At 35.9% G+C, this 143887-nt stretch overlaps 8 protein-coding genes and 1 non-coding gene across 11 annotated transcripts in view; 7 read left to right on the plus strand and 2 right to left on the minus strand.

Moving 5' to 3' along the window:
- Positions 1-14581: 14581 nt before the first annotated feature.
- On the plus strand, positions 14582-37871 carry LOC136806173 (mitogen-activated protein kinase kinase kinase 7-like). Of its 2 annotated transcripts, XM_067062734.1 has the most exons (19): positions 14582-14673; positions 22578-22619; positions 23345-23374; positions 25533-25606; positions 25889-25993; positions 26396-26467; positions 26717-26762; positions 26935-27079; positions 27324-27448; positions 27588-27621; positions 28152-28246; positions 30702-30759; positions 32531-32603; positions 34484-34622; positions 34779-35318; positions 35516-35691; positions 35986-36041; positions 36307-36400; positions 37482-37871. In XM_067062734.1, the coding sequence occupies exons 2-19, from the start codon at positions 22616-22618 to the stop codon at positions 37581-37583; spliced, it is 1968 nt and encodes a 655-aa protein (XP_066918835.1). In that variant the 5' UTR covers positions 14582-14673; positions 22578-22615; the 3' UTR covers positions 37584-37871. The 2 variants fall into 2 exon arrangements, with proteins under 2 accessions (XP_066918835.1, XP_066918836.1); XM_067062735.1 differs by lacking the exon at positions 23345-23374 and having other exon boundaries at positions 37482-37678.
- Positions 37872-40800: 2929 nt separating this feature from the next.
- On the minus strand, positions 40801-41601 carry LOC136806166 (uncharacterized). The gene has a single exon (XM_067062727.1). It carries the CDS (start codon positions 41599-41601, stop codon positions 40801-40803), a length of 801 nt encoding a protein of 266 aa, XP_066918828.1.
- Positions 41602-48587: 6986 nt separating this feature from the next.
- LOC136806169 (tyrosine-protein phosphatase non-receptor type 13-like) lies at positions 48588-83654 on the plus strand. Of its 2 annotated transcripts, none has more exons than XR_010846527.1 (47): positions 48588-48781; positions 48976-49074; positions 49212-49288; positions 49555-49620; positions 49846-49938; positions 50202-50288; positions 50483-50630; positions 50772-51104; positions 51324-51480; positions 54229-54319; positions 54511-54579; positions 54779-54862; positions 55123-55213; positions 55557-55704; positions 55933-56119; positions 56445-56600; positions 59024-59089; positions 59287-59355; positions 59924-60000; positions 60422-60525; positions 60867-61082; positions 61407-61541; positions 62202-62372; positions 63268-63423; positions 63749-63958; positions 64214-64449; positions 65053-65202; positions 65499-65721; positions 66220-66371; positions 66672-66786; positions 67409-67627; positions 68044-68346; positions 68734-69275; positions 69885-70052; positions 70812-70903; positions 71085-71919; positions 72119-72209; positions 72746-72813; positions 73138-73182; positions 73486-73584; positions 73902-73960; positions 78590-78770; positions 79785-79850; positions 80188-80264; positions 80582-80654; positions 81204-81266; positions 83303-83654. XR_010846527.1 is itself a non-coding variant. In XM_067062731.1 (47 exons), exons 1-47 carry the CDS (start codon positions 48649-48651, stop codon positions 83378-83380), a joined length of 7053 nt encoding a protein of 2350 aa, XP_066918832.1. In that variant the 5' UTR covers positions 48588-48648; the 3' UTR covers positions 83381-83654. The 2 variants fall into 2 exon arrangements, 1 of the variants encoding a protein (XP_066918832.1); XM_067062731.1 differs by having other exon boundaries at positions 78590-78665.
- A 226-nt stretch (positions 83655-83880) lies between these two features.
- On the plus strand, positions 83881-87486 carry LOC136806170 (uncharacterized). Its single transcript, XM_067062732.1, has 5 exons — positions 83881-84991; positions 85080-85121; positions 85469-86349; positions 86488-86712; positions 87084-87486. The coding sequence occupies exons 1-5, from the start codon at positions 84946-84948 to the stop codon at positions 87390-87392; spliced, it is 1503 nt and encodes a 500-aa protein (XP_066918833.1). The 5' UTR covers positions 83881-84945; the 3' UTR covers positions 87393-87486.
- A 6475-nt stretch (positions 87487-93961) lies between these two features.
- Positions 93962-103509, plus strand: LOC136806171 (mitogen-activated protein kinase kinase kinase 7-like). The gene is made up of 12 exons (XM_067062733.1): positions 93962-94107; positions 94996-95084; positions 98694-98801; positions 99633-99704; positions 100124-100169; positions 100614-100761; positions 101020-101144; positions 101505-101538; positions 101723-101817; positions 102125-102182; positions 102412-102484; positions 102967-103509. The coding sequence occupies exons 1-12, from the start codon at positions 94059-94061 to the stop codon at positions 103336-103338; spliced, it is 1269 nt and encodes a 422-aa protein (XP_066918834.1). The 5' UTR covers positions 93962-94058; the 3' UTR covers positions 103339-103509.
- Positions 103510-103795: 286 nt separating this feature from the next.
- Trnan-guu (transfer RNA asparagine (anticodon GUU)) lies at positions 103796-103869 on the plus strand. Its single transcript has one exon. It is a non-coding gene; the product is annotated as a tRNA-Asn (tRNA).
- Positions 103870-105091: 1222 nt separating this feature from the next.
- Positions 105092-107968, plus strand: LOC136806174 (procathepsin L-like). The gene is made up of 4 exons (XM_067062736.1): positions 105092-105349; positions 105530-105727; positions 106855-107046; positions 107324-107968. Exons 1-4 carry the CDS (start codon positions 105122-105124, stop codon positions 107702-107704), a joined length of 999 nt encoding a protein of 332 aa, XP_066918837.1. The 5' UTR covers positions 105092-105121; the 3' UTR covers positions 107705-107968.
- A 1433-nt stretch (positions 107969-109401) lies between these two features.
- Positions 109402-119751, minus strand: LOC136806175 (mitochondrial pyruvate carrier 1-like). The gene is made up of 5 exons (XM_067062737.1): positions 119660-119751; positions 119487-119502; positions 118149-118229; positions 117453-117585; positions 109402-109532 (listed from the first exon to the last, which is right to left on the minus strand). The coding sequence occupies exons 1-5, from the start codon at positions 119723-119725 to the stop codon at positions 109487-109489; spliced, it is 342 nt and encodes a 113-aa protein (XP_066918838.1). The 5' UTR covers positions 119726-119751; the 3' UTR covers positions 109402-109486.
- Positions 119752-139468: 19717 nt separating this feature from the next.
- The window catches only part of LOC136806176 (WD repeat-containing and planar cell polarity effector protein fritz homolog), a 14733-nt gene continuing 10314 nt past the window's right edge, over positions 139469-143887 (plus strand). The window contains exons 1-6 of the mRNA XM_067062739.1: positions 139469-139553; positions 139895-139939; positions 140121-140171; positions 143001-143131; positions 143510-143627; positions 143761-143887. The exon at positions 143761-143887 is cut by the window's right edge and continues 1 nt beyond it. Coding sequence (XP_066918840.1) covers positions 139493-139553; positions 139895-139939; positions 140121-140171; positions 143001-143131; positions 143510-143627; positions 143761-143887 — 533 coding nt within the window. The 5' untranslated portion in view covers positions 139469-139492. The remainder of the gene's footprint in view (positions 139554-139894; positions 139940-140120; positions 140172-143000; positions 143132-143509; positions 143628-143760) is intronic.

A 143887-nucleotide genomic window follows, 5' to 3' on the forward strand; every position in this document is an offset into this window, starting at 1 on the left:
AAATGTGGCAAATGAAAATGTTGAACACAAAACAAAGAAGAAACTACTTACTTGTCTTTCTTGGTCGCTTTGACTGTGATGGCTGTGAGGAACACTGCTGCTCACCATCATTATTTTCTGCCATAAATAAGTAATAATATGTTGAACTATCATCTGTTCCTGTATGTTTAAAAGAAATTCAATTTGAAAGTAGCCATTTTAATTTTAGATAGAAAGTTCAAATCAAGACAACAAAGCAAAGCTTTTCGAGTTGTGCAACAATGGATGAAACTTTGTTATCTTGATTTTATTTCATCCAGCAAACAAGATGAAAAGTTGTACTGACGGTATAATAATTACTGTATACTTTTTGCTTTCCCTTTGTGTCCTTGGGTTAGATACCCGGGTTTCTTTCTAACCGTATAGCGGTATTATCATAGTTCCGTAGTTTTGATCATTAAATCAACTAAAACCATTGATTGAACGATTAAAACGAAAAACATGATAATCATTGATCGTTCGATACTATGTTGGTAATAGTGCAATTAACGATTAATCGCACTCCTCTAAACCAATCAGATTCGAGTAATTTTGCACGGCTGACGATTAGTATATTAATAAATTCGAACCAATAAAGAATCATGTACCAAGCACATAACAATTTCGAGTAAAAGCGTAATTAGACTTTCTTTTTGCAACCTGTGCGGTATTGCTGAATAATCTTTCAGATCTAAAGGCGGCACAGGGTCCCACTTAAGGCTTTTTTATCGACTGCATGGCGCGATTAAGTGATCCGGATCAAAATGAGTGTCGTAAAAAATAATCAAAGACACATTTTTAGTTAGCCAGTTGGCCAGAAGTAGACTCAAATCCCTAGACAGGACACTTTGTTCAAATTTTACACCAAATCATTGACGAACATAATTTACCAAAATGAAGCTAGCGTCAGTTTCGTAGCGTCAGCGTCAGCGTCAGCGTCAGCGCAAATCAGATTCAAATCGAAAGTGGTTATGAAAAGTGTTCTAGCCAACTTGGATCGAATGGTATGGCTTCCATTTATAGAAAGGACGCAACCTACACCCATTAGTGACCTTTTACAAAAAAAAATGAAGTTCATAGCTGCTTCCAATTTTTCAGTTAGTCGAGGAACGTGTCCCTAACTGACTTTAACCAAAAAGTGAAAAAGTGGAATACGGACTTTCTGGCCAACTTGGATCGAACGGTATGGCTCCTTTATAAAAGACGCAACCTACACCCATTAGTGACCTTTTACAAAAAAAATGAAGTTCATAGCTGCTTCCAATTTTTCAGTTAGTCGAGGAACGTGTCCCTAACTGACTTTAAGCAAAAAACGAAAAAGTGGAATACGGACTTTCTGACCAACTTGGATCGAACGGTACGGCTTCCATTTATAGAAAGGACGCAACCTACACCCATTAGTGACCTTTTACAAAAAAAATGAAGTTCATAGCTGCTTCCAATTTTTCAGTTAGTCGAGGAACGTGTCCCTAACTGACTTTAACCAAAAAGTAAAAAAGTGGAATACGGACTTTCTGGCCAACTTGGATCGAACGGTATGGCTCTAATTTATGGAAAGGACATAACCTACACCCATTAGTGACCTTTTACAAAAAAAATGAAGTTCATAGCTGCTTCCAATTTTTCAGTTAGTCGAGGAACGTGTCCCTAACTGACTTTAACCAAAAAGTGAAAAAGTGGAATACGGACTTTCTGGCCAACTTTGATCGAACGGTATGGCTTCCATTTATAGAAAGGACGCAACCTACACCCATAAGTGACCTTTTACAAAGAGAATGAAGTTCATAGCTGCTTCCAATTTTTCAGTTAGTCGAGGAACGTGTCCCTAACTGACTTTAACCAAAAAGTAAAAAAGTGGAATACGGACTTTCTGGACAACTCGGATCGAACGGTATGGCTCCCATTTATAGAAAGGACGCAACCTACACCCATTGATGACCTTTTACAAAAAAAATGAAGTTCATAGCTGCTTCCAATTTTTCAGTTAGTCGAGTAACGTGTCCCTAATTGACTTTAACCAAAAAGTGAAAAAGTGGAATACTGACTTTCTGGCCAACTTGGATCGAACGGTATGGCTCCCATTTATAGAAAGGACGCAACCTACACCCATTAGTGACCTTTTACAAAAAAAATGAAGTTCATAGCTGCTTCCAATTTTTCAGTTAGTCGAGGAACGTGTCCCTAACTGACTTTAACCAAAAAATGAAAAAGTGGAATACGAACTTTCTGACCAACTTGGATCGAACGGTATGGCTTCCATTTATAGAAAGGACGCAACCTACACCCATTAGTGACCTTTTACAAAAAAAATGAAGTTCATAGCTGCTTCCAATTTTTCAGTTAGTCGAGGAACGTGTCCCTAACTGACTTTAACCAAAAAGTAAAAAAGTGGAATACGGACTTTCTGGCCAACTTGGATCGAACGGTATGGCTCCAATTTATAGAAAGGACATAACCTACACCCATTAGTGACCTTTTACAAAAAAAATGAAGTTCATAGCTGCTTCCAATTTTTCAGTTAGTCGAGGAACGTGTCCCTAATTGACTTTAACCAAAAAGTGAAAAAGTGGAATACGGACTTTCTGGCCAACTTGGATCGAACGGTATGGCTCCCATTTATAAAAAGGACGCAACCTACACCCATTAGTGACCTTTTACAAAAAAAAATGAAGTTCATAGCTGCTTCCAATTTTTCAGTTAGTCGAGGAACGTGTCCCTAACTGACTTTAACCAAAAAGTAAAAAAGTGGAATACGGACTTTCTGGCCAACTTGGATCGAACGGTATGGCTCCAATTTATAGAAAGGACATAACCTACACCCATTAGTGACCTTTTACAAAAAAAATGAAGTTCATAGCTGCTTCCAATTTTTCAGTTAGTCGAGGAACTTGTCCCTAACTGACTTTAACCAAAAAGTGAAAAAGTGGAATACGGACTTTCTGGCCAACTTGGATCGAACGGTATGGCTCCCATTTATAGAAAGGACGCAACCTACACCCATTAGTGACCTTTTACAAAAAAAATGAATTTCATAGCTGCTTCCAATTTTTCAGTTAGTCGAAGAACGTGTCCCTAACTGACTTTAACCAAAATGTCGAAAAGTGGATTTTTTTGGATAAGATTAACACTTCATTGGAAAGTTGTTTTTCAGTCTTTATGACGTTTCAAACTATAAAGGAATTTGAAAATGAAGACTAAAACTTTTTAATTTTTTCCGAAATTCTGACTACCATTGATTTCAAAGGCACTCAACTCCCGTAAGGCAGAATGTTTTGGTTTCTCGGGCGCGATTATTGCGAGTTTTTTGTATCAGGCATGTGACCACGGTTAAAAGAAGTTTCTTCACTCCGAATCAAGTCTATAAATTCATAGCACCATTTCACGGATTTGATTGAATTTTCAATATGAAACAAGTTTCATTGCTTCATTACACTCTAAAATTTATTATTTAGCTATAGAAGATCACGGATTTGGAAAACCTGAAAAATGGTAAATGCATTTTGGATTTTTCAATTTTAAATGGTTAATTACAGACCCAATGCGTTACACGCTATGTGAACATCCTACATTTCAAAGGTAAATATTTACAGCCTTTAAAGAGAAGGTACGTGTAACGGGATAAACTTTTTCGCGGATTAATTTTCACGGATTTTCCCATTTAATTCTTTGTTATCATCCAGCTAAATAATTTCAATGATAGTTTTTGAAGGTCTGATTAGCGAAATCACGTCCTTGAGAAAATCTCTTAGATATGAAGTGTAACAAATGAATGAATTCGAGGCAACCTTAATTCTCTTTGAGGAGTTGCTCAAGATAAAAAGCGACTTCATCACCAGAAACTTCGTTTTTGATGTTTTTAGGAACAATCGTTCGCTGTATGGGTTTAGTGCAGGCTAGTTTTGGTAGAAACAAGACACAAAAGCAGAAGGATATTGTCTCCAGATGGTGCCATCCGCAACCGTGAAATTCAAACCTTGCAAAAGATTATCCCATTAAATGCGCTTATTATTAGCAATTTCGACCATAATCGCACGATGAGTCATTTTTTCTTATTTGGCGCGCCTTTAAAGCAGAGCGCAATTAATCGTTAATCACATCCTGTAGAGAGCAATTAATCGTTAACCCTATTCAACCTAGGCTTTTAGGGGCGGTTCAGAACTAGGGGGGGGGCTTTTCCTGTACCACCCCTTAACTTTTGATCTAGTGGGACTTTTTGGATGAAATTTGGCACACAAGATCTTTGTCACGTAAGGTAACTTTTGACAAAAGAAGTTTTTGATGACGTCACTCATCATGCCCAAAGTGAGCAAAAACCGAAAATTTCCTTTGTTCTTATAAATAGGTATTGTATTCTAACAAAAGCTTTAGAAAAAAGTTGTCTGAGTTTAAAATGCTTATTTTATCCTAAATATTCAATAAATTACGGTTTAAACAATATATTTGACATTTAAAATAAATTTGTATTGGAAAAGTGTCAATTTTTGTGACACCTTACTATCAGAAATGTCATCATACTCAAGGTGTGAAAATTTTTAGGTGTCAATTTTTTTTTTTTTTTGAAGCTGAATAAAAGTTAGGAATTTACAGAAAATTTCAAGGCAATAGCTCTATTATTTCAGGAGCTATTACCAATAGTTTGACCACCGAACAGAAAGAGCCCCCCCCCCCTAGTTCGAATAGGGTTAATCACACTCTTCAATGCAGCGCCAATGTTTACAAAATTGATTTCAATGTTTTTTCTTACGTTTTTTTTCATCGAAGAGAAAAATATAAAACTTTCAGTGTAATTTACTTTCCTAACGGCGAAAAAGCAGTGAAACCGATAGTCTAGCAAGCTAGACGACTAATTCAGACATATTAGAAATAAAGCAAAAAAGTAAATTTTAGTCGTCTAGAAACCTTTGTGCACCAACTCCAAACAAAAAAAAAAAGTGTCAATATCGCAATTAAATTTTTTTCTCGCTCAAAAAAAGTTCTTGAAAATAAAATGTGTGTGGATTTGTGTGTTAAAAATGTTTCATTTGAGTTGATTTTATTTTGAGAGTTTGTTGTTGCTTGATAAATTGTTTTTTCGCTACGCAAGTTTCTGCGTAGCTAGGCCCGGTATCTATAAGGCTGGAACACCGGATTCTTCCAGTCGTTTATACAAACTAAATCCCGTATCATTATTTGTGTTTATTATTAGTATTACATGCATTATAAACGACTCCAGTCTATGAAACCGATTGTGCGATTAGCTCGTAATCACATGATAACTCGTACAATTTGAAATTGCCCTCGTGATTTTTTTGTTTCGAATTTTCCTCGTTCTTTTATTCGGACTCGGAAAATTAATAACAAAAAATCACTCGTGCAATTATTCTCGAACTGCACTCGTTATCATGTGACTACATATACTAATTTAACAGTGAAAGTACACAAAAATTATAAATGTTTTTATTTGAGATTTTTCTTTTGAGTTTGACAATATTCATTTCACAAGCTTTTTAAAATTTCCGTATACTAAGTTTTGTTCGGTCCCCGTTAAAATGGACCGGTCTCAAGTTGGAAAAGTTCTATTGTTTTAAAGAATTTAAATACTGCTCTGCAACCGTTTTCTTCTTTATTCCCTTGAACTCAATGGCTGATATCGTAAGGGTTCTGCATTTCAAATCTTCTGCCAACTGGAACAGCTTATGCGAAGCCTTTCGAAAAACGAATTCATCCCTTTTACAATCTATAAAGTGATTTCAACCAGAATTTGGCAACTTTTGTTGCTATCAAATGGCGCATAGATCGCAGCTTTCCTAGGTACCTACTCTGCGTATCTTACTTACTTTTTGATACTTTTTGAAGGCTTCTTTGTTCGTCTCAACAATCATTCAATTCGAGAAATCCGATGATGGACCATAACTTTTATGCTATTTGAATCAGCTCTCCTAAGAGGAGGGTAATTCGGCAGCAGTGGCTCGTCCGGTAGTGAATTGAGAAAATGGTCCAATTGATGTTTAAAATTAGTTTTGGAGAAGTTTTTGAGGTTACGGATGGATTGTGGGAGGGCATTAAATAGTCTGGGACCTTCTTCTGACAGGGAGTCTCTCCATATGTTTTTTGTCGGTTTTTTGCCTTATGTGTTCATCTCTTTTAGATAATATTTTCTACCCAGTCTCTGGTTATCGTAACTGAAGATGGCACTTTTGTTTTCAGCATAGTTAAAATTTGGTACAAGCTGTTCTAGGATGCTCCAGGTGTAGATAATCCTGTATCTTTCTCTGCGCCGCTCCAGGCTGCATAGATTAAATTTTTTGAGCTTCTCCCAATAGTTGGGATTTTGAAGTGTAGGGATTCCATTCAGGTAAGATTTTTGAAGTGATTCTAGTTGTTGGATCAGATATCTTTTCGAGGGTGACCACAGCTGGGAGCAATAGTCAATGTGTGGTAGTACCAGTGACTTACGAAGAGTTAGCATTACTTGACAATCTCTTGTTTTGAACGTTCGATGGATCCAAGCAATGATACTTTTGAATTTTATGATCTGGTTTGTGATGTGTTTGCTGTATGTAATGTTCACATACAGAGTGACTCCTAAATCCTTCACGTCCATCTTGGTTTCTATAGGAGAGCCAGTGTCTGAGAGGTAACTTGAGTGTTCTTTTAGTTCTTCATTTTTTCCGTATTTAAGATGTTCAAACTTTAAGCCATTGAGCTGAATGTTGTTTAATGATGTTTATTGATACACCACATCAAGGTCGTTTTGTAGAAATTGAACATCAGTGTTATTAGAGGGGGTAGAGATCTCCTTCATTAAACGTGTATCGTCAGCAAATGAAGATAGAAATGAATGTAGGATGTTAGTGTCAATATCTTGGATCATTATCAGGAAGAGAAGTTCCTTTGGGGACGCCAGAAATGACTTCTGCTTTTTTGGAGAGGATGTAGTCAACAGATACTTGTTGGGTCCTACCGGTAAGGAAAGATCTGACCCATTGCAGTAATTTGCCAGTTATACCATTTCTCTCGATTTTATGGAGTAAGATTGTATGATCTACACGGTCAAATGCCTTGCTGAAGTCAAGGTAAATAACGTCAACGTTACGTCCTTTTTCAATGTGATGGATGAGTCGTTCTGTGTGCGAAAGAAGTTGGCTAAGACAATCTTAGTTACATGCGAAGTTAATGCTACAGGTCGAAAGTTTTCAGGTAGGCCTTGGTTGCCTTTTTCAAAGATGGGTGTGATGAAACTGGTTTTCAAAAGTTGAGGTGTGTAGCCTTTGTCGAGTATATTTCTCTAGATTACTCTTAGGTTCCAAATAAACGGGGGGGTTGGAAAATTTTCTAGATTTTAATAAACGGGGGGGACCTAATTGCCGGAGGGGTTGGAAATTGTACTTCTGAAACCCAAAAATAAGGTAAAAATAGACTAAAATCAGGCTATTTAGAGCAAAATAAGGGGCCTTCTCTTTGACAGCTGAAAATATTCTTAGAGATTAATAAATGGGGGGGGGGTCCTAATAGATCCGGGGGGGGTTGGAAATTTTTCGAAAAATTAACAAGCGGGGGGCCCCGTTTATTTGGAACCTAAGAATAGAGAGAGAGAGGGGCTGCAATCTGTGACTTGACTTGTTTTAAGAAAATTGCAGTATCCAGTCCAAAAATAGTGTGACTAACGTAATATGAATAAAATAATGGCCTATAAGAGTGTTTGTATATAGGAAGCATAACTTAGTTGATTAGTGCCCATAGATGTATTTTTTGAACGAGAAAAAACTTTGAAACATTCAATTTTCGCAAAGTTGTAAAGTTGGTAGCCAGCCAAAAAACATTGATTGCTCTTCAAACATTGTGACAATACATGTTTGAGATCAATGTTTGACGATGTACGACATGTAAAATATGAGATATTGGGAGCCATACCGTTCGATCCAAGTTGGCCAGAAAGTCCAAATTCCACTTTTTCACTTTTTGGTTAAAGTCAGTTAGGGACACGTTCCTCGACTAACTGAAAAATTGGAAGCAGCTATGAACTTCATTTTTGTTGTAAAAGGTCACTAATGGGTGTAGGTTGCGTCCTTTCTATAAATTGGAGCCATACCGCTCGATCCAAGTTGGCCAGAAAGTCCGAATTCCACTTTTTCACTTTTTGGTTAAAGTCAGTTAGGGACACGTTCCTCGACTAACTGAAAAATTGGAAGCAGCTATGAACTTCATTTTTTTTGTAAAAGGTCACTAATGGGTGTAGGTTGCGTCCTTTTTATAAATGGGAGCCATACCGCTCGATCCAAGTTGGCCAGAAAGTCCGAATTCCACTTTTTCACTTTTTGGTTAAAGTCAGTTAGGGACACGTTCCTCGACTAACTGAAAAATTGGAAGCAGCTATGAACTTCATTTTTTTGTAAAAGGTCACTAATGGGTGTAGGTTGCGTCCTTTCTATAAATGGGAGCCATACCGTTCGATCCAAGTTGGCCAGAAAGTCCGTATTCCACTTTTTCACTTTTTGGTTAAAGTCAGTTAGGGACACGTTCCTCGACTAACTGAAAAATTGGAAGCAGCTATGAACTTCATTTTTTTTGTAAAAGGTCACTAATGGGTGTAGGTTGCGTCCTTTTTATAAATGGGAGCAATACCGTTCGATCCAAGTTGGCCAGAAAGTCCGTATTCCACTTTTTTACTTTTTGGTTAAAGTCAGTTAGGGACACGTTCCTCGACTAACTGAAAAATTGGAAGCAGCTATGAACTTCATTTTTTTGTAAAAGGTCACTAATGGGTGTAGGTTGCGTCCTTTCTATAAATGGGAGCCATACCGTTCGATCCAAGTTGGCCAGAAAGTCCGTATTCCACTTTTTTACTTTTTGGTTAAAGTCAGTTAGGGACACGTTCCTCGACTAACTGAAAAATTGGAAGCAGCTATGAACTTCATTTTTTTTGTAAAAGGTCACTAATGGGTGTAGGTTGCGTCCTTTCTATAAATGGAAGCGATACTGTTCGATCCAAGTTGGGTAGAACAATTTTCATAACCATTTTCGATTTGAATCTGATTTGCGCTGACGCTGACGCTGACGCTACGAAACTGACGCTGGCTTCATTTTGGTACATAATTTGAATAAATACGATCAAATAACTGTATCAAATTCGCAGAAAAGACAAGCAGCAAGATTTTTTAAAAAGAAATTCACCTTCGATGCGCCCGGGGGTCACGTCAAAAAAAAACTAGGATTTTTCATCACGTTTCGTAGAAAAACGCAGTTGACGCCAAGTATAGGCAACCGGAGGGGGTACAAGCTACTATTTGACGCATTTTACTTCAATGTTGAGTGCAATATTTCCATTTGATTTTTTCACTCAAACTAGGTAAGACTAGCGCCATTTCTTGAATTGAAGGGCTTTGACCATAGTGAATTCTTCATAATTTACTGGGCGAAATAAGAAGATTTCCAATCCTGGAAATATCTTGAAAGTAGCCAGCAAAACTATGACATGTTATATATTTTCTGCTTGGGTATTCATTCCTGAATCCGAAAATTCAAGTTTCAAGATGAAAAAAATTTATGAAGAAGAAATTGAAGACTTTTGCGAAGAAGAGTATTTCGACTTTGAGGACCTTATTTTCGGCGAAGAAAAAACATTTTGAAAAAATGTTGTTGGTGTATCCCGAAATAAGAATATATTTTCGGAAAATCTTCTCCATCTCAAAATCTTAAAAATAGTAGCTTTGCCCAATTTTTCATCCCTATTTTTCATGAGAAAATAACGTCATAACTTTTGACACATCAATTTAGAAAAATTTTCCGAAAAATTTCGAATAGATCAATTCTTTGCAGACAAATTAAAGAAAGTTTGAAACAAAAAGGTTAACCCTTTAAGTGTCAATGTCGAGTATATTGGACATGGCATTGGGCTATATAGGAGGGCGCCCTCCTATAATGCCTGGGCATTGAGTTAGAAATCGTCATTTTTGGTATAACTCGTAGGTATTGGATTGAACTTCATGGTCATGGCTTCACAGCACGTTTTTGTATATAATACTTGATAAAATGTCAATAAACCTAAAGTAAAACAAAAGTTTCATCTTCAAATCACTTAAACAATTTTCTGACTATGGTCAGTGATTTTATATTTTTTGATTTTATCCGTTATTCATGATATGCACCATTGCAATATCGTCCATGGACCCAACAGCTGACTGTTTTTACGTCACTTACAACCAATCAGCTGTTGGGTCCGTGATGTAATGTCAGAAGAGAATGGTGCAATAGTGCATATTATGTATAATTAAAAAACTAAATCAAACTGAATAAATCAAATAAGTGTTTTGTACTCCCTTCGGTAGTGAATATTTGAATACGAAAAGAATTCCCAGCGGATATAAATAAACGGGAATCTTTGTAAACTTACGCCAACTGGATACCACGCCCTTATATGTTNAGTTGCGTCCTTTCTATAAATGGGAGCCATACCGTTCGATCTAAGTTGGCCAGAAAGCCCGAATTTCACATTTTGGTTAAAGTCAGTTAGGGACACGTTCCTCGACTAACTGAAAAATTGGAAGCAGCTATGAACTTCATTTATTTTGTAAAAGGCCACTAATGGGTGTAGGTTGCGTCCTTTCTATAAATGGAAGCCATACCATTTGATCCAAGTTGGCCAGAAAGCCCGAATTTCACTTTTTCACATTTTGGTTAAAGTCAGTTAGGGACACGTTCCTCGACTAACTGAAAAGTTGGAAGCAGCTATGAACTTCATTTTTTTTGTAAAAGGTCACTAACAGGTGTAGGTTGCGTCCTTTCTATAAATGGGAGCAATACCGTTCGATCCAAGTTGGCCAGAAAGCCCGAATTCCACTTTTTCACATTTTGGTTAAAGTCAGTAAGGGACACGTTCCTCGACTAACTGAAAAATTGGAATCAGCTATGAACTTCATTTCTTTTGTAAAAGGTCACTAATGGGTGTAAGTTGCGTCCTTTCTATAAATGGGAGCAATACCGTTCGATCCAAGTTGGCCAGAAAGCCCGAATTCGACTTTTTCACATTTTGGTTAAAGTCAGTAAGGGACACGTTCCTCGACTAACTGAAAAATTAGAAGCAGCTATGAACTTCATTTTTTTTGTAAAAGGTCACTAATAGGTGTAAGTTGCGTCCTTTCTATAAATGGGAGCAATACCGTTCGATCCAAGTTGGCCAGAAAGCCCGAATTCCACTTTTTCACATTTTGGTTAAAGTCAGTTAGGGACACGTTCCTCGACTAACTGAAAAATTGGAATCAGCTATGAACTTCATTTCTTTTGTAAAAGGTCACTAATGGGTGCAGGTTGCGTCCTTTCTATAAATGGAAGCCATACCATTTGATCCAAGTTGGCCAGAAAGCCCGAATTTCACTTTTTCACATTTTGGTTAAAGTCAGTTAGGGACACGTTCCTCGACTAACTGAAAAATTGGAAGCAGCTATGAACTTCATTTCTTTTGTAAAAGGTCACTAATGGGTGTAGGTTGCGTCCTTTCTATAAATGGAAGCCATACCATTTGATCCAAGTTGGCCAGAAAGCCCGAATTTCACTTTTTCACATTTTGGTTAAAGTCAGTTAGGGACACGTTCCTCGACTAACTGAAAAATTGGAAGCAGCTATGAACTTCATTTCTTTTGTAAAAGGTCACTAATGGGTGTAGGTTGCGTCCTTTCTATAAATGGAAGCCATACCATTTGATCCAAGTTGGCCAGAAAGCCCGAATTTCACTTTTTCACATTTTGGTTAAAGTCAGTTAGGGACACGTTCCTCGACTAACTGAAAAATTGGAAGCAGCTATAAACTTTATTTTTTTTGTAAAAGGTTACTAATGGGTGTAAGTTGCGTCCTTTCTATAAATGGGAGCCATACCGTTCGATCTAAGTTGGCCAGAAAGCCCGAATTTCACATTTTGGTTAAAGTCAGTTAGGGACACGTTCCTCGACTAACTGAAAAATTGGAAGCAGCTATGAACTTCATTTATTTTGTAAAAGGCCACTAATGGGTGTAGGTTGCGTCCTTTCTATAAATGGAAGCCATACCATTTGATCCAAGTTGGCCAGAAAGCCCGAATTTCACTTTTTCACATTTTGGTTAAAGTCAGTTAGGGACACGTTCCTCGACTAACTGAAAAGTTGGAAGCAGCTATGAACTTCATTTTTTTTGTAAAAGGTCACTAACAGGTGTAGGTTGCGTCCTTTCTATAATTGGGAGGAATACCGTTCGATCCAAGTTGGCCAGAAAGCCCGAATTCCACTTTTTCACATTTTGGTTAAAGTCAGTAAGGGACACGTTCCTCGACTAACTGAAAAATTGGAATCAGCTATGAACTTCATTTCTTTTGTAAAAGGTCACTAATGGGTGTAAGTTGCGTCCTTTCTATAAATGGGAGCAATACCGTTCGATCCAAGTTGGCCAGAAAGCCCGAATTCGACTTTTTCACATTTTGGTTAAAGTCAGTAAGGGACACGTTCCTCGACTAACTGAAAAATTAGAAGCAGCTATGAACTTCATTTCTTTTGTAAAAGGTCACTAATGGGTGTAGGTTGCGTCCTTTCTATAAATGGAAGCCATACCATTTGATCCAAGTTGGCCAGAAAGCCCGAATTTCACTTTTTCACATTTTGGTTAAAGTCAGTTAGGGACACGTTCCTCGACTAACTGAAAAATTGGAAGCAGCTATGAACTTCATTTCTTTTGTAAAAGGTCACTAATGGGTGTAGGTTGCGTCCTTTCTATAAATGGAAGCCATACCATTTGATCCAAGTTGGCCAGAAAGCCCGAATTTCACTTTTTCACATTTTGGTTAAAGTCAGTTAGGGACACGTTCCTCGACTAACTGAAAAATTGGAAGCAGCTATGAACTTCATTTCTTTTGTAAAAGGTCACTAATGGGTGTAGGTTGCGTCCTTTCTATAAATGGAAGCCATACCATTTGATCCAAGTTGGCCAGAAAGCCCGAATTTCACTTTTTCACATTTTGGTTAAAGTCAGTTAGGGACACGTTCCTCGACTAACTGAAAAATTGGAAGCAGCTATGAACTTCATTTCTTTTGTAAAAGGTCACTAATGGGTGTAGGTTGCGTCCTTTCTATAAATGGGAGCCATACCGTTCGATCCAAGCTGGCTAGAAGTGGGGGGCGTACGATCTGGCGGTACTCGGGATAAGGCCTAATTTAGGGCCGGGAAGCGGTAAAAACGATAAAAAGTATTCGGGAAACGGTACTTTGCAAGAGCCACGGTGACGGTAAAACACCTGATTTTTCGTCCGGGATGAGGCAATTCTTATAAAAAACAACGGTATTTCGGTAAAAGTCATACATAGACGGTACATAAAATTTTCGGACTATAAAAAAAGCTTGTCACACGAGTCAGCAAAAAGGTAAAAAAAAAACGGGAAAAACTCCCAAAAAAAAATAAGGATCTTACACCAGGAATGGGTTTATTTTGAGGCTTTTTGAGGCTTTTTAATACAGGGAAGAGAACGTTGGGTTCGTAAAGTTGAGCTAGAATGTCTGTCTGTGTATGTGTATCTGTCTGTCTGTGTAGTATCTGTCTGTCTGTCACCTCGAAACTTTGGGGCAGGCTGGAGTCTTCAAATTTTGCACGCTTGTTCTTGTTCCTTGGGTGAATCCCTTGGGTGTTTTTATTCAATAATTTATCATAGCCCGAAGGGCTAGATTGTAGTTTTAACCTTTATCCAGCAAAAAGGTTTGGTAGAGTAATCAAGATAAACTCGAAACTCCTTTTCGTGAAACTGTGCTATTTTTTGAACATTTTTGAACATTTTCAAAAGCGTGCTTTAACTTTAAAATGACATAACTCAATGAATAATGATTCAAATTGAAAACAGGACCCACCAAAGTTTTAGTACCACATTAACATAAAAAAGTCTTTCTATTCTAAACATTTCCACCTTGACATAATCAAACGTCCGGACTTTTTTCTGGGACACCCGGTACATTTTTTTCTTTAGAAAGGTAGTTTATCTCTGTAAATTTTTGCAATCGAAACAAAATACGAAAATAATGATCTACCTCATACACATTCTATTCCATTTTGCCGAATTTTTGACTTCTAGTCTTTATAATTTTATGGGAAAAACAGCGGGACCGGTATTTTCGTAAATTTTGGACGGGATAACGGTAATTTTCAAAAAAATGGCTGGGATGGCGGTAATTCAAAACCTCGTACGCCCCCCACCTAGAACAGTTTTCATAACCACTTTCGATTTGAATCTGATTTGCGCTGACGCTGACGCTGACGCTGACCCTACGAAACTGACGCTGGCTTCATTTTGGTGATAAACTGGACTGCCACCACACCACTGCTTCGATTATTTCGACTGAACCCGACAGCAAAAATTAAACTGAAAGTGAAAGTGGTTCTATGAGCGGACCTAACGGAAGCATAAGAATCGCTTTTCTTTCACTGCGCGGAAAGCGCACGATCTTTTCTAAAATAAGAACTCTAAATAAAAATTCATTTCGTTGCTAAAAAGATGATGTATATTTGTAGGTAATCATAGCTATTATTTGCCCTTCATTGAGAGTTTCAACAGTGGTGCATTTGGAGCAGAAAGGAAGGGAAACAGAAAAAAAGTTTACAAAAAAAGTCCCTCTGTCATACAATCCAAACCAACAAGCCAAAAGGCTATTTTCAGCTGTTTTTAACAGTGTAAGTAATTTTCATTCACTTTAATTTCTCTCTCATTAATTGACGGTCTTGGCTTGTTTCACAGTTGACAGTTTAGCAGCCCTCAAACATAGCTGTCAACTCTCCCGCATTGAGCGGGAGACTCCCGCATGTCAACGATTTCTCCCGCGTGAAGAAAATTCTGCCAAATCTCCCGCATTTTTGGGATTTTCTCCCGCATCTCCCGCATTTCCAAAAATTTTCTCATTTTGGAAAAACCAAGCGGCGAAATTTCTGGATTTTGAAAGATCGGAACGAAAAATTCCCCAATTTCCTGAAAAAAATTTCCAATAAAATCGGATTTTATGAGAAAATTTCCCCGATTTCCCGCTTTTCCGATTTTGAAAAATCGGATTTTCGGGGAAAATTTTTCCGACTTTTGGAGCTCTCCCGCATTTTTGTGAGGCGAAGTTGACAGCTATGCGAAATAGCTATTGGTATGGCCGTTCTTAAAAAATTGTTTGGTTCCCGTCACACAATTAAGTGTTTCAACCGGTATTCCAACGAAGCCATACTTTGGTTTGTACAGAAATTTTGCCTGCTCAAATCTAAACAACAAAATGGTCAATCTCACTAAAGCAAAACCTTGCTGCCACGGCATTTCCCCCTGGATAAAAATTCTGGGTCACGTGATGGTGACCATCCATGATTTTAGACCAATGAAAACGCTTCATTTCCCCGGATTAAAGTTGTGTCTACACTAACACGCGGGAATTAGCTAGAAAAGTGAGAAAAAACCGGGGGTCAAATTAAATGTTTCTCCCTTCTTTTGCGGCAAACATAAAAGACTTTAAGAGGCCATTTATTTAAGAAAGGGGTGTTACTTTAATGGGATAAATTTTCGCGGGGATTAATTTTCGCGGATTTCGCGGATTTGGGTGTCATCCGCGAAAATAAGTCCCATTGGAAATTTGAAAAAGGCCCATCCGCGAAATATTTCTAAACAAAACTCAAAATATGTCAAATAAATATTATTTGAATGGTTACTTGCATCAAAGAGGCGCAAATAATGTGTATTTCAACAACCAATATGCATGATTTGACAGTAAAAGTCACAAAATCGAGAAAATAATGCCCCCCAATAGTGCCATCCGCGAAAATTAATCCCCGCGAAATCTTAGAATTTCGCGGATGAGCTCAACCACGACCCTGCCTATGCCCCGGACAGTCCGGGGTTTTTTTGATGCGTGCCCGGGGTCCGTATTATTTGTTTTTGAGAGACTACCCCGGACGCCCCAGACAGCCCGCGCGGTCGCTTTTTATAGAATCGCTGACCGCGCGGGCTTTTTTCTAATTCATTGAAATATTCTTCCGTGGACAAACGCCGTCTTCCAAAAGATCTTGTAATGTCCTGATTTTGGCGTTTCGTGTGTGAGGCCTGGATTTGAACCTTAAATCTCAAGCGTGGTTTGTTCAGCAATCAAATTCTAAAATCTAACCGAAAGCTGAAAAATGGATCCTGATCAGACAGAGAAAGGTAAGTAAAGTTAGTTTTTTTATTTTTAATTAATTTATTAACACATACATAATCTCAGAATTTGGGCGTGAGGGGGTGAGTTTTAGACCTAGATAAAATGTCCGGGGGTTTAAAGTGTGCTCGGCGATATACGTCCGGGGTAAATTTATGGCGCAAAAATTGGAGCCCCGGACGTAGGTCCGGGGAAAAAGTTATTTTTTTCAGACCCCAGACATTTGCCCCGGACTGTCCGGGGCATAGGCAGGGTCGTGCTCAACCGCGAAATTTAATCCCCGCGAAAATTTATCCCATTAATATATCATAAATAAATTATGTAAGTAAGGGGTCACTCACATATCGATGTTTCCTGCAACTAACGTCATTGTGACGCGAGGGGGTGGGGGGGTCAGAGCCTATGACGCTAAGAAATTTCAACAGAATATCGATTTTCAAACCTGTAACATTTTGTATTCCATCCTTCGCTACACCTGCCATCTTAATTCAAACGCATAAAATATAACAGAGATACCAATCCAATACTTTAATACTTTTTTACGTTTGGAGGAATATGTTATTATCTCCCTAATCATAAAAACAGAGATATCACAATAAAAAATAGATGGGCCGTATTTTGATATACAAGGGCCGCGCTGACGGACCGTGACAAACAAATGTGAAAGTCATAAGTCAAAACCACTTGTTTTAAAACCGTGCGAAACGAAGCACAAAAATCAATGTGGCTGGAATATCAATATCTGTATAATAGAGAAGAAAAATTACTTTCATAGGTTTTTGGTATATTTATGTAAATGACGCTAAGAAAGGGGGGGTGGGGGGGTCCTCAGATAGCGTCAAAATGACGTTAGTTGCCGGAAAAATCGATATGTGAGTGACCCCTAAGTGATATTTTAAGTAAGAAGTTCATTAACAATTTTATTTTGAAGTTTGTTTTTAAAAACAAAACCCCCGTGCTAGAATGTAACCTCATTTTCTTAACTTATGGACCCATTTGGAAGTCTTTGTAAAGAATTGGAATCTAAAGTCTGAAGTCGTAACTCCTTGCCAGTGACCCGCAGAGAAATTTTTAGTTGGCAGACACTGACTTTAGGTTGGTTTGGAAATCATTTTATTTTGAAATGTAATCTTCACTTTAGATGAATACTTTTATTTATTTGGATTCATGAAAGGTTCAAGCTTTGTTTACTTTTTATTTCAAATTATTTCATTGATTTATTGAGCTGCAATAGTTGATTGAAAAACGAAGATTTTTGATAGTTATCAATCAGTTTGGGCTTGGCCGCCATTTTGAATTTCGATTTTTTTTTCTCCTGTACTCGGCAATTTAGAGGTAATACGCGATTTGGCTTACGCGTAACACTTTTGGTCACCCAACCGACCGTGATTTCTACTGAAAAATTAGAGTCGGAGAGTCGGAAACCATTTTTCCTGACAGCTGAAACTCCACCATCACCCTCCGTGTTTTCTTTTTTGAGAGAAAGAGCAAACGCTAATCTCGCCCAAAAAACAATTCGAAACCCGTTAATTCCGTTTTTTCCCGATTTTCAAGTCCAATTTTTCATTGCGGACCATATGGAAGCATCAAAACAAACCAGCGGAGATTTTGTGAAGTGAAAAAGTGGCTTAGGGCGATCAAACGTTCGTTTACCACCCTTAGGGGTCAATCACATACAAGTTGTGTTCACGTCATTTCCAGCCCCAAAAAGTGAGTCGGTCGGTCGGCACTAAAATCGTCGGAAAAGTGCGCCCTGAACCTAGGCAGTCGGTCAGAACTAGAATCATCAGAAAAATGCGCCCTGAACATAGGTTTGTTTCGCGCGGCAAGAATTTTCAAGCGCACTAGCTGCATTATGATCTTTGTTACATATCACGGTTGCAAAAAACAGTCGTATAGCGCTTTTTAATGCAAACAATCTTTGAAAAATTACGGACGGAAAGCTTCTTTGAACTAACACTGGATGATCCAATCGGCGACTAACGATGAATGTACAAAGCAACAACAAGGATGAGCATGAGAGACAGCGCTTTGATTTTTAAGGCCTAGTTTATACGCTAAAGTAAAAACAATTCCGCACATGTAAATGGGTCAGTGTTTGAGGTCCGGCAAAATTTCCGGGAAATAGCCTATCCAGCAGTGCGGGGATCGAGGTGGGTTCTATCTCCTCCGTAGATCTTTTTCTTGGGAAGTTGATCTTCAAATTTGGCGGCAATCACAAATATCTTCATTTCGCGTCCTCATTGGGTCTAAAAAGTAAGTCGGTTGGTCGGTCGGTCGTAAAAATTTTCGAGTTTCCATTTTTCCATCCATTTTTGGAGTGCATTCTTTATCAGGGGGGTTGGGGTAAAAAATCCGAAACACGGAGGCTTCATCGATGTCGTTGTCTATTACATAGAGGTCGTGAGCGGACTATAGAGGTCGTAGTGGGTCATAGTGTAAAATTCAACATTTTAAGATCTGGTCTTTGATTTATAACATTAAGGTCTGGAAAATAAACGAAGGTCTGGAATATGACAAAATTTCTGTCTAGCATTAACATAGAGGACGCCGTCCAATCATACACAAGTGTTACGCGTAAGCCAAATCGCGTATTATGAAATACCTCTAAATTGCCGAGTACAGGAGAAAAAAAAATTGAAGTTCAAAATGACGGCCAAGCCCACGCTGATAACTATAAAAAATCTTTGTTTTTCAATCAGCTATTGCAGCTCAATAAATCAATAAAATAATTTCAAATAAAAAGTAAACAAACCTTGAACCTTTCATGAATCCAAATAAATGAAAGTATTCTTCTAAAGTGAAGATTATATTTCAAAATAAAACAATTTCCAAACCAGCCTAAAGTCAGTGTCTGCCAACTAAAAGTTTCTCTGCGGGGTCACTGGCAAGGAGTTACGACTTCAGACTTTAGATTCCAATTCTTGTATAGGGTGCAACTAAACTGCCAAATGATCTGTATTACAAAGACTTCCCAATGGGTCCATAAGTTAAGAAAATGAAATAATCATCTAGCACGGGGGTTTTGTTTTTAAAAACAAAATAAAATTGTGTCATCACAAGCGATTTGAAGTACAAATAAAACGGAGCGTTCTTGAGACGTTCCTGAACGTTCCATAGCGTTCCTAAAACGTTCCAGAATGTCCTTGATCGTTCTAAAACGTTCAGGGACGTTTCTGAATGTTCCAGAACGTTCAGAGACGTTCCAGAATGCTCGAGAACGTTGTAGAACGTTCCGGAACGCTCGCGAACGATCTTTTGAGTCCAAAGTTTAATATTGACTCAATAAGAACGTTCAAGAACGTTATGGAATGTTCAGGAACGCTTCCGAACGTTTTAAGACATCCTTAAACTAGTAAATAAAAGGGAATGACCAGGAACGTTCAGGAACGTTCAAGAACGTTATCTAGCGTTCTTAGAACGTTCCTAAACGTTCAAGAACGGATCGTCCTTGATCGTTCTAAAACGGTCAGGGACGTTTCTGAATGTTCCAGTACGTGTTCAGAGACGTTCCAGAATGCTCGAGAACGTTGTAGAACGTTCCGGAACGCTCGCGAACGATCTTTTGAGTTCAAAGGTTAATATTGACTCAATAAGAACGTTCAAGAACGTTATGGAATATTCAGGAACGCTTCCGAACGTTTTAAGACATCCTTAAACTAGTAAATAAAAGGGAATGACCAGGAACGTTCAAGAACGTTCTCTAGCGTTCTTAGAACGTTCCTAGACGTTCAAGAACGTTCCATATCGTTCGTTTTGCTGGAACGTTCCATTTCATGTATTTAAAGTTGCTTGTGATGACACTTGTTAATAAACTTGTTACTTTGATATCACTTACTTACATAATCTATTTATGATATAACACCCCTTTCTTAAATAAATGGCCTCTTAAAGTCTTTTATGTTCACCGCAAGAAGGGAGAAAAATTTAATTTGACCCCCGGTTTTCGCCCTCTTTTTCTATCTATTTCCCGCGTGTTAGACACAACTTTAATCTAGGGAAATGAAGCATTTTCATTGGTCTAAAATCACGTATAGTCACGTGACCAGAATTTTTATCTAGGGAAATGCCATGGCGGCAATGTTTTGCTTTAGTGAGATTGACCATTTTGTTGTTTTGATTTGAGCGGGCGAAATTTCTGTAAAAACCAAAATATGGCTTCGTTGGAATACCGGTTGAAACACTTGTGCATAGAGGTCGTCGTCCAATCATAGAGGTTGTCGATTAACCATAGAGGTCATCGTTCAATCATAGAGGTCGTAGAGGTTGAATCGATTATAGAGATTGTAGGAGAGGCCTGGAATAATCGAGTTAGCTATATTATGACGTCATAAAAGAACAAATTATGACGTCACTTGACTCTAACTAACTCGATCTTTTATTTTGAAAAAATCTATTTCGAGTTAGAATTAACTTGATTTTTTGTTTTCTCAAAACGTTTTTCAAGTTAGCTATCTCAGTTTTCTTTTTCATAAAATTTTTTTGAGTTAGCTAACTTGGTTTTGTTTTTTTGTGCTAAAGTTTTTGAGTTACCTTTATCTTCCTTTATTGCAGAAAAAAGTCGTCCAGGGTAATTTTACGCTATAATTACTAAATAAAATTAAAAAAAGAAATACCCCTTTCAAATAGCCTATTCTTTTAATGCTCATTTCCTTTGTAGCTTTCAAGAGTGTTTCTAAATTTTAAATTGACTGCGTTCTTTGTAATTTTATTGTTGTTTCTAAGATGACTTTTTATGGCCCCCCAGCGGACCCTCAATTTATGCAATAACGCAAATTTTTTCCCCAAATTTTCACACATTCATGGAAGTGAAAAAGCCCATTCACGCATTCAAGCAAACTGCTGGGGGGCCTTTTATTGACTGGTTTTCTCTGTAACTTTCAAGAGGGTTTCTCAGATCACTTTTATCGATTAGCTTTCTTCCTAACTTTTAAGAGTGTTTCTAAGTTAACTTTTATCAACTCGTTTTCTTTGAACTTTAACAAGTGTTTCTGAGATCACTTTTTATTGACTTGCTTACTTTGTAACTTTCAAGGGTGTTTCTAAGATCACTTTTGTCGACTTGATTTCTTCATAACTTTTTCAAGAGTGTTTCTAAGATCACTGTTATCGAATCAATTTCTCTGTTACAGAAACAAGTGGGTCCAAGGAAAGTAAAGTAAGAGATTGTAGATAAAGCTAACTTGTGAGTTGATAAAGCAATATACAAACGAATGAAGACAGTTGCAAAGTAGCAAGTTTATAAAGCAATTGATAAACAAATTAAGAAAGTTGTGAGATAGCGAGTAGATTATAAAGCAATAAATAAACAAAAATAGAAAGTTGCGAGGTAGCGAGTTGATAAACGAATGAATGAAGTAGCAAAATATGCGTTTTTTTATTAGTTTTTAACTTCACATTTTTGATTTAGGAAATCTTTTTGTGTGCTAAATCTAAAATTTATTTTGCATTTTGCGAAGTGCAAAGCTATAATTCGAACCCTGTGAACACTGCTCAAAATTGTCAGAAACATGGTAAGAAAATAGTTCTTCTAGTTGGTAATAAATGGAAAAATATAAAAAATCAGAGGTTAAAATTTGATGAAAAATACACATTTTTTTAAGAAACTAGAAAGCAGCCTCAATGTTTCTTAAGAAATCGGCCTTTTGAGCCTTAAATGTTTCTTACATGTTTCTAAACTTTTTGACATAATCAGCCTATTTTTCATGCAAAGAAAAAAAAACATTTGTTTTGATTGGAAGGTTCTTGAAAAAAATCGAATTAAAAAATGTTGTTTTCTCATTCTCAGCCTCAGCATGTTTTTTAGATGTTTCTTAGTTTTTAGGCATTCTGAGCCTCATGTTTCTTAAAAGTGTGTTTCTTAAAAAAATCAAAACGTGTACACAAAACATATTATCAGCTGAAATTTGTCATGTTAACAGTTTAATTGCAAAACAAAAATTGAAGTGATTTTATTTTGAGGCGTCAATTTTTCTGGGTTTTCGTAGGATTTTCTTCTGAATCTGGAAATTTGTTTCTGTCTTGGAGAAATCAACCTTTTTTTTAAATGGGCAGATCTTCCAAATTTGGAAGAATTCTTTATCTTCCCATTTGGTTGCCAGGGTATTTCGAAACCTAATTGGGAAATCTTCCCGTTTGGGAGCTAAGTTAATTTTCCGTTCTTCCCAATTTGTTTAGTGGCCGATACTGACACAAAAGTAAATTTTGTGCTATTTATATTAATTTCGGTGACCAGCAAATGATTTTTGTATTAGTTAAGTTGCACAATGATGTATTTATTTTTCTAATACATAGAATCATTGCAAGATATTGTGTGGAAATTAGTACACGTAAAAATTGGTACCTTGAAGGTATTTAAGATTTTGACAGGTTACAAAATCGAAGACATGTTATTTTCACTTTTGATTTTTTTTTTAGCATCAATCCCATTTGTAATGATTTGAATACCTAAAGCAATGGGTAAGTCTTTTGTGCATAGCACTCCTTATTACATGTCTTAATCGTCAGCCGTGCAAAATTACTCGAATCTGATTGGTTTAGAGGAGTGCGATTAATCGTTAATTGCACTATTACCACTTTTTGCACTCTTCGGCGGGGGGACACTTTTGTCCCCTTATTCTTTTCTATCCCAAGTTCTGTGTCAGAGACTTTTCTTTACTATATTATAAAAAACAAAGACATTTTTTTCTTCAATATAAAAAAGAACAAAGAAATTTTACGTTACAATAGCCTTTTTTAATTGAAAACAAAGAAAAATTACACTGCAATGTTTTCTTTTTAAACAAAAGAAAAAAAGGAGGTTTTCGAATGTTTACTGACGATTACCTCGGAATACCGTAATTTGCACTCGTCCTTCGGACTCGTGCAAATTACTATTTTCTCCTTTCTTACTCGTGATTAATCGTTAATTGCACTCCAAAACATACGATTACTAGTACAAATTACTAGAAATAAAGTTGTAGGAGTGTGATTGACCACACGCCTGGAAATTTCAAATGATGCAGCCTGCAAAGAACTTATATCTCAACAATGGTGACTTTTTTTGCATACTTTTAGTTTGAAATAGGGTGAATCATTAATTTTTGCTTCACAACACCCTAAAGAGTCAGACAGAAACAAAGTAGTCAAAAAGCTTTTTTATAAATAAAAACATTTGAATGCAACTTTGACTTGTTTTTTTTCAGCATTTAATCAGCATCCCGGGGAAGTGGTTGGTGAGTCATTAAATATTAGGGATCTTCTCAAAAATAAATTCGCTTAAATAATCGAATTTAAGCGAAAAATTCGCTTAAATAATCGAAGTACTTCGATTATTTAACAATCGAAATTCGATTATTTAGTCACCTCAGTTCGATTATTTAGTCCCCTCAGTTCGATTATTTAGTCCCCTCGGTTCGACTATTTGATCTTATGATTCGATTAATTAATCCTTTTGATTCCAAAATATAATCGAATTTTTTCCAAAAGATAGTCGAATATCGGTTATTTTTTCTTACGTAGATCGAAAACAGCGCAAACAAGCCTTTGTCTACTGTGGATTTGAAAGACAGAAGAAAAAATATTTTCAAAAAGCCGTAGTCAAATCAACCAATGACTGCATAATTCTTCTTACCTTTAAGGATTTTTGATCTACCAAGGGGCATCATAAATTATGAAATGATAGAATAATCCTTTTGTGAATCACATTATCGCATCATCTTTAACTTTCTTAATGTTTGGATAACAATTCCACGATCTCTCCACGATAAAGTACTTCTTTCTTTTTCTATCTTTTTAATTTCCACACACTTTCCTCTGTGATCAACCTCTCAACACAGTTGCTTCTTATGTCTTTGTTATTGTTTTTCGATTCGAAAATAGCACTCCATCGCTGTGTTCATGTTCAAATCAAAAAGGGCAAAACAAAAAAAAGATAAAAGGATAAAAGGGAGAGCACTCACAAGATCAAGAATACGTCATTACGTCATATAAAAGCAGGAAGAAAACAATCTTTTGCTCTATTGTTCTGTTCGCAAACGTCAATCATGGCATTTTGATTGGTCAATGCAACATTTTTTTCTTACAAGTTACGTCATGCTCTATTATTCTGTTTGCAAAAATGGATTCGAATTTTACATCCAGGTTTTTTTTAATGGCTAGATAAGAGATCGAATCATCGCGCAGAATTATTGATGTTGTTGCACTTTTTCTCATCTAAAAAATGAAGTCGTTGCATTGTTTTTCGCGTGAGTTCTATTTTTGCCAATCAAATTGCGTCACGCATTCGAAAGATTCGAAAATGTTGCAATCAAAACATTGAATTCATTTGTGAGTTTGGTTTTGAGAAGAAAACATTTTCTAAAAATTAAACCTAAAATATTGTGATTTTATTCATATTTTGTATTTTTGAAAAGACTTTGAAACAGAAAGTTATAAAATTTATTACATTGAGATATGGTTGTAAGAGGTATGTATGTATGGAAATGGAATGCTTTGTTTGCTTCAGTTTTCACTACAGACTTTCCTCCCTTCGAAATTCAGTTTTCGATGGGAGCCTTTATTTATCTAAACTTTGTTTTTATCAATGGTGATTCATTTTTGGATATCAAAAACTCCCAAGGATAACCAGTAAGTTTTATTTATTTTGGAGGGAAAAAGTGCTAAAGAGAATGAGTAGATATGTGTCGATGATTTGTAAAATAAAGGGATTTCTTTTTCGAAATTGCGCTTCCATTGAAACGTGAAGTTAAAATTGATGTTGAAAAAAGATATAACTTCAAGACAAAAATATCGATGAAAATTGGATTACAACCTGTACTTTTTCATATATCATTTTTTAGCATTTTTTATCCTCTTCACTTGCGATGGGTGGGAAAATTGTCCAAAACAAACAGCCGAGTTTAACCGAAAACCATTTTACCGAAATTCGGTATTTTTGAGAGGATCCCTAAGATATAAGCAAATTAGGATTAATTAATCGAATACAAGGATTAAATAATCGAATAAAGGAGATTAAATAATCGAATATAGAAGATTAAATAGTCGAACCTATTCGACTAAACGATGGCAGCTATTCGATTAAATAGTCGAATCATTAATCGAACTTAATAATCGAAAATCGATTATATTTTTGAGAAGATCCCTTACATTATAACAGTTTATACTGAATTTTATTGTCTGATGAGGTCTTGAGGCCTCTCAGCTTTTTACAATAAACATAGGTTATTTCATTTCACCTGCATTCTGAGAATCATTTATTTTGTTACTTCAGGGAACTTATTCTTGCTTTGCAATATATGGTATCATGCAATATGATTTTTACTAAAAAGTCACAGAAAAAGTAGTTGTCATCCATAATGAAGGTTAATCCAATTTGTTAAATTTATTTTATAGATTCTTTGGATGAGCACCACGAATCAGTTAAATTGAATAATGAAATCGACTACACTACCATTGAACTTCTCAAGGTAAAATATGGCAATACAAAAATGAGTTTTAAAGTTTCCAAAAATACACAACCTTTCGTTAGTTTGTAGTTAGAAAAGCTATCGCCAATAATGAAGAGGACAATAGGTTTCCTTATTGGAATACAGAAGATATATCTCAAACCCGAAACAGCAACTATTGTATTATTATCTAGCTGGAAAATAAAAACAGGTTAAAATATGATGTTATCAGTGTTATGTTTCCAGAGCTTTCAAAAATGAAATTCATAAAACGTGTTGTTTCAAAATTTTCATCCGTTTTAGATTGTTGGTAGGGGAGCATTTGGGGTGGTTCAAAAAGCAAAATGGCGCGAACAGATTGTTGCAATCAAGATGATTGAAAGTGGAGGAAAAGAATTTTTTGATGAGGTATAGAGCTTTTTTTCTTTACTTTTCTCTCTCACCAGGCGACCCATAAAATGGTATAAGGGGCTGACAGCTAACTGTGTTTGAAATAAGAAATTCTTCTTTTGTTTCAAAGAGGAAACTTTAAACTTTGGTAGTGCATAACTTTTTCATTTTTATTAAATGCTTCAAATGTCAAGATGAAGTCGAAATGAAGTTGAAATTCACTTTTGATTTCGTCCAAAAACCAACACAACAGGGGGTATCAAAATGAACAGCTTTTATAGCATTTAGCCACAATTAACCTACTATTTTTGTGGTAGGTAGGTAGGTAGTAGCTTCAACATAGCTTTTTCATTGACAAATAACAGACAGTCCTGATGATAAACTTTACTAAGGAGTAACTCAGTGTTTTTTTCGCCATAGGTTTCAAATCTTTCAGCTGTTGAACATCCAAATATCATCAAGCTTTATGGAACGACAACCAGTAAAAAGAAGGTTTTTAGTTTTTTTATTGTGGTTATCTTTTAAAGGCAGAGTTTATAAATGTGATGTTGGTATTGAGGTGTTAATCTCTTTTTAGAGAGTCTTTGCCTAAATGCTGACTTTATTAGATAAGATAATTTGAGATTTTGCTTAGATCTTATTTGTCCTCTTTGGATCAAATTAATGATTTAAAAGTATTTCTGTCTATAACCTCTTCCAAATTAAACTATAATTTCGATAAATGTATTTTTCCATGTTTAGTGCGGCCTTGTGATGGAATATGCCGAATGTGGATCACTTTATAATTGTAAGTTCAAGGAGGAGCTATAAGTTTGACTTTTTGGAGAATTATACTTATAACTAAATTACTTTATTAAGAAATACTGGATTTTCTCATATAGTTCTTGAAAACAACTTTAACTTTAATCTAAGAACAATTTCTGAAGTCCTCAGTTCATGTCAATATTGTTTCGTTCCAGTATTACACCCTGATCCACCGCAACCTGAAATTCCATACACATTTGCTCATGTGATGAGTTGGTCTTTACAATGTGCCAAAGCATTGAATTATCTGCATCAAACCAAACCTCGTGCTATTGTTCACAGAGATTTAAAACCCCCAAAGTAAGTTTCAACATAGAAGTAGCTATCTCGCCTAGGTATGAGGAATCCATTCCATTCCATTCTTCGTCTCCAAGATTCAAGATCCAATAAATTTCTTTACATATGATTGCATTGAACACTGTTTTTTCCAACTTGTTCAGCTGGGTTCAATTTAGATACTAGTTGCAGCTGACTTACGAGTTTATAAGCAACATTTCTAGTTTATTTTCTTCACTAAATCTGATGAACTTTGTCACCATTTCAGCATGTTATTGACAGAGTATGGCACGTTATTGAAGCTTTGTGATTTTGGAACAGCAACCGCTTATCACACTGAAATGACTTCAAACAAAGGAAGTGCTTCATGGATGGCACCAGAGGTTTTCGAAGGTAAAGATTTTAATTTTTTCACATTTACTGTAAAATGAAACTAATGTAAAACACTCTCAATATTGGATAGTCGTACACTTCTGATCCTTATAATCTTGACAAAAGTCTATTGAAAATTTATTTCATTTATTTCCTACAGGGACAAATTATACAGAGAGATGTGACGTTTACAGGTATGCTATTGGTTTACTGAAATGCCTTTGACATGTAATTGTCTATGAATTTTTCGGGGGTAGTTATATGGTTGTTAGCTATGTACCACGCCACGGTATCATTTTGGACATTACTGCTCAAATCCTGCTGAAAATTTTAAACTTTAACTATTATTTGACCCTCCCTTTTTATGGTATCAGTTTAAAAGGGAATATTTTCCCTCTATGTCAACACCCCTGTGTCACAGAGCCGCTGGGACCCTATTGCCATTGGAAAATTTGGCAAAGATTTCGTCCCCGATGGGAAAATACTCTGGAATTTCAGCCTCACTGGGAGATTTTCTTTGATTTCATCCCCATTCGAAATTCAATGCTTAAAAATTGCACTCTAAAATCATCCCCACTGGATTTATTAACCTTGGAACTAAAGGATTTCTATCCCCATCAGGACTTTAATTGGAATTTTTATCTCCACTGCAAAAAAAAGTTCCACTGGGTCTGTGAGACAGGGGTGTATATATATCATTGTTATCATTTCGGTTTTTTTTCAGTTTTGGTATTGTTCTATGGGAAATGTTAACACGAAGGAAACCTTTCGACGAGATTGGTCCTCCTGCTTTTCGTATAATGTGGGCAGTTCATAGTGGTAGGTTATCTTTAGTTGAACGAGTGAGTACTTTAATGGGATAAATTGACAAAAATTCGCCAAATTAATCCACGACAAAATTTCAAAAATAGACCATTCGCCACAGGGGGGGGCACGCAGTTACTACAAGACATGATGTGTAGTAAGTGCTTTTTCAACACTTTCTTTCAGGACCACCACCCTTTACAGTTACTACACCTTGGTAGTAACTGTTTTCAGAAAAGATTTCCAGGTACCACCCCTGTTTTTGAGTGATATCGTCAAAACCATGCTCGAAATTACCCTAAATTGCGATTATTTTTCAACCTAAAGCCATTTTTGTGCTAGATTTTCTTTTAATTTACTTGGTTAACAGCTTTTGAGAACATTTTAATGATAATTAAGGAAAGCATAATTTCAAAGTTGGGTCTGAGAAAAATTTCAAATTTTTTTTCTTCCATTTATAACAAAAATATTTTTTTAACAAAGAATTTTTTCACACAATAATTCATTTTTTGTGAAAAATTCTGAAAGTTCTTTAAAAAGAATTAAAATATAAGCACTTACTACACCAAAAGTGCTAGTTTTAGTGTTTGGCACCACCCTAGGCTGCTGGCATCCACTAACGGATTCGTGCTCCTTATAGAGGATGCTTAATAAGCGATATTTCCTTTGTCCAGAGATTTGCCGCCTTTAGCCGATATACGGCTAAAGACATTTTTAGCTGGCGAGTGTCTACATATATAACGTTACGTAATGTTTACATTTTCTGTGAGGCACCGAATCATAGATTGGAAAATATATTTGGATTTCGAAAAAAAAAGTAGGCGGAAGTACAAAAGGGAGTGTTGTTGTTCCCTTGTTAAATGTTAAAACAAACAAAAACTTTTCTTCAGCTTTGGCATTCCACTTTTCGATACTGTGTGGCCTTTGTGTTTAACTTTTTCATGTACTTAGCTTCAATCCTTTTGAAGAGATTGGAGTGTTTTTGGTTGTTTTCTTTCACTTTTTTGTTCATATTTGTATTTTTGAGCTACGACCGAAGAGCTGAAGGAAAAGTTTTGATAAATTTACAGACCAGATATCTTATAAAAGCAAAAGTCAAAAATAAATCTACAGACTGTACAAAATGCGCGCATCAAATTGTTTTTTATCTTTCTTTCTGTTTTGTTTTTCTGGTCTGGGATTCGAATTTCGAATGTAAACATTCTATTGAAAACGTTCGAAACGGTCGTCTTTGTGCGCACATCAATGTCAATCAAATTATTTAATCGCTAAGATTCTGTAAAATACATCGAATTAAAAAAAACCGAATCGGAAAGCGGTTGGTAGATCATTAAGCAGACCTATACTACCAGGGGTTTTGTAGAGGTCTGCGATTCAGACTAGCACCACCCCCAAACAGCAGTTACTACACTGAGTAGTAACTGTTTTCATAACTTCTGAATACAGTACCACCATGGTAGTAAGTGTCATACTGTCTTGTAGTAACTGTGTGCCCCCCCCCCCCCAAGTTAAATTCCCGCTAAATTTAACGAAAAAAATATTGTGTGAAAAATCTAACTTTTTTTGTATATTTTATAGTAACTTTCATCCCTTTTAGTGTCTCCAAATTCCCAATTCGCCAAATTAAATCCCTGCCAAATTTTACAAAATTGTTCAATCGCAAAATTATTTAAAAATATTGTTTTATAATGCGATAGGGCGAAAATAAATAAGGACTGTTTTCGTTCTCCATCGCTCATTATTTTTTATTCTGTCGTTAAAGAGAACAATGGATTTTTAATTCCCGGTATATGTCTGGATTTATTTTTTCTCATCAGATATTTGCGACGAACTAATATATTTTTCTCAACTTCAGTTGAGCTAGAATCTGACAATGTATGTCTGTATGTCCGTCCGAAAACTTTGGGGCAGCTTGGAGACTTCAAATATTGTTGGATTTGGCTGAAATTTTGCACACTTATTCCTTGGGTGAATATCTGGGGGTGGTTTTTGCATTTTTCAAAAATTTTTGGGGCCTGGGGACGAGTTTATTTGCCAAAACGAGGCTAAAACTTTGGGGCAGCCTACAGGCCTCCAAAATGGTCGGATTTGGCTGAAATTTGGCACACTTGTTTCTTAGGTGAATATCTGTGGTTCTACAATTGGGCCTATGAATAATTTGAAGCCACTGAAGTTGAGCCCAGTGCGTTGCACACGTTCGACTATTTTCAGTGGACGACATGCTAAATATTAAGGAAAACTAATTTTGGTGAAAAGTGATTTTGCTAAAATTCGCCAAAATTCGCCAAAATTATCGCTAAATTTTATCAATATAAGGTATGTCTAGAATCTTTTAAAGACAGAGACTAATTTTGGTGAAAAGTGATTTTGCGAAAATTTGCCGAAATTCGTCAAAACTATCGCTAAAATTTATTACCGTAAGGTATGTTTAGAATGTTTTAAAGACAAAGACAGCTTTACTTTTTTTTAGGGACACGACCACCACCCATTAAGAACATTCCAAAGATATTAGAAACACTCATGACGAGGTAAGTAGGTGTGCATTTATTAACACATTTCTTTTATAAGCAATCCCAATATTCGGCGCAGGGCTGAAGCAGCTAATATAAGGATTTTCGGGACTTCGGTCAAATAATAGTTTTGAGTTACAGACTTTGAGCCAAAAATGCCAAGCAACTTCAAAAATTTTAGCTTTTTATCTCGTTTTATGCCCAAAATACTTCAAATTTGGTATTCAAATATCAGTACCATCAGTACATATTTCAATGCCAAATAACGCCAAAAAATACTCTTTTTAAGGATTTTTGGTTACTTTCCTGGTTCATTCTCAGAGCCATTCTCAGGGCTGGACCCTTATAAAAAAATATGTAAGTCAATAAAACCACATAAATCTCAACCAAGCATAGACTACGCGTCTTTATTTATAAGAAAAGGGGAAACTTAACCTTAACGATACGCTGAATCAGACTGTATGAAGTAAACCTTTTTCAAAATAAAAATTTAAGCCCACAGATTATTAATTTCGCCTAGCGAAAGTATTACGATAGCCTTTCGCGGCGGCGGCGGTGTAATAAAAAAATTAGAAAACGAAAGTACTCGATACGGTGGACAAACTCACTAAATTTAATTTACAAATTACACGCTCGTATAACCACGGACGATTTTTGCGGGTTTTCTTTGGATTACGTCATATATCTTTGTGTCTTTAGCTTCACAGTTTTTCTTTATTTTCTTATAAGCATATACTTTATAAGAATCAAATCAATAACTCTTGATAAACGGTGAAATACCCTTCGGTAATTAGTTCTTACAAAGTAAACAAGGGATGGCGCACAATATGAGCATATTTATTTTTCTCATAAGCATATACTTTATAAGAATCAAATCAATAACGCTTGATAGATGGTGATATACCTTTTGGTAATTAGTTCTTACAAAGTGAACAAGGGACAGTGCACAATATGAGAATGTTTATTTTTCTTATAAGTATATACTTTATAAGAATCTAATAAATAACTCTTGATAGACAGCCATTTTTACAAAGTAAACAAGGGATGGCGCACAATATTAGCATATTTATTTTTCTTATAAGCATATACTTTATAAGAATCAAATCAATAAGTCTTGATAGACTGTGATATACCTTTTGGTAATTAATTCTTACAAAGTAAATAAGGGATGGCGCACAATATGATCATATTTATTTTTCTTATAAGCATATACTTTATAAGAATGAAATTAATAACTCTCGATAAAAGGTGATATAGTCTTCGTTAATTAGTTCTTACAAAGTAATCAAGGGATGGCGCGCAATATGAACATATTTACATTATCGGGGAAAACTTCGTCGAGGAAAAATATTCGTCATTTGCTGGTAGTTGCTAAACGCATTAAGGCCGGGGTAAATTTTCGTCGGGGAAAAATATTCGTCACTTGGCCGAAATTTCGTCACTTTTCCCCGACGAAGTTTTCCCTGATAAGGTTTTTTTTCAATAAGAATCAAATTAATAACTCTTTATAGATGGTGATATGCCCTTCAGTTATTAGTTCTTAAGAATTAAACAACCATTGTTTGTAAATTGATCTTATCTTTTTAGCGATTTTGAGCCTCGTTGTTCATATAAAATTGTTTCATCAAGGCTCGATGTAAAGTAGACTTCAGATTAGCTTGATCATCTCTACTTCTTGTTTTTTCCCATGCAGTTTAAACTTTAGGCGAAATTTTCGACTTCAAGTCGTCTTGTTCTCATTAATCCTTGTTATTTTAGCGAAGTTTTATTATATCAAATATTTTTTTAGCTGTTGGCAAAAAGAGGAAAAATTGCGACCGACTTTTGACAAGATCGAAAAATTCTTCCAAATATGCAACCAGGTACTGAAGTTTACTGATTATCGACAGTCTTTCGTTTAATTTCTCTTCTTAAAGGTTTTGTTTTTAAATAAGAGTGATATATCGTTTGCTTACTCATAAATTTTAATTTACAAGCTTTTTCACATTTAATTGAGACGGATGTGGAGCAAGATAGTTCAGAAAGAGGAAAAGAAAAACAATTTTTTGCTTATTCAGCACAATATAACAATAGACAGACACCGTCCTGATATGATTCTGATAAGAAACGGGACCACTTATGTAAATATAAGACTACAATCATGGTCGAAATATATTGGGCTTTTCCAGAAAAAAACCGTGCACCCCCAATTGAGGAGGTCCAACTTTTTGTGACCTACCCCCTTGGAATTCCAGGCAACTTTAGTATCATACCCCTCTGGAATTCCAAATTTTTACAAATTTTCAATCATTACCCCCTTGGAATTCCGCTTATTTTTGACGGATTTTCAACAGGGGGTGCAAGGTTTTTTTCTGGAAAAGCCCATTGAGATTTTAGTGTACCTTATTGGTATTATATTTCGCGTGTTACAAAATTTCGCGGGTACTTATTTTCGCGAAATTTAATACAGTTTAAATTTGTCAAAAATACACAAAATCGCGAAATTAATTACACGCGAAAAATTTTCAAAATAGGTCTAAAATCGAAAATACTTATTTGTTACACATAGTTACTATTTTTGTCACTAAAGTCTGTTCACGATAAGTGTGCACTCTTTTTTTACCTATAACTTTTGAAGGAATTCTTCAATCTTTATAAATTTGGTATCGTTGGAGAGATATTTGAAGATGAAAATAAAGAAGAAGAAAAATTAAGATCTTGTAGAGAAGTGCTATAACTTTCATTTTCACTGGAGAGACTCTTTGATCTTAGGAGGTCATCACTGTGAAGAAATTTCACTAAAATGATTATTCAATATAAAGTTATGATACAAAGTTGATAAGTGATTGACCCTAAAAAACAGCAGAAAACAGCAGAAAAGGCGTTTTTAGATTCAATTAGCTTATAACTTTGTTTGATATCTTTTGACTGAATGATTATTTTTGAGAAATTTTTTCACAGTGATGACGTTCGATTATCAAGAATTCACTTCAGTGAAAATGATAGTTATAGCACTTTTCTTCAAGATCTTCATTTTGTTCTTCTTCATTTTCATCTTCAATTTCAGAATTTTTTAAATCTTTTTTATTTCAAATTGTTCCACTCACTAATATCTTTCCAATGATACCAAATTTATAAAGATTGAAGAATTCCTTCAAAAGTTATAGGTAAATGAAAAAAGAGTGCACACTTATCGTGAATAGACTTTAGTTTTGTTACTATTTTTGGTATGTTTACACCCAATACGTTGTGTTTCAAGCAAAATCAGTCATTTCAATTTCTTTATTCCCACTTTGTGAAAATGTCCAATTTAGTGAATCGCGAAATTTAATACACGCGAAAATTTCCAGAAACTGGCAATCGCGAAATTTAGTACACGTGAAAAACGTTTCCTCGAAAAAATTTCGCGAGTAACACGCCAAATATAATACCAATAAGGTATTTTAACGTTTTTCAGAATTTAAAGCTCGGGCGAGAATTGCTTTTTAGCACTTCCACTTTCTTTCGATTTTGGAGGGGTCCGGTGGCTTCTAGGCTATATTCCAAGCCTTATTGGAGCAAAATTGAGCTTTTAAATCAATTCTGAGATCCTAAGGTCCTAAAACTCAGAGTTAAAACTCTACTTTCCAACTGTAGTTTAACGCGCTTAAAAATTATTTGTGGTGTTTAAAATTTCTCAGGGAAATTCTCTTTGTCTCAAATATTTTGTCCATGATTGTAGTTTTAATCAATCTTTCACTCCATCATCATTTTCCTTTTTTAGTTCGTAAGCGGTGGCAACGAGCCTTTATTCGAGTATGCAGATGAAGGTACAGAGACATCTGGTGTTTCTGATGAAGAGCCCAGTGGTTACCACACTAATGACCCTGATCAACTCAAACTCACCTCCAAAGAAAAGACAGGTTCATTTGTTTTGAAGCTCTCATATATTCCCTAATTTAATTTCCTTCCTTCTCTCGTTTTAAAAAATCCGAAAGAAAAAACTATCTAGTAATATCACTTTAAATGTTTAAAAGCCATAGTGATTGCAATTGTTTTGATTGGGTTTAAATCAATAGGTTATGATAAAGAAGACACTACTCCTCCACACACTGGTACTGGTGGAGCTCGTCAACGATTTTCCAGTTCTGAAATAACACCTGATCTGCACCAACCACAATATGGTCAACCGACTTCATCGATACATAGTCTCAACCAAGGGTTCCAGAACCTTCTCATGGTCAGTCCAAGTAGTGGGCAGACCACATCAGTACCTTCATATGTTGATACCAAACAGTTTTCACCAGGGATTCCTCCCTACCACCACGAACGTTCTTCATCTACTGAATCAGACCAACAACCTTGGTATCCAGCTGGTGGGCGTCCAGAAGGCAGCCATTATGATACCTTTAATACCACACCGTATGCTATTCCTCCTCTACCAACCATGCCACCATCAACTCGACAGCAATCGATGTACGACCGAAGACATAGTATAAGTCCTGATTCACGACACATGAACCCTGGTGGTTATTACATTGCGTCTCCGAATTCACCACATTCTTCGCATAACACACCTTCTCCAATACCTAACGATCATTACAATCCAAGGATGATGGGTTTGTTGATAACTGAACTTATTACCTATTAAGTTGAGATGATAATAATTTCATTTTTTCTGTTCAATATTTTGATTTTATTTAAATTTGGTTTTCGTTTTGATTCTTTCAAGTTTGCTATCTACTCTACGATGAGAGATTAGTAGACAACTTATCATGCACAATGAGGCTTAATTAACTTTTGATTCCCTTTCTAGGACCTGGTCCAGTTCCTTCGCCCTTCTCGCCGTCTCCGGAAATGCCACCTACACAACATCTTGATCAAAGTCCTTCCTCGCGTATCGATTACCGGCTCGTTCCACCGGAACTCATGCCTATTCCGCCTATTGGTTCTTTTCCAGCGTCCGTACAAATGTACGAAAACCATATGGAGGTAAATTTCGTGCCAAATACTTACACCATTCTATTTGCCTATTTAATTTGAAATTTGAATTACAGTAACATTAAAGTATATTTCTTAGGATGCTTATACAGAGAAATACTAAAGTCTTTTTTGTCTCCCATGAGAGGTTTTCATTAAAAAAAAACGATCTGAATATTTTAATCCCGATCAAATTTTATTTTTCAATTAGTTCAGTTCTAGCACAATTACATATATTCTTACCCATTCATTGTTCTTTTTCATTGCTTTGCTTTATCTAAACGTTACTTTTTTAAATCTTTTTAGTCACTTAAAACCTATATCGACCTCCAGAAGAAGATTGCTGACGTCAAAGGTCAAAAGTAAGTTCTGATTAAAAGACTTTGTACGTTGACATTCTTATAAACACTCAAGTTTTCATGGTGTGCTATTTGAAACAGTGTTAAAAGTTCTTCCCTCCCAGACGGTTTACCGTCTCAGCAAAGTATATATATAGAAGCATTTCTGTCTCAAAGTTGTGCATAATTCACCAAAATCTTTACTTTGTAAAATCCATTTTCCGTCTCAGACGAAAAAACCTTGCTTTGACCACTGTTGAAAATTTGAAATTATTCTATTCGTTCTCAGACAAAGGATTCTTCGGCAAATTGAAGAGATCGATAAAGAACAAAAACGCAATTCACGATACCTTGAAGAGTATCTCAAATTACAAGATGAAAAGGTAAGACCATTTATAGTCTTTGAGTCTTTTTTTTTCGTACTCTATTCACATACTACCTGTGGTTTTGAAGAGGTCTGCAATTCAGACTAAACAAGTCCAACCTCCGAAACTGTTTGACGGATTCAGTGGCGCTGTGGAAAATTTTTCTGGAGGGGCCAAAATCAATTTTTTTTAAATGGCACCCCCCTTCAATTTTCCAAAGTGGTGCCCCCACCCACCAGTTTCTAAACTTTTACTAATTTATTTACCTAGGCATAATGAGGAAGGAAATATTTAGTGGAGAAGAGTATCTTTGCTGAATGGAAAAGCAGGCCTAGAAAAAAAATTTTAAAATCGACTGCCAAGACACCCTAAATCACTAAATAAAGATAGACAAATTTGACACTTGCTAGAGTGAAAAGAGACTTAAAGAAACAATGTGAAATGCGAGCGAAAAAATTGATGTTCTATGATTTCAATATTGTTGTCAGCAAATTGGTCTTGGGGCCAGTTAGATTTTCATTTAATAATGCTATATTGTACACAAAAAAACTTATAAATTAGCTAGATTGCAAAGAAGTTAACAATTAAACTGTATTGCGAGCGAAGCGAACGAAAAAAATTGCAAGTATTTTAAAATTATCTCAGTAAAGTTGGTCCTGGGTGCAATTTAAGGCGCATAAAGTATGATTTTTAAGATTGGGGCGTTTAAAAAAATCTTTTTTGGCGCTCCTTGCCACAACGCCATTGGACGGATTCAGTTTATTTTGACAAAGCCCAGTGCATGCTTCGAAAAATCTGTCTTCCTGATTGGCATTTAAAATAATATTGCTTATCGTGCAATGGAAATAAGGTATTGTCGCAACATTTTGCTTTTGACTGTATTACTGTTTAAACATTTCTTGGTTTCTCATGTGAAAAATTGAAAAAAAATACGCCTAAAGTAATATACAGTTAATATATGCAATTTTGAAAAGACTGAAATTGAAATCATTGCGGTCGTTGCGGTCGTTTTATCGCCCATTCTCGGATCTATCCTTTGTCTCTTTGAATGAATTTTGAAATGGAAATTTAGTTTTGATTTCATTCTTCTACTCTACAGCAAAGCTTGCTTGATTTGCACCGAAACATCAAAATGACGTTGGAGAAAGCCAAATCAACGCGCACTATCAATAATATGCCCAATAATCAAATTTCCGGTTGAAAGCTTTCATTGGATTTTCTTACCCAAAAAATGAGGTACCGTTGGATATGAATTTCATAATGGTATCACTGACACTTGTTTTAGGGAATAGCTATGCTATTAGTACTTTATATATATTTGTTTTTTTTCAATACATGTGAAGTCTTGTATGAGAACGGCTTGACGGTGGAGCTTCGCCAAATAAAGACTATGCTTTTAGTATATGTGGATTTTTTCAATACATGTGAAGTTTTTTTATGAGAACGGCTTGACGGTGGATCTTCGACGAATAAAGTAGAGTTTGAGGAATTGAAGGTACTAAATTTATTCAACGCTGACAAACCCTTGAATCTAATAGAAGCAAACAAATTGACCGGCACATTTATTTTCCTCTTATATTTTTTTACGTTTTCGGTTTACACATATGATGTGATTCACTTTAAGCTTTTTCTCAGGTGCAAAACGTTTGCATTATCCAGTCTGAGAAATTAAAGACAAATCGAGATAAATTTAAGTTTTATTGCCTCGAGAAATTTTAATATTATTCCTGCGAATAATTAGAAATTTCTTATAATTTTTTTCAGTTTTTATTTGAAATCAGGGCAAATTACTGGGTAAAAACTCGTCCTAGTACTATATTGTTAACATACTAACAGATTTCGATAGTATGTCATTGTATTGTATATGCTACCATTGCTGAATAGTCTAATTTCCTGCTCGTAGTTGTCCTATATTTTTGTAAAATTCTTTACTGGTTCCCTAAAACTTTAAACCTGGAGCTGAACGATCCTCCTTTTTTCAAAAGAGAGAGAGACTAAACCTACCCAAAAATAAGGGCATAGGCCACATGCCTAAAGCATGAGGATCACAGCGCATAAAATAAATTTCAAAAACTAAAAAAAACACTATGCTATTCGGAAAATAAAATAGTATTGTCTTAGTAAAAAGAAATAAACTAGTCAAGTAATTATCATCAAGGATCAATTTTCACAGAGTGAATCAAATTTCTCCATTCTAATTTATTCAAAGCCAAATCATGCCAAACATTAGTATCAATGCCAGATTTTTTCAAACATTTAAATAGAGATCGACCATATGTGTATCTCGGAGCACCACGAGGACGTTTAGAACGGACCCAGCACGACAACATTTTCCGTGGAAGGCGATTCCAAGGCATGCGCATTACATGCCCAGCCCATCTGAGCTGTTGACGACAAATGTAGGTGTCTATCGATTCCATAGAAAGTTTATCGAGAAGATCAGATGTACGTTTACGATCGAGTAAAGTAACACGACAAATACTTCTTACACACCGATGGTGAAATGCTCTCAATTTATAAAGAAGCTTTTCCGTCAAGCTCCAACACTCAACACCATATAATAAGATGGGTAGAATAAATGCTTGATAAACTTTTGCTTTGACACTAAGCTTTATCTTAGTGCGGGAAAATAATGAACTTTTCATCATACCGAATGCATTACACGCTTTCTGTATTCTACGATCAACATCAAGATCATCTGAGGAATCGGAACTTATGACGCTACCAAGATAAATAAACTCTCGCTCAACAGGAATAAATCTGTCACCAAAAACTATATTCGATAGGTCAGCTTGATCAAAGGTTGCAGGATCGTCATACATACATGGTGGTTTCGAGCAGAAAAGAACGACAGATTTCGAATCAGGTGGCCCCGAATGGATCTCCATTCCAAAACAGTCGAAATGGGTCATACAGAGCGGTATACCAACACTAGCGTCTTCTCTTGAGTCGAAAACGAGGGCTGTGTCGTCGGCATATTCAGAGTCCTGAAATTCATACTCCTCGCCGTATGCACGGTAGCTCCGACCGGTCATTTTGGCATCCTGTTTTGATCTAAAAATGCACAATGGTAGGCTGGTGGTTGCTCTCCAGGTGATCATTACAGCTGCAAGAAAAAACGTGAACAGTATGGGGCCGAGAATATCCCCTTGCTTCACGCCAATGGTACATGACATTATATGCGTGACTTCGTCTACGGTGAATTTAACGGTGAAGTTTTCATGTAAGGATTTAAGAAGACTGGTTAATTTAGGTGGAACTCCAAATTTCTCTAAGATAAGCCATAGTAACTGCCTGGGTACACGATCGAAAGCCTTGACTAGGTCAAGAAAAAATACCCAGGATTCTTTTCCGTGTTCTCGTCGTTTGCGAAGGGCTGTTTTAACTGTAAAAATGGCATCAATGCAGCCTCGATCAGGTCTAAACCCACATTGCGGTTCTTGGTCAAGATTTTCTTCGATTGGTAATAGGCGAGAATGTAAAATGATTGCAATTATCTTGTAAGCAGTCTCAAGTAACATGATCCCACGATAATTCTTTGGTAAACCAAGATCGCCTTTCTTTGGTAGAATCGTCAAACGTCCTACATTCCAGTCATTAGGTATATTTTCAGTTTGCCAAATTGAAAGTATGATGTTGGTAAGAGTTTGACTTGTTTCTGGATGATCAATCAAACATTTCCATATTTGTGGTTGTATACCAGAGTCTCCTGGAGAAGTGTTCTTTAATTTTTGTATAGCTTTTCTGATTTCATCCTCAGTTGGATCATGATCGCATCCTTGAACGATGTCGTGATGAGGGATGGGGTCGAGAACGGATACATTAAAGTTTTCTTCTCTATTGTAGAGATTGTTGAAATGTTCATAAAAGACAGTTGCATTTCTTGAGGAGTGGAACATAAGGCACCATTGGTTTTTTCATTTGTCGAGAAACTGAATGTTTTGGTTTTGAGAGTCCGTGATTAAGAGCTTTGAGGGACTCCCAAGCTGGTTTCGTACCATGATTACGGTTGAGTCTTGAACAGTGATTTAAAATCCAATCGTTTTTCGATTTGGTTATTAGAGCTTTCAGTTTCTTTCTTGCTGAACGGAGACGGTTCAAAGAGGAGCGTGTAGAGCGTTGGAAGTAACTTTTCATAGCTTGGTTTCGTGATTGGAATTAAGGTAATAAATTAGCTGAGTTTGCTTGAAACCATCCTGGTTGATTTTTTAGTTTTATTTGGAAGGGATTGCTGGCATCGTTCATTGATTCAGAAAGTGTTTTGTACGAACCATTTGAGTCAGAATCGTTGAATTTTTCGAGCAACATTTCGCAGAAATTATTACGTTTCGTCACATCTGAAAGAGCAGAGATATCGAGGTTTGTCATTTTACTAGGCAGATCAGTCTTCTTTTTCAAATCGTTTCAGAATTTTAAGTTTAATAAATATAGGCTCGGTGATCACTATCTAGAAGGCATGCAGTGACTCCAGCATCTCGAACTCGATGTGTCATTTGTTGATTCACAATAAAATGATCAATTTGGTGTGGTTTTTTGCTACGTGGATGAATCCAAGTACCGTACTCGTTCTTTTTGAAGCAACTTGTCATTGCTGAGAGATTGTTAATAGAGAGATAAGATCGATAGCGTCTGCCTGAGTTATTGATATGAGAAATTCCGAAATTACCGACAGGGTCCTCGTTTTCTGATGAAGTACCCATACTGGAGTTCGTGTCTGATCCGATCAAGAGAATGTCATTGTGATGTTTCTTTGCGATGCATGAGCTGAGCTGATCGAAATATAAATCCCATTCGTCCTCAGGTGCATTTCCGACGGGGGCATATGTTGAAATCAAAAATACTCCAATATCTCTGTTTTCATGATCTCTCAAAACGAGGCGCACTGCCATTACTCTAGCACCAAAGTTAGTATACATCTCATAACCTCCTGCCTTCCAGGCAGCTTCTCCGTCAGAGTTCAAAACAATTGCTACGCCTTGTGATCCTCTATTCCCGTGTTGGACATTTTTATCGAGACCAACAGAAATAATTTTAAAAGAGTCGTTCTCTAACAGTTCGATTCCGTTCCGCCATGTTTCTTGTATGCACATTGCAATGGCATTTCGTTTTTTCATAATGTTTAACAAGATTTCAATTCGAGTGTCATTTTTCATACCTCGTACATTTTGCGATAATACTTTGACCGTCCTGATCTTATGTCTTTTCTTTCCTTTTGCCATTACTGTTTTCCGAACTTGCGAGGCCTGGAAGAACAGCGGAGAAAAAAGTCCAGTTCTGCTTGAGTGGTAACCAGTGTGATTCGCGTTACTCAATGCCAAATGAATAGGACATCTCCTTCTGCTTTACGAGTTGTTCATCATCATCATGTTGTTGTTCTTCTGGGTGTGGTGGCTAACGGACCTAGTGATGCCGATTCAGGTGGCCACCACACCCTATTTTTAGGTTTAAGTCTGAAAGAACAACTTATTCACTTATTCACTAATTCTTAATGGAGTGAATTTTTAAACTTTTTTCAAAAGTGAGAATGAAAGTTGCACGATTTTCATGTTACGAATTTAACTTTATATAATCTTTGTAAATATTCAATTTTTAGTATTTGTCATATAATATCAACACAAAAAAGGCTGATACTTCAATTTTATTTACACCGACCTTCGTTTACCTTTACCGAAAGTTAACTTTAACGCCTCTTGAATGTTTTCGACACGACACAAGGAGTTCCGTTACAGGCTCCAAATAAATACTGGAAAATTTTGATTTTAACCAAATTTTGGCCCAAAGTAACTTTCAGAAATCGTTACCGACAAGCCCCTCCCCCAGCCCCTTGAGACGGCGGAAAATCTATTATTGGGACTTTACACTCACAGATTTATAATAAAGCCCGAAGGGCTAGATGTAAAACTTTCGCTGGAAAGTGTACCGTGGTTAGGTAGGAAATCTATGCTAATGTGTGGAATGCGTGAATCATCAAGACATGTTTAGTTTGGAGGTTAACTGGGCTCCCCGTTAACGGCGCACGCCTTCTTCCCCCGCCCTAGTCGCGCGGCTGAGGTCGAAAAAAGTGGCTAGAAAATGATTTTCGTGATACACCTCTTAGATTCCACTTTTTTCGATGGAAACTCTCGAATTAGTATATGTAGATTCCAAAATCAAAAAGTTTCCACGATATTATCGTGCAAGTAACGAGTAAATGGCGATTTTTTGCGTTTCCAGGCAAAATTGCAAGGCCTGGAAATTCATGATTTTTGGGGGGTCTTCAAATTAAAAAAAGACCTATATCACATGATAGAGCTCTTCAAACTGAGCAAAAAAGTGTATTACACCAAAGTCCCAACTTCTCTAGATCAAAAGTTATGGGCCTATTTGTGGTCAAAAAGGTGTTTAATTTTGCATAAATTAATGCAGATTGTGGGGAAATTCCCTGTTTTTCCATCAGTTTTTTTACCACAAATAGGCCCATAACTTTTGATCTAGAAAAGTTGGGACTTTGGTGTAATACATTTTTTTGCTCAGTTTGAAGAGCTCTATCATGTGGTATAGGTCTTTTTTTAATTTGAAGACCCCTCAAAAATCATGAAAAAAAATGAATTTCCAGGCCTTGCAATTTTGCCTGGAAACGCAAAAAATCGCCAATTACTCGTTACTTGCACGATAATATCGTGGAAACTTTTTGATTTTGTAATCTACACATACTAATTCGCGAGTTTCCGTTGTTTTTTCTGGAATCTAAAATATGTATCACGAAATGAAACGTTTTTCGACCTCAGCCGCGCGACTACCCCGCCCGCCCGATTTTTGCGAAGCGAATTTATGAGCGAAGCAGTTTTGCTATATTGTGCACGTACCTTTAACTTCTATCCCAAGCGAAAATTTGCTATAAAATTTGCTATATAAATCACATCTTCAAACCGATGATTTTATCAAAATGACCTTGAATGGTTTGGCTTGAAGCCACGAAAACTTCTCGGTTTGGTAGCTAGGACTGCGAAAAATGCCGTTTTAAAATGGTGTACCCTAACAGTGAACAGCAACAAAATTACCGGAAGCCGAAACTTAGAATCGGACTTAGAATCTGAAGTTGATCAAATTGCCGCGCGGGCGGCACGCATCTAAGCAATCTAAGCAGTGCTTCTTCGCTTTTAAATGTTTATTTTGCTGTTAAATGGGAAAAAATTAGTTTGAACGTTGACAGAAAGGATCTTCATCATCCCTTGACTTTTAACAGCAAGTATCAAGTATCAAATAAGGTCAATTAATGAGAGGTTTTTGCAAGTCGCGCGGCGGGCGGGAGGAGTGCTCTTTTAGTGAACGAAACTTACCTTGCAAAACCAAGTGGATAATCTATGGTATGATAAAGAAGTACGGAGGTAATCAAATTTGTCGAATTTGTCAAGAAATAAATTAAAACTGCCCAAGAACCAACAAGCCATCTTTGTATGTACATTTTTGTTTTTGTTTTATTTTTATGTTTTGATGATTTCGACAGGCGATTCGTGATTCGAATAAAAATGTTCGATCGTTCGACTAATATCGTTCGATTTTATTAAGGCACCATTTACACTAGAATAACTAGAAGGAAAAAAAAGAGCGATGCGTGGCGGGCGGCGGCGGGTGGTGTGCCGCTGTGGATTATGTGGTGTGTTTGGGGCATTAAGACTCTTACGACCCTGTCTCTATAATAGCGGCTTTATTAGAGGGATTTTTAGAGTGTCTCTTATTTTGCTAGCAACTTGCGAATTGAGGTGGAGTCTGGATCGCTTCGCAACCCTTATACAATACGGCTAGTTAAACAAAAAAACAAGATTTCCTAGAATTACAACATCAGCTTAAAGACAGAGATGAAGTATCGTGGGTTGGGAAATACAAAGATTTGATTGGCTCAATGGTTTCAAAAGTTCCAATAAAGATGGTAGTCTCATTGCTGTAAACAAAAAAGATCAAAAGCAAGATTTTTGGATTTATGCTACTCAAATCAAAAGTCAATAGGTCAAGAACACTCAACAACAAAAAAAACTTTAAACTTACCAGGTAGTAAACCACTATTTACCATAAAATTTTTTTTCTAAAATGAAGAGATTTCATTTAGCTTTCATCTGTTGTTTGTAAAAAATTATCAAGAAGCCTAGGGCTAGGGGGGGCCACTCGGCCACTCACTCTACTCACGTCATATCAATTTGTTTTTCACACAAAGCATTTAGACAGGAGACCCTTCGCCTTCCTGTATTTTAATAATCTGATGTACACAGGAGAGGCACCGTGAGATTGAGTGACTTGTATCATCAGTGAAGGCTAATATTCATAGCCCTCAAATGAATGACCTGGCTGCTGGTCTATAGACCTTTTCGCCTTTCCATCCGCCATATTGAATTGTATGCAAAAATTATGGTGGCCGAATTGCCGTGGTGAAATTCCCTTAGAAAGTATGCAAAACATATGCAAAAAGAAAGTATTAAATAAAAACTTACATGCATAATTGGCATTATATTAAAGTGTAATCTTGTAGAAGAAAGATTAAATTTGCTTCTCTTGAAAACTAAAAACAATTATATTCACTCATCTCTTAGAACAAGCACTTCAAAAGACCATAACATTAGACAGAAACTCAAACTGAAAAATCACCCGCGAAGGTAAAAAATAATCCTTATTCGGCTGACGGCAAATTATTCTCCTGGGAATAGAGCCGCCAAATGATCAAATCAAAACATTGATAAAGTGTGACGTCATAATTATTGTTTTCAGTTTGCGTGTTTTGAAAGTTTGATGTGTGTACTCCGTCTTCGTGGAATTTTTTAATGGCATGAAAACAGAATATGCAATGTCTTTCAGAACAAATTCCTAAAAGGCTTTTATTGTTGTTCTGTAAATATTTCTTTTTGGATTAAGAAATTCCATCTTTTATTGTTCTAATGATTATGATATTTATTTATAAGATGCTTTGTTGTCTTTTTAATCTTTGTGTAAACTTGCCTATGTTTTGCATATATTCCAACTAAATCCAACCACGGCATTTTCGTTCCTGTATTTTTGCATACAATTCAAGATGGCGGACGGAAAGGCGAAAAGGTCTATTAAAATACAACTACGCAGCTCTGCTCGCAGCTCTACTCTACCATTTTTGTTTTGATTTAACTTTGTATTTTAATGACCAGCCAGGTCTTTCATTTGAGGGCTATGCATGTTAGCCTCCACTGGATGCAAGTTACCCAATCTCACGGTATGACCTGTGAGGCAGATTTCTGCCTCAAAAAATTTACAGTGGGAAAATCGAATTTAGCGCTGTCCTCACTTAAATAGTCTAAACTTAAACTCCTATATCAGGATTAGAAACTACTAGGCTAGTCTTACCTCCTTTGTCGTTTCCTTTACAACAATACAATGGTTAGGGTGGACAGGACAAAATTTTCCCCTCAATTTTAAAAAACCAAACTAATTTTATTTGAAAGTACTTACCTTTGAGAGAAAAATGAGGGGTCATTTATTAAAATTGGTTAAGTATTCCCAAAGTTATTCCATTTTCAAAACACAAAAAAATCACCTTTTCAAAGAATCGCCTCCTTACACCACGCCAGCAAGAAATAATTTTCGGAACCACCAAAATCGCGCCAAAAATGGCAGATGAAATCTAGTCTTCCATGTGGCGGGGTGTGGGGAGTTTTGCTGGTGCGGTCTGAAAATCAGCCCAATGACTGTTAAACTTTAGCTTATCGCTAATGAGTTGGAAATGATAGCTAAATACAAATTTCACCACTAGAAAGCTGAAATCCTCAGCTTTCAGATGGTGTATGGTGCTTAAATGAAAAAATCCGCAATCTTGTTAAAAAATCGCAATTTCTTCTTATTTTTCGAAATTCCAGACGGCCTGTAGATTTTCAATTAAAGCAGGTTGTAGCCTAATCTTACCCTGGGTTTACTAAAAAAACCGCGATTGAAAAGATGAACCAGCTCAATAGCGACAGCCATTTGTTTCAATGTGGGTCGAGAATTTTCCGGTGCCGTGGTCAGCGCTAAATCGCGTTTTCACCTTGACGTCGAAAAACATGAATATCTTTGGAAAGAAAATAGATACCTTGATGCAGTTTTTTTTACTTGTTTCCCTGATAATTCCTGATTGATTTAAAAAAAAGAATGAACACATTTGGATGATTTAAAGGTAAGTACTAATGCCTTGAAGTTCATTTTTGTAAATTCTTCCTCGTTCCGCGCAAAAAATCCTGACGAGTGCGCACCCTACAATGGTGACAAAGTTGACACAACACATGTGTACATGTATATTGATAAGTGACAAGTAATCCCTGAGAGAAGTTTTTATAGAAATCTGCAACAAAAACAAAAGTGGTCTCTTCTACTGATTGCTTCTCAGCGCTCCTTTGTAGCTGTTTATCAAATTTCCACCAATGTGCAATGAGGTTGCTGCATTTCAAACGGCCTTTCTTTTTGGCACCCATGGCCTTTCAGTGCCTTGCACGACGAACAGCTGTAAAATCCGACCAATCATATATTTGTTTCAATCCGTCATCTGTGGCTTAGTGTTTTTCCTCATCTTCAATTTACTGAAGAAAGCAGGAATTAGATGATGTCAACATTACGCCAACTTCAATTTTTGTCCAATAAATAATGGATGCCATTGTTTAAGAAGTATCCAATCAAATTAAGGTTAAGCCCTTTCATCTAATCAGAAAGGATTCTTTGAAGATTTAATGCTACAGATTGATCTAAACCCCCCCCTGATTTATAGCGGCAAAATAAGTTCTTTATCATGGACTCATGAGCAAAAGAATGCGCTCCAAAATTTTTAAGGGTTTTATGGAAAAATAAACTGGCAATTTTTAATGAAATTATTGCTTACTCTCGGGTGCCTAATAAACCTACAGACCAGAATAAACGTACAGGGGGGGATGAAATTGGAATTAATAAACGTACATGCTGAAATAAACGTATAGGCGAGAAATCAGAGCTAAAATAAATAAAAGTACAGGCTAAAATGAACGTACAGGGAAAAATTTTGTTTTGATTTGAACGTCTGAATTCAAATCAAACGCTCGAATTTATAGCAAAACATTCAAATTTACTTGTGTAACATTCGAAATCTCCCACAATACGTTCAAATATAATTAACGGCCTTTCTACACGTCTTACTTGAACAAAAAATAACAATTTTTTTTCCAGTATGAATCGATATATTGGGTCAAAATAAATAACCGTACAGTCTGAGAGAATAAACGTACAGGTGGGAAAATTCTTCAAAATAAATAAACGTACAGGTCCTATTAAGGTGCGTACAGGCGGGAAATTTGACACGAAAAAAATAAAGGTACATGTACGTTTAGGTTAGGTTAGGTTTATTTCAAATTGAATAACATAAAGAAAGAAACTATGTACATAAGTTTTTAACCATTAGTGGCTCTCGTGCTATGTACACTTTGCAAGAAAAATAAATGATTAAAGATCAAAATGTTGGTTCCAAGAAAATGAAAATACAAAATATGGAACAGTAAATGTTAACAGAAATAAAAGAGTTAAAATCTAAGGAAAAAAATTATATCAGGTGAGCAAAATTTTGAAGAATGTTGGCTCTAGTTCTAGTTGTAGTGATATATTAGCAGCAGACAATAAAGTACTTTAATGGGATAAATTTTCGCGGGGATTAGATTTTGCGGTTGAGCTCATCCGCGAAATTTTAAGATTTCGCGGGGATTAATTTTCACGGATGAGGGATTTCCTGATTTTTCGTGGGGATTTAATTTCGCGGATTGGGGTACAAATTAAAAATTTTGAAAAGGGTCAAAACATTGAAATAAAATTTTTCCAGGAAAATTAAGAATTTTTTTTTCAAGTAATAAGAGGGTGTTTTGGAATAGGGCGAGGAGATATGTATTACAACGATTACAAAAACGATCTTTTGCTAACAAGCACATCGAGGATTTGACCTTTTTCGAGGGTTGCATGCCCTCATGTAGAAAAAAAATAAAAAACAATAAAAATAGAAATTTCGCGGATTGCAAAAAAAATTCAAATTTTTCGCGGAAACTAATTTTCGCGGATGGGCCTTTTTCAAATTTCCAATGGGACTTATTTTCGCGGATGACACCCAAATCCGCCAAATCCGCGAAATCTGCGAAAATTAATCCCCGCCAAAATTTATCCCATTAAAGTAATCTCTCAAAATGAGACTTTAGCAACTGTCTCATTATTTTCATATCATTTTAGAAAATGGATTCACTAGATACAAAAATACTGAAATAAAATGAGATTTACTGTGGAAAACAATGCCAGGACTTGCTTCAGATCAAGCAACACTTGATGAAATCCTTGAAGTTAGAGCAGAACCCCTAACTGAACAAGAGTTATGGAGTGTTCTGTTAGAATGTGGAAATGCCCTCAAAAGCATACTGAGTAAAAGTAAGTGTTTTTGTAAACAACAATCTTTTCTGAGACTTTGGAATAAGGCTGGGCTAATCTTTGATAAATTTCTGGGAAATCTTGAAAATAATTTTTTTCCTTATAGTTATACTTTCTTGATGTTAATCTGTTTATAATTGCGTATAATTGAATGTTTTTTCCCAATTTTCACATTTTTTTCTTCCTTCCACCAGCTGATCAAGAAAGGCTGCTTCATCTTTCCCTAACACTACGACCAGATACAATCCTTCTCTGTTTGAATGGGAAAGTTAAGTTTGCAATTACAAAGCATGGTAAGATTAAAAAATATTTGGATTTGTGTGTTATGATATTTTACCACTGTGTCCTTGAACGTTTTTTCTTGGAAGAGATTATTTTGTTTACGTTTTGTAACAAACTATTCAATTCAAAAATTTTTTTTTCATTTTAGCAAAAGCCAATAAAAATTTCATTGCTCCTGAAAGTTTTAGTGTAGAAGGAAGATGTACAATATTAAAAATAGAAAAGGTAGGCAATCCCAATAACAACAATTTCCTAGTTTGAATTTGGTATGAGTGGCACCATTTTTATTTGGAATGTTTTAAGGTAAACATAAACAGCCTCTGTTAATGACCAAAAAAGGCCCTTTTTCTAGTGTTTTTCCACTAAAAAGGCTGCCCTTACCAAAACTTTAGCAATTTCAGGAGGGGCAGCATCCGCTAAAAGGACATGAAAAATGGCCTAATTTTATAGAGTAGTTTCGAAATAACTAATCATTATTTTCATCTATTCAGATGTTGGTTTATTGTCTTGGTATGACTGCTCTTGCAGCTGCAGAGAATGGTCTTGATGCCGACATGGTATGTCTTTTGTTTTCTTGCAGTAGTCTTTTAAACAAGGCTGTTTGTTTTTAATCAATTAGTGATTAAATTGGACTAATGGTAATTATGTTGATCTTTTTTGTTTTTATTTTCATTTGGATTTTTTAGACTCTTACATGATATTATCACCCTCACAATTACCTTTTCAACAAACACTTGACTATCAAAGGTTACTTTAAATACAAATATTATTTTTACATCCAGGACCTACAGTTGAGTAGAAAGCTGGAAAACTTGTTAAATGAGATGGTTGAAGATAATTGTGCCAGAAGATGCTCTGTTAATGATGTTATACAGGTACATATAATGTATTATTGGTTCAAAGTCTACTTCCAAGACATCTTCATTATTTCACAAAATCTCTTGTTGAGATGTAATTTAAAATCTTTAATATGAAAAAACTTTTGCTCAATGCGCTCAAAAAGATGATGAATCTTGGTCTCAAGTAGAAAAAATAGAAAAAGGTCTAACACACCATCAGTCTTAAAAAAGAAACTCCTTGTATTTCTCAATATTCCCAAGTCGTTACTAAAGAACTTTTTATTTTCTGTAACTCTCAGTCATGTAAAAGACAAGTAGATTTACAGGATTGCTACAAGGAAATACGGTTACTTGCAATGGAGATAGTTGGCCCCTATGGGTTACAAGTAAGTTGTTATCTATTTTTCCAAGAAATTTAAAAGGTCCCAAAATGCTTTATTCTATAGTCAAGATTGTCTTTGATTTTTATTATAGTTTGCTTAACTTCATTCCTTGTCATACAATGTTCGCAATCGTTAAAAAGAGAGTGCTGGGAAATTATGTCCAACAATCCTGCAATCATATTTCTTTTTCAATTCAGCCTTTGTCAAAATTTCCTTCACTTCCTGAACCACCAAGCAGTAAGAGAGATAAAACATTTAATGGAAGCGTTGAAGCCTTGCTTCCTCTTTCAAATTTACCACCTGTTGCAGGAAACAGGAAACATGGAAGAAGCAAAGATATGACAGGTTAGTTATATGAATGATCTACAATAAAAGACATTTTCTAAAAATGCACTGTTTTTGTTAATCGTCAATAATACTTTAATTATTTACATTTTACAGTAATTAAAAGCCAAAATTTCAGTAATATTGAATTTTTTACATTAGATGGAGGTATTGAAACACCTACACAAACAAAACGTAAACCTCCCCTCATGAAGAATATTATGACCCCACGATCAATAGATCACAATAAACCAAGACAAGTTGATGAGGAAAGTGTTCAAAGTAAACCTTGGTCGCCTACTTATTCAAGTCCAGATCTAAAAACCCTGCTAGATATGGAAAATGAGAAGCTCAAAACAAGTGGTTATTTGAGAGACCAACCTCGGCTGTTATTTTCTCCAAATAAAAGTCTAAGTATGCCATCATTGAATGATGTTGATGATACAGCAAGCGAAAAAGATTTCAATACTCCATCAAGGAGCAGGCCTAACTCAGGTTAGTTTAAAGAAAATAACATTTTTGAAATTTTAATTAGTGAGCAATGAAGCCACACTCTAAAGAAAGTTTTGCTGTCATGATCGTTAATGTAGTTTAACTACCTTTTTTGTACGAAAGATTTTCTTCTAAATATAGCAATCAATACTTTAGAATCACAAATAAAAATTACAATAATTATATATTTTGAAATTGTTTAGAAATGTTCTCTAATTTTAGAATATAAATCTCAACAACAATACAGAAGCACTGGCTTCATAAATAGAGCAAACTCCATCACAAGTTATAATTCATCGTCACAAATGTCCTTGACACATGGGGCTTATGTGCTTGATTCTGATCCTGTATCATGGCCATCTGAATTCACTATGAAAAGGTGATTGCCACTCTTATTTATTGCTGTTATTCTGATATTTTTGTTAGTGTTTCTTTTAACCAACTCAATGAAATCATTTCTCTCAGCAATGACAAGTTGCTTCAAAAAGAACGAGTACGGTACTTGGATTCATCCACGTAGCAAAAAACCACACCAAATTGATCATTTTATTGTGAATCAACAAATGACACATCGAGTTCGAGATGCTGGAGTCACTGCATGCCTTCTAGATAGTGATCACCGAGCTATATTTATTAAACTTAAAATTATGAAACGATTGAAAAAGAAGACTGATCTGCGTAGTAAAATGACAAACCTCGATATCTCTGCTCTTTCAGATGTGACGAAACGTAATAATTTCTGCGAAAATGTTGCTCGAAAATTCAACGATTCTGACTCAAATGGTTCGTACAAAACACTTTCTGAATCAATCAGAACGATATGCCAGCAATCCCTTCCAAATAAAACTAAAAATCAACCAGGATGGTTTCAAGCAAACTCAGCTAATTTATTACCTTTAATTCAATCACGAAACCAAGCTATGAAAAGTTACTTCCAACGCTCTACACGTTCCTCTTTGAACCGTCTCCGTTCAGCAAGAAAGAAACTGAAAGCTCTAATAACCAAATCGAAAAACGATTGGATTTTAAATCACTGTTCAAGACTCAACCGTCATCATGGTACGAAACCAGCTTGGGAGTCCCTCAAAGCTCTTAATCACGGACTCTCAAAACCAAAACATTCAGTTTCTCGACAAATGAAAAAACCAAATGGTGCCTTATGTTCCACTCCTCAAGAAAATGCAACTGTCTTTTATGAACATTTCAACAATCTCTACAATAGAGAAGAAAACTTTAATGTATCCGTTCTCGACCCCATCCCTCATCACGACATCGTTCAAGGATGCGATCATGATCCAACTGAGGATGAAATCAGAAAAGCTATACAAAAATTAAAGAACACTTCTCCAGGAGACTCTGGTATACAACCAAAATATGGAAATGTTTGATTGATCATCCAGAAACAAGTCAAGCTCTTACCAACATCATACTTTCAATTTGGCAAACTGAAAATATACCTAATGACTGGAATGTAGGACGTTTGACGATTCTACCAAAGAAAGGCGATCTTGGTTTACCAAAGAATTATCGTGGGATCATGTTACTTGAGACTGCTTACAAGATAATTGCAATCATTTTACATTCTCGCCTATTACCAATCGAAGAAAATCTTGACCAAGAACCGCAATGTGGGTTTAGACCTGATCGAGGCTGCATTGATGCCATTTTTACAGTTAAAACAGCCCTTCGCAAACGACGAGAACACGGAAAAGAATCCTGGGTATTTTTTCTTGACCTAGTCAAGGCTTTCGATCGCGTACCCAGGCAGTTACTATGGCTTATCTTAGAGAAATTTGGAGTTCCACCTAAATTAACCAGTCTTCTTAAATCCTTACATGAAAACTTCACCGTTAAATTCACCGTAGACGAAGTCACGCATATAATGTCATGTACCATTGGCGTGAAGCAAGGGGATATTCTCGGCCCCATACTGTTCACGTTTTTTCTTGCAGCTGTAATGATCACCTGGAGAGCAACCACCAGCCTACCATTGTGCATTTTTAGATCAAAACAGGATGCCAAAATGACCGGTCGGAGCTACCGTGCATACGGCGAGGAGTATGAATTTCAGGACTCTGAATATGCCGACGACACAGCCCTCGTTTTCGACTCAAGAGAAGACGCTAGTGTTGGTATAACCGCTCTGTATGACCCATTTCGACTGTTTTGGAATGGAGATCCATTCGGGGCCACCTGATTCGAAATCTGTCGTTCTTTTCTGCTCGAAACCACCATGTATGTATGACGATCCTGCAACCTTTGATCAAGCTGACCTATCGAATATAGTTTTTGGTGACAGATTTATTCCTGTTGAGCGAGAGTTTATTTATCTTGGTAGCGTCATAAGTTCCGATTCCTCAGATGATCTTGATGTTGATCGTAGAATACAGAAAGCGTGTAATGCATTCGGTATGATGAAAAGTTCATTATTTTCCCGCACTAAGATAAAGCTTAGTGTCAAAGCAAAAGTTTATCAAGCATTTATTCTACCCATCTTATTATATGGTGTTGAGTGTTGGAGCTTGACGGAAAAGCTTCTTTATAAATTGAGAGCATTTCACCATCGGTGTGTAAGAAGTATTTGTCGTGTTACTTTACTTGATCGTAAACGTACATCTGATCTTCTCGATAAACTTTCTATGGAATCGATAGACACCTACATTTGTCGTCAACAGCTCAGATGGGCTGGGCATGTAATGCGCATGCCTTGGAATCGCCTTCCACGGAAAATGTTGTCGTGCTGGGTCCGTTCTAAACGTCCTCGTGGTGCTCCGAGATACACATACGGTCGATCTCTTTTTAAATGTTTGAAAAAATCTGGCATTGATACTAATGTTTGGCATGATTTGGCTTTGAATAAATTAGAATGGAGAAATTTGATTCACTCTGTGAAAATTGATCCTTGATGATAATTACTTGACTAGTGTATTTCTTTTTACTAAGACAATACTATTTTATTTTCCGAATAGCATAGTGTTTTATTAGTTTTTGAAATTTATTTTATGCGCTGTGATCCTCATGCTTTAGGCATGTGGCCTATGCCCTTATTTTTGGGTAGGTTTAGTCTCTCTCTCACTCAATGAAATTTAACAGTACGTATTTATCTTCATCTTTTTACTATATACAGATACAACAGTGGCTCATCTATGACAAACTCTGGCACTGGAATCCAGCCCAATTTCAACCTACCACTTCGCCCCCCTGAACAACTTGATTTGGTAAGGTTTCTTTCACTGATAAAGCTTAAAATAGTTTAAATATCAATATTTTGCAACTTTTCAAGTGGTAAGCTTTTAAGAATCTCCAAAGCTCTCATATTTTCAAGTTTGAACCCAGTTATGTCATTTATGAATAGAACTGATTAGAATTGAAATGATTATACTTTGCACTCCTGTTTCTTTTTTCACAGAAAAAGCTTGGTCCTGAGTTTGTACGTATAACAGAGGATCCTGATAAAGCACTGATTGACATCACACCAGTAAGTATAAAATATTCTACCATTTTGATTGAATGGATCCTCTTAAACCACACCCATGTATTGACTGCCTAGGACAATCTTAGATGTGATGTAGTGTAAGCGAAACCTTCTTTTGAAGCCTTAATCACATGTCAAAAAATATTATATATACTATAATAGTCATTCATTTAATAATTTTGGTGCCATTCTCTCATTTCAGCCTCGATTAGGACCCTTACCAAAAGGCACTCGAAGGATTTCAGTCAATTTACCAAATAATCAGCAAGTTCAATTAAATGTCCAGGTGAAATACTAAACTCTTTTTTTTAAATCAAGTAACTGTTTTTTAACATTACAAGTCTTAGCCTCTTTTTAAGGCCCGATTTAACGTATCAGAGGATGTACTATTTTTCCTAGATTTATATTATAATTCGACCCTAATTTACTGCAATCCATACTCAGGATTGTAATTGAATACATATGTACCAATATAAACCAAAGATAACTTTGATGAATATAATGTACCCATAACTTGACTGTTTGGATTCAATTTCTACATCGTAGGTATCTTCAAAAGCCAAAGATGTGTTTGATCAAATCGTGAAGCATCTCTCTTTGAAAGAAACTTCATTATTTGGTCTAACCTATGTTAAAGGTAAGTTGGTTAGTTTAGTTATAACATTATCCAGGCGAGAATTTTTAGAAAATATTAATAACTGAATCTTTGGCTGTTCATGATTAATACTTTAAAATATTAACAAGCTCCAAAATAAGCCTAGTTTATATTACGTATTTTAAGTTTGCTTTGGAATACTGTAATTCTGTCACAACTTACCATCAGATTTATCCTGGTGACTGAATCAATCAGGCTTTTTTGACTTTAATTGTCCGACCTTGAGGTCTATGTCTTTTTTAAGCAACTTTCAGAAAAGCTGTCTAAACAGGTCTAAAGATGTTTAACCAGATTGTTTGTACGCACTTTCCCTCTATCCATGTAGATGGTGAAGAGTTGTTCCTTGAATTTGACACCAAACTCACCAAATATGCACCAACTGGTTGGAAAGATGAAAACTCCAAAAAGAAGAAAGTTGATTTCATTTTGTTTTTCAGAGTCAAATATTTCTTACAGGACCCAAGGATGTTAAAGTAAGTGCTAGTTTTTTTCAATCCAAAATAAAATTTACTTTCACTTTTTTTACTTTCAAAAATTGATGTTTTGGGTTTTGAATTCTGCAATGATTACCATTTTGAACAGGTCAGGCTGGTGCAGTGTCAGAGCAGATTGGATTTGTTTTGAAGTTTTGAGGTGCAGAAACTGACACATTTTTGACCAAACATATGCACTGTTTTCACCAATTATCTTTTCTTTTTCAGACACTGCTTAACAATACACTTATACTATCTTCAACTGCGTCAGTTCTTGTTATCTGGTTACATCCAGTGTCCTGATGACATTCTCATCAACCTCACTTCTTACGCACTTCAAGCAGAATATGGAGACTTTTTACCACAATACCAAGGTGTAGAATATTTCAAGAAAGAATTCTACATACCGGGAAAGGTGAAATTAGTTTCGTTACTTTCAGCTCTTCTTTTCGAAGGACTTTACTGATAAAAGTATTTGAGTTCTTCAAAAAACAATGGTTTTAAAGTAACAACGAAAAACGGTTGAAGTGATAAACAAAAAGTAGAAAGTTTCTTAATTCAAAAATGTTAAATTGTCTTACTTGGCAGAAATCTTCGCAAGAAAAGGACCGAAATTACAAAATTCATGCAAAAATTTATGAATTTTATTCATCCAAAGCATACGGCTGCCAATTTGAGTAGAGGGGATCTTTTAATTCATTAGATTTATTATTCATCTTAACCTTCATTTAACGTAACAGGTACTTAGCCGACTAAATCGCATCGACCTTCTACGAAATTTACCAATGCTTCACAAATCACGACAAGGGATGTCGACAGAAGAAGCAGAATTAGCGTTTCTCAACGAAGCTGCTTGTCTTTCAGAATATGGTGTCTTATTTCATAAAGTTTCAAGGGTATGATTGTGTGTTTTTTTTATATTTTGGTGTGGCTTTTATTTATTTAAAAAGTATTATAAGATCTTTCATCCCATAAAGGTTTCCGTCTAAGCGAAGGAGCAAAGTACATAAAGAGGCTTTTCCGTTCTAAAATTCTGCACAATATTCATCAAAGTTTCGTAAGCATTGTGCTAAATTGTGGTTTAAAGTCCATTTTCCCGTCTCAAAAAAACTCGCTTTGACCATTGTCAAAATCGACCACATCTACCACTGTTGGGATACACTCATTTTCAGTTATAGTAGATATTGATGAATGCAATAACTTGTTTTTTGAAAAATCCTGTGCTGGACGTGGGATTACTATTTTTTTGAGAAAATTTCAAAGGTTGAATCAATAAAGATAGGGGAATGAATGCCTTAAAAATACCTCACTCAATTTGTTGTTGAGTGTGTTCGATTAAAACTGGAAATAACTGATTTGCTAATAAATTTTCTATGGCCGGTCGAAACTATTATCCATAATTTTTGATTTTGGGGCTTTAAATTCTTTAATTGGATTCAATGAGCGATAATTCATTCCTCAGATGTTTTATATATTGGAGGTGTAAAGATATTCGTTCATTAAGTTCATTTGTTCGTTTTTTAAAGCACCAATTGAACGTCACACTTAATTCTAAAGGAATTCAACACGATATGTCGTCCATTCCAGATCTGATCTATTCACCAAGTATACTTTTTATACTAGTTTTCTCGAGATCAATTGGAAAGTTGAGTAAAGAGCTTAAGACTTTAAATCTAACTTTTCGTCATATTTTACATTTATGAAATGAAAACTTTGCTAGTCTAACGATAATAAAAACTGGCTCCCCTGAATCTAGCAAATTTGTGTCATCACAAGCGATTTGAAGTACAATTGAACTGTTCTTGAGACGTTCCGGAATGTTCTCGATGGTTCTCAACGTTCAGGGACGTTCTCAAAACGTTTAGAAGACATTCCAGAACGTTGCGCATAAATATTTAAGTAAATAAGAACTTTTGGTAAAGTTTTTGAACGTTCAGGAACCTTACGTTCCGGAATATTCTCTAGCGTCCCTAGAACGTTCAGAAACGTTCGAGAACATTCCGTATCGTTAGTTTTACTGGAACGTTCCATTTTATTTGTATTTAAAGTCGCTTGTGATGACACAATTTCCACTCTCCCTGATAACTCTTATTCGTTTACCATGGGTTCTTAAATCTAAGTAGTGTGTTTTTAAAACCATGTTCTGTTTAAAGGAATTGAATGCCTTTTTTGCAGGGGTAAATTGAAAATTTAATTTGAAAAAAATTTTTATTTGGACCAAAATTTTTTCTAACTTCTATTTTTTCCCCGGCTTATCTTTTACTGAAAAGGTATAATTTGAAATTGAATTTAATGAATAAGCGTTTTCATTTATTAGTAATTTCAATAGTTATTGATAAAAGAAAAAGCTTGTTTATTATTTTCCGTTATTCTCAAATGTACAGTGAAATAAATAGAATCACAAAGTAGTCAGGATAAATCGAAAAAATAAAGTAGTGTGGTTCTAAAACCGTTTTCTGTTTGAAGGAATGAAAGCTTTTCTTGCAGGGGTAAACTGAAAATGTAATTTGAAAATATTTTTTATTTGAAAAAATTATCAAAATTTTCCGGTTTATCTTTCACTGAAAATTAAAGTATAATTTGAAATAGAATTTAACGAATAAGCGTTTTCATTTATTAGTAATATCATTTGTTATTGATAAAAGAAAAAGCTTGTTTATTATTTTCTGTTATTCTCAAATACACAGTGAAATAAATAGAATCACAAAGTAATCACGAAAATTCGAAAAAAATGGAGAAAATATCGAGATATAAAGAACAAAGTTACAATTGCTACATGGTGTTTTTTTTTTCAATGCACATTCTCGAAAAACTTATTCACCTTCCAGAATACACTCTTGCCGGATAATTCTAAATTAGTCGATATAAATTCGACCCACCATTCCATTTATAATATTTGGATAGGTCGGAGTTGACCAAATCTTGTTATTATAAAACAACATTAAATAGTATTTTTTTAGCACTATTTGAGTTTGATTTTTGAGTGAAATAAAATGGATGAAATGTTCTCGTCCAGGCTTACAGCACATAGGATGTTGTATGAAGTCAAATTCAAAGATCTACTTTCCAAAAATATTACATTAAAGAAGGACTTTATTCACACCAATCATAATACATTTTCCCTTAAGTTCGATAAAGATCTGGAAGCTTGTGCAAGATTTTAGTAAACGACACATTGAAATTTCTGCTATTCTCCGGTTATCAATCCACAATTTAAATATCATAACTTTGAATGCTCAAATCTGATTTCCCCTGTATATGGTTAATCGCTGCACGAATTCAAAAACCAGGGTGGTCAATGATTTTGTTTCTCTTTTAGTCCAAGAAAAATGAGAGTGACTATGTATGGCTTGGTATTCGCATCAAAGGAATCGTCGTTTTAGAGGTATTCACCACTATTGGTCTCACTGTTTCCTAAAATAATGATTCTAAAAGAATTCAAAATCTAGATTTACCGAGTTGGTATTATATCAAAACGTTATAAACCTTGGCTGTAAAGAAAATTCTTGCTATCATTAATCTAAGCTTCAGTTTAATTTAGAGTGGTGTACTGTAATTGTTAATACAATTTATTATTTTCAGCCTAAAGGTCTTCAGCGTTCAACCATCCATGAGCAAACTTGGGATCTGATCAAAGAGTTCACTTTTGAGGTAAGTAATTGTTTCTTTATTAAGTAATAGAGCTTGATATAACCCAGGGCTTTAATTTTTTTTGGCAAATTTAGGCCAATTATTGCCTAAAAATAGGTTTTTGTGGACTTTGTTCAAAATTGCTTCATTAGTTTTTCTGATTTTTTGAATAAAGACAGGGCAAGGTTCTCTAAAAAGAGCATTTCTCGCGATTGGCTTTATATTTTTTTTCTGATTTTTTTCACAGTACAGCACAGTAATGTAAAATGGTGATTTTTATAATCTGATGGAGCCCGATTTTAAAAAGATAATTTTTTTAGCCAAATTTGGGCCATAAAGTCTTTTCTTTTCCGGAATTTTTTTCTTTTTGGCCGTAAAATCGGATTTTCTTATTTGGGGAATTCCATTTTGTCATTTTTAGATTGGCTTTGTATTTTTTCTGATTTTTTGGTTTGCATTTTCTTACTACTGTTGCCATTTTTTTCTATTTCTTATTACATTATCCTTCAGGTAGGTCCATTCAGCATGTAGCTTGTTTGTTTTGTAAGAGGGGAATTAATTATTTTATCCTATTTTTGTCGCTTCTCAGAAAAAGAAGTTCGTTTTGAAACCAAAGAAGCCGGATGAAGATCAAAAATTAGTTTTCTATACCAACCATTACAGAAAGTAAGTCAATATAAGTAAAGTAAGTCTGCGACCGCAGTCGGAGGTGACCCGAAGGCTCCTCTTTCGATAGCTATCTACCCGAAGGTAAGGGAGGGCGCCACTCTTGCTCCCTGGATTGCTCCACTTACCCTTGATCCTTCTCTTAATTGCTGAGCATCAAGCAGAGAGGCATCAAGTACCATTTTGGGAATCTTTGGTATGACCCGGCTGGGGGTTGAACCCACAACATTGCGAACCGTAGCCAGATGCTCTACCACTGCACTACGGTCGCTTATATATAAGTCAATATAACAAAGAAGCTATTCTTAAATTTGAGTCAAATCGTAACATAATTTCAACTCAGGATCTTCCTGCTACTGCTGATAACTGTTTGTCAGATTATGATGACATTTTGACTTGATTATTTTGTGTTTGTTTTTAGATCGAAGTATTTGTTCAAATTATGTCAATCATTCCACCGTTTCGAGTTGTTCAATTTTTCGACAAGAATGAATCAAGTCATCACGAGGCCAATTGTCCATAAAGGTTTCATTATTTGTTTATTTATTCATTACTTCACCGCACACTTTTATGAATTGCATTTTGGATCCAAATACAGTTTAATCCATATAATTCGAATTCTTTCAAATCGAAAAGTCGCACTATCACTAGATCCCATCTGACTTTTACTAACAACGCGCCTAACTCAAAGCTGAGTCGGCTGGGACATCCTGGTCCCTTGGACATTCAAAGTTTCGTCAGAAAAGATTGAAAGGCACGTGCTGTTCACTCTAAATCAATTTTCACTTGCAGTATAATGGAGAAAAAAAATTCCTCTCGCCATTTTGCATTGCTCCTTTAAATCAAATGTTTAACGGTATTTTCAGACAAAAATTCACCGACCTTTCAACATCATCCAACTTCAAAAGATACACTGAAAGAACAACGTAAAATTAATTTTATCCAATTGGAGAAACAAGCGAACGAATCTCTTGGTCTGGTCATCGTTGGTGGCGAAGGCTCCAAACGTTTGACACCAGGAATCTACATCAAACATATCAAACCTAACAGTGTTTGTAAACGCGATGGTAGATTAAATGAAGGTAAGTGAGTCTGACACTTTCGTTATCTTCCTTGCATTCTCATCTAGCACATTTTGTGTCGGCTTATTACAACCTTTAGGATAAATGGAGAAGAGTACAGTCAGGTCCCACAAATTTTAACCCTCTATTCGAATTTGTTGCATTCGGAACAAAAAATGTGTCTTTTTTAAGGGATTCTGTAATTCTATTTCGAAGCCAATTATATTCCTTGAAAATCAAATTAGAGAGATCATATTTTGATTCCTAAAGTACTAACATGCCCATGTTTTCATTCGCAATAAGATAACATATAAAACATTTCTTATATTTTCCATTTCACACCAGGAGACAGAATCATTTCAGTGAACGGCATCAGTCTTGAAGAATCAACACACGAACAAGCAGCTGAAATTCTGAAGAGGGCTGGTAACAAGTTAGACCTCGTGGTCTCTAAAACGCCAAATAATGTCAGCTTACTTGGTACGTAAAGAATTATAGTAATATTTCATGTGAAATTATTTTTAACGTGAAATTCCAGTCCGTTGGGTTGGTAGTTGATGAATGCAAGAGTTAAACACTATACAATACTTTTGATCTTAAATGTGCTTTAAATGAGTTTTGCATACCATGCTTAAAGAGCCTAATCTCAACCTTCGATGAAAATGTTTTTTTAATTAGGTCGATTAGATATCAATCAACCCGATAAATTTTTTCCCATTTCAGAGGTTAGAGCTTTAGTCTGTATAACGTCAGTTTTTTTGCCAGGCCTAACATTCAGGTCCCCTCTCAAAAAGTCTCAAAATTTCATTTATCTTCAAACCAATCAGTTGCGATTGCATCCCACGAAAGATGCTACAAATCCTAGAAGTCGGCCCCTTCTATTAACGTTACAGTTCTGTTAACTGCCTTTGGCCATTGAAGATTTTATGGATGTCTTTAATTTGTTTCTGTATACTGCTCACTGAAAAAAAAGTCAATTTCCAAAAGATTAAGTATAAAACTTGGGAAGAAGGTGAAAAAGATCATGGTTAAAAAGTGTGCTAAGGCTAAAAGTAGAATTTTAAGATTTTTTCAAGGTAAATTGAAAGAGTTATTTAGTTCTCTACCCCTTCTATCAATGTTGCATCTTTCTACGTTCAGAAAAATCAGGTCTGTCGCCAAGCATGGACAATTCTCAAGTGATAAGGTACAAGAATTGGGACTCAGTGTTAGGTGAAAACAATGAAGAATTGAAGAAGAAATTATCGGGAATCGACCTCGTGGATGATGACACTGAAAGTGAAGAACAATTCAGTGAACGCGCTATTGACGGTATGTTATGACCAAGCTATATCCCCCATTATTTGATAGGGTTTTTTTTTAAGTGGTACCCGCATAGAAGCCGCTGTAGTGTTAAAACTTTGCCTAACGACCATCGGAGCTACATTGTGTCCGAACGTAGTAGATCTAGCACTCTCCAATCAAAGTATTTTGCTTGGCTGGGATATGAGGGTGCATTGTCTTTTCTTCTCTTTGGGAAAATGAAAATCTGTGATATCTAGGCCAAAATAAAACAAAAACATATGTCACTGTTGATATTCATTAAGTTTATAGTTGATAATCAGTCACATCCTCCGCCCGGAAAAACACTCCAGCCTCTGATTTTTGGGTTTTCGGCAGTTCAACCCTAGCAGATTCTTAAGTCATCGACCGATTTTTTCAAACAAAATGTATGACCCCCTTTCTGGAGAAACAATAGCGAGTTTATGTATTCGAAATAAATCGAGGGGGACGGTATAAAGCAAAGTCACCGTCCACTTTGCTCGACAACGATAAAAAAAACAAAATACCGTCGTCTGTTTAGGTGAGCAAAGGCGATATAGAGCCGTACATCAACTATTGATTTTGTTTTGTATCATCTCACTTACCGTCGCCCTCGATATCCTCCGATACATAAACTCGGTAATATATATCATCGTAAAATGAGCACGTGTTTCTCTAGAGTCATGATGTAGTACTGCTTACAATGTTTCCGTATGATAATAAATTTCTAAATAACGTTCTCATTCAGACGAATTTCCATCTCTGCGAAGTATAAAAAGAGGCTTTTCAAAAGCAAAATTCAGCAAAATATTGAAAAATTGGGCTAAACTTCACTGTTGATTCCATTTTCCCTCTCAGACGAAAAACTATGCTTTGACCACTACTTGTTACGCTCTTGTTGTAGTACCGGTAACAGGTAGCAGAGACGACCAACTTGAAGTACAACAGACCTCTTACCAACAACCGTCATCGGAATATGACGATCCTGCGCAGCTTGAACGAACTATGGATGACATTGCGCATGATCTAGCCATGGATGCTATCCAAGAAAGAATCCAAGGTGAGTAATGGAATGAAGCTTTAGAGCTTTTAAGATTTTTGACGTTGTTGAAACTGATTCTTTCGTCGATTTAGGCGACGGTTAAAGTCAATCTTAACATTCATTTTACATAGATTTCAGACCCCCTCCCATTCTAATGCTGTCATATTGGCTTTGATATATAAGCTTTTCTATACGAGACCAAGGGAAATCGTTTATAAAAGCTCTCAATCATAATTCACAGCTCGTGTATCTATTATACATACACAAGAGGCAGAGTAAAGTAAGATGTAAGTATTCCAGAAAAGTAACAATTAACGTATTACCATTAATCCATCCATCTTAGATGTAGAGGATGGCAAGAGAGACTCTACAACAGCCTCGACCAAGTCTCAAAGTCTGAAACAATCCACAAGTGACAAAAACGAAGACAGATCCCACGTCAACTCTACCTTTCCTGCTCACTCTTCCGCCCAGCATAGCCCACCCCAAGGAGAAGAGATCACGCCCCGTGCGAATGTTGTGGTTAATGATGTGGAAATAAGTCAAGGAGACGGTGAGGAAATTTTCTTAAATTCATAATCATAACTCGGGCTTACTTTTTAAGAATCCTTTGCTCAATATGCTTTTGCGACAGTTGAGGTTACAAATAGATTTGAAGATCTGAAGGTGTATTAGTTTATTTTCTATCTACGATTTTTACAACTTTCAAAATGTTTCAATCCTGTCAAGGATACAAATAAAGAAGTGCCTCTGTATTCATTCTCCGACAATCTTATTTATTCATTTGAATTATTTATGATTTCTCTAGACGATTTCTCGTTCATGACTGAGTCGGACTTAGACGAGGAGAAGCCGTCATCCAACCTCAAACGTTTTGGAGCGTTCCAAGCTCTTGATAGACTAGATGCAGATGAACCCTCTTCTTCATGTGCTCACGAAGAGGACGACGAGCGATCGCTTGTTAATCGAACGTTGGATCAAACACTAGACGAAGTTGAAGTTGAGATTGAAAAGATAAATGGATCGTTTGGATTTAGTGTCCAGGTACCATTAAATGTCAAATTCTTTAACCCCTACACGCTTCAACCACTCTCTTTACTCTTGCTAGGGTGAATTTGTCAATGGGTCCTGTCGTGTATTGGAAATCTTGGGCGATGGAGTAAAATATTGTAAAACAATGTTTGCAATTTTTAATTGACAGTTTTAGAATCGAGGTCTGAAACGCTATGAAAAACATACTGAACTTTCAAAAATGATTGAATTGAATACTGAAAATAAAAAAGTGCGCGTTACGTTTTGTTCTTTTTGAGAAAAGATAGTCTTTCTTCTAAAATTAAATAATGCAGTTCATCAATTAGAAAGCCAAAATTTCCTGGTACAGCCTTTTGCAAAATCCGTAATTCGGATATGAGTTGTAACTTCAAGTGACTCAATTTTAAGTCTGGTCATGTTAGTAAGAACATTCCAACTAGAAATTAAACTTTTCATTAAGCTTATTTAGCATTTCATGTACTTAGTAACATTTTCTAATACAATGTATACGCAGTGATCTGTATTGACATTATCCATTTAACTTTATATTTATTTATTAGTAGAATGTTAGTTAGAATGTTAGTTTATATACACTTTTCCTTATTCTACTTTAAGGGTGGTAAAGAAAGTAACCTGCCACTTGGTAGCATTTATGTCAAACAGGTGTACCCGAACGGTGCAGCCGCGCGAACGAAGCGAATTCGAGATGGTGACCGTTTGTTGGCTGTCAATGGAACGTCCCTGGAGAATATCAAACACCAAGAGGTATGCATCTAATACAAACTTTCATCCTCCATCTTGCTATACATTTTTCTGTGTGTCAACTGGCTTTAAACGGTGTTTTTTTTAATGTTTTGAATCCTATTTTGAATCTACGGATTTATATTTTTTTAACGAAATTCTTTTCATATTTTCGTTTCAATTTTTGGAAGAGTGAAAGAAATTTGATTAACGATGGCACAAAATATAATTTAGCCAATTCTGAAAGTTTGAATTTATAAACCTTAATATTTATAACCTAATCGCAAATCAAGACTTTTCTTATGTCCCTATCTCTTTAGGCTGTAACCCTTCTAAAAGAGGCACCTAACAAGTCCGTAATCACTTTTGACCGGGGCATTGAACTACCGGACGAGCCTCAAAAAGAACCGGAACAGCCCGTAAATGAAGAAATCGAGAGATTACGTAAAGATGAAAAAGTTTTCGAAGTGAACGTGGAGAAACGTGAAAACGGACTTGGTTTGAGTCTGGCAGGTGGCAAGGATTCAGATATCTGCTACGGTGGTAAGTGAATTTTAATCACCAAATAACGTCAACTTTTTAGAAAAAAAGTTGTTTGTCATCTGATATTACATTGGCGGGTTGACGACTGCCTACGTTAAAACTCTAATGAACAATGGAATCTCTATATCGGTTGCTAGACCCATAGTGTTTTTTTTTTCAGAAAATGGGAAAAGGGTTTTTTTCTTTGTATATAGGGACGAGATAACATGAATAGAAGCAGTCAGTATTATGTTATGAGCTAAAAATTGAAAGAAAAAAATTCAAGGGGGGGGGATTATTTTAAAAACCTTAGGGAGGGGAACTAAAAGGGGGGGGGCAGAGGGATTTTTTTTCAATTTTCAAGGGAGAGGAACCAACCTACTAGGACACTATGTAGATCAATGTACGATTAGCAGCCACTCTAAACTAAATCTACACTGTTAGGCCTTTTTCCTGAGTTCGTAATGCTAGCCTCAAATGCTTTAAGCGTGAGCGTTATTTATCATCTTACGTTTACAGAGAAAATTATGATTCGTAAGCTTTTCCCTGGGTATGCATTGCACGAATGTGGTCGTTTTCTGGTTGGTGACGTCATTCTTGCCATCAATGATCAAGTAATGGAAGGGTTGACTTATCAAGAAGCAATTGCTGTCATTAGAACCTCACCAAAGGTTTGAAACGTTTGTTTGTCTGTTGTTGTTAGTAGAGCCTCCATCAATTTGCATTCGGGCCGTATTTTATAACCAGTTTCTCATGAACACCATCCCTGGCCATCCAGATGTTGCCATCAAGTTTTTCCCTCTTCTTGCTTGGCGAAGCATTTAGAGGGGCGTGTAAATAGTTACCCCTTTTTACTTACTTTTAAGATCGGGAAACATGATTTTAGTTTTCCAATAGCACTGTTTTTCATAATTATAAATTAACTGTGTTAAATAAAGAAATAGTTAATGCTCATCTCCTTGCGCCATCAGATGGTGACGATCATAGCCAAGAGACCACAACGTGATGAAATACCTTCAGAACTCTTCGAAACGTCAAGACCTGTATCTCCGGAGAAATTGTTGAAAGATTCAAAACTATTACAAAGTAAGAATTAGTGTTTAATGTCCTTCCGTCATTTCTGTCTCGGTGAAGTTTATTTTAGAGGCTGTTCTGTATCAAAATGCTTCATAATTCACCAAAAATATGTGTCAAGTTAACTGTGTAAAATCCATTTTCCTTCTCTTTGTACTTACTTCTTATTTTTGTATACCTATCCAACAATGTAGATGGAGTTTGCTCGAAGAGGATTGGATTCTCTTAGGCTATATAAACAGTTTCATGGTCGAGGTTAAACTCGAACCTAAGATATTATTCACAATCTTTATATTATTCATTCACTTAGCAACTTGCGGGACCTTGGGTAAACCTATGATCTTTATAATGTATCTTTTTCAATACTTAAATTGTAGTTACAGAGAGTCTTTTGCAACATTTTGTAAGCTGAAGAGATCCTGAGAGATCATCAATTTAGCTGAACTATAAAAAAATGAGATCATGAATCATAGTGCTCGCCTTATACAGTGGAGTCTCGATGACTCGGTCACGCACGGGGAATAGAAATTTGTTCGAATTATGGAAAATTAGAGATTTGTTTATGAGGCACATTTGTTTATGGACATTCCGCTGTTAAGTTTCTTTGATTCATTCAAATTTCTTCCACTAACAGTATCAGGACGTTCTGCTTCTCGTGAGGGACATCGTTTAGCAAAAGAATTATTACAATCACTTCACGATGTTGACGAGACCTCCATCGATATTCCCTTGTCATCAATAATCGCGCACAGTCAGTTGGACGATATTGAGGGTGGTTTCTCGGATGAAGATGTCGGCGACGAAAACTTTCCCGAAGACGACGATGATGATGACGCTGTCTCTTTTAGTAAAGGTAAAGATATTTTCAGTTTTCTAGATATTACGTTACTTCTGGTTTTCCAAATCAACATGTTTGCGTAAAAAAAAAACACAAAAAAACTCGTCAAATCTTGAATGAAGGACAAACATTTGCCTCCTAAAGCATTTTTCGCATATACATAAAATCTTAATTTTTTTGGAATTTTAAGGAATGTTGAACTTCCCTAATCTTGGATGTGTTCTAAGGCCTTATATAAAGCTTGCTCTCAGAAAAAGTCCCCCCCCTCAAACTAGTAAAGCTACTTCCATAGAAGATAGACTCTTCATTCGGTACTTTTTTCTTAAATGGGTTGAAAAAGCCTTGCAAGTGACTCTTGGTGACTCTTTCCGTATAATATAACATAGCAATAAGTAGAGATTTATCGATTTAATTTTTTTTTTGAATTTCAGATCATTCTAAGATCAGTAAGAATTCCGAGAAGAACGTACAAGGGGATTCAACAGATAAACAGAATGAGATATCCATAGGTGTTGAATCCTCCAAAATATCATCATCAGTGGATTACACGGAGAAAAGCAAATGGAGCAATGGAGAAGATGAAAACACAGAAGCGCAAGGCGAGTCGGAAGAAGAAGAAGTTGTGGAAAGAGATTTCAACTGTAAAGAAGTCAAAGCAGTATCGAAATTTGATTGGAGTGATCTTGAGGATAGTAATGCAGAAGATGACGAGAGAGATTCTCCTTATGGACAAAGTAAGAACCAAAAATTCGTTTTCTAACTAAAAATAGCACTTTATTTATTCATCTAATACCTCAAGTGGATTTATTTTGGCGGGGATTAAATTTGGAGAAATTTAACAAAAAGAATATTATGTGAAAAATCCCAACTTTTTAGCATATTTTGTAGTAATGTTCAACCATTTCAATGTCTCAAAATTTCTAATTCGCCAAAATAAACCCCTGCCAAATGTTACGAATTTGATCCATCGCCAAATTAAATCCACGCCAAAATGGATACAGTTAAGGTAATAAATTATAATTTCACTTACTAACGCACAACTTTTCATGCTATCACTTTGCAAAGAAACTATTTCGCTATGTAACCTTACATATCGCCTAATATTTAATTCTAAACTTCAGATTATGGAGGAGACACTTATACAATGGATAGTTTGAACATTCAGGATGATATGGAAGAATCGACACATTCTATCATCGGTAAACCGAGGAGACGTCCAGTGCAAAAACAAAATCCTGTAGAAGAAGTTACCATAGAGATGAAAGCGAAACAACAAGATTTTAAGACAAATGATGAAAAGCAAGTACAAGAATCTAAGTTCATTACAACACCTGGAGATGAAAAAGGGGAAGAACCAGAATCCACAAAACCAAAAGTGCCAGCCACCAGAACAGAGAAAATTGAACAGTTTTCAATCGATTCAAAGGACACCAAACAGAAAGAACAACAACCCAGGGCACAACAAATTGAGGAATCACCAATGACCTCCACAATTATTCCACAACAAGAAACACAATTCATGGCATCTCCTCGAAGACAACCATCGCCAGCTCTATATCCACCAAGCTCTCCTGGTGCACTAAAGAATCTGAACGCAAACAGTCACCAACAGCCACCAGCACTTCATAGACAATATTCTTCACCCTCTAAAACATCTTCAACGGTGAGTACCCGAAGGGGAATTATTTTATATTAGAGCCGATTACAGCATAAAGACTCCAACTGCTCAAACACCATGGATCATTTTATTTACATTCTTCAGTATTGATATTGCTAAAAACTAATCGATTTATTGCGAATGATTAAAACGCATTTACACTTGCATTGTATGGTCTTATCATAATAAGCTTTTGTGAACCAGCATGCAATTTTTCATTAATACGGTATACGATATCTTATGCTTCTGACATCCACTAACAGATTTGTGCTCCCTATACCACTAGCGGTTTTGTAGAGGTCTGTGTTTTAGAATAATACCGAGTTTATGTATCAGAGGACATCGAGGGCGACGGTAAGTGAAGTCGATACAAAACAAAGTCGATAGTTGATGTACGGCTCTATTTCGCCTTTGCTCACCTAAACAGACGACGTTATTTTGGTGTTTTTACCGTCGTCGAGCAAAGTAGACGGTGATTTTGGAGGCATGTCAACTTTGCTTTATACCGCCCCCCCCTCGATTTATCTCGAATACATAAACTCGCTAATACCACCTATAGTTTCTCAATTGTCTTCTTTTTCATTAAATTACATGCCACTTTGTTCCCATTTTCAGGGTGAGATCATCTCAATTCAACTTGAGAAAGGCTCCAAAGGTCTTGGCATCACCCTGGCCACCGATGAGGCAATCGATGATGATTCTTTTGTTTACATCAAACGTTTGGTACCTGGCAGCGTGGCCGATCTCAATGGCCTACTGAAACCTGGTGACCGTATCATTACAGTGAGTTGAGCCTATATTGTTTTTAAAACTTGCTTGTATGCTTGACTAATTTGCGTACCCACACTCAAAATAGGCTCAGAATGCATTGCTCTTTCGAATAGGGGGGGTTATGGTTTGCGGAGGAGCGGAATCGGCCCTTTTTTCGGACGGAGTGGGGAAATCATGCGAAAATTTAGACGGAATTACGGAAACTGGGTTCTCCGACGGAGACGGAAAATTAGACAATTCTAGTGCGGAAAACGAAATTTAGCAAAAAGTTTTGCGGAATTTCGGAATTGGCAAAAAATATTCAAAATTGGCGGAATTTTTGACAAAAATCTTGAATCTCAAAGGAATTTCGGTTCATTTTTGGACGGTTTGACGGAAATTGAAGAAAAAATTGGCGGAATTGCGGAATCGGGTACCCCCTGAACCCCCTCCCCCGAATAGGCAAAAACATCCCCCTTGAAATTTGTGGTCAAGTGTCCTAGTGAATGACCTCTTATTAATGTAGAAGGTCCTCTTAATTATTCTTTCGTCGTTGATTCTTTTTAAAGGTTCTCCTATTTTCTGTTACAAGTTTTCCTGATAGTTTAATTAATTTGTTATGAAGAGAATAAGTTGTGAAAAATAATTGAACGAAAACTCGATATGACATTTCGCAAATGTGATTGCTACACATCATTATTATGTCACTTTTTAAAGTACCTTTTTTCCCTTATTGTGCATGTTATGTTATGTCTTTTTAACATTCCACAATTTTTACTTGCTTATCACCAGGTGAATGGTGCAAACGTGGAAGACTTAACACAAAAAGAAATCATTAATATTTTCCGACAACTCTCTGGTACTGTCTCCATGGAGTTCTTCAGGTTTGTGCCCGCATTTTTTTAGTACCAGTATAAATTGGACGAAAAGTTTACTGCTTGCATTTCTTGACAGATTGATCTTCTGCAATCGAAAATGATGTTATCAGTTACAAACTCAACTCAACGCTTCAACCTCAATCACGTTCAAAATATCAAATATTTTATTCCCTCTTCTTTTATTAAGACCACCTGACTTAACCCCATCACATAAACGGTACACTTCAGATGACAACTCCAACCTCACTTTGCCACGAACGCCATCCGTGTCACCGAAGAAAGAACAACCAAAGCAATTCATTTTACAAAACGACCAACAAGAAGTGGTTCCACTAAATATTCTAAATTCAAATATTCCAGCCTCTTCATCGACTCCTTTTGAGCTCTCGGACAAGATCGGTGTTTCTGAAGAAGTAACTTTCAACTCAAACGATGGGCTATCATTCGCTGATTCGTTACTCGCCTCTGATGGTGACAACAGTCTCGAAGAAGAACTACCTGCGGCTCCAATACCGGCTGCACCGAAGGTCCTTGTCGAGGGCCATGAACGTCTTTTGCAAATGACCAGTCCACCAGTAGCTGCTGCACCATATGTTGGTGACTCTGATTCAGAATCAACACATAATGAACATTCACAGTTGGAAGGTTTTGACGAATACGGAATATACAATGAAGACAAATATTTACATCAGCTGCCACCTAAGAACCCTACCTCTTCAATCCGTCCTTTATCGGGTACTTCCTCCATCAGAAGTTCGACCCGTAGTGCCAGTGGTATCCCTCGACCAATCAGATCACGATCCAACTCCTTACACTCCAGCGATAGTGGTGGTGGACAATCCCGTCGCAACAGTACTGAAGATCATAATCGACCACCTCCACCTCGTGTCATTTTAGACAAATCTTTTGATAGCTTCATACAAAGAAAAGACTTCAAATTCTACACACCTGGAGTTGTTAATACTGTCTTGTTATCACTGGATAAAAAAATGGCTGTTAATAATATCAATGCTGAATTCATGGTAAGCCTCCCAAAGACATTCATTTAAGATTTTTTGCATTTAGATAGAAGTGATATTTCTGAAGACCTTGTTTTCAAATGTAGTCAGGAAAATTTTTTGTAGCACTGTTTGGAAATAACATTTTCAGTTTTTCGTTAGTTTCATACTACTCTCCCCTTGTCCTTCTTTGAGTATTATATGAATTACTTCACCTTTACAGGCATTACGGCAAATCAAATGTCTTGATACGTGTGATGTTGGAAATCGTGCTTCGAATCGATCAAAGAATCGCGTCAAAACCATTCTGCCATGTAAGTTATTTCATTCTGTTGTCTATAGCTATCAACCCTTAGTGTAAGGAGATTTTGTCAGGTAGGTTCGATGCCAAAACCATATATTTCAAGAGAAAACCACTGCAATGACTTCAGACATTTGACATCGATTCTACCTGGTAAACTCTAACCCAGTCTCCTTGCGCTTTAAGGACTATATTCATGATATGCACCACTGGAGAGTCTTCTGAGAACTTTTGATAAAATTTTCCACCGAAAATGTCACTTAAACAATAGAAAAAGGGGCGTATTGGGTTGAAGAGAAAAAACCTGAAAGGTTGCATAATTTCGTGAAGTCATCGCAATGGTGCATATCATGAATAGAGGTATTCTATATCCCTTCAATTTAAGTTATTCTGAAAACAGAAACACTTTACTTTACGATATTTGAGTCAACTTTTTCCTCTAAGTGTCATTTCCATTTACGTTATCTTAATTAATGATCCTTCAATCCAAATCCAACAGCCTTTGTCCACATTCGCCTTGTACAGTTTTGTTCCTTTGCTTTTTTTCAGACGACAAGAATCGAGTGCAATTGGCTGGTGGCGAAGAATCTGACTACATCAATGCCTCCCATGTCAAGGTCGGTTATTTCTCAAAACCACCCTTTAAATCGAATCTTATTAGTATTAAAATTACATTACAAAGAAGTCTGTCTGCTCTGCTCTGTACAATCCATTTATACCGTGTTAGATGAAAATTTTTTACTTTGACCACTGGTTTAAAGAGTTCATTTTCCATATTAGACAGTGTTCCGATCAATTTTCCACGTGACCAGGCGGTTTGCTATCTTTGAACTTAACAGAAAATGTGAGGTGGGGATTCAAATTAAGAAGCCATCTTTCCATATGTAATGTGAACTTTTCCTAACTGCAGCAGTTTAAATAAAATAACGTATTTCTTTCAGTTACCACTCGATGGGAGCAAACCCTCACAATACATCATTACACAGGTATATTAGCAAACAAACAGACCGCCCCTTTTTTCAATTAACATTCACTCTCATCTATGATAAAATCACACTTATATGTCACTGTCGATATTGAGAGACATCAAAAAGCATTGATTGCGAGTAGATCGTCGATATTTTTAAAGGCGTGGATGAAATGAAATCTCAATTTCCAATTAAAAATGATTTATTGTATATCTTTAGTCGTAGTCTGATTCATAGATCTCTGCAAATCTGCAGGTTGCATGAAGAGCACAAACATGTTAGAATTTTCTAGCCCAATGATATTTTATTTACACACTTTAGGCACCACTTGAATTAACAGTTTGCGATTTCTGGAGATGTGTTTGGGAAAAGAAGGTAGAAGTCATTGTTATGCTGACTAGAGAAGAAGAAAATTCAAAGGTAATCATTTCAAGATGTTCTAGATATTCACGTAATGTTTTACATGAAATCACCCAAAAAGGACTGGGTGTTTGCTAATAACTAATTTTGAACTTAAACAATTAACTAGTGGCAAATAACCCGGCTATTTTGGGTGTTTTCGTGTAAAATATTGTCATGAATACCATTAATTGTTTGAGTGCAGGAATTGCTGTGGAAACCTTTAACGCTAAGAGGTTCATACTCATTCATATGACATCAATTTTTTCTATTTGATTTAACTACAGTGAACAATATGATAATGTTTATTATGTATACCTCCTGTTCAATAATTGTAGATCAAATGTCACAAATACTGGCCCTCCGTGAAGAAGACACCCATGAAATTGATGGATAAGTAAGAAAAAGAATCTTACAGTTGACGCTCTTTTATTCGATTTTCAAGGGAAATCCAATTGGATTTTCATCAAATAGTAGATCTTCGATTAGGAGAATTTCTTGTTGATGATAACTTAAATTTATCGAATAATGGAGCGTATCAAATAGTACAACGTTGTATTCGTTTAAGAGCCATATAGTTTCTAAAAAGTGGATCAATTTTCGTCAAATTTCAAGTTATTATTATAATGTAACAAAGTTCTAGGCGCACGAGGGCCTCTGGAACTGATCGTGAATATACAACGTATTTTACAATTGTCTTGTGTTGAATCTTTTCGGGTGTTTACTCCATGCAGTGTTGAGTCTTTCTTTGAAGACTTTGACTGTCTTTGCTTCAGCGACATCTTTTGGCAATTTATTCCAGGTTGGTATAGTTCGATAAAAGAAGGAATTCGTTTGTACACCACGGAGTCCATCGCTTCCAAAGTTTGGAATCATCTCAAAGTTGTGCCTTCTGTTTGGTCGCGTTCGACGGGCTATCTTGTTTGGGATGGTATCTTTTTCGTAATAGTTGATGTGCTTGTAAACTTGGACCATGTCACAAAAGTGTCTTCTAAACTCGAGCGTAGGAAGATCTAATTCACGCAATCGTTCTTCATAAGACATATTACGACATTTTTGAACAAGTTTTGTTGCCCGTCTTTGTACTCCTTCAATCAGATTTACGTGTTTACGTAGAAACGGAGACCATACTGACTGAGCGTACTCCAGATGCGGGCGAACAAACGTACAATACAATGTTTTAAAGGTACTTGTACTCATGTTTACAAATCCTCGATTGATTATGCCAAGTATCGCGTTTGCTTTTTTGACTTGCTTTGCAATGTGATCTTCAAATGTAAGTTCTGAGTCAATGAGGATTCCAAGATCTTTTTCTTCAAAGACGTGTTCCAATTGGCGTCCATCTAGGGAATATGGATGAGCATGTTTGATGTTTCCAAACTTTCCTAGCGTCAGAACGTGACACTTTTCAGGATGGAATTGTAATAGCCAGTCTTTCGACCATTCTACGAGTGTGTCTATATCATTCTGAAGGGAAACAGAGTCTTCGATGCAGTTGACTTCTTTGAAGATTTTGGTATCATCAGCAAACAGTAGGATCAATGAGATGACCTTTTCAGGAAGATCATTGATGTATAGCACGAACAGTATTGGTCCCAGTACACTACCCTGTGGAATACCACTCACTACAGGGTCTGTAGTCGAGAAGGACTGGTTCACTTTTACTGATTGTGTTCGACCTGTTAGAAATGACGTTATCCATTTTAAGATTGAACCGTTGATGCCATATGCTGATAGTTTCTTGCATAGTCGACGGTGGGGTACAGTGTCGAAAGCCTTAGCAAAATCGAAGTAGATACTATCAACAACGTTTCCTTTCGAGATGCTCTCATAACATATATCCAGATAGTACAAAAGCTGTGTCACGGTTGAACGGTTGTTAATGAAGCCATATTGTTTGTTCGATAAAAGATTATGATCGGAAAGGTGCTTCATGATGTGTTTCCTCAGTATTGATTCCATTAATTTGCACACTACCGATGTCAAACTAACAGGTCGATAATTGACTGCCAAATTCTGAGGTCCCTTGTTTTTGTAGATAGGTGTGACATGTGCCACCTTCCAATCTCGTGGTAATGAGCCTTCAACTAAAGATTTGTTCATGATTACAGCTAAGGGTAGAGACAGATAGTCAGATAATTCCGCTAGTATCCTAGGGTGTATTTCGTCTGGACCAAATGACTTATTATGGTTGAGCTCTTTCAATTGATTCTGTACCATCTCCTCAGAGATATGAATATCTCCGATGGATGAATCAGTTCTCTTTTCAAATGCAGGAAGCTCACCTACTGCTTCTTTTGTGAATACACTGCAGAACTGTCGTTGAAGTATATTGGCTTTTTCGTGATCTTCATGCTTTAACGATGTTTTGACATTTGGTGATTCAAGTAGTGATGAAACTGTACTAGAAGATTTCATCTTGTTACGCACATGTGACCAGAAGATCTTCGGTTTGGTCTTTGCGTTATCACAAATTCTTTGTTCGTAGTTCCTGTGAGCTTGTCTCATCAATTTGTTCACTCTGTTTCTTACAGGGGTGTATTTTGCTCGATTGTATTCTTTTTCTTCGGGCGGTGATTTCATCCATTTCCGATGGAGGCGTCTCTTCTCTGCTATTTCTTTCCGAAGTTGAACTCCAATAGGTATTTTACCTTTCTTCTTCCAGTTTTGACCACCGATGATCTTTATGGGTACAAAACGGTTTCGTATATCCAAAATCTTCTTTCGGAAAAGCTGCCAAAGCTCCTCGGTTGACTTAGAATTAGCCATCTCGGGAAATTGCTTGTACCAATCATCAGAGTTGAGATCTTGTTTCATTGCTTCAAAGTCTGCGTCCTCGTACTTGTATCTTTCTGATTTAGGTTTCAATACAGCATCACATTTGATACTGAAGGTCAAGCAACTATGATCGCTTAAACACAAAGGACTGAGATACTCTAGACATAGAGCTTGGTTAGCTTCACCTGTTAAAATGAGATCGACTAAAGATGGGTCGTCAGTCCCACGGCATCTGGTTGGTTCGTCTACACTTTGGTGGAGAAAGGAGTCGCGAAGGGCTTCAAGAAATTTTTCTTCTTTGCTTTCCTCGAGATGTGGCGTCGTCCAATTTTTCCAATTGATTGTTGGGAAGTTAAAGTCCCCGACAAAGCATTTATGAGAGTATTTGTTGTTTGATGCGATATCTTTGATTAGATGATTCAACTTGTTGTTATTTTCAGCTGACGTGTCTTTGTTCGTAGGGGAGCGATAGATACAGGAGAAGACCAGGAGATCGTTTCCGGATAGACGAATTTCGATTGTGGATGCTTCATTGAAATTGACTTGGTTCATTGATTGGTTGACATCGGTGACCAAATGTTTGATCGATGAATGAGCAAGAATAATTATCCCGCGACCGATGCCAGTGGTCATGTTCGTATGACTGACACATTTATAATGTTTAAGCTCGTGTTCGTGTAGCTCTCGCAGTCCACCGTGCTTTGGTTTCACCTCACATATCGCAATGATGTGGGGATGATGTTTTTCTACATCAAGCACAAGTTGTCGCTTCTTCTCGGGTGTTAGCGTGTCGGCGTTGCAATAAAAGATCCTGATTTCGTTGATCTTTATTTCAACATCATCTACTTGATTTACGTTATGGTTTTCTTGAATTATTGTTCTCCGATTGTTTTCGTTTGAGTAAGATTCTTGGCGAATACTACATTCTTCGTGTCTGTCTTCTTTGTTTGAGATCTGATTTTGACCTTGATGATGTCGAATCCGTTTTTTGAGTCCCCTCGAACTCTCCATTTATAGATATCAGAGTTATCATTCTCATTTCTAGATTTAGCTTTAAACGATAGTTCCCTTACGTTCTTTCTTTCATCTTGTGTTAGATCTTCAGTTACACTCGTTGTCTTGTATTTTTGGATGCCCTTGAGAGAAGGAAGGTTTCCGAGAAGTGAAAATTTTTCCTTTTCGCTAGATAGACAGATTAATAAAGGGCGCTTCTTTTCCTGAGATGGTTTTCCAAGGCGACTGACACGTTTGATAGTAGCGCGTGTGTGAGTGTCTTTAACAAGATCTTCGGCCCATGAATTGTCATCTTCTTGTTCTTGTTCTGCTAAGCCATGAATGACGACGTTGCGAGATCTTTTGATTTTGTCATTTTCTTCTGCTTCTTCTTCACGCCATGCATCTCTAATAGCTTCTCTGATAGTTGTTTGCTTGGCAGATACCTCAGAGGTCTTTGTAGCGTCAGCGTAAGACTTTTCCGACAATGTCTTCATTTCTGTTTTGATAAGTTCTTGCATGCTGTGCTTGAATTTCTCCATGTTGGTTTCAATCTTTTGTTCAACGTATTCCAAAGTGTGGAGTGCTGGATTGTTGTCCAGTTTCTTTTTGAGGTCAGCGAGTTCTTGTTCCCTGGCATCGGCCGCAATTTTGTCTGCTTTGAACTTCTTCAGCAGCTCTGCTTCTTTCTCGGCTTTGATTTTGATGATGTTTTCACAATTTGCCACGTCTCTCTGGAGAGATTTCACCTTTTGATTTGGGGAAGCATATGCACCAATATTCTTGGTCATAGTCACGCAGTTCACGCAAATGAACTTTATTCCTTTTGTCTTTCCAACAATCAGCTGGATGTAGTATGGAGGAAGTTCAGAACACGAATAGTGAACACTTCTCTCGCACTCGGTGCATTTGAGTCGATCTTTTTTCTTATCAGTGATACATCGTGATGGTGTACAAGTCTCCAGATCTTGTGAGCTTGCACTCAATTCTTCCAATGATGATGGTGATTGCAATGGTGAAGGTGTGACTGCTCGACTGCTCCGAAGAATTCTCTTCATTATGATGGATATGAATGAGATTTCCGTTTAAAATAGTCAAAAATGTTGTTTTTTGAGAATTTTTGAGATTTTCTTGAAAAAATGTTGAGCTGTTAAAAATGCGTGTGCTCTAGTTGACGTCAAATATATTATTAGATGTTCGAAATTAGAGGGAGTTTACTATATCTTCTATGCTTCCAAACATGGTCGTTTTTCAGGTTCACAGTGGAATTATTGTACGAAGAATTCAATGGGAGTTACATCTATCGACAAATTCAAATACATAATGTGAAGGTATTTTCCATCAAGAAAGTTCAAGACTGTTTTCATTTTTGAGAGTTTATCCTTTACTATCACACTGACTGAACGGATTTATCATTATCAGTTTATCGATTATCGGTAATTTGTTTTAATTCTGAGTTTCATCGTAATCACTGGTATGAAAATATATTCTATATAAGGGAAAAATCAATATATAATAGCCGCTTTCTTTTTAACCGTTCAACATATTCTATACAAGTGTTATGTCGAGAAAAAAAATATCTCAAAATTAAGTTTTCGTAATTAAATATTTCCCGTTTTCCAAAAGGGAAATATTTGTTAAAACGGGCTTTCTTAATAATAATAATAATTTTCAGTGTTAAAACGCCTTCCGTACGCCCTGACTGACGCCTGTTTTAGCGCCTAAAGAAAGTATACTTTATAAGAATCAAATCAATATCTCTTGATTGAAGGCAATATGCCTTTCGTTCGGTAATTAGTTCTTACAAAGTAAACAAAGGATGTCGAAAAAGATGAGCATATTTATTTTTATTATAAGCATCTACTTTATAAGAATCAAATCAATAACTCTTGATTGAAGGCAATATATCTTTCGGTGATTAGTTATTAAAAAGTAAACAAAGGATGGATAAAAAGATGAGCATATTTATTTTTATTATAAGCATCTACTTTATAAGAATCAAATCAATAACTCTTGATTGAAGGCAATATATCTTTCGGTAATTAAGTCTTACAAAGTAAACAAAGTATGGCGAAAAAGATGAGCATATTTATTTTTATTATAAGTGTCTACTTTTTAAGAATCAAATAAATTTCAGAATTTTTGGCGTTTTCACTGTGATAACATGTGAGCGATAACTTCTCTTTTTGAGATGTGAGCGACCGTCTATCCCATGTCATCTCAAAAGTAAAGTTGAAACCAAGCTTTCTTCCTCCAACTTAAATTTTATCGATAAAACGAATTTAAAATCTACACATGCGTAATTTTGCTTACTTAGGGTTATTTCGATAGGAAGCTCTGCGGGGTATTCTTAGCGACAGCTACTTGCTAATATATGTCAATAATGACCATCATTTTTAAGGAAATATTTAGTCGCATTTTTGCGAATCTTGTTTTCCTTTTTTCAACAGATGGACAAATCGCTCTTCATAACACAAGCATGCTTCACCCAATGGCCTGAAACTGGCGTTCCCAAGGTATGGTTTTCGCTATCAGTTTCTTTCACTTTTAGTCATATTATATTACATCATTTCATCGTCTGCATTTTTATTTTAACATTGATCTACCTAAAGGGAACTAACTTCTTCGGCGAATGGCTGGGTAAATTGGTTCTTTGTTTGCTCAAAAAATAGTATTTTAGACCAATTTTAGGGGTTCTTTTACAAAATGATGAAAAAACTTGGCGAGACAGCATTTTGGCAAACTTCGCAAAATTCTGACACTCACTAAAAGTTAAAAAAGTTATTCGTAATAAGGGTTAGGTTTCAAACAAAATGATTTTAGCTGCATTATTTTGTCTTCTTTAATGTACAGGATGCAATAGAATTTCTGGGCTTCATGAAGTTTGTACGCAATTTTAGCAGTTCTTCAACCACTGTCGTTCATTGCAGGTAACCGAACAATTTATTATTTTCAGTCTGAGACTTTCTTAATATCTGGTAGTCTTTTATGCTAAACGACTAAATTGAAAATATGTAGAATACGATAAGGAAAGGCATGTTGAACAAACTAACACTATCCCGTAAGAATAATGGTGTTTTCATATATTACCTATATTACTGTATTACACGGATCATGACCGACTCCAGTCTAAATGTCTGGAAAAAGTTAATATTGTCCCATAGTTATAGCTGTGAGTTTTAAATCTCCCCTTTCTCCTGACTTTTCATCAATAAAGCGGATTTTTATGATTGTTCACCTCTGTTAGTGTCGGAGTAGGGCGGAGTGGAATCTACGTTGTCTTGGATGCCATCTGGAACTCTGTCGAACAAGATACCAAGGTCAGTACAACTACTTTTTGACATGGTGAAGTGGAAATTTTTCACAAAACTCTTCTTGTGAATCTGTCTTGTTCTATGGCGTAGTAGTGTAGTGGTTATCAACCTTGATTCTCGTCTGGGAGGTCAGGGTTCGATTCTCACTCGGTGCTATGATTCACTTTGCAAGTGAATTGTACCTTCGCCCGGGTCGACCCATGCCTTGTGAGGGGAACTGGGTACCATCACTCTGATAAGAGAGTATGGGGAGTATGTCAGGCATTGCATATGGTATGGTGAAGAATACTCATAGGCTCAACACCTTCGAAGATGTATGTCCTCCCGTGTAGTTTGAGTATCTGTAATAACTGCAATAACTCCGTCGTGTCGCGAGTGCAGGTGTCTGGTAAGCGTGTTAATTTCCCTATCCTAGGGTAGGTATCTATCCAGGGATAGGGCCCATTCCGAATGATTCGGAGGGTTCACTTGTCTTGTCTCTTCTCATAAGATGGTTACATCAAAATTACTGAAACACTTAGTAAAATTGTTTCCAATTTCAATTTGTATTTTTAGATAGACATTGCGAAAATGATTCAACAAGCTAAAGAACAACGCCAACTTCTTATACAAACAAAGGTAAAATTTTGAATTACTGTAAAACGATTAAACATCAAGAACCCGTGCAAAACGCCTGGGCCCACAACACCCTTTTCTAACGTTTTTTTAGGAAAATAAAAAGGCAAACTAAAAGATTTAAATAATTGAAATTTTAAACCTAACTAAGTCACAGCACAGGACAAAACCTAGAGACAAAAGGCTGCACAAAGTGTGATGGTTATTTTGATTCAAGCAAAAAGCAGCATGGTTATGATGAATAACCAGCTCAGATCGTCACATTCGCCATATTCCTTTAGAACGTGATATGCGCATGTGTAGAATGATGATCTGTTATGAGATTACCCTCCCCATCGCAACGCAAGTCAATTTTTTGTAAAATAAGAATAGAACTTTATGAATTGTCATTCATATGTTTTTTGGACCTACCCCGGTGGGGTGAAGGTCCTATAAATTCACCTCTGTCCGTTCGTCCGTCTGTCCGTTCGTTACCAGCTTTTCTCGAGATTGAATCATAGGAATCATTTGATTTTTGGTACAAAGGTGCAAAACGGTGATGGCCAAAATGTGACGGAGCCCGATTTTCGGAAAAAAAATTTTTTGGGCAAATTTGGGCCAAAAAACGGCTAAAAAACGGGTTTTTTGGACTTTGTGAAAAATTGGATCATTAAATTTTTTTGATTTTTTGCATGAAAGTAGGGTACCATCATAGGTAAAAGATGGCTCAAGCAGATTTTTGCAAAAAAAATTATTTGGCTTAAAAAACGCATGTTTATCTATAAGAATCACTATTAATAAGCATACATCAATGTTCTTAGTCAAATTACTCAATTTCTTTATGAGATAGAAGTTTTTTTGCTCATGAGGGCTTACTTTTGAAGAATATGTGTGTTTAGACATGAAATTTTGGTTGCTTGGCGTGTTTTTATAGAAAAACTGGCCAAATTCAATATTTTTTTATAAGCACATTATCAATTACTTAGGTATTAGCTTTTCTCCAGATTGGCTCTTTCATTCTTTAAGACTTTTAGCACAAAGATGCATAACTATAAACCCTCGAATGTGATGGAGCCCAATTTTCGAAAAAAAAATGTTTTTGAGCAAATTTCGGCCAAAAAACGGCTAAAAAGCGGGTTTTTTGGACTTTGTGAAAAATTGGATCATTGATTTTTTCTGATTTTTTGCATGGAAGTAGGGTACCATCATAGGTAAAAGATGGCTCAGGGAGATTTTTGCAAAAAGATTTGTTGGCTCAAAAAACGCATGTTTATCTATAAGAATCACTATTAATAAGCAAACATTAATGTTCTTAGTCAAATTACTCAATTTTTTTACGAGATAGATGTTTTCTTTGCTCACGAGGGCTTACTTTTGAAGCATATGTGTGTTTAGACATGAAATTTTGGTTGCTTGGCGTGTTTTTATAGAGAAACTGGCCAAATTCGATATTTTTTTATAAGCACATTATCAATTACTTAGGTATTAGCTTTTCTCGAGATTAGCTCTTTCATTCTTTATGATTTTCTGCACAAAGATGCATAACTATAAACCCTCGAATTTGACTGAGCCCGATTTTCGAAAAAGAATGTTTTTGGGCAAATTTGAGCCAAAAAACGGCTAAAAAAAGGGTTTTTTGGACTTTGTGAAATATTGGATCGTTGTTTTTTTCTGATTTTTTGCATGAAAGTAGGTAAAAGATGGGTCAAGCAGATTTTTGTAAAAAAACTTTTCAGTTCAAAAAACGCATCTTTATCTATAAGAATCACTATTAATAAGCATACATCAATGTTCTTAGCCAAATTACTCAATTTTTTGATGAGATATATGTTTTTTTTATGCTCACGAAGTCTTGAATATGAAAGAATACGAAAGAGCATGAAATTTTGGTTTCTAAACGTTTTTTTATAAGAAACAAACGACTAATTTTAATAAATCGTCACTATTTGTGTTGTGAATGATTGTTTAACGTTCATGCTCACGTAGATATCAATTATATATGTGTTAAATGCATAACCAGGTAGGTCCATAAAAGTATCACTTGTTTCTTTATATTTCAGGAACAATACTCTTTCATTTACCAAGCTGCAAAAGAACTATTTCAAGACCTGGACAGCACGCTGACGGTCCGCTCATAAGAAACAAAAACCAAATTTTCGACACAGTTCGATTTTTTAAGCAAAACACAAAGCACCAAAAATTTATAGATTTTATTATTATCTATAGGGTAATGTACAAAGTTTTTAACTTTATTTATTTTTTTTGCATGAAAATTATTGTTTTTCTTTTTTATCTATCCTGGAATGCAATTTATATATTATAGAAAAATATTTATCGAATTTTTATGAAGTAGAAATTATAATTTTAAGAATATTATAAAAGTGAGTGTGTATGTATTACCAACGTGTTTGACTTGTTGTATCTCATTATTTGTCTTTCATGCCTGCACATTACTGTTTATGTCATTTATTTTCTTAAAAAATTATACTCTGTACCAGAGTGTATATCACGTTTATCGTATCGTAGTACAATGAATTTCGAAATTATTCGTAGTTATGGGGTCTGTGTACAGACTAGATAAATTATTGTTTCTTTAGAATTTTAATTGAAGTTCAATTATCTCCTCTTCGTTTATTTTAGATACAAGATAAACTATAACTAAAATAAAAAACTTGAAAAGACTTGTGATTGCGGTGTGCGTTGAATAAGGCTTGGTTTACACTTTACGAAGACAAAGTTTATTCAGTTGCTAAAGATGAGACTGAAGAAGAAAAACAAGTAAAATAATATCAGTCTGCTTGAAAACTGGCAAATTTTAAATAAATCCCAACATAAAATTGACTGGCGTTCTAAAGTCAATTACACTAGGAAACGTACATTTGGCGACCTTTTCCTGACCTGTGTACCTTTTGAACAAGACAGAAACTATCGAATACTAGCCAAAGTTTACATTACCCGACCAAAGAAACCACAAAACTACCACGCTTATACTAACCGTTGAATCTCATACCGTTTATTGTTTCGAAATCTTATGATAACAACGTAATTTTTTGGCGTTTGAAGTAAAAACCCATCGACCAGACGAAACGTAAGCAAAGATTAAGCAAAGATTAGCCTTTTAAAAGGCTAAAAAGCAATAAATCACCCTAATATTATGAATTGATTAATTATACATCAATCAAGCACGTACAATGTTTCGCGAGGAATTAATTCATTAAAAACCAACTCTGTAATTGAAACATTGTTTATTAATTGTGTACACGTTTTTTTAATAAGAACATCCAAAAATTTTGAAGCCTTCGGATGTTCTTAACATGTTCTTATTTTCGCCTTTTTTTGAGTATTTTTGTCCATTTTCTTAAAAAATTGGGTGTTTTTAGAGTCCGCGAAGCCTTAAAATGTTGTTAACTTTTTCTTAGCACTTTGGCCATCGAACCCTTATATTCTTATATAGTTTGTTCTTATAAAATAATATGTATCCCTTCAACTTTGATTGCGATATGGGGGTCATTGGAAACTTGACCTATGTAATGAAATCCATCAACTGACACTTTGCCCTCATCCAATCCCACCTAAACTAACAAGATACCTTGCCTTATAAAATGCTCTGAGATGGCTGGATTTTTGTACAAACCAAATGGTGAGGACACCAACAATCATTCATAAAAGACGAAAGAGAATCTGAAGAAATACATTCAGAATAATGGAAAACTTTATATTTCTACTGTTGGCTTTATCTTTGAATTTGGGTAAGTAATTTTTGTTTTCATATGCAGTTAATCCTCTTTTTTTTTTAAACGACTTTCAATTTCTGAGACTTTTCTCGTTTGTTTTTAGAATGGATAACTGGCTGTGTTCCTGACATGTTCACTAGGAAATGTAAGACCTTCTTCCTTATTTTTACACCCTGTTGTTCATGATATTCATGACGTAATATATTTTTCTACGAAAATACCCTGGTTTTGCAAGTTGTGGCAAATTGAAGCTAGAGAAAAATTGGCAAAACATTACGTAATAGGAACACATCATGAATTATCATTACTTAAATTTTATCCTTTTTGCATGCTTTCATTTTGGCGTATTAGTTGCGATTTAAAATTTTGCGTCAATTATAGGGCCACATACAGATAATTCATTCAAAAAGCTGAGTGCCTGACTTCTCTGGAATTTAAAGAGGATCCTTCTACTAAAACGTTGTGTTAAATACGAATGTATCCCTTTTTTAGTCGACAACAAATTGGTAGATATCCCTGTAACATCGTTATCTTACGATGCATCCAAAACTGCATTGGTTGAAAAGCTCATTCACGATGTCCTTCAAGACGATTTCACATCAGATGCCGTCTATCAATGTAAACATTCCCAAACCGGATGGGTTAATATTACAACAGATGTTTCACATTTCGTCCATTTGAAGGTCTCAGGTTTACAATCAAACCCACCTAAGATGATCTGCCAACCTTTCAATGAAACTTATGGCAAACCAACAACATATTACTACATTGGTTTTTACGACCGTACCTTTAATGTAGCTCAAGGTCGTTCTTTAGAAGAGTCTCACTTCTTTTTACAAAGAAGCTTTCGTAACCGATGGGCTTTGGCAGCTGTTGGTAAATTTTATCCTTGCTCCGACCAAGCTTTAAGCGTTTATAATGCACGTCTAATGCCAAATACTGGTTCTCAATCCGACAATCTGATTGGAGTCTCTCATTTACAATTCCGACCTTCCTGGCCACATCTTTACATGGCGAAACATGGTGAACCATTAAACTCATCAATCTTGGCAAACCACGAAAAATTATTCTCCTTCCCTGGCAATACCCTAACAGTAAACCACCATTCAATCCTCTGGTATGATCACACGGGTAAAGATGCTGTCAGTACCCAATTCCTGGCTGATGCGTGGTTGGACCTGCAGAATGGAGACAGAGCAGATGTCCATCTATCCCTTACCATTGAGAAGCAATATTGGAAAGTTGATATGAGCGTTGTCAACCATAATTGGAATAAAATCTTTGCTGCCTATTTTGGTCAAACTAATCCCTTCTTGGGCATACCTAATGATGACTTGGGAGAAAAACTTGATAGAGGAGTCTTTTATATGAGTGTAAGATAAATACTACGATTTTTTATTTTACAGTTTAGATCAAATTCTAGCCTTTACCTCTTGTAAAATAACGTTTTTTCGACTTTAGATTCCTACAACTGAAGTTTGATTTATTAAAAGTAATGTTCTTAATTTTAGACAACATTCACAAGTGAGCATGGGAACGAAAAGAAAGGCCAAATAGCTCATGATGGTCATCCACGATACGGAATTGCGGCTAGTGGGAGATTTCATTCCAATCAAAATATGCCGGTTCATCTATTTCGTGGTTTGAATTTCGACTTCAAGGCGTCCGGAAAACTTCTTGAAACTGCAACTTTGAATTTTGAAATGGAATCAAATTCTTGTCTTGATCATGTCGGAGTAAGTTTTACTTAACCTTCTCGGTCTTTGGTCCGGACAACTTAATGTAAACTTTCTTATTCTCGGGCGCTTTATAAAGAGTATTGAGAGAGATCTGCTAGTGTTTTTCGAGAATGTACAGTTGACACTCTCCAAATCGATTTTCAAGGGGAATTGGATTTTCATCGAATAAGGGAGCGTAACGAATAGAGCGTCATTTATGTGAAGTTCTCCATGACGATGGTTTTAAATATTATCGAACAATGGAGCGTGTCAAATTGTAGAACGCCGAATTAGAGAGCGTTAAGTGTAAGTAAATTTATGCTCAGCAGTCAAAAATTCAGAAATAAGGTTTAATATAAAAGATCTGACACAATATTTTTAATTTCTAGGATCCTTTGAACAGATTCACACGAGTTCACGGATTATGGGGTCCCATGAGAAAGGTTGCTTTACCGAAGCCTGGTCAAAAGGAAGCCTACATTGTCGAGGAAAACATAGAATACACTGGGAATCTCAAATGTCCAAGAAATTATTTTCGTTTTGGTTATATCAAATTTGACGGATTAGATTCTACTATGACGAAAAGTACAATCACATTTTCGTTCATTGAAAATCGATTTGGACGTCATTTGCGCTTCGTTTGTACCGCTTATATGAGAATCAAAGATCTCATTACCATCTTAGAGACAGAAGGTTGAGTTTTTATATATATTGTAATATTTTAATTTTGAAAGTTGTATTTCAGAAATGAATTTTGAAAGAAACGCCAAGTTCTTTATTAAGGCATTCTTATTCATCATCAAAACTTCTTAATTTCTTTGTCCCTGAACCGACCGTAAGGTAAAATGAGGTCTCAAAAATATAAATAATTCCTGAATCGCCAAAGCTAATTTCCTACTTTTGCACCAATTCACTGTTCAATTCGCCAAAATTCGCCTTTTTGATATTTGAAGCCCCAGGGTGGGAGTGGTAGAATCTACCACCGTTGATTATGTTTTATCATAACACAAACTTTCAAGAGGAAAAAAAGGTTTGATGCCAAAAAGCGATAACGTCGTCACAAAATTTCCACCTGTAGGAAAAATGCCCAAATGGATGGTTTACAAAAACGTCTCTCATAGTCGAACCGATAAAGATATTTTGATTCTGAAAGATGAAAGGCGTTTCTTTAACACAATTTTTTTTTTTTTCTAAAATAAAATATATTTCTTGTTAGGAAGTAGTCAAAACAGTTAAATATATAGATATAAACAAAGCAATGAGCGGCTAACAAATTCTAGAAGTATAACGAAATATGTATATATATGGGGAGCTAGACATAACTTGTAGCCTCCGTAATGTCAATGTCCGTAATGTTTGTACGCATTTTTTTGGGCACCCTACTACCTCTAACACATAACACTGTTGATCGTAATAAAGCGAAGGACAACTTTGTTCTGATATAATTGAGAGTTAAAGAGAATAGTCCCCCCTTTTTCTCAGAAAGTAACAGAGCCAGTTATCTGATACTCCGATGGCGTATTGGCGGCCGCCCACGCTAAAGCTCTAAAGGAGCGGGCCAATATACCATCGGAGAGAAATAGTAGTCATCCATTGATGTGCCGACATAAGTTTAGCCCTCATTTTCGGGGCCGTGCTGAACGCTCAAAAATTGTTTTTTTGAGATCTGGCGCCTCAAAAAGACCGTCAAATCACTGTCGTTAGTTACCACGTCATGAGTATGTCGGCAAAAATTACAAACAACATATTGTACACAAAAAAGAAGCTACCAATTAACTGTATTGCGAGCGAAGCGAGCGAAAAAAATTGCAAGAATTTTAAAATTATTTTAGTAAAATTGGTCCTGGGCGCAATTTAAGGCGTATTAAGTATGAATTTTGAGATTGGGGCATTTAAAAAAATCTCTTTTGGCGCCCTTTGCTCTTCGGCGCCCCTTCAAAAAAGCTCCGCTGGGGGGGCCATGGGCCCCCCCGGCCCCCCCCTGCCACAACGCCACTGTTATAGATGCTGATTATGACTCTTCTCTTCTTTCAGGCTTTTTTGTGTACAATGTTATTTCTATTTTGTTTTTGCTTCTGTGATCAGTTTAAAGAAGGAAAAATACTTATTAATTTCGCATAGCGAAAGTATTACAATCGGTTTTCTGCAGTCGTAGTGCTAAAAATCAACACTCAGCACTCGTTCTTCGTGTTCATAGTGCTCCACATGTTCTTCTAGAACATTCTAGAATATTCTAAAGATGGACTCACGCACAAAGTTGAATAACAGCGTCTCTTTAATGGTTCTGCAAGGTGAATGTAACCAAGGGTTTGTAAACATTCCTTGTGAAAGCTTTTTAATGGCTGCTTGAAGTCAAGACTTTTTGTACACTTTTCCTGCTGTGTATATATTTTTATTATGTTTTCTGGTAACTTGTAGAGTATTTAAAGAGGTTTGTCATTCGTTTATTACTTAGTATTTTATGTTTGTGTAGTTATTGAATGCACCAATAAGCTTTTACAGTGCTCAGTAGAGTTTTTGGCTTCTTTTTGACCACACCCCCACAAGCACAACAACTGACAGCGACAGCAGATGACAGAACCCTTCAATACAAAAACACAGGTATAATATTTTTTAGCAATTAGTCATAGGTATTGATAGTGAGATGAATAGAGCTTTTCGTCGTTGATCACATTCATATATGGAAGCAGCCATTTTTTATACAAATCATAAGATTGCCGAAATAGATTTGTATGGTTTTGCATATATAAATGTAGAAAATGACGTCATTTTCAAAATGATTTATCTTTTTTCAATTTATGATTCACCTGTACCTGTACCTCAAGCGCTGTTTGGTGGAAATAGGGCTTTCTGTGGTTATATAGACCACAAACCTTTTGATTTTTGGTAATATTATTCGATCGTGTGTTCGATTGCGTTCGAGTAAAACGTTTGATTGGTTTGATTGATTATAAATTACCTTCGATTATGTTTGATTACGATTATGTTCTATAAGTTTGATTGGGATTAAATTAAATTGGATCACTTCTTTAGAGCTTTTTTAGCGTGGACGGCCAAGCGCGTAAGTATAAACGGTACGATAGTGTATAAAATCGAATACAATTAAATCAATCGAGTGTAATCGAACATAATCAGTACAATCAAACGGCAAATCCTTGGTGATATTCGATTGTGATTATTATTCTATTGCATTCAATTGATTCGGCGTTCGATTCATTCGATTGCCACCGTGTCTGGCTGGCCATAACATGTGAAGGTGGAAATCAATCTACAGTATATCTTATCCACCATTGGTCATTGTTGGAAAAAGTTTTTGATTGTAACGAGTGGGAGAATGTTAAATAGACCTATTGCTAGTCCGGATGTCCTGTTGAATAATTAAAAACTCTAGCACTAAAACAATGACCACATATAGCACATAATTATTCTGATTATGCATTTATTTTTCTTAATCATTGTTTTGAGGCTGGTCTTTTTAAATTAATCAACATCCTGACTAGCAAAGGATCTATCTTGAATAGACCTTTGTTTTCATAGGACACTATGTCCAGGTTAAATAAGGCTACGACCCTGCCAGCACAGCAGCCTTGCTGAAGCACTGGACACAAAATGGCTGGTGTCAACCGAGAAAACTTTGTTTCACTGGACAAGGGACCAGATTTAAATAGACCTTTTTTCAAAGAGGCCACCCTTTTGAATAATTATGTAGTCCAGCAGAAAAACAATGATAAAACCATGCATAATTATTACAATATGCATGATACAGTAATTATGCATGGCTCTATCATTGTTTTTATGGCTGGACTACATAATTATTCAACAGGACGTCCTCTTTGAAAAAAGGTCTCTGTTGCTGGGTAAAAGGAAAAAGTCTGGTGCTTGCTAATAATACTTTTCAGCATCCAACAGAAGATGAGCAACAGTCTGGTGCATCGGCAGGGTAGACGAAGCTCCAACATCACAACCAACAAACACAAAGAATATTTATAAATGAGTTTATTCATCTTATTGTTGTTTTGATGCTGGAGTCTGGAGTTTTTAATTGTATTCAACTTGACATTGCACTCCTGAAGGGGCCATCAACAAATCATTTTCAATTTTTAATGGCATTCGGCTGTTAACGAGTAGAGGAAGGTTGACCCCATGCTGCTAAGAAGATTTGTAAAGGTCAATAATGTTTTTTTTTTCCATAAAGCATAACATTGCTTTTCTATAAGCATGCATTTTGATATCCAAACAATGGATCTTATTGTTTAATAAAATTCGAACCTGAAATAGGGGTACAGCAAGTGGGAAAAAAATTGAGTGACAGTGCTAAATAAGCCCCTTATTCTGTCTCGGCCACAAGCCTTGGTTGAGCTTTTTTAACATATTTTCATTCGGTTCGAAAATTTGGGCCTAAAACAGCCATATTTTAGTTAGTTTATTAATTGATACTCTCATTTTACAGTTTGGAAAAATCTAACTCAGATTGAGCCTTTGGGTATATTTATTTTTTGAGTATTCATTTTTGAGTGCAAGTTATACTTATCCGTTCCTAAGAAGTATAAAGTGTTAGACTACTGTAGCCTAGGATAATTTATACTATTCTTCTGTATGAAGTCAATTGTGAAATTGCCATCTATAGAAAGCCTTTTCTACGCTTATAAAAAAAGAATCTTGATGATGATTTATGAAAAGGATTTAGGGGGTTTGTACTTTTACAGTGTGACGGGATTGGCCCTTTTTAGTACGGTATTACGGGATTTGACGAAAAAAAGACGGGAAAACGGTATTTTAAAATCAGACGGTGACGGTATTTAGCCTATTTTTTTGCTATTATGCCGGTATTTTAACCTCTACAAACTGGTGTGACAGTGTTATCATTTTTTTCAATTTTCGGGATTACGGGATTCAGCCAAAATTTTGACGGGAAAACGGTATTTCGAACCCCTACAAACCAATGAAATATAAGCCCGAAGGGCTAGAAGTCAATCTCTTTGGTAGGATTTGAAGCCAACAAATCCTACCAAACTTGCGCGGCCTTGAGCGGCTCGCCTGGTTTTTACACAAATGCCAGATTGAAACTAAAATTTACCGCTAAATTTCGAAAAAAATATCAATCGTAAACAAAGGAATTACTACATTCAATCTGTCGTCAAAAATGCACTTTTTCTTGTCTGAGAAAGGTTTCGGGCTTTATCTCAATGCTAGAACCCCCCCCCCCCCCCATTTAGGTTTTCTATGAAAAAGTAAAATGGTATCTACAACCTCGTGTACAATATTCTTCATGCATCACGTTTAACACGTCGTTGTACAGCAGATACCCCCCCCCCCTTGACCTCGTTATTTTATGGTCAATTTTTCTCATTTCGAATATTATGCGAAATTTTCGACTTCCGAGTCGTCTTGTTTGAGTATTTCTACATGCCCTCCTTGTGAAAAGAATGATAATATTTAGCATGATTCCTTCTCCAAAAAGTTTTGTATTTGAATTTATTTCGTGAAACCTTTTGAAGTTTTTTCTGACCCAAATTTTGTCGGCCATGACACCTTCCCTGTCCAAATTGCACTCGGGCCCATTTTTCTAAAAAATTACGCGGTCAGGCGAAATTCCGTAATGTATTTCTTCCAGATGTTGAAAATTTTCCCGACCTTCAGAGCTTTAGCGTGTCGGAAGAAAATTTCTACATCGGGTGCCAGATAACAGAGCCAGCGACCTGATGAAAATTTGGGCTTCTCTGCCAGAACCTCCGTTAGTAGTAAAGATTAGAGGGGTGAAAGAGCCGCCTTCAATTCTGATAATCCTTTGGTTGTATTGGCGTTTCTTCTCTTTCTCGTTGGCACTGAACATGGCATTGGGGCTCATACTAGAGTACCTTTGGGCATAGGCATTGAATACCCTCACATCAAAAAATGCCCTCTGGCCTCTAGTCCAGAACCCCATTGCACTAACGTTAGGTCTTGCACCATCCTCTTTTATGGCTCCTCTTGGTAGGTCTTCTCCAGTGATTGGTTCGAGGCTCGGTTCGACTGATACATCCTTGGTTACTTCACTCAGAAATGTAGAGATAGTGTCTCTTATTTCATTATGTCTCTGGTATACGAAACCTCCTTTTGCACACGATAAAGCATGATCGATATTGAAGGCTTTCCCACATGCGCATTGATTAGGAAGATGTTTTAATCTCCAACGGTATCTGATTGTAACAGAGTCGAAAAACTCACGTTTTGTAAGATTAAAGTTTTCACTTTTGACACTGGTTTCGCAGTGAGCCAGTTGGAGGCCCCTTTGATCTGTGCTAACTCATTTGCTTTCTTCTCGTCCGATGTCATTTCTGCTCTTATTTCCTCTAACAAAGTTTGGTTTCTGGTTTCATTCTCTTTCATTATTCTGTTCCTGATTCTTGCATTATTCCCTTGGAACTCTACCTTTTGTGCAACAATGTTGTCAGCTAGTTCTTTGCTGATTGTTAATGAGTTTACGTGTTCATATTTAGCTATCTCAGAAAATATTGGAATACCCAGACCACTTAATCGTACTGGTAACGCTAGAAGTCGCCCCCGGGGGGGGTACTACCCTTGTGGACCGACGGGGGTGCTCCGCTGAGGTTCGAAAAATGGACCCTACGTGGGACTCGAAATTTGCGAAAAAAGTGACTCTGAATGGGACTGAAATTCCAAAATTTTCTCAAATTTTATACTTTTTCCCCAAATTTTCCAAAAATAGGCACCCTACGAGGGACTGATTTTTCTATTTTGGTGTTTTTGTGACCCTACCTGGGACTCGTGGAGGTTTAAAAAGGTACCCTGACCAGCGGAGCATCCCCGTAACCCATTTTGCCCTAGTACCCCCCCCCCCCCGGGAAGTCGCCTCTCAAGCCTGTCTTTAACACAATTGCCGGTTTTGTATTTTCCAATAACATTTTTTGTTATAATCCCTGTTGGAAATGAGTAAAATTTTCAAAATTTGATGACGTCATAAATAATGACGTCATAATTTTCAATTTTTTTTGCAATTTATTTTAATTTACATTGTCAATATACCTGCTATCACGTGTCAAAGTTTGAAAATGATTGGATAAATAGTTCAGAAGTTATCAGCATCTTAAAATTTTGAGTTTTAAGCGATTTTAGCCGGGTTTTATGTCACGATAAACAATAAAGCCATAAGGCGTTTAGATCAGGTTTCATACAACTTATTTCCCCTATACTATTGTAACCTTATTCAATTTCCACAAAGAAATGATTTCATTACCTTGTAAACCATGTTTTTAACTTTGTTTCTAGATGAATAATCAAAATTACTAAATAAATTAGAAGAAAATACAGTAGATAAATGGTTATGTGTCTGAAATAAGACTTGGTTTACATTTGACGTCAAAATGGTAGCATTTGCTGATGATGAAACTGACGAAGAAAAGTTTACTCGAAGTAAGATGTCTGTTTTTTTATCATACTAGTAACCCTTTCCACTTGAATTACTCCCATCCTACTCTGTTCCAGAGTGTATCTCACGTTTATCGCTTCGTAGTACACTCTGCGCGCATTGTCTGTTTGATGAAAAAATTCCCGTACGGAGACCTCTGTGATGAAGTATGATTTATAAGTAGCAACACTTCTCTCATCGTCTCCCCTCTCTTACCAACACTCCATCGCAGCGGTCGGTTTGAAAAATCTCAAATGAGAAAAGACAATGACAACAGACCTTCTACGGCAATGAAGTTTGAAATTAGCCGTAGATACTGGGTCTGTGTACAGACAGCTCCCATCCCAAATAAAAGGGGGTTTTTGCTAGATATAAATATAAGTAGCTGGGTAGTTCAGTCGGTAGAGCATTTGCCTTACAATCCAATGGTTCTGGGTTCGATCCCCGGTCAGTGCAAATTCAGAGAGTGAGTAGCTTAGATCGGTAAATCTGATCTAGGTGGTAAGTTACTGGGAGCTGAGAGTAGGTGTGGCGCTCCACCACAGCATTCGATCTCCCAGCTCTAGCGCAAATAGAAAAGTAGATGGACTCCCTCTCTCCCGGCGCCGCCGACAGCCAACAGATGAATATACTTATGAATTTAATGATGATGAAATTAATTATGTACTCGTCGGATCTACAGTCTCCTACATATTTGATGTTATAGACATTTTAGCATTCCAGTCATGTCTGGTAAACCTTACTGTTGCTTTGCACCTAGAATTTAGTCTTTGTAGCCTTCAGCTAGTCTCCATCGATCAACCTAGACTCTTAATTAAGTTTCAGTATTTCTGCACATTTTTCTTTTAAACAGTATATAGGCTAGCTGTCGATTAATATTTTTCCGTCTATAGGAAAGAAGCGGGTTCAAATCAGTGGAGATCTGGTGGAAAAACAACCAAGAGTCAACAAGATTCCATACCAGGATATCAAATTAGGAGAGGTATTGACAATGAAATAGAAGCCCGAATCTTTAACCTTTTTCAAGTAAAAAAAAGTGAAACCTTTAAAAATTGTCTTCGAGTGTGGTTCAATTCAATTCGGTCTTTCCGTAAAAAACGATTACATTACCGGTAGGTACAAAGAATAAAATACCGGGTGCGCCACAAAAAAGTTTCTCTCTTTAAAACTAATTTTCTCGAAATATAACATTTTTAAAAGAACCATTCTTATTTCATCGGAAAGAAGAAAGATAAACTTAAATTTTGAGGGGTCATTTATTAAATTTGATTCAGTAGATCAAAAGTTATGCTCAATTAAATCAAAAAGTTAGTTTCTGAAAGTGCTCAAAAACGTTAAAAATGGACCTATCAAATTAAACAGAAGCATAATTACATGATGCATCAGTATTTTCGTTTCAGTAATCAAAAATGATTATTAGCTGTCTAAATGACCTTTTGTTATATAAAGGAAGGTTGAATTATAACAAATGGAAGAAAATTCGTCGAAAAAGGCAAAGAAATCTGGCAAAAATTCATAAAATACATCAGATATGGGTTTTGAGGTACACCCAGCCCTACATCGACTTTATCCAGTCTAGAACCAAAGATCTGAGGAAAATTTCGGTAAAAGTAAATTAAAATGATTCTGATGAAGATTTCAAACCCTTTCGACCCATCAGTTTCAAAATTTAAGTGTTTAGTTACGGAAAAATGCTCTTAATCATGTAAAGGCTATGGTGATTGCCAATTTTAAAATAAAAATTTGATAGCTCGATTTTCAACGTTTTCGAGCACTTTCTGAAAATAACTTTTTCATTCAATTGAGCATAACTTTTGATCTGATGAATCGAATTTAATAAATGACCCATCAAAATTTAAGTTTATCTTTCTTCTTTCTGATGAAATAGGAATGGTTCATTTAAAACTTGTAGATTTCGAGAAAATTAGTTTTAAAGAGAGAAACTTTTTTGTGGCGCACCCGGTATATAATAAAATATCTCCCGACGAAAGGAATTGAGGCATTATCAGCTTTGTCGATAACTATCGAAAAGAAGCAGTAGAAAAAAGTTGTATAACTATCAACGATTTATGATAATGTTCCACTCCTTAGTGTTTTTTGCAATTTCTATTGCGTCGTCCCATTCAATATTTAATGTTTTAAGATCATTTTTGACAACACTGAGCCAAGTTGTAGTTGGTTTCCCTCGCGGTCTTTGGTACTTAGTGTTGGCATATTCGAGTGCTTTTTTCATAGGTGTTGAACTATTTGCTCGTAATACAGTTCCCAGCCACTTCAGTCTTCTACTTTTGATACGTTTGCTCCACTTTACTGCGTTGGTCTTTTGATACACTTCGGCATTCTTCACGATTTCTGGCCAGCTCACATTTAGCACGAAAGTTCGCAACAATCTTCTTTGGAATGCATCAATGGAATTTTCGGCTTGGCAGGTTGTTAAACTCCACAGCTCGCAGTTATACAGGAATATCGGTTCGATGTAGGTCGTGAATGCTGACATTTTTGTTTGTGTAGTCAATTTTTTATGACAGAACAACGTTCGTAATTTGTTGGCAGCTGAAATCGATATTCCTTTTCTTCTTTTGATGTCTTCTGATGTATCAAGCATACTGCCGAGAAATTTGCACTTTTTCCATTCGTTGTTATTTCTTGTGATGGTAAATTGTTCCGTTTTGTCCTGATTTATTACTAGATCTCGTTTTTCTAGTTCTGTTGGAACGGTCTGCTTAAACTTTTGCAGTGCGCGATAGTCTGAAGTTACTTTCCCGATATCGTCAGCATACTCCATTTCAATATCGATTTGTTCTTTTTCTGTGACAATGGCGTAATTGTGGTCTGTTAGATGGTCAGCAGGAATGGATGGTACAGTAGGAAGTGCATCAGGATGGTTGGGTATTTGGTGGTTTTTCAGCGGGTGTAGTGCTTTTGCTAGGTAGTACGTAAATTCGTTAGCACTTACACAGTCTCCTTGTGGTACATTTTTGAAAATCTTACTTTCAATCCGGCATTTGTGTGAAATACAAGCGGACCGCGCTAGGCTGCGCAACTAAGGTAGAATTTAATGGCTTCACTTCAGATTCACTTCACCCCTGCCTACGTTTCTGCGAGACTGTATTGTATTCGAGAAATTGCTTTGCATAACCATCGTTTCAATATTTCTTTAGGCTGTTCTCATCTCCTTTCTTCCAAACTTCAAAAAATTAATCAAGAATCGTCGGAATTATAGAAACATCCGAATACTTCATGTCTAACAATTTTTCATTTTTCTAGGACTTTAAGACAACCATGTATCTATTTGGTCAATGAAATTACCCATATGAACTGAACAGAACTTTGGGGGGAGGTGATGTTTCGAATCGGGAACCCCTGACTTAATGGTATTTACACCCTAGACTTTTAGGCCATCGTTACATACATGTCCATTATTGAAGAAAAACTAGCAAATGAAATGAAAGACGATAAAAGACCCGGGGGCACTGACCTTGACGGCCGACGGGGACGTGCCGCTCAAGTTTGAAAAGTGGACCCTGTCAGATATGAATGTTTGGTAAATTTGGAACCCTGTCAGATAGAAAATCGAAAACAATTTCCCATTTTCACCCTGAAAAGTGGCAAAAATGACGAAATGTAGACAAAAGATTGAGAATTTTTCTAATTTCCAGCCTGAAAATTGTCCAAAATAACCAAACGACGACCCTGTCTGGTACGAATGTTAAAAATTAGTAAATTTTGAACCCTGTCAGATATTTTCAGAGCCTAAAAAGTGACCCTGACCAGTGCCACGTCCCCGTTCTCAATTTCGTCTGAGTGCCTCCCCCGGGATAAAAGACCTTTAGGAAATTCAAAGCATTTAAAATTGATTGATCGTCGTTGAAAAATATTGCTTTTGGATATAAATCATGTTGTATAATTCTATGCAATTTTTATTTGAGACGTCATTTATGTTTCTCAACTGGTTATCTACTAAGTGACACAAATGAATGGATTAACGAGATTTCTCGGCGAAATTCCCACTGCCTTTATCTACTATTTAGCGAAACCACAGTCAAAGGAACGGGCTTGGCAAAATCAGCGGGGAAAGAAGACCCTGTTGAGCTTGACTCTAGTCTGACTCTGTGAAAAGGCATATGAGGTGTACAATAGGTGGGAGAGTAATCACCAGTGAGATACCAGAAGTATATTTGAAAATAGTTTTTGGCGACCACTTTTTATTGCAAATACCTGTTAATTTGTATATGGGCCCCTACTAAATAGGAATAGGGTACTCAAAAAGTTTTCAAAAAGAGATTGAGATTGAGAAAAAGATACTGATTTTTTGAACATTCTTCAATTAAGGATCCCGGCAATGTCAGATTTCTATAACCTCTACATGCTATTTTTTACCTGTGCATTGAGTATAGTAATGATGGTTTCGATGAAACCGTTACAGTAATCAGTGTTTAAACGTTCTCTTGTCTCAGTGAAGTATATACAGAGGCTTTTCCGTTTCAAAATTCTTCCTTATCACCGAAATTTCAAGAATTTGCTATTTAAAAACGCTTTGGCCACTGAGTAATGAAGGTTTATGTTTTATTTTCTCACTGTTTTCTCATAGTTTGTCGGTCGAGGAACGTATGGAGTTGTTTTCCAAGCGGTGTGGAACAAAAAAGATGTTGCAGTAAAAAGTATCGGTGATCGAAATGGGTCTGGTACACCAAAAGAGGTTTTTTTTCATTATTCATTATAGTTTAACCACAATCATGGTCGTAATATTTGAGAAAAAAGGGAAATCCACCGGGAAGTTTTGAAACCACAATCGATTTGTAAGTGCTCTAAAGTAGGTTTGAAGGGTAGAGTTTTAACTCTGAGTTTTAACACTAGACTTAAGACTTAGAGCCTTAGGATCTCAGGATCCAAAAGTTCAAAAATATTCCAATAAGGCTCAGAATATAGCCTGGAAGTCTGCCAACCCCTCCCAAATTGAAATATTCGATTAAGTTAAAGAGATAGCCCAAAATCGACTTTCTCGCCAGAACTTTAAATCTTGAAAAACGTTAAAATAACCGGAATTCTCATTATATTTCGACCATGATCGCAGTTTATGTATTTGAACTTATGAGGACAGCGTAGTGACTGAAGCGATTTGGACTAACTCTCATTTTTGACCCGCAAAATCGAGGACAATAGGAGGTCCTAAGTTACGGTCGATCTCAGTCAATCAGGAACTAGAAAAATTAGAAGCTAACCGTCTCCGTTGCAGAAAAGCATATACATACATAAACTCGTTAATGAGGACGAAGCGACGGTAAATATGGGCTCTTTACTATCTTCAATCTTGCTTGCGGGTAAAATCTTTTCGTTCACTCTTCTGTACTGTGTTCAAAACGGGTCTGCATAAACTTTTATGATATTATTATATATTGTAAGTTATAAATTGAAAGTTGCAGCTCGATTTTGTTTTTCACGGTTTTTTCGATTGGAAATCGGGTGTTTGATGAAGGAAAAAGAATAAAGAAGATTATCATCTTTTTGTAATTTTCTCCATTTAATTTAGGTTTCCATATTGTCGAAAGTACAGCATCCTCACATCATTGACTTTTACGGATACAGTGAGAAGAACAACCATGTAAGACCTCTATTTATCCCTCTCTTCAATTCCGAAGGAGGTCCGTCAGGCTAAGATTCTTTTGAAAAACTACTAAAGTGAAAACTACCCCCCCCCCATCAAGGGATAGTTAGTTTTTTTAATTTATCTTCCACCAAAATATAACATTAAGAACTTTGAATTTAATTTGAGTCCATGCGTCATTATGCTATTATCATACCCATGTCTCAGTTACCAGGTTCTATGGAATGGGACACAGGTTACCACTGACCTATATAAAGCCCAGCGTATGCAACGGAGCTTCTTCTATAGATTGAACCACTATATCTTGAAAAAGACTTCAGGTCTATTCAAATAAAAACTAAAATCAAGTCCTTGAATATTACAATTGGAAACAGAACACATCAAAGTTGATCATCTTTTTTTATAATCGATTTCAGATCTTCTTGGTGATGGAGTATGCGGATTGTGGATCGTTGTACGATAGTAAGTTTCTATCCGGTCGTCTGACGATGGAGAGGACGGGGGCGGGGCGGGGGCGGTAAAGTAAATGACGCGCAAGGGCCGACCTCAGATGTACTTGCCAATGTAGATTTAAAAAAGAACACACTAAGAGCTTAACGCTTTGTTGATGGCCAAAATATTAAGAACAAGTTAAGAACACTTTAAGGCTTCGAGGACTCTAAAACACCTGATTTCTTAGGTAAATGGAAGAAAATACTCCACAAAATGGTTAAAATAAGAACATAAGAACATTTTTAAAACCCAAACTGTTAAGAAGATTATGAAGGCTTCGAAAAATTTGGATGTTCTTATAAAATTGCGTGTAAACTTCTTGAGGAAATTTCTTAAATTTTAGAACTCACCTCGCACTCTGTATTATTGGGAACAGCGATTTACAACCATTTTATTGCAATTCTTTCTTTCCAGTCATTCACCGATCCAACTCAGAATATGGTGCAGTAGAGTACACACCAGCTCATGTGTTGAATTGGGGATTACAATGTGCTGAAGCCATGGATTATCTACACACCAGAAAACCCAAAGCCATTATTCATCGAGATCTCAAACCTTCCAAGTAAGCGAAAGATTGTCGAAGTAAGCTAAAATGTTTTCAAATCGGAGTGATGCTCAAAGTTAGTTTCAATTAATCCTGTTAGAGCCTTCCAAGTAGGGTTTGTTAGCTGAAGGCACAAGCAAGTGTGTTCGATCTTGATTCAATCATACACTCAACTACACTCAATTATTACAAAGTACTTTTTGGTTGCCTTTTTGTGCAACCTTAGAGCGATGGTACTGTTAGGAACTCAAAAACATTAATTTACATCAATTTCAGTATTTTGCTGTCACATGATTGTGAGATAGTGAAAATCTGTGACTTCGGTGAGGCGAGAATCTTCAATACTGTGATGACAGCTGGAAGTGGAACTCCACTTTGGATGGCACCAGAAGTTATTAACAGTAAGAAGAATGATTTTAACAAACAACTCAATCCCGTACCCAGAGCCACTTTCACCTTTTGATTTTACTGATGGACGTGATATACAAACCGATCGCTATCAGAATCATCGAAAAGCGAGCTAAGGGACTGGGTTCGAATTTGCGAAGGACTTACAGTTGACACTTGCTAAATCGGAGTTCTATTAAAATTAATCTTTCAATAATCCAGAAGATCGATTGGTCAACTCTTCATTCCGTTTATTTTTATCGAATAAAAAGAGTACTATGGTCACCAAAGAAAAGAGCTTAATTTTCTCCGACGTATTTATTTGCTTCAAGATGAGGGTCTAATTTTGTGATTTTTGTCTGTTTACGTTTAAGGTACCAAATACACAGAGAAGTGTGACGTATACAGGTATCATTACATTTCAAACTTCCTGGATATCTTTAAAAATATCGTCAAAAAACTTTATACGTAACTTTTTTTCATCCCGTTTCATTTAGCGTAACCCGAAGTGTGCAGGTGGCCTTTGAGTTTAAATTCGTGGCAGAAAGTACTTGTTTCACTTCTTTCTTAATAACATTTTTTTCTACCTTAGCTTTGGAATAATCCTTTGGGAGATGATATCAAGAAAGAAGCCATATTATGATTTGGAAGTTGAAGGACAAGGCATCTTCCTGGCTGTTTACAAAGGTCTGGGTTTCTTGTTGAATTAACGATTTATGCTTCTTATAAGAGAGGCTCAATACTGTATTAGCTATAAAGAACAAATAAAATAAATTATGTCAATTCTATATCTATCAAAAATAGAGGTGCAAAAAAGTATAATTTTAGCCTGAAATGAGCAAAACTGGTTCTTACACCCTTTTACAAAGTAATGGTTCTTAAATTCAATCTAGTCTGAATCGCAGACTTCTATATAAAACTGCTGGTAGTTTAAGAGGAGCACGAATCCGTCAGTGGATGCCAGCAGTCTAAATTGAATCCTTTCCTCTTTTAGGGCTTAGACCATCGACTTTGACCAATGTTCCGGATGGACTGAATGTCCTCATGAAAAGGTTTGATAATCTTTACTCTGCAACAAATCATATGCAATGATTTATATTCCTTTTTCTTGACTTCTCAATCTAGAATTTTAATATCAATTATTTCAGAAAATCGCTTGATGTTAAAGATAAAATCCAGCAGAACCTGGGGCTAAAATCTCCTCACCAGTTAGTAAATGAGTTTGGGCTTGGGCACGATTTTGTCAGCAATTATCTCAATTTTTGTTTTGATTCATTTTAGTTGTTGGGACGAATATGCAAAGGATCGACCTTCATTCAACGAACTTTCACGATTTCTCAGGCTAGCTTTCTCGGTAATACGTGGTCAAACATTTTTCTAATGATTTCTGGTCAATTAAAACAGATTTAAATGGAAACAAAGATATACTTTTCTTCCCGGTTACTGGGTACAGTACAATACACCAAATTTTGGTTCTGCCTTTTGTCACCTACACTATCAATCCAAAGGATGCCCACTCTATTAAGCTGCATTAGATTTTTTACTTTCCCATCAGAAAAATTTTATTTCAGTGTACAAACAAGGATTTGGATGACATGTTAGATAGACTTCTTTCAACTTGGAATATACACCCATTAACCTTTAACAGCTTTGAAGGTACCCAAGAATATGATGTCAAAATTATGTGCCTTTGAGAATGTCAATGCAATGATTTCAGACATTTTGACACCATTTTTTTTTGGTAGGAATGTTGTCTTTGAAAATGTCAATGCAAAGATTTGAGACATTTCTTGAAAACTCGAACCTTTAAAAGTTGATCTGTTTTCTTTTCACCAGTATGTCCACGAAGGAGATGAAGAATTCTTTCAATTAATCCACGAAGACCAATCAGAAGATTGGGATTTCTGGAGCGAACAAACAATACGTTTGGAGCATGAACATTCTATTAACAGAGAAATCTCTCATCTCACTGAAGATTCAAATAAAACTGCAACAAGACCTGTGATCGACCGACAGCTTAGTATCGGGGAATTTCGGCGACTTTTAAAAGATGGGAACGAAAATGGGTCCCCGCGTCCGATCCAGGAAGAAGCTCCGAAGAAGATTAAATCGTTCTGGACTAATACTTCTTTGTTAACCAAGATAGGACTTGGAAGTGCAGTTGTTGGAATGGTTTTATTTGTATACTATCGGAGGACAAGGAAATAATGAAATTTGTTTATCTCAAGGATTTTGGACATATTTGATGGATTATATTAAGTATCCAGTCTCAGTTTATTTAGATAAGAATTTTTGTAATTTTTTTTATTTCACACATTACGTATAGGACCGTATAAAATATCACTTTTGCCTACCTAAAACTATTAAACGTAAATCAGATTTCAGCCTTTTTCATCAATTAAAAAGGCCCAGTTCAATATGCTGACATCCGGTTGGCTTCTCTGCCTTTACACACGTAAAGATTCGTAAAGAATCCCCCCTACTGCTAAAATCCGTGACAAATTCCGGCGAAATTCCATAAACCTATAGCTCTCGGGCCTCGCGCGTTTGCGGCAACATCCTGACGACGGATAAATGATCGGGCTACAAGGAAATCCGAGCTACAACTTTTATGTGTAAATAATTTTTGCGGTAATTGATATAACTGCCCTGGCAACTTCATCAAGCTTCCGTGGCGCAATTGGTTAGCGCGTTCGGCTGTTAACCGAAAGGTTGGTGGTTCAAGCCCACCCGGGAGCGAAACTTTTAGTTAACCTTGATAATATTTGAATAGTCAGAAAGATGACAAGGTTGAGTGTGCTGACATACGTTTGTCGACTAGACGATATTGCGCGATCTAGTCTTGACTAGTTGAACCTGAAGTTGACTAACTTTATCGCGTGCTTTACTCTTTAGCGGAGAATCGTTTATGACAGAAAAGGGAGTTTAAATTTTCTGGTTGACGGGCGAATCTTAAATACGAACTTGCCTCGTTGACTTGGCTTGCAAAGAAAACTACCAAATTTGTTGTTTCAGTCTAAAAAAATCAAGTGCGCGACCTTAATTTACATAATAAGTGCGGACTTATTTCTATCACTCTAAAAATAAGTACAAATTCTGCATGACATAGCACGAAAACTTGTTTATTATCTTTGCTCAAATAGTTTGTCCATTATGTTGTTGTCATGTGATGGCTAGCATGACTTGTCATATGATCTTGTGTTTAATAAGTACATACCACACTCCCTTTAATTAAAATTATGATGTCATTCCTCAATCTATCAAACTTTTTGTAAGAATAAATCTTTGGTGATAATTTTGGTTGGTTGAAACTAATTTCAATAATTTAACCAAATAAAAATATTTTCAAGAGAACTAAATGTAGTTCCTCATAGAACTTTCTTAAAAGAAGGGACTTAAGTTTAAGAGCGTCAAACATGTAAGTCGTAAGTTTCTTATAAGAAAACTAGGATGGGTATGCTCTAGAATAAACGACTGCTGTGAGGTTTGATTTGATTGATCTCTTATTTAAAACTTATTATTTGATCAATCAGAAAACTCGTGATTCTCATGTTCTATGTTAAAAGAAGTGGTTTTGAAAGCTTCAGAATAAACGAAGGGAGTTCATTTGGATGAGAATTGTGTAAGGAACAGGTGAAAGGTAATCTGAATCACAGACCTCTATACAAGATATACTTTCTCTTTAAAAAACGTTTTCGTTATAGAGGATGAGCAGAAGCTCTGGAAGATTCTCTGGATTCCGGCAATCATGGGCTGGCGATAAGAAACTAAGGAGCTTTTAGTACATTGTAGAAGCAGTTTTAGGAAAATTTATTTCCTCGTTGTTTCCGCATTTTTTATGAATAGTCTCCGATCAGTATCATTTGATTTGTATCCGTACTTACTAGAATTTTCGTTAAAACTTCCGAGAATTTTTCTTATTACTGACTGTCACTCTGATCAAAATGTTGAATCTTTTAATTTAGAATCTGTGAAAATCAAATAAGCAAAAATGGAGAAACTATTCTTATTAGCGTTAGTTATCGGAGTAGCTTGCACTCTTCCAATGGAAGACCCAGCATGGAGAGAATTCAAATTACAATTTGGAAAATTCTACAAAGATCCAAATGCTGAGGTTGCGCGATATGCTATCTGGAAACAAAAGTTGCGAGAAATTGCTGAGCACAATTCCAACTCTAAACATACATACAAGAAAGGATTGAACCATTTCTCAGACTTGGTAAGAATTTTTTCTTAGTGTGGTACAAATAAATAAATAGAACTCTGAATCTCAATATTGTAGCAGAAACCAATTAGATATCAATTTTTGCGCATCAATTTAATTTGACTGTTCTGCATTATTACACAATGACGCTAGGCTAAGCAAATTAACATGTGTTTTATTTTCATTTTCCCTTAGACACACGAAGAGTTCCGTCAACAAATGGGTGGATGTTACAAACTACCAGCCAATTACACAGCTGATAAATCAGAAGGCTCAACATTCTTACCACCTTCAAATGTTGAAATCCCTGACGAAGTTGACTGGAGACAACAAGGATACGTCACACCCATTAAGAACCAAGGACAATGTGGATCATGTTGGTCTTTCTCCACTGTAAGTTGCATCCCAGCTGGCACACAACGTTGTTTTAACGTTCATTTAACGTTATATGGACGTTGTGAACGTTAAACAAACGTTGAAACAACGTTGTGTGGCAGCTGGGATAAGATGATCAAATACAGTCTCATGTACTATTATCATAATTCCTACATCCTTCCTGCCTGCAAAGGGTCAAATGTGTTTCGGATAACGCTACTTGTGAAAGTGTCCGAGACAAAGACATTTAGTCAGGTAGAATTAGGTCATAAACTGCCAAAACCGGGAGAAAAATGGTTTAGAGATTGAAATTTTGTTCCAATTTATCGCTCTCAGTAAAAATGCTGACGTCATCAAAATCGTCATTTTTTGGACTTTAGAGGTCATATCTCGGGATTACGTGGTCCAAATTTCAAAAGTGACCCCATTCTCTTTATCTACTCATCGAGAGGAATCTCCCTGTCTAGTTATTTTTGACATTTGAAAACCATTAAAAATCAGTTATCAAGGGTCCACCCTTGATTAATTGTAGACAAAAGTACCATGTCCGCCATTATGGATTTGAGGGTGTTCCCATCTTCGTGGGGGTGGGGTTTTTTTTTTGGTGATTCCTGACATAGTCCTGGACCTTTGTGCAAAATTTCATCTCTACACCATTTTTGTCTGGGTAGTTTTGCAATTCTACTTGACTAATTAGCAAATGCGAGCCAATTGAAGGTTACCGTAAAAATTGAACTTTCTAGGCTTTTTGCTCATAAAATATGTAAAAGTTTTGAAGTCAGCAGAACTTGTTGTACAGCTCGAGGGCATTCAAATTCAAACCTATATACACCCCTGTCTCACAGCTCCGGTGCAACTTTTTTTCTCATTGGGGATAAAAATTCCTATTGAAATCCCATTGGGGATAAAAATTCCTTTGTTCCAAGGTTAAAAAATTCAGTAGCGATGGTTTTGAAGTGCAATTTTTAAACATTGAATTTCGAATGGGGATGAAAAAAAAGTTGATTTCCAAGAGGGGCTGAAATTCTAAAGTCACATCGGGACGAAATTTTTGTCAATCTTTCCAGTGGGGCTTTGCTCCCAGCGGGTCTGTGACACAGTGGTATCTAAATCCAAATTGCCAACTTTACACTTTCCATCTACAGACTGGTTCATTGGAGGGTCAAATATTCAAAAAGACAGGAACTTTACCAAGCCTAAGTGAACAAAACTTGGTGGATTGCTCAAAGTCATACGGAAACCAAGGATGCCATGGTGGCTGGATGGACTGGGCCTTCAAATATATCAGAGATAACAAAGGAATTGACAGCGAACAAGGATACCCATACTACGCTAGAGTGAGTAAAATTTGTCTCTTCAAATCAGTGGATGAAAATCTGTACATACATTTACATTAGTATAGCCGAGAGCGACCCGAAGGCTCTTTTTTTCTTTAGCTGTCTATCTATCTATCTGAAGGAAGTAGAAGGTGCCACAACGTTCCCGGGGTTTCTCCGCTTATCTTATCAATCTGGACCCAAAAAACCAATGAAATATTCAAATATGTCAGGAATAAATCCAAGATTAATAAAAGAAATTTCTTATAAATCCAATATTCTTCTTATTTGACCATAGGAGCTTGGATACTGCTACTATAACGCTCAATACAACACAGCTACTGACACAGGTTTCGTTGATATCCCATCTGGTGATGAAAACGCATTGAAACAAGCTGTCGCAACCATCGGTCCTATCTCCGTAGCAATTGACGCTACAAAACCTTCATTTATGAGTTATCGCAGTGGTGTTTACATCGAGCCAACCTGTGGCAACACACTGGCAAATCTTGATCATGCTGTCTTGGTTGTTGGTTATGGAACAGAAAATGGACAAGACTATTGGTTGGTGAAAAATAGCTGGGACACTTATTGGGGAGATCAAGGATACATCAAAATGGCACGAAACCGTAATGACCAGTGTGGTATCGCATTGAAAGCTAGTTACCCATTAGTTTAGATAGATGTGACTAAACACTAAACTATAAATTTACTTAAGGAAATTCAATCCGAAAGTTCTTAAAGCCGTAGAACCTTCGAGATCTAAGCACTCTTACCTAAAAGGAAAAGAAACATTTGAAAATTATACATTAGGCTATAGTTTTACAAGAAATATCACCAATTTTTATATTATTAAGCCAAATTTTCATTGAGCATTGTAAATAGAATTTTTGTACTAATTATTTAGAAATAAGGAAATCAAAAATAATGAGTATCAAATCCAGATTTCGAAAACGTCAATCACTACCCCTCCCCCTACTCAACGATGTAAAATAGATAAATAATAGATAACCAACTACCTCTAGAAGGCACTTCTCCCAAGAGAACAACCATTGTTTTCCTATTGAAATGAGCATTCTATTAAAAAGCTCTGTGTGCAGTGCGTGTTATGCTTTTAGCTAGATTTTTGACACACTTTTTGACATCCACTGAATTGATAGAAAATTTGAATTGTTATTTACTGCAAATTTTGGATTTTTTTTCAAAAAATAAAGGTACCAATCTTTAGACAAAATAACTACGGATCGGCCTGATACCACTTAATCTTCATCTGGATAAATAAACGCTCATAAAATGCTGTTATCTGAATAATATATGTGTGATTTGAAATGCGATATCTCACGTATGAAAAGTGCATGGAGGTTGCATGATACAAAATAAACAGATGAATGTTTATAGAACAATAATATCTAATTAAAAAATTCCTTCTGTGAGGCTGCCTATAGGAAAATACACTTTTTCTAACCCAAATTTTGGAAAAATATACATCACGTGATCGATTCTGTCCAATAGAAGGTTGCAAATGAAGCAAGTTTTTATTTAATTGCACTTTTACGATGTAAAATGCAATTAATATTTTTACACCCGTAACCCCGTAACACGGATGTTTTTTGAGAATCAAGGCAAGTTGATTATCTATTATTTTTACATCGTTGCCCTACTACTGTGTTATCGAATAAAAAGCTGAACAGATATCTTATTTTCGACCTAAACCCTAAATTTAGCATAATTTAACCAGCCTCGATTCTATATATACCCATAAAATTATATTAGCAGTTCTTAAAATGTTCTTTATATTGTTAAGGACCGAGGCCTGAATTGTTTTTAATTTGTTATATGGTTTTGGCCAAAATTCATAAATGTGAACAATTTCTCAAAAAATAAGAAACGAATTAAAATGTACTAACAAATATTCAAAAAATATTTTTTCTTTAAATATCTTTTACTAAAAAAGCGAAATTCGAGATAAATTGTCCAAGCAAAATCTAATCATCTACAACATATTTCAAAGGGCAAACATCCAATCTTTAGCACATTTTCGTTGTGAACAATGTCTAAGTCACACCAAGAAAGTTTCTTGGTCACACTTTTTTAACATAAGGGCTACAGACTATTTCTGGGAATTATGATTTACGAATTGTAAAAAATTATATCTAATGCATATAAAATACAACTCTAAAAAGAATAAATAACAAACAGAAACCTTCTAATTTATCATTAATTTTAAATAATCATACTATACCATGATCTAATTCTAAAAGATATCATTGACAGGCAGTGTATTAGAATTATGTCTGTATCTTGGTCAAAAACTCTTAATCCAAAATCTACAATTCTCTATTCAGTCCTTTTTGTATCAAATCATTTCCTCTAGCACCGTCCAATGTCTTTCGTGATTCACATTTATCATTATGGTACAAACAATTCAAGCTTCAGTAGTCACCGACTCGACGCTTACTTTTCATTTCGATTCTTCTTTCTCTTTCGTCTCTTCTTTACCACCATATCTAAAAAACAAAATTTTCGAAATAAAACTGAAACTCTGTGAACGCCAAAGTACGGCTTAACGAAGCCTAATTGTCCCGCAGGGGCTTTTGTTGCTTCACGTAGCGGACTCGCTCGCCAGAAAAATATTCAGATTCAGATTCATGTTTCGTTCGATTTTTTTCGTGATATTTTTTTAACTTTCGTGCATTTTACACAGAGCATTTGTGAAAGCGAGAAATCGAAAGTCCCGTCTGCACCACAGATCTGTAAAGCCCGAAGGGCTAGATTTGCGGCCTTGGTCAAAAAGTGAAGCTCATCTTTTTGGAAGGATTTCCTACCAGAGTCACGTGACTAAAATGTGCAATTTCACCGGTTTGAGAGATGTGAAATAGCGTTTGCCGCCTACTTTTTTTTATCTCGCGCTCCGAAAACAATTCAAATGCTAGATCCTATCCATCGGCACGAAATTTAAAAAGTCAAATTTTTGCTTCACTTTTTTTTGCTGGAGAAAGCTTAAAGTTGCCTATCTAGCCCTTCGGGCTTTACAGATATCTGTGGTCTGCACTGCCAGTCCACTCCACACAGCTAAGCTTTCACAAACAACAAACAGCACACAAGATTTCTGCTTGGTTAATATCTTTTTAACGTAGTTGCTCAACTGGATTTACTTGAGGGACATTGTTTGCTACTAAATGAATAACTATGAAACTACTGATATTGGACCAAACCTTATACGATTGTCAGAATGGACGACATCTTCAATGACAATGACAGTGTGTGGCTATACACACACCCAGCCAGTTATGCGCTGCTCTACCGAAACCCTACTGATATTATAAAGGCATAGAAATAAGGGAAATTGACTGTTAATTCATATTGTTTTTACCTATATAGTGACTTCATTTTGAAGGAAATTAAATTGAAATTTTTTAAGCCTTGCGCCAAAACGTGCCAAAAACTGGTATACCACCTTCTTACAGAAGGTTTAGTGAGTGAGACATGCCAATGAGAATATACTATGACTAACATGAACTGATTCATTCTCGTGGACATTTGAAGCACAGTGTTACAGCAAAAAATGGTTGAGCATGGGGATCAGCGAGCAGAAAAATGTAAACAGAAGCGGAACAAAAGTCAAAAAAACGATGGATTATGGAGTATTTGATGCTATTTTGTGAATATATTTTTACGCCAATATTGAAGCTTTAGGAAACTTTAAAAATGCTGTTTATGTCACTGTGCCAGAACGGTACTTCGATATGTATGTACGCCGAAGATTTTCAGCCTCATATTATGAACAGACTCGAACACTCTCTCTACTAATACCACCACTGCACACTGTACCTTGTTGATGTTGAACGCAGGAGCCTACTTTGCTCAAATTAAAACTGAACAAACTTTTTGACTTTTTAGAACCAGACGTCCAATAAAATACAAACACAATGTTGTACCTACCTGTGAAGTGAAAAGTTTTTAACCATGTTGACGGTGGTTACAACGGGACACGGTATCTGAAATTCCCTTAGCCTTTATTTTCAAAACACATGGATTAAAGACAAGATGAATCTGTTTTTATGGGAGCGAAACAAACACACTTGTTGAAATACAAAGTCTGGCACTACTTTAATTGGATCAATTTATATTTCGCAGGAATTACCTTAAAGAGTATGAATTTATACGAGGATAAATTAATGCGGGATTAATTAATGCAGAATTAATTAATTAGGCCCTAATTCGCATTATTTAAATTTGGCAATTTTTCAGCCAGTCACATTGATTAATTGCGCAAAATGATTTATTCTACCATTAATTTATACTCACCGTTGGGCATCCACTATCCACAAAATTTAAGCTTTTTGCAAGGACTTATTTTCGTGTTTTCCCACGTTAAGTTATTTTCAAAAAGTGATAAAATACGTTTTGGTATTTTTATGTATTAAACAGTCCTTTCGTTGAAGAATCTCCGCTTTCTTGCTTGCCAGGGAAGTGGAAGTGGATTACATAGCAATAGAAAAAATTGTGTACAGTGGCGGATTAGATGATGTTTTAATATTTTCATGGTGACTAATTTTCGCTGAAGGCACTTTTTGCAGAAACACGTATAAAGATTGTTAAAGTTTTTCAGATAATTTTCAGTAACCTTTATGATACAAATAAATTATATCTACAGTATGCCACCAGTCCAAAGTTACTTACTTTTTAAATTTTAAATCAGATGACTGAAATTGTATTCAATTTAATGGAATTCACCTTTAATCTGCATTATGTATTCTTTATGGGAGGGAAGCACTTTCAGTTTCACAGTACACATTCTTATGTTTGGGTTTTTAAAAGTGATTTTTATCTGGTGATAGAATAGAAAATCAACTTTGATATCATTCTAGTTCTTAATATTTTGCGAAACCTGTAATGGTTTTAATTTAGGTCACTTTGCATCAGAAAGTGTAGATTTAACAGGTTTTTTTTTGAATTGACACTTTCGTTATGTATGGATCTTACTGAGGAAATTTTAACCGCATCGGCTCGTGTTTCTTAACTTTAAACAGCTCTAGTAACATTGAGCACTTTTCATGAAGACTCGCTTCACCAATTTATAGTCTGATTATGATTCCCTTGCTCTCTTCATGGCTAAGTTCCTCTGGGCTAATATCTGCTATCGGCGGGGCATTTATAGCGACAGCTACTTGCTAGTTTAGTTAGTGGTAGATTCGCTGGAGTTAGGTATTCGGTATTCGGGATTCGGGATTCGCATTCGGGATTCGAAAAAGCTCAATAAAAACTTAACGAAAAAAGATATTAACTTGAAATAAAAAACGGATGCATGTACACATACTAAGGAATAAATCCCAATAAAAAAAATTCAGAATATGAGCTCAGTTGTCACGTGACTATGGGAAATTCCCCTATTCGGGATTCAAATCCTGTCAGGGACCTTTCTTCAAAAGCTTGCCAGTCATCAGTAAATGGTTAAATTGACTTCAAATAAAAAACGGATGCAAGTTCACATGTTAAGGAAGATATTCCAAAAAAATTATTCAGAATATGAGCTTAGTTGTCACGTGACTACGGGAAATTCCCCTATTCGGGATTCAAATTATTTCAGAGACTTTTTTCAAAAGCTTACCAGTCATCAGGAAATGGTTGGATTGACTTCAAATAAAAAACGGATGCAAGTTCACATGTCAAGGAAGATATTCCAAAAAAAAAAATTCAGAATATGAGCTTAGTTGTGACGTGACTATGGGAAATTCCCCTATTTGGGAGTTATTTCAATTTAGAGACCATTTTTAAAAAGCTTACCAGTCATCAGGAAATGGTTGGATTGATTTCAAATAACAAACGGATGCAAGTTCACATGTCAAGAAAAACATTCCAAAAAAGAAAATTCAGAACATGAGCTTAGTTGTCACGTGACTATGGGAAATTCCCCTTTTTGGGAGTTACTTCAGTTTAAGGACCTTTTTTGAAAGCTTACCAATCATCAGGAAATGGTTGGATTGACTTCAAATAAAAAACGGATGCAAGCTCACATGCTAAGGAACAAATTCCAAAAAAAATAATTCAGAATATGAGCTTAGTTGTCACGTGACTACGGGAAATTCCCCTTTTCGGGATTCATTTTAATTTAGGTACCTTTCTTAAAAATCTCATAAAAACTCAAGGAAGAAAGATATTGACTTCAAATAACAAACAGATGCAAGTTCACATGTCTGGGAAAATATTCCAAAATATATTATTCAGAATATGAGCTTAGTTGTCACGTGACTATGGGAAATTCCCCTATTTGGGAGTTACTTCAATTTAGAGACCTTTTTTAAAAAGCTTACCAGTCATCAGAAAATGGTTGGATTGACTTCAAATAAAAAACGGATGCAAGTTCACATGTCAAGGAAAATATTCCAAAAAAAATTATTCAGAGCATGAGCTTAGTTGTCACGTGACTATGGGAAATTCCCCTTTTTGGAAGTTATTTGAATTTAGAGACCTTTTTTAAAAGATTACCATGGATTGATCATGGATTGACTTCATTAGCGTTTTCTTATTCTTTTTTGAAGGACATTCATGTTTCTTTTATTAGAGCACCTAAATTTTGATTGAGGCTGAATGTTCTTATTTTTTCAACCATTGTCAGCCTTAGATGTTCTTGTTAATGTTCCTATATATGGGTCCAAATAATAAAAGAAATGTAATGTCTCGAGTGAACCGTAATAAACCCAACAGGTACTGAACGTTATTATAACGTCCAAACAATGTTGTCTCAACATCAGAACGTCAAATCTTTCAAATTTACCCATAGATCATTTTACCCCTTTTGTGTCTTATACATCATCATCTATTTCACCCACTATTATTCTGTCTCATTTTTCTCTACGCCCAAGCTACCTTTTTAACGCACCTTCCTTCTCTTCATATACACGCAAAGACACTCCACTAAAATAACCAACTAATCATATACCATAGGTAAAAAATAATTCATAATAAATTCTTGGTGGTGAGTTAAATTCTTAATAAGGATGATTTCACAACTTATTGGTATTAACAACTTATTGTTAATAATTGCTGAAAATTAAGCAACTGTGAACCGGAAAAACTCTTTCCGAACCTGAAAAAACTCCCTGTCAATCAAACATAACAACTTCCAATCAACAACTACAATCGGAGAGTTGAATAAATAGAAGATGGACAAAATTCACCGGGGTGTTTTGAAACCACAATCGATTTGTAAGTGCTCTAAAGTAGGTTCGAAGGGTAGAGTTTTAACGCTAGACTTAAGACTTAGGACCTCTCCCAGATCGAAATAATCGATGATATCAAGTCGAGGGCCTGAAATTGACATTCTCGCTCGAGCTTCGAATTTTTGAAAAATAGTAAATTAGCCAAAAGTGCAAATATATTATGGCACGGATTGTACTTTTAAAATAACTACTGAGCTTGAGGATGTAGTATCTTAGATAGTATTGATACTACCTGGCCCGCTGATCTCCCGGGGGGGTACTAACCTTTCAACCAACGGGGGTGCTCCGCTGAGGTTTGAAAAATGGACCCTACGTGGGACTCGAAATTTGCGAAAAAAGTGACCCTAAATGGGACTGAAATTCCAAAATTTTCTCAAATTTTCTACTTTTTCCCCAAATTTTCCAAAAATAGGCACCCTACGAGGCTATTTTGGTGTTTTTGTGACCCTACCTGAGACTCGTGTAGGTTAAAAAAGGTACGCTGACCAGCGGAGCATCCCCGTAACCCATCTTGCCCTAGTACCCCCCCCCCCGGGCTGATTTACGAGAAGTTATTGAATTAAAGGGTCGAAAACTTCATCTGAGTAGATCTGAGTCAACTGATGACCTCCTAAAAGCTCTTCAATCTAACAAAACGCAACAAATGATCTGACTTCATTATTTACATTATCTCCCTGTTACAGCTTAAGGTCTCTATTTCTTTATAAATCTTATCGGCAGTATTCTGACCTAATATATCTTTTTTGCTTTTGTTTTTCTTTTCTTTTTTTCATCGAAATAACTCCCAAAAAAAAGGAATTTCCCATAGTCACGTGACAACTAAGCTCATATTCTGAATTATTTTTTTTTGAATTTGTTCCTTAGCATGTGAGCTTGCATCCGTTTTTTATTTGAAGTCAATCCAACCATTTCCTGATGACTGGTAAGCTTTGGAAAAAGGTCCCTGAAATAATTTAAATCCCGAATAGGGGAATTTCCCGTAGTCACGTGACAACTAAGCTCATATTCTGAATATTTTTTTTTGGAATATTTTCTCAGATATGTGAACTTGCATCCGTTTGTTATTTGAAGTCAATACCTTTCTTCCTTGAGTTTTTATGAGCTTTTCAAAAAAGGTCCCTAAACTGAAATAACTCCCAAAAAGGGGAATTTCCCATAGTCACGTGACAACTAAGCTCATATTCTGAATTATTTTTTTTGGAATATTTTTCCAGATATGTGAACTTGCATCCGTTTGTTATTTGAAGTCAATACCTTTCTTCCTTGAGTTTTTATGAGCTTTTCAAAAAGGTCCCTAAACTGAAATAACTACCAAAAAGGGGAATTTCCCATAGTCACGTGACAACTAAGCTCATATTCTGAATAATTTTTTTTGGAATATTTTCTCAGATATGTGAACTTGCATCCGTTTGTTATTTGAAGTCAATACCTTTCTTCCTTGAGTTTTTATGAGCTTTTCAAAAAGGTCCCTAAACTGAAATAACTCCCAAAAAGGGAATTTCCCATAGTCACGTGACAACTAAGCTCATATTCTGAATTATTTTTTTTGGAATATTTTCCCAGATATGTGAACTTGCATCTGTTTGTTATTTGAAGTCAATACCTTTCTTCCTTGAGTTTTTATGAGCTTTTCAAAAAGGTCCCTAAACTGAAATAACTACCAAAAAGGGGAATTTCCCATAGTCACGTGACAACTAAGCTCATATTCTGAATAATTTTGTTTGGAATACTTTCTCAGATATGTGAACTTGCATCCGTTTGTTATTTGAAGTCAATACCTTTCTTCCTTGAGTTTTTATGAGCTTTTCAAAAAAGGTCCCTAAACTGAAATAACTCTCAAAAAGGGGAATTTCCCATAGTCACGTGACAACTAAGCTCATATTCTGAATTTTCTTTTTTGGAATGTTTTCTCAGATATGTTAACTTGCATCCGTTTGTTATTTGAAGTCAATACCTTTTTTCCTTGAGTTTTTATGAGCTTTTTAAAAAAGATCCCTAAACTGAAACAACTCCCAAAAAGGGGAATTTCCCATAGTCACGTGATAACTAAGCTTATATTCTGAATAATTTTTTTTGGAATTTGTTCCTTAGCATGTGAACTTGCATCCGTTTGTTATTTGAAGTCAATCAAATTATTTTTAAGAAAGGTCCCTAAAATAATTGAACTCTTGAAAAGGGGAATTTCCCATAGTCACGTGACAACTAAGCTCATATTCTGAATAATTTTTTTTGGAATATTTTCCCAGATTTGTGAACTTGCATCCGTTTGTTATTTGAAGTCAATACCTTTCTTCCTTGAGTTTTTATGAGCTTTTCAAAAAAGGTCCCTAAACTGAAATAACTCTCAAAAAGGGGAATTTCCCATAGTCACGTGACAACTAAGCTCATATTCTGAATTTTCTTTTTTGGAATGTTTTTCTTGACATGTGAACTTGCATCCGTTTGTTATTTGAAATCAATCCAACCATTTCCTGATGACTGGTAAGCTTTTTAAAAATGGTCTCTAAATTGAAATAACTCCCAAATAGGGGAATTTCCCATAGTCACGTCACAACTAAGCTCATATTCTGAATTTTTTTTTTTGGAATATCTTCCTTGACATGTGAACTTGCATCCGTTTTTTATTTGAAGTCAATCCAACCATTTCCTGATGACTGGTAAGCTTTTGAAAAAAGTCCCTGAAATAATTTGAATCCCGAAAAGGGGAATTTCCCGTAGTCACGTGACAACTAAGCTCATATTCCGAATAATTTTTTTGGAATATCTTCCTTAACATGTGAACTTGCATCCGTTTTTTATTTGAAGTCAATTTAACCATTTACTGATGACTGGCGAGCTTTTGAAGAAAGGTCCCTGACAGGATTTGAATCCCGAATAGGGGAATTTCCCATAGTCACGTGACAACTGAGCTCATATTCTGAATGTTTTTTATTGGGATTTATTCCTTAGTATGTGTACATGCATCCGTTTTTTATTTCAAGTTAATATCTTTTTTCGTTAAGTTTTTATTGAGCTTTTTCGAATCCCGAATGCGAATCCCGAATCCCGAATACCGAATACCTAACTCCAGCGAATCTACCTTAGTTAGTTAGTTACAAGTTACAAGTCTGAACAAAAGTTGATATTTTCCTTCAAAAATACGAAAAATACAATCAGAAAATCCCTTTTTCGTAGAGAGATTTCAAAGGGATAAAAATCACATACGAATATTTGATGTATCTTCCAAGTTGAGTCAACTGTGCTCCCTCATTCGTGAAATGACAGGCGAAAAGTAACAAGTTTCGTGGTTGCACTTGCCATGCAAATCTCATAAACAAACCAGAATAGATACACAAAGCTGAAAAAGAAACAAATTCACCAACAATAATTTCAACTTTCCTTGTTCAGGGTGTCTATAGAGTTTATTTAGATGTTTCAGTAGATAATAGAAAAATTAGCCCATCATTTATTTTTTGCTTTGAATTTGATAAGGAAAATGTCTCGAAACGGTAGTCTTCTACAAAAGCAGTTTCATGCTTCATAGAATACACAGGGTCCAACACAGGTTGCACTTATAATTTGTTCACATAGAAATCCTATAGAAATAATCTGATTCTGCAATTTTAGAGTAAGGATGGTGTATATCAATCTCGTTTTTTAAAGATCAGGTCCTGGAGGTTGGAAGAAATCGAAAAATTAACAAACGGGGACAGTTTTTAAGCACCTAAGAGTAGGGACCTGGGAACTATTTTTTTGCAAACAGTTGTTGTTGTTGCTGTTGATAACTGTTTTTGTTGTTGAAATAAAATTTGAGAAACAAGTGAGTGAAGACAATTCTCTCACAGGAATTTTCTTGTACCATTTTCTATAATTCCATTTTTATAGTCATCCTGATCGTATTATCCATTCAAAAAAACATACCTGTGGTCATCCGTGGACTGATCATTTCTGGGTCTTTTTTCATATCAGCTATTGCAGCTAAGGGAATGCCCCAGTTTGCAACTAGACAAAAAAGTGACAAATAACAATTTTAATAATCAAAATATTCCATAAATTCACAATCATTCAATAAACAGCAAAATAATAATCCTTTTTAAAACAATACATATTTTCTTTTATAAGCAAAGTGTATGCCCCTTGGTCAGGCTCGTGTATGCATTAGTTGCTCAAAGCATCCAGGCATAGATTATGCTTATCATATGCTTATGAACCATGCTGATAATTCACCCCAAGGCAAGTTTTAGTGAAATTTTAGAAATTTTGTAAAAATTTGTTTAAATTTGTTCAGATTTGGGAGTAGTGGTAGCCGTGGAATGTCTTTATTTTACTTGACCTCAAACAAACCATTTTAAACTGATAAAAAATGACAACTTAAAAAATATTTCAGGCTGACACATATGCTTATGTTATGCTTAGGAAGTCTACAAATCTGAGCCATTATATGCTTATAAGCGTTATGCTTATAAAAAAAAACATGTAATCAAATAAAAAGTTTCATTGCACTCAGGAGCTCTTCTTTTAAATAGAAGAGGCCTCTTTATATTGATAATTTCAAAGTAATTATAAGATACATAATTTCAAACATTTTGAGGGGTCTATCAATTTCATCCACTGATATTTTACAAATTACACAGCTGTTTTAGGATAACGACCGCAAATGTCCAGAAATATCACACCAACTTTATCCTACCCGGAGTAATCCTGGTTGGATACTGGATGATGTGATATTTTATAAAAGATACATAATTTCAAACATTTTGAGGGGTCTATCAATTTCATCCACTGATACTTTACAAATTACATAGCTGTTTTAGGATAACGACCGCAAATGTCCAGAAATATCACACCAACTTTATCCTACCCGGAGTAATCCTGGTTGGATACTGGATGATGTGATATTTTACAATAGGCGCAAGAAAATTTTCTTACAGGGATCGAGCATAAGAAAAACTGCATAAAAATATAAGGATAAAATTATGATTCATATTCCTTTCAAGTTTCAATTATTTTCCGTATTTGCACCTAAATTTTACAAAACCTTTTTAATTTTATCCCTTCTCTGAATGTCGCTTCCTAGGGAGGGTACCCATTTTTCCATATTCACACATCCACAAGCAGCATTAGGATAACGATCGCAAATTTCCCGAAATATCACACCATTCTCTATCCCTTTGGGAGCAATCCTGAAGTGATGGTCCATGATGGGATATTTTATAAAACAATAATGTTTTGATAAAAAAGATATAAGATATCACCTACCTGGTCCCCAAAAATGCTGAAAAAAAAGAAAACATATTTTGTTAAGATTTTAAAAGAAATCGGAGATTTTTTAGGTGGGAGGATATCAAAAGTGGTTGATAAGAATGTTTTGGTTTGTTTGCAAATATACTTTGCTAGTATATATGATTTTCCAATAACTTTTGGATACTTACAGTACTGCAAATGTAATTCCACCAGAAATCTTTGCTTCCAAGGCGTCTGAAAAATGCTGATGCCATCTTTTGAATTTAAATTGTTATTTCACTGAAAAAGATTTAGCCCCATAACAATTACGAAAGGATAAATTTTTCCGATTTGGAGGTCGTATTGGCAAAATTAAGCCATAGATCTTTTTCTTGGAAAGTTAGTGAGAATGGGCCTTCAGGCCTGATGTTACTTAAATATATAGATAGATAGATGGATAGAAATTGTTCTTCAAATTAGTCTTTGAGGGTTGGCTCCAGTTCAAATTTTTTCATTTATGGCTCAAAATTTTGGTAATTTCTCATAGTTTTTTATATATATAAAGTTAATTTCATTAAAAGATGCAGGTTTATTTTTTCATGAATCCCTTTATTAGTTTTGCGGTGCATTTTTTTTGCAGCATTAATCTTTGATACGCATCTCGGCAGGAAACTACCGTAAGTTGGCCTATTGTCGACACCCCTCTTCTAATTTCGACATCCTTCTTCAGAGATAGGAATAATAGGAAGGTCGGAATCACTGATGGACTCCTCAACTGATTGCTTTGCAAAAAAATAAGTTTCAATCAGTGATTCCAACCTTCCTATCATTCATATCTTTAAATAAGGATGGCGAAATTAGAAGAGGGATGTCGACATTAGACCAACTTACGGTAGTGTGACTAACTGATTTTTATCTTTATGAGTCGGGTCATGCTAGCCTCCTGCCAAAAAATGTATCAAAGATATGCTGCGAAAGCGCTCAAGCAAAAAAATGTGCCTCAAAACTTCTCAAAAGATTCATGAAAAAAAAAACCGGCACTTTTTAATGAAATTAACATTTTCAAAAACTATGAAAAATTGCCTAAAATTTGAGCCATATAGATGAAAAAATTTGGGCCAGGCTAACCATGAAAGCTTATTTGAAAATCAACTTTCAAAGAAAAAGGTCCACGGGGGAGACAGAACCCACCTAGATCCATGCACTGCCGGATAGGCTATTTTCCTGAAATTTTGCTGGACCTCAAACACTGACCCATTTACATGTGCAAAATTAATTTTACTTTAGCGTATAAACAAGGCCTTGAAAATCGAAGCGCTGTCTCAGGAATTGAATGAATAAATTTAATTGGTTGATATTCTGGTTCGCAATCAGTCATTTTGTCTCATTTTAAGTTTTTAAGTTTTATAATTAATTGTCTTGGGAACTTGAACTTGATTCAGGTAACTCTCATCCTTGTTGTTGCAAATACATCACATCCTGTAGATGACTGATGTTATTTTTTATGAAAGCTTGATTTTCTACTGTTCTAGCAGTTAGTGGAAATCTTGGATTTGTAAAGCATCTTTACGTCACAAAGAACAAAATAAAATAGCAAAAGAACAAAGGAATTACCCATAGCTACCATTTCGCAACCATGGGAAATCAGGGGAAATCGCAATACACTCTTCTCGAGATGCATAAATTTATTGTTGTCCTCGTTTTCAAACAGATTTCATTGCTATGAAATTATACATTTAAATCAATTTAAATTCCCAAAAGGCAAACATTAACTCTAAAACAAAAGTACTTGAAATTTAAAATGTCTCATGAGGTGTAAACAACACAATTATCATTGTGAATATGTAATTTTATAGCAATGAAATCTGTTTGAAAACGAGGACAACAATAAATTTATGCATCTCGAGAAGAGTCTATTTTGCGGAAATGGGAATCCTCATACTGGATTGAATATTAGCATCTTCTGAAAATTTCATTCTTTCCCATTATATAAACGCGAAAATGATAAACGAAGAAACTTTTGTTTTCTAATTGTCTTTTTAATCTGCCATGCACCATGAAGTGTTATAAAATTCCTTATAGAATGACACATTCTCCTACTAAGAGATTTAAAAAATGACGTAGAAACAAGAAACCGTGAAAATTACCATTATAATATATATAACTTTAAAATGTTTATCGTTTCATATGCCGTTTGTTCCCCCACCAAATTCTTGATTTTTTTAAATCTCCCCTCTTTTTTCCCCCCTATGACTTTTCAGTTTTTTAGTTTCCCCTCTCTTTTTTTCCACCCAGAAAATTCTGAAAATATCAGTTTCCTCCATAACCATATCCATATAGCTAAATTTCTCAAATTTCAACCTGACACAAATGTAAAATTTTGCTGCAAAAGGAATACTAGACAAAATAGAACGAAAATGGGTTAATGTAAACAAACATGCTTAGAAAAGCATACTTTAAAACAACAATGAAATGAAATTTTGAATTTTCATTTCCCCCCTGCCCTCACCCATCCAAAATTGGAAAATTGGTTTCCCCCTCTTTATAAAGGGGGGGGGGTGTGTGCAGTCGGGCTCAACTTGAAGATACTATGAAATTGTGACTGTGCAGCACAAAATCGCAAATATATACATAGTATAAGGATTGTGTCTGCAGCTATGTCGATCACGTGATTGATCGTAATAGGTGTTGTATGTTGTGTATAAGTTGTGTCCGACTATATCACAATACAAACTGCTGACCGTCAGCAAAACAAAAACGAAAGCGAAACAGCAGAGCAGAGGCATGGGAGCGAAAAAGAAGAAGAAAATTCGTCCCATGTCCCCATCATTTATGACATGCCTATAGACATGACATGTGGACATGTCCGAGATCACATGCTGTCTGTCCGCTCTCCTCTGATCACCTTGCCCAACCCTTTGCCTTTTCTGGGCCATCATCCAAAGGCAGCAAAGGCACTGCAAACTATATATTTTTGTTTAACATTTATGTTAAATGTTTCGAACGTAGCTTTAGCAAAGAAGAAGAAATATTTTAGCTTTTTTATTCAAAGGTCAGTAATTTTTTGAATCGCAGACATCTATCTGTCTATAGATTATATGAAACTTTTTTCGCTAGAGGATGAGCAGAAGCCTAGTTTTTATAGGGATTATACTCCCAATCTACCTACCTTCCACTAGAAAGAGAGAAATTCTAGAGAGGAGGGTAATGGTGGTGTGCTCATTCTAACATTTTTGAATTTTTTTTGGCTTTCCAAAGAACGATGTGTTTGATAATGCGAAGATTTTACAATACACCTTTCCTCCTGTAATTCAAACTTCTCACACCTTAAGTATATTTATAACTATGTTTTCATACCAAATAAGACAACAAATATTTATATGAATTTACAACATTCATATGGGTAAAGGCCACATTTTTGGTACACCTGTCCCTTCCGTTACGCTTTTGACTTTTACTGCTCATATCTAGAAAACTAGGATTAAACTTGCAAAACTTCCAATTGATTATTGATCTGGGGTAGAAAGTGCCCTTACAATCAGAGTTTGGCCAGCAATAGGACAGTCTTTCCTCTTACAGACCCTGCAGAAGTCTAAATTTCACATTTTTCTACGAAAAATGCAAAAAAAATAAGATTCTAAATTGTTTTTTCTTCAACTGGGATAAAATATTCACTTTCAATTTTTTTTCAGTCCACCTAATATGGGGAAATCCCACTTGTTCGACAGTATACTTGTTCGACGGTGCATTTGTTCGACAAATCTTAAAAAATGTCGAACTGTTGCGCTGTCGAACAAGTGATCGCTTAGTTGTTCGACAGACCACTTGTTCGACAGTTACTTCTTCGACATCCACTTGTTCGACTGTATGGTTGTTAGACACCCACTTGTTCGACACTCATTTGTCGGACAAGTGGTCTGTCGAACAACTAAGCGATCACTTGTTCGACAGCGCAACAGTTCGACGGACCAGTTGTTTGACAAAATAAAACAACAGAAATGAAACGAGGCCCGGAAATCCTAGGCCTGGAATTATCGAGTTACCAAAATTCGAGTTAGAAATTTTCGAGTTAGCAATTTTCGAGTTAGCTAAATTATGATGAAGTGAAAGTTATGACGTCACTTAACTGTTACTCGCTTTTCCATTTTCCCAAAAGGATTTTCGAGTTAGCAATCAACTCGGATTTCATTTTTCTCAAAAAGCATAGACTGTAGGAGGCCCCCCCAGCGGCACCCCTAATCACGCCATCACGCAAAAAATAGCCCAAATCACGCATTACGCCTTAAATATTTGCCCTATCGCGCATCACGCCAAAATCTTGATCACGCCATCACGCCAAAAAAATCTCTAATCACGCCATCACGCAGACCGCTGGGGGGGGGGCTCCTGTAGTCTAGAGCTAGACTTATAAATTAATTATCAAACACTGAAAGGTGAACAGTACTGCAAAAGAGAAGTGCGCTCGTCAAAAGATGAAAAGAGGGAAATTATTTTAAACACTCTCCTAGCGCGGCTTTTTATGGCAGACATACATGTAGTAGAATTGCCGCCCTATTTTGCGTAATAAGAATTATAAATGGTCTGGAAATCGAGACTATATAGACTGGAGTCGTTTACGCGTGTAATACCGTAAGTATATATGTTATATGATATTATGATTTACGGGATTTAGTTTGTACAAACGACTGGGAAGAATCCGGTATTCCGGCATTATAGAATCCCCGGCTACTTACGCAGAAACTTGCGTAGCGAGAAAACAAAGGGTCTTTTTCTAAAAAAAAGAGTTTATCAGACGGGGGTGCTATTCCGTTAAGAGCACGAAGGGTATAGATTAAATTAAATTAATTCTTGATCAAGCAACAACGCGTATCCTCGTATCATCAGCTTTTTGATGCTTCAATCAGTAACGTAAATAAAGCCTGGAACACACGGGACGAGATTAGCATCAACAAACTCTCAAAAACAAAATCAACTTTGTTTTTGAGCGGGAAAAAATTATAATTGAAATATGGAAAATGGAGAATAATTTCTTGGGAGAGGAAATTGTTATGTGTACTGATATCTCCTTTTATGTGTTTCAACCTTGTTCAACCGATTATGTGCGTCTCGATTGTTTTTCTAAACCATAACCAATCAAATCGATTATGAAATCAAAGCAAACATTGCTTCCGAACAAGACCCCTAGATATTTTTCACAAAGGTTTCTAGACGACTAAAATTTTTCCCTCCATTACTTCTTGCTTTATGTTTATGTCTACTATGTCTGAATTTCTATGCTACGGCTAATTTCAAAACTCGTTAAAATAAAACAACATAAAAAATGAAGTGTGGGTGGGTCCCGGAACCCTGAAGTTGGATTCTAATAAGTGGGACAATGAGGTGGGGGGGCCTAAAATTTTGCAAAGCGGGACCTTTGGGGTGGGACTCTGAAATTCGGTGAACCAGGACTCTAAGTTGGGACCCACAATTCGGGACACTGAAGTGGGACTCTGAATTCTGCAAACCAGGACTTTGAAATTCGGCAAACCGGGACCCTGAACTAGATATCTACATATCTCTGTGGTTGTTCTTTCGAACTTCGTGTATTTATTTTTTTGCGATCACAAATAAAGGGCTTTTCAAGAAAAAAAAATCGAATATGAGGGAGGGGCAGAAGCAGCCAACGACAAAAAATCGTAAATACCTATCTGTTCTTATTTGCCAGCTGGAAATATTTTCAATCCTAGAACAGGCATGAAAATTAGTTTTTTTGAGAATATCTGTTTCATTTGCCAGCTAGAAATTTTTTATGTTTAGAACAGATCCCGCTAATTTCCAGGTGGAAACCTGTCAGAACAGATCACAGAAAAGTAAAGGCTAGTGGATGCGGGGCTTTTAGAACAGATAACAAATTTCCAAAAAAACGGCCAGATTTTATGTAAGAACAGATCAATAATTTCCAGGTAGACAAAATTCTAGTTTTTCTTAGAACAGATATTTTACGGCTGCTTTCGGAGGAGGAAGTGGAGGATATAAAAAATGTTTGGAAGTTTACCCCGAACATGATTAAGACTTTTAACCCCCGGCGGACAGCAATTATAATCCCCGGACAACATTCAAAAACCCTCAAACACCCATTACCCCCAGGCACTATATCCCCCCCGATATGTTATATAGCTGTCAACTCTCCCGCTAGACGATGCTGTCGTCCGTTAGAGATAGTAAAAGCCGAGAAATTATAAGCGCAGAGTTTACAGCCGTTATGGCAGTTTATGGAAAATATAGCGGCGGTAGAGTTTGGAACAAAAGACTACCAAACTCTACCGGCTGTAAACTCTTTTCGGCAGAACACCCGTTTTCGAATTTTTTTGGCTTTGAGTTTATTTCTTAGGTTAGATAGTGATTTGTCTTAGACTATAGCATAGTCTACTCTCCCGCATTTGAGCGAGAGACCCCCGCATGACAACGATTTCTCCCGCGTGAAGAAAATTCTGATAAATCTCCCGCTTCTCCTCCAAAAATGATCGAATGTCGAAATTTCTCTTGATTTTGAAAGCTCGGGACGAAAAATTCCCCGATCTCCCCAAAAAAATTTCCGATAAAATGTTGAAGGAAAATTTCCCTGATTTTCTGATTTTGAAAAATCGGATTATCGGGGGAGAATTTTTCCGACTTGGAGCTCTCCTGCATTTTCAGCTACAACCACAGATCTGTAAAGCCCGAAGGGCTAGATTTGCGGCTTTTATCGAAAAGTGAAGCCTAGGTTTGGAAGGATTTCCTACCAAAGTCACGTGATTAAAATATGCAATTTCACCGGGTTGAGAGATGTGAAATTATAGTGTTTGCCGCCTACTTTTTTTGATCTCGCGCTCCGAAAACAATTAAAATTGACTTTCTCGTCTGAACTTCAAATTTCGAAAAACGACCAAAATTCTCATGATATTTTGACTCTGATAGTAGATGAGGTAATATTAACATTTTCAAATCTTTTCTTTTGTTTCTTAGAGAATTAATTTTAAGATAAGCGAATAAGATATCATTTTTCAGAGCCATTATTAAGAATAATTTCTGATCCAAGCACAATCTTTATTGGTCGTTTTTATAAACGGCCTGTTTACCGATTCTCGATATATTCTTGATGGTTAGTGTCGGAATCCAACGGCGGTTACAGAAGGTACTCAGTGTTTTTAATGGAGAGCAATTACTCCCATAAAAGGAATAATAACAAAAGAAACACTCTCCGTAAAAAAGATTGAGTACCTTCTGTAACCGCCATTGCCGAAGTATTTATAGTTACATGGATTTATCATAGATAGGACTCTGGATACACATTTTTTTTATAAGCAACCGAGTTGCTAAGGGCCCAGGCCTCAAAATGGCCCAAAAAATAAGCAACTTGCTTAGCAACCCTAAGGCCTCAAATCCAAATTAGCAACTTTTTTCCTCAACAATAAAAAATAACTTTGACACAACTTTGAAAGAAAGCCTTGAAAATCTTTGAAAAATGCCTCTACTGCCCATTCAAAATTGAAAAATTGTTGAAAAATGCAAAATGTGCTTTTCAACCATTTTAAGCTTGAAAATTTTTAAGCAACCATACAAGCAACTTTGGGCCTGGATTTCGAAAAACCCTTAGCAACTCTAGGCCTGACCCGAAAAATGGAGTTGCTTATAAAAAAAAATGTTTACACCACAAGCTGGTTTTTCATCGATTTCTCATGTACTAGCCTTGTCCGCAGTAATGACATTATTGTTCACCCTCCTCCCTTCACTAATCATCTTTCGTAAAATTATTTATTGCATTTTTCATGAAAACACAATTATACGATTCTCAAATGAGACCTATAGTTCTCTCAAGAGAGTCAAATGCATCAAATAAATTGCTAATGATATGTCGTTATGACGTTTCAAACTATGATACAAAAATATGACAAACATGTTATGTAAAAGAAATTGAATGTTCACACCAGAAAATTTCAAACTTCCACCTCGCCAAAACCACCGTGCCACCGCGTGCCTCCAAAAGATTTTCATATCACTATGAAACCAAGATACTCTGGTTTAACATATGTCAATCCTAGCTCTTCCCAGAAAAAATTTGGAAAGATATTGCCAACTTTATTTTTAGCGTCAAAATTTTTCTTGTTTGATGATGTTTTTGTCACATTTGATTTCATAAATGTATTCGTTTAGCTTTCTTGCTTTCATCTTCAAAGTTTCATCCGGTAAATATACAAAAACAACAAGTTACAGGACTTTTTATAAATTGGATTATTAATCATTTTTCAAAATCAGAGACCTTCGAGCCGCCATGACAGTTGTTCTTTGCGGACAAAGCTACATCCTCGATTGTTAAAACAATGGAAAAACAATGCTTCGCTCTCCACCGTTTTATTTGATGTTTATCCAAAGTCCTATGATAAATCCATGATAGTTTTAACGAGGATCGTTGACAAAGTTTTTGTCACCATCAGTTGTTTCACTATCCCTTTGTTCGGCTACTCCATGGATTATGGTGTTCCTTTGGCGTTGGTCGTGATCCCTCTTTTCTTTGATTTCAGCGTACCTTGTCTCTTTTACGATTGATTTCAAGCAACTCGCTAGGACGGATGTTGCGTTGGCATACGATTTTTGGGCTTCGTTGACTTTGGTTTCAACTTTTGTCAAGAAGGAAGACTGGATCTCTTCTAAAATTGATGATAAAACAAAAGGAAGCAAAATCTCCAAGTTAAAAAATGAAAAAAATAAATCGGAAAAGCTAAAGGAAGAAAAATAGACCTACAAGCATGGTCATAGTATTTGAGAAAAAAGAGAAATTCCCCAGAAAGTTTTAAAACCACGCAATCTACTTGTAAGTGCTCTAAAGGAGGTTCGAAGTGTAGACTTTTAGCTCTGAGTTTTAACGCTAGACGCATTAACGCTTGTAGTTATGGAATGTCCAATTCCAAAATTCAAGATATTAGGTCATAACTCGGAAAAAGTCTGATTTTTCGTAAAACGGTTTTATTAACTCGGAAAAAATTATCTCGGGAATACTCTTCCAATCCTCTCGTGTATGTACTGGCCAATTTCCCATCGGAGAGGAATGAGTGATAGTCAACTTTTTATGTGCAACGGGTGCAACTAAGCTTGAGCGTAAAGCTAAAAATATTACGGTTGGACCTGCCAATCCCTGGGTTACCAACCTCATCCCCGTGTATCCCAGGTTTTATTTACATTAGTCTAATCTAATTGACTAAGAATACCCTGTTGTGTTGATCCCCCTCAGTGGGGAAACTTATTAAAACAAAGCATCCTAAACAAAAGATCTGACGTTACAGAATTACACTGCAGTGCAATATCTTCAAAACTGTAACATGCTAAAGCACTGGACTCAACTTCAGACAGGCACGGATTTGAAAGGTCGCTTCGCTTCGTTCGCTGCAGCGACCGTTGACAATTATAATATCTTATACCGGATATTGCCATTTTGCATCAACTTCGTGAAAAAATAAAAGTACAGCTCGAGAAATTCAAGAAATACCGTTTTTTTCCGGCGAAAATAGGCTGTTCCGGCGATTTTTAGAAAGTTCCGGCTTCAAAAATCAGTTTAATTGACAATTGAACCATGCTTGATGGTAGGCATTGCCATTGATAATATTATTTTTCTTTGAGAAAAACAACGAAATATAAGGATAAAGTCTGATCAAAATCTGCAAAAATGGCCATGATTTGGACATTGCTAATACGCATCTTTGTGCATGCAAAAAATCATAAAAAACTAATGATGAAATCTCGAGGAATGCCAAAAAACCGATTCTTCTGGCATTTTTCCGGTATTTTCGGCCGGAAAAATATGTTTTTCAAAAATCGGGCTTTGTCACATTTTATATATTACCATTTTGCATCAGTGTTCAAAATTTCATGAAAAAATATAAAGTACAGCTCGAGAAATTCAAGAAATACCGTTTTTCCGGCGAAAAATCGGCTGTTCCGGCAATTTTTAGAAAGTTCCGGTATTTTCGGCCGGAAAAAAGTTTTTTCTCAAAAATGGTACTCGGCAATGTACTCGGCAATGTTTTGCGCATCTTTGTGCAAAAAATCAGAAAAAAACTAATGATGAAATCTCAAGAAAATGCCAAAAAAACGGTTTTTCCGGCATATTTCCGGCATTTTCGGCCGGAAAAAAGTTTTTCCGAAAATTGGGCTCTGTCACATTTTGGGCATTGCCATTTTGCATATTTTTGCCAAAAATCAGAAAAAACTAATAAGCCAATCTCGAGAAAAGCTGGTAACAGCAGACGGACGAACGAACGGACGGCGGACGGACAAAGGTTAATTTATAGGACCTCAGTGGGGGAATTTCTTAAAACAAAACGTCATAAAACAAAAGATCTGACATTATTTGATTATTTTCAATGGGGAAAAAAAATCGGGGTTAATTTCCCACCGGGGACGATATTTTGGACAATTTTTCCAGTGGGAGGGGTTCCCAGTGGGGCTGTGGCTGTGAGAAGGGGGTGTGCTATAATCAGTAAGCATATAAAAAGCTAATAATACGAAGGGAACGAGGTTGCTGGGTTACCAGACTCCTCGCTGCAAAATCCTTTACGCGGTCTTGCAAAATTCCGTAATCTAAACCTTTCAGATGTGAAAATCTTTCCCAAGATAGCTAACTTGAAAACTTGTGCGCGAAAAATAAATTCCTAGTTAACTAACTCAAAAAAAGGTTTTGTGAAAAAAAAAGATTCCAGTTAATTCTAACTCGAAAAATCTTTTTTGGTGGGTTGTCGATGAAGTGGGTTGTCGATCAAGTGGGCGCCCATTTGTTCGACAACCCACTTGTTCGACAATTTTACGAATTGGAAAAGAAAAATCGAGTTAGAATTTAGTATACGTCATAATTTAAATTTTTATGACGTCATAATTTAGCTAACTCGAAAATTGCTAACTCGAACTTTTCTAACTCGAATATACGGGCCTCTCTTCAGAGCTTTAGCGTGTCGGAAGAAAATTTCTGCATCTGGGATAAGGGTAAACCATAGGCTACGATTTTATGTGAAATACAAGGTACAACAGGGTAATATACAAACTGTCGACCATCTACACTGCCGAACAACTGGGCTGTCGATTATGTGAACGATCACTTGTTCGACGCCCACTTGTTCGACATTTATGTCGAACAAGTGGGCGTCGAACAAGTGGGTGTCGAACAACTATAGATTGTCGAACAAGTGGGTTGTCGATCAAGTGGGTTGTCGATCAAGTGGGCGCCCATTTGTTCGACAACCCACTTGTTCGACAATTTTACGAATTTGTCGAACAAGTGAGTTGTCGAACAAATGGGTTGTCGAACATGTGACATATCACCCCTAATATTGATAGGAGCGAGTTTTCACAATATTTTGAGTAAATACTCTTTTCACTGTTGCTCAGGTTTTACATTTTTCTAAAAAGCATGTTTTGCGACTCTGATCTTGTCCCTTCCGTGTGGGGGCGTACGATCTGGCGGTACTCGGAATAAGGCCTAATTTAGGGCCGGGAAGCGGTAAAAACGATAAAAAGTGTTCGGGAAACGGTATTTTGCAAGAGCCACGGTGACGGTAAAACACCTGATTTTTCGTCCGGGATGAGGTAATAAAAAACAACGGTATTTCGGTAAAACTCATTCGTAGACGGTACATAAAATTTTGGGGCTATAAAAAAGCTTGTCTTAGGAGTCAGCAATAGGTAAAAAAACGCAAAAAACACCTAAAAAAAATAAGTATCTTACACCATTTCATTAAAAACCTTATTTGAAACATTAATGCAAATATGAAAATGTATTGTTTATTTCAATTATTAATGGGCACGGAGAAACCAGACAAAGATTCGAATTTCGAAACTTTGGGGCAGGCTGGAGTCTTCAAAAATGGTCGAATTCGGCTGAAACTGTTCACGCTTGTTCTTGTTCCTTGGGTGAATCCCTGGGGTGTTTTTTTCTAGATTTGCAGCAAAACAATCACGATTTTGTGACTTTTTGCATTTCAAGGTGATGGATTGGATCTAGCATTTTCATTGTTCTCGGGTTCTCGGAGTGCGAGATCAAGAAAAGTAGGCGGCAAACACTATTTCGCATCTCTCAAACCAGTGAAATTGCATGATTTTAGTCACGTGACTTTGGTAGGAAATCCTACCAAAGCCCGCCTCGGGTGAGTTAAGGCAAGTCCTTAACATATTTTGCGTGACGCGCACTGCTTCCCATCATTTTTACGAAGTCATGTATAGCTTTAAAGAAGCGTATTAATGAGGGGATTTCGAAAAGTGCTGGGCCATAAATTTGAAATAAGCCTATCCTAAAATATCGGCCAAAAACTGATTTTGACGTTATGAAATCCGTTGAAAAAAACCGTCAAACTGTCGGTTTGAATTTATGGCCCATCACTTTTCGAAATCCCCTCATTAATACGCTTCTTTAAAGCTATACATGACTTCGTAAAAATGTTGGGAAGCGGTGTGCGTCACGCAAAATATGTTAAGGACTTGCCTTAACTCACCCAAGCCAACAAGGATGAGCTTCACTTTTTGATCAAAGGCCGCGGCTCTAGCCCTTCAGGATTTACAGATATCTGTGTCTTTTTTCATTTTTTCAAAATTTTGACTTCTCAGGGCGTGGTCAAAAAATTTTAGCCTCAAAACGATGCTAAAAACTTTGGTGCAGGCTGGAACCTGGAGACTTTAAAAATTGTCATATTCGGCTGAAATTTTGCACACTTGTTCTATGGGTGAATATCTGGGGGTGTTTTTTTTCATTTTTTCAAAATTTTGATATTTAGGGGCGTGGTCACGAGTTTTAGCCTTAAAATGAGTCTAGAAACTTTGGGACAGGCTAAAGAATTCTAAAATTGTCTAATTAGGATGAAATTGTACAATCGAAACAAAATACGAAAAAAGTGATGTACCTCATACACATCCTATTCCACACTTTGCCGAATTTTTTACTTCTAGTCCTTAAAATTTTATGGGAAAAACAGCGGGACCGGTATTTTCGAAAATTTTGGACGGGATAACGGTAATTTTCAAAAAAATGGCCGGGATGGCGGTAATTCAAAGCCTCGTACGCCCCCCACTTCCGTTACGCAAATTCATTTTCAAGAAAATCTTTGTCAAATAGCTATAGTTTATGTTAAATTCTCACAAGTTACCATTGGGATTACTCCAAATTCAATTTGCAAACCATTATCCTCTATTCTTGACATGTTTTTTTATTGACACTCCTTCCCATTGGAAATGTGCCTTGGTTTTGTCCCTTCCGTTACGCAAACATTAAATTGAACAGCATCTCAAGTCTTCGACTTAAAAACTTTTCCTTTTGGTTGACTACTACCCTCATTAGACTTCTTACTTGCAGGTACATTTAAACCTTATATTAACAATGTGGTGGGAGTTAACTCCTTGGAAAATTTGATGTCCCTTCCGTTATGGATGTCCCTTCCGTTACGCCTTTTTTAAAAGGGAGTGTTACAGGGACTTGGATGTTCATTATAGTGTTTCTTTCTTCAAAGCCAAGATATCTGAAGTTATTGCATTGTTGAAAGACCTATTGTAGATTGTTCTCACATTTGCTACACTACAATGACTTCTTTTTATCTCTTAACCCTTAGGCTCCATAGGACGCGTTTTCGCGTCCTGAAACAGCCAAAATACCAAATCCTAAAGCTGGGGTCCCATCTCCCTAGGACTTTATTTAAAGGGAAAGAAACCAAATGTTTTTGAAAGGGTAAAAAATTACCTTTCCAATGGTACCAAAACGAGTGTCTGAATCAAAAGCTACAAGCTTTTACGCCATTTTGAAATTTGGAAAAAAATCATTGAAATTTTTCAAAATTTTCAAAACTACTGCGCTCTCAAAGGGTTAACCAAAAAATTTTTGATTTTTTTTGAAGACTCTAAACTGCTCAAAATACCTGAAAATGACAATTAGGAGTTATTCGAAGTTGTTTTGACCATAAAAAATCTTTACCAGGGGTCTCATTAACCCTTAGGCTCCATAGGACGTGTTTTCGCGTCCTGAAACAGCCAAAATACCAAGTCCCAAAGCTTGGGTCTCAGCTCCCTAGGACTTGATTTAAAGGGGAATAAACCCAATGCTTTTTGAAAGAGTATAGAATTACCTTTCCAATGGTTAGTACCAAAACGAGTGTCTGAATCAAAAGCTACAAGCTTTTACGCCATTTTGAAGTTTCAAATTTCAAAAAAAAATCATTAAAATTTTTCAACATTTTCAAAACTACTGCGCGCTCAAAGGGTTAACCAAAAAATTTTTGATTTTTTTTGAAGACTCCAAACTGCTCAAAATGCCTGAAAATGACAATCAGGAGTTATTCGAAGTTGTTTTGACCATAACAAATTTTACCAGGGGTCTCATTAACCCTTAGGCTCCATAGGATGCGTTTTCGCGTCTTCTTTTTTGAATGCTCAATATAAAATTTTAAAGAAAAACTGAAATGCAAGTCACATTTTCGGTTTCAGGGGTCACCTACAGTGGGTCACCTAAATTTTAGGGATCATCTAAAACTTGGGATGAGGCTTGGATGGCCCAAAACAGAGCTATTTTTAAATTTTGAAAATTTTTCTGAAAATTCGTCCCTTCCGTTACGCTTATTCTATACCTAATATTAACAATTTTTAGGAGTATTTGTAAGTTTATATAGTTAGTTCTGGTTAGTTCTATCATTTTAGGTTAAAAGATCATATTTGACTATTAAAATTCAAACTATCTTTTGAAACAAGTTTTTTCCTAGTAAAGATGTTAATTAAAAATTTGAAAGTTGTCCCTTCCGTTACGCAAATTAGGCTACCCCTCCAACCCGAAAATGTAAATTCATGAAAAACTATTAGGAATTGGTTAAAACACTTGTAGAAACATTATAAGAGTAAGTTTAGTCTTATAAGCGTCTCTTTTTTGTAGAAATAACAAGTTTTTAGTTATTGGTTGAAAATGAGAAAAAAATCAACCACAATGTGGCTGTGAAAAGGTTTTATTAATGACTGGTCGAAATATTAAGAACTTAAGTAGAAAACTAGAAATCCAAACAGAAAATAGACAACGAAAAATGTAAAGTCAAATTCTCAAGTTCTTGTAAAAACGACAGTAAAAATAATTTTGCTTCTACTAGCACAACACACAAAAACGCTCTCTTACTCTCTCTGTGTCGAACTAGTTTACAAACAAAATAGTTACAAAATATAAACCCAATCTAATTTCCCATGAGGGGCAATTATCTAGACGCAAGGGAATGTGACGCAATGCAAAACAAAGAAGCCTCATGAGACGCAATGGAATGAAAAGACACTAAACAAAAGAATTTATATACACCCGGGATTACAAATTAAACATAATTAAAACTAAATCATTAAGTTCATTAAAGATGGCTTTTCTGCCATCAACACACAACAACTTGTAGGGTCCTACAGTTCTGCAAAAAGGTAATATAGAGGAGCACATACTTGATTATCATCATAGAGGTATATACACATCCAAATAAATAGGTTTTAAGCAATTTTGAGGATGAAATTTTTTTAGCGTAACGGAAGGGACAGGTGTACCAAAAATGTGGCCTTTACCCATATATTTAATATAATTAAGAGAAACCAAGTTTTTCTAAAAGAAAATTCAGTCCTGAAATTACACGCCTGTTTAAATCATGTTTTCAAAAATTGGCTCGAGTGTGGCCCGAACACGGGCCAGCTCCGGCCATACTCAGGCTTTACGCGAATTCCATTAAAAGTTTTGGCCCGAGAATTCTCGGCCCATGTCGAGGGTCGTGTAGGGGCACCGGTAGGGTTGGGAGCTTTCTTAATTAAGGTCTGTAAATTACACGCTATCAGTATTTGTAAATGACAGCTTTCTGTCGTGTCTTGGTGGCGCAAGCGGTTAGGCATTGGGTTTGTAAACTAAGGTTGCTTGCATTTGGTGGTTCGAGCTGGGGTCGGTGACCTGTTTCACCGGTACGGGCAAATTTCAGAAAAATACTTAGAAAACAGTTAGAAACACTTGAGAAAGATAGAAAATCCGGATAGAAGATAGGAAAGTAGAAAATAGGGGGGAAATAAGAGACGATGCATCCTGGAGTATGATATCGTTTGCCAACCATAACAGTCAGGTGTTTAAGATATAAACTGCAATTATTGCTCTTTTCGGCAATTACCACGTGACACTCATATATTTTGCCAGAGGATTTGCACTTTAATTTTTAGGTGGGGGAGGGGTTAATGGAAAAAGTACGTACTATAACAAGGGGGGATTGGCATATGCGTACACTTGAGTACACATGGGGAGGGGTACTTGATTTTTGACATTTTAGTGCATATGTACTATGAGGGCGGTCCCTTGTGTAAATGGCTTTAAATAAGAACTTGACTATCAACACTATTCCTGGATATCATGTCTTGATCCTAAGCTTATCTTTCTCCTTACAGTACTATGCTTATTTTAAGAATGTATTATATTTTATAGGCTTAACCTTTTTAGTTTTCATAACAACTTTTGTTAAATATTTGCAAAAGTAATTCTAATGAATTTATGCAAATAACCTAATGAATTTATGCAAATAAAAACATGTTTTTTTTATAAGCATATGTTTTTTGGAAAACAAGCTCAGTTATGCTTAGAGATATTTTATCATATGCTTATTTTTCCAAAAAATTCAAGTCTCCAATTTTTCCAAAATCTGTCGTTGCTATACGAGGATAGGGAAATAAGTAATGACACAAAGACTTTTCAGGAAAGTTGTAGACGATTGCCGCGTTTACGTTAGTATTTTTGGACCTACCTCCGGGTGCCCCGGTGGAGGTTCTATAAATTAACCCATGTCCGTTCGTTCATTCGTTCGTTCGTTCGTTCGTTCGTTCGTTCGTTCGTTCGTTCGTTCGTTCGTTCGTTCGTTCGTTCGCTCGTTCGCTCGTCCGTCTGTTACCTGCTTTTCTCAGGATTGGCTCATTAGTTTTTTCTGATTTTTTGCACAATGATGCAAAATGGCAATGCCCAGAACGTGACTGAGCCGGATTTTTTAGAAAAAATTTATTTGGGCAAATTTGGGCCAAAAACTACCTAGAAATACCTTAAAGGAAGAAATTTTGGCGGAAAGAAAATTTGGCGGATTTGGCGGATTTGGCCAGAATCTGCCAAATTAAGTTCCCGCCAAAATTTCTTTTTTCCGCCATCCGCCAAATTAAATTCCCGCCAAATTAAATTTTTTGAAAATATGATCTCTTTTAAGGTGGTTTTGCATTTTTTTTGCTGTTTTTACGCCATTTTAAGGATAAATTTTTCACCAAACGCCAAATTAAATTCCCGCCAAATTTAGTTTTTTCGTCCATCCGCCAAATTAAATTCCCTCTAAAAAACTTTTTTGGCCATCCGCCAAATTAAATTCCCGCCAAAATTTCTTCCTTTAATAGGGTTTTTTGGACTTTGTGCAAAATCCTGTCATTACTTTTTTCTGATTTTTTGTACAAAGATGGAGGGCAAGATTCTCTAAAGTATGGCTGAAGTGGTTTTTCCTGGAAAATTCTTTTTCACCTTAAAAAACAGATTTTTGTATTTTGGGGAAATTCCCTTTAACCAAAAAAGAAAATATAGCTTTTCTCAAAGTTGACTCATTATTTTTTTCTGATTTTTTGCACAATGATGCAAAATGGCAATGCCTAAAATGTGACGGAGCCAGATTTTTGAAAAAAAATATATTTGGGCAAATTTGGGCCAAAAACTGCCTAAAATAGGGTTTTTTGGACCTGAATGGTTTAAGTGATTTTCGTATTTGGGGAAATTCCTTTTTACCATTTTACATTATTCAACACACAAGCTTTATTTTTGGACCTACCTAAGGTAGTCCTTTAAATTAACCCTTGTCCGTTCGTTCGTTCGTTCGTCCGTCCGTTCGTTCGTCTGTTGCCAGCTTTTCTCGAGATCAGCTCATTAGTTTTTTCTAATTTTTTGCACAATGATGCGAAATGGCAATGCCCAAAATGTGACGGAGCCCGATTTTCGAAAAAAAAAATTTTCCGGCCGAAAATGGCGGAAATATGCCGGAAAAAATGGTTTTTCAGCATTTTCTCGAGATTTCATCATTAGTTTTTTCTGATTTTTTGCTCAAAGATGTGTATTAACAATGCCCAAAACATGGTCTAGTCCGATTTTTAAGAAAAAATTTTTTCCGGCCGAAAATGCCGGAAATATGCCGGAAATCGCCGTTTTTCTGGATTTTCATTGGACTTTTTCCATATAATTGGTTGTTTTTTCATTCAAAAACATTATTAATAGCAATGCCCACCATCAAGCATGTTTCAATTTCCAATAAAATTGATTTTTGAAGCCGGAACTTTCTAAAAATCGCCGGAACAGCCGATTTTCGCCGGAAAAACTGTATTTCTCGAATTTCTTGAGCTGTACTTTATATTTTTTCAAGAAATTTTGCACACTGATGCAAAATGTCAATACCTATATTGTGACGGAGCCCGATTTTTGAAAAAAAATAATTTCCGGCCGAAAATGCCGGAAATATGCCGGAAAAGCTGGTTTTTTGGCATTTTCTCGAGATTTTATCATTAGATTTTTCTGATTTTTTGCTTAAAGATGCGTATTAACGATGCTCAAAACATGGCCGAGTCCGATTTTTGAGAAAAAATTTTTCCGGCGGAAAATGCCTGAAATGTGCCGGAAATCGCCGTTGTTCTAGATTTTCATTGGACTTTTTCCTTATAATTGGTTGTTTTTTCATTCAAAAACATTATTAATAGCAAAGCCAACCATCAAGTATGTTACAACTTTCAATAAAATTGATTTTACTCTCCTTCCCTCTTCCCCCATCAACAATCAATGATAAAATTTAATGTTTTATGCATTTTCGCAAAACGGTATATCGTCTGACTGATTGTTTTAATTTTTCTCCTTATTGCCTTATTATCTAGCTTTCATCATCAGGTAGGTCCATTCAGCATGTTGCTTGTTCCATTCTGAGTTTTTGTACAATTATTGTCACTTTTTTCTTATTTTCATCTGATGTTAATCATTAGGTAGGTCCATTCAGCATGTTGCTTGTTTTAAATTAAAATGCCGTTTGAAGAAACCTCAAAACTAAGCTCAGTAATATACTTGTAATATGCTTATTTTTTCAACAAATTCAGGTCTTGGTATGCTTTGTATTGTTCCAAATAAGCCTACAATCTCACTTCTATTGAAAAGTTCTTTTACTTTGAAAATGAGATTGAAAAACACTATTTCCCTAAACCATCTTAATGGCTATTGTGTATTCAAAATCTCTCTCAAAATAATTCTATCTTCACCCAAGTCAAAAAGTTCCAGCATGGATCTAAGAGATTGGGGCTGTAGAAGTGCACCTTATTTATATCCAGCATGTGCTCTACATCTTTGATTCTTTGAAATAGTAATGTGATTAATATATATGCAATAAAAATCCTACAGTTGTACATTTAAACTGGATTAAATTTGGTGTGGATTAATTTTTTGTAAATTTTGGCCATTTTCTTGAAAATAGTTGTCTTCAGGAAATGATTAAATATCAGGAATTTGGCCAAACCAATGTAAATCAAAATTGAGTGAAAAAGAAGCTGATATGCAAAATTTTGTGAAGATTTTGGATTCTCAATTCACAGAAAATGTTTACTGAAAAATTAATCTACTGAAGGTAGCCCGCCCACACCAGTTTCGATTTCAAAAAAAGCTTGCAATACTCACAGACACAGTATAAGGCCCTCCACATTTTCACATCCTTTGCTTTGGCTCAAAAAGCATGCTACGTGATTGATAAGATAATAGTCATTTGGGAGAATGTGTCAGTCTTTTGAATAACTAATTACTCCAGCAGAAATTTTAATAATAATAACATATTGATTTGTCTTGTACATCACAGCTGTTACCGAGGTACAAGATAATTTATCCTAGAGTAATTTGTTATTCAATAGACCATTGCATTCTCCCAAATGACTATTTTCCTATGATCTGATGTGTTTTTGCATACCGTACTAAATTTATACAATATCATTATCTTCCCTAAATAATAGAAATATTACAGTGGAAAGTAATGACAGAATTATTGGGATTGTTTAATGTCTGGTCGACCAGGAAATATTTACAACCACACGGTATGTCTTGATCATTTCATAATTAATTTGAAAACTACTCTTTCTGCAGCCTGTTTTTTGCAGGGGAGTGATTAAGATAAAAGGGACCATTTCATTTAGCTTTCAAAAGGCACACTCCTTTGTGTTTGTTATTTTCTCAAAGTCTGACTTGAAATTGAAACTAAGCAGAAAAAGTTCTTCCAAAATCCAGAAATCGCATCTACTCTTTAGCTTTCTGATTAGGCTGGGAGAGTATTGAAAAAGTGAACTAGTTTTGTTTTTCTTTACTGTTATCTCTTAACTGTATACTGTTTCTTCTCAAGCTTCGAAACTTATATTTGTGTTATTGTTAACTATTTTAGTGACACAGCACCCTGGAGTCAACATCTACCATGAGAAAAACTCAAGTACAATTTTACAGAAAAATTCAAATGTGTTTTTTTTTTTTTAAGTCTCTGAAGGGACATATATCATTAGAAAACAAATTTGACTTGAGTGATTTTTAAACTTTTTGTTGAAGGTGTCAAATCCTGAAAAAAACTTACCCTTCATTATCCAGCATTATCTCATTTTTGTTGTATATTTCAGATGTTTTGGATAGTGACCAATATATTGATATCAAGAAAAAATATGTTGAAGGTATTGTTTTACTCATTGAGAAGAACAGCTTCATTGTTGCATAAATTTTCCGTAGTAGACCAAAATCCATCCATTTTAGACTTTCACTGAAATTTTCATCTTGATCAATAGCTTTGGAAAGACAATATTTTGTAAATATTGCTTAATTGTGTCATCACAAACGACTTTAAATACAAACAAGAGCCGCAAAGATGCGGATAAATATTTCCTTTACAAATGTTAAAATAATAATTGATGTCCTCAAAAGATTTCAAAGTGCTTTAAATCTCAGATAACATCAAGCAACGCAAGAATTTCAAAATTCCATTTATGTTATTGCCAGTATTTACAGGATTATTCATAAGATGACTGTAGGTTCAAAGCTACGGATCACGGAATATATCCAAGCTGAACCCGACTGAGAACAACAATGCAGTAATCAAATTGGCTGGAACTTCAATTTTTGTTAGGTGGACTTTAAATGGATTTTAGTATAATACTAGCGATTTCCATAAATATTATTAGCCAGAAAGGGCAAATATTTAAAATGAAAAAATGACAAAAAGGAGAATATTTCACAGTAAAGAAAACCAAAGAAAATTTTATATATTTTCAAAATGAGATGAAATATTTTGCATTATACTTTCATATATAAAATATTGTAAAAAATGTAAAAATTTAAAGTAACTTTTGGAGTTTTTTGAAATAATGTGCGTGCTAAAAAGTAAAAATCTTTCAAAACAGGGAAACAATTTCATATTTTCCGACAGAATGCAAAAAAAAAAAAATCTCATTTTTATATACTGGGAAACATTTCATAATCTGAAAGAATGTTGATAGGAAAAAACTCCCCTAACAGAAGCCATTTTATGATTTCCAAAAGCATGCTGCAAGAGCAAAAAATGTCACATACTTGGAAACAATCAAAATTTTCAAAAAAATGTCAGAAAATAAAATAAATTGTCATGCCAGAAATCACTTGAGTTTTCTTCATTTTTTAAATGCATGTGGAAAAAAATGTCAAGTTCACGACAACAGTTTTCCACGTTTTGAATGCACGTGTAAGAAAATCTCCAAATTTATCACAAAAGTTTCCACGTTTTAAATGTACATACTGTCAACTGCTTTAACTTGGGACGATTGGTCGAAACATGGGACTGTTTGATATCTGGTCTGTATTTTCACTAACTTGTTAAATCTCTTTGACAACAAATTTGTTTTGATAACTCCATCAAGTTTATCAATCATACTTCCTTTCATAACATGTCACGATAACTTTCACTGATAGCGACGATTGGAGAATTAGAGAATGTCCGCTGCCTATAACCGCCTATCGCCCGATTAACAAATAATGCGTGTGTAACTTGCCGCCCGAGTGACGTCAAACGCTCCATCGTTTTGCCTTTTTTTTTAATACACCGTTCATTAACTCAAATCACATGACTTTGGAGGTTCGGTGAAATGGTGGCCAAATTGCTGTCCCATGTTTTGTCACATAGTCCCAAGTTGGAGCAGTTGACGGTAAGAAAATCTCCAAATTCACGACAAAAGTTTCCACGTTTTAAAATGCACGAGGGGAAGAAAATCTCCAAGTTCAAGAAAAATTTTAGTTGTACATGTGAGTTGATTTCAAATTAATTACATCCATAATATCAATGCAATAAACCTTTTAAAAAGTATAACATAACATTCTTCATTGTTCATATTGGGGACGTGGTGTTCTGGATCCGGTTATATCAGCTTTAAAATTTGAAATTTATAACCGCAACGAGTTTTCACTAACTGTCACTAACCCCAGCAGTTAATTCATTGTTGTAGATAAAAAAACCAAGGGAAATTTAATCATTAACCAGTCAATTTTGCTCCAAGTTTAAATTTTTAGCTAAAATCAGTTCATCAATCATTCCCATTTTGTTGCATCATCATTGTTGGCTTGCTTCCATTCGTTGGGTGCAAACTTTTTATATTGCAAGTAAGTATGTAATAATCTATGTAATTTTTCAGGTATAACATGGTCAGATTTATTCACAGTCACTTGCCTTTGTACGATTTATGTAAATATACAAACAAAATTGAAGTTAGTTTGTTGTGAAAGTTGATAAAATGTCCTGTTTTTCCAACACCAAGAGTCTAAGAGATTGTATTTATATCATCTCTCATTCCAGCTCATTCCAAACCAACAGAATGTAAACGAAACATCAAATCCAGAAAGTAATATTAAGAAAAGTTCACTATCGACCATTCCTTGTGACAATCGTACAAAAATCATGATCCAATTAAACTCATCAAAGCATATAAACCAAAGCAAAGAAAAGTAGCGAAAGGGCAAAAGTTGTTGTCTATTTTCTGCCATCTTTGTTTTGACAGTTAGAAACAAAGCAGTATGGTCCGATCAACAATACGCTTCTGAAACGGCCGACGTTGCCCGATCGACAAGGAGAATAGAGCCCCGTACGGATATTTACCACAGACGTTTCTCGAAGAAATGACGTCTTCCGCCTCGAAAAAAGAGCATCCTACTGTTTTTACCGCCGGAGCTTGATTTAAAAAGAGACTCATGTACAAACTCACGAAATTGACCAAAACCGAGCGTTAGACTTGGAGGAGAAGAAATTTTACCGTTTTAACAAATATTTCCTATATAGATAGGAAATATTTAATAAAATGAAACGTTCTAGCAAAACGGAACGTTCTAGATCGTTCCTGAACGTTCTGAAGCATTCCTAAACGTTCTGGATTTCATTTGTACTTCAAATCGCTTGTGATGACACAATTTTGAACTTCATATATACCAAAATTGCTTGGATGCTGCTTTGAAAAGTATAAAAGAATTTCCTTTTCCTTTTGCAGGGCAAGGAAGACCATGGTCTCTATCAAATAGGAGAACTGAAAAATTTAGAGACACCTTAAATGAATTTGAAGAACTACTTGAAAGTCAATTTGTTGCTGGAATTGCATGGAGAAATACCCGTACTGTCCAGGTATTTTTATTACAGCCCCTCTCAGCATCAATAATTTTATTTCTGTTCCTTTTAAACATGACTCAAAATATTGTGATAAAAGATCCAACTTGATGATTTTCCACTTCAATGCCTTTAAACAGAGAAAAGGTTTCCTTTTAAAAATCCCCCACTTTGTGGGGGCTGGGTGAAAATCAATACAAAGCAGGAATGCTAAATGTTTTCTAAATAAGATTGAAAAATTGTAAACAATGTCAATGATATGTGAATATTTTGTACAGCTAGAATTTTGGCAATTAGCACTTTTCATCAGATGGATAAAAAACCATTGTGGTAATTTCTTTTTGGGATTACAAACAGGTAGTTTGAATTAGTTTTATTTATATATTGTCTTTTCAGCTCTTGCTCTCAAATGCTGTTATCATTACCATCACCATTGCTATTGACTCTGCTGATATTGAAAAGATATTCATTGACAAAACTTTGGTGGGCAAGCTGCCTGATTTTATTTCAGATGGTAAGTTTGGGTAATTAAGTTAAATAATAAGAGAAGCTTAAGAAATTTTGTATTTAAATAATGAAAGGAGCTTAATTTTTCAGTACTGACCAATTATCCACAAGTGTAAGCAGAACAACATTTATTATTCTAGGTGTCATAGAAGAAAGCTTTATGGTGCTTTCATTTGTTGAAAAATCAAAATTGACAATCGTAAATTTTTCCAAGAAAGTCACAAGTGAAAAAAAGGATATTGAGAAATTGAGTTCATATGAGCCAAA

The sequence above is a fragment of the Clytia hemisphaerica genome, unplaced genomic scaffold (genome assembly GCF_902728285.1).
Source record: "Clytia hemisphaerica strain Z4C2 unplaced genomic scaffold, Clytia hemisphaerica genome assembly, whole genome shotgun sequence".
In the NCBI taxonomy this organism is placed as follows: domain Eukaryota; kingdom Metazoa; phylum Cnidaria; class Hydrozoa; order Leptothecata; family Clytiidae; genus Clytia; species Clytia hemisphaerica.

Excerpts from the sequence above, each read along its gene's own strand:
- LOC136806173 (XM_067062734.1), top strand. Across the intron at positions 30,760-32,530 it reads TTAGAAACACTCATGACGAG|CTGTTGGCAAAAAGAGGAAA; the intron begins GTAAGTAGGTGT and ends ATATTTTTTTAG. Across the intron at positions 35,692-35,985 it reads TGTACGAAAACCATATGGAG|TCACTTAAAACCTATATCGA; the intron begins GTAAATTTCGTG and ends AAATCTTTTTAG.
- LOC136806166 (XM_067062727.1), bottom strand. The coding sequence starts at position 41,601 with ATGGCAAAAGGAAAGAAAAGACATAAGATCAGGACGGTCAAAGTATTA.
- LOC136806169 (XM_067062731.1), top strand. The coding sequence starts at position 48,649 with ATGCCAGGACTTGCTTCAGATCAAGCAACACTTGATGAAATCCTTGAA. Across the intron at positions 65,722-66,219 it reads TTCAGATATCTGCTACGGTG|AGAAAATTATGATTCGTAAG; the intron begins GTAAGTGAATTT and ends TTACGTTTACAG. Across the intron at positions 73,961-78,589 it reads CCCATGAAATTGATGGATAA|GTTCACAGTGGAATTATTGT; the intron begins GTAAGAAAAAGA and ends GTCGTTTTTCAG.
- LOC136806170 (XM_067062732.1), top strand. The coding sequence starts at position 84,946 with ATGGAAAACTTTATATTTCTACTGTTGGCTTTATCTTTGAATTTGG. Across the intron at positions 84,992-85,079 it reads GGCTTTATCTTTGAATTTGG|AATGGATAACTGGCTGTGTT; the intron begins GTAAGTAATTTT and ends GTTTGTTTTTAG. Across the intron at positions 86,350-86,487 it reads GAGGAGTCTTTTATATGAGT|ACAACATTCACAAGTGAGCA; the intron begins GTAAGATAAATA and ends TCTTAATTTTAG.
- LOC136806171 (XM_067062733.1), top strand. The coding sequence starts at position 94,059 with ATGGTAGCATTTGCTGATGATGAAACTGACGAAGAAAAGTTTACTCGA. Across the intron at positions 94,108-94,995 it reads CGAAGAAAAGTTTACTCGAA|GAAAGAAGCGGGTTCAAATC; the intron begins GTAAGATGTCTG and ends TTCCGTCTATAG. Across the intron at positions 100,170-100,613 it reads TTGTGGATCGTTGTACGATA|TCATTCACCGATCCAACTCA; the intron begins GTAAGTTTCTAT and ends CTTTCTTTCCAG.
- LOC136806174 (XM_067062736.1), top strand. The coding sequence starts at position 105,122 with ATGGAGAAACTATTCTTATTAGCGTTAGTTATCGGAGTAGCTTGCACT. Across the intron at positions 105,728-106,854 it reads CATGTTGGTCTTTCTCCACT|ACTGGTTCATTGGAGGGTCA; the intron begins GTAAGTTGCATC and ends TTCCATCTACAG. Across the intron at positions 107,047-107,323 it reads GATACCCATACTACGCTAGA|GAGCTTGGATACTGCTACTA; the intron begins GTGAGTAAAATT and ends ATTTGACCATAG.
- LOC136806175 (XM_067062737.1), bottom strand. The coding sequence starts at position 119,725 with ATGGCATCAGCATTTTTCAGACGCCTTGGAAGCAAAGATTTCTGGTGG. Across the intron at positions 117,586-118,148 it reads CAGTCCACGGATGACCACAG|CTTTGTGTATCTATTCTGGT; the intron begins GTATGTTTTTTT and ends TTTCTTTTTCAG. Across the intron at positions 109,533-117,452 it reads GGAAGATACATCAAATATTC|ATATGGTGGTAAAGAAGAGA; the intron begins GTATGTGATTTT and ends TTTGTTTTTTAG.